General features: G+C 37.3%; 8 protein-coding genes and 2 long non-coding RNA genes across 13 annotated transcripts; 6 read left to right on the forward strand and 4 right to left on the reverse strand.

The window, feature by feature from the left end:
• The first annotated feature begins 2,893 nt into the window (after positions 1–2,893).
• LOC135076859 (uncharacterized) lies at positions 2,894–24,438 on the forward strand. The gene is made up of 23 exons (XM_063971327.1): positions 2,894–3,150; positions 3,228–3,331; positions 3,695–3,806; positions 3,881–3,940; positions 4,493–4,685; positions 15,107–15,207; positions 15,282–15,374; positions 15,492–15,527; positions 15,615–15,653; positions 15,745–15,792; positions 15,886–16,015; positions 16,659–16,797; positions 16,867–16,993; positions 17,086–17,319; positions 17,399–18,323; positions 18,612–18,767; positions 18,966–19,092; positions 19,549–19,685; positions 20,238–20,264; positions 20,746–20,910; positions 21,701–22,147; positions 22,319–22,584; positions 22,695–24,438. Exons 1-23 carry the CDS (start codon positions 3,134–3,136, stop codon positions 24,421–24,423), a joined length of 5,412 nt encoding a protein of 1,803 aa, XP_063827397.1. The 5' UTR covers positions 2,894–3,133; the 3' UTR covers positions 24,424–24,438.
• Positions 24,439–26,115: 1,677 nt separating this feature from the next.
• LOC135076506 (uncharacterized protein CG16817-like) lies at positions 26,116–26,838 on the reverse strand. Its single transcript, XM_063970960.1, has one exon. It carries the CDS (start codon positions 26,722–26,724, stop codon positions 26,212–26,214), a length of 513 nt encoding a protein of 170 aa, XP_063827030.1. The 5' UTR covers positions 26,725–26,838; the 3' UTR covers positions 26,116–26,211.
• Positions 26,839–28,013: 1,175 nt separating this feature from the next.
• LOC135076507 (uncharacterized) lies at positions 28,014–29,392 on the reverse strand. 2 transcript variants are annotated; one of them, XR_010258278.1, is made up of 5 exons: positions 29,378–29,392; positions 28,856–29,016; positions 28,476–28,768; positions 28,312–28,374; positions 28,014–28,087 (listed from the first exon to the last, which is right to left on the reverse strand). It is a non-coding gene; the product is annotated as an uncharacterized LOC135076507 (long non-coding RNA). The 2 variants fall into 2 exon arrangements; XR_010258279.1 differs by lacking the exons at positions 28,856–29,016; positions 29,378–29,392 and adding an exon at positions 29,049–29,173.
• Positions 29,393–30,259: 867 nt separating this feature from the next.
• LOC135076860 (programmed cell death protein 2-like) lies at positions 30,260–36,147 on the reverse strand. The gene is made up of 9 exons (XM_063971328.1): positions 35,949–36,147; positions 35,701–35,867; positions 35,426–35,623; positions 35,231–35,343; positions 35,024–35,148; positions 34,574–34,727; positions 33,502–33,655; positions 32,939–33,038; positions 30,260–32,300 (listed from the first exon to the last, which is right to left on the reverse strand). Exons 1-9 carry the CDS (start codon positions 36,060–36,062, stop codon positions 32,085–32,087), a joined length of 1,341 nt encoding a protein of 446 aa, XP_063827398.1. The 5' UTR covers positions 36,063–36,147; the 3' UTR covers positions 30,260–32,084.
• Positions 36,148–39,736: 3,589 nt separating this feature from the next.
• Positions 39,737–44,577, forward strand: LOC135076863 (uncharacterized). The gene is made up of 4 exons (XM_063971334.1): positions 39,737–40,010; positions 42,980–43,241; positions 43,745–43,978; positions 44,263–44,577. Exons 1-4 carry the CDS (start codon positions 39,969–39,971, stop codon positions 44,541–44,543), a joined length of 819 nt encoding a protein of 272 aa, XP_063827404.1. The 5' UTR covers positions 39,737–39,968; the 3' UTR covers positions 44,544–44,577.
• A 71-nt stretch (positions 44,578–44,648) lies between these two features.
• LOC135076862 (retinoid-inducible serine carboxypeptidase-like) lies at positions 44,649–54,524 on the forward strand. Its single transcript, XM_063971333.1, has 9 exons — positions 44,649–45,174; positions 45,380–45,627; positions 51,564–51,663; positions 52,051–52,181; positions 52,508–52,618; positions 53,213–53,540; positions 53,641–53,718; positions 53,915–54,063; positions 54,395–54,524. Exons 1-9 carry the CDS (start codon positions 45,063–45,065, stop codon positions 54,458–54,460), a joined length of 1,323 nt encoding a protein of 440 aa, XP_063827403.1. The 5' UTR covers positions 44,649–45,062; the 3' UTR covers positions 54,461–54,524.
• Positions 54,525–54,546: 22 nt separating this feature from the next.
• On the reverse strand, positions 54,547–75,734 carry LOC135076861 (RUN and FYVE domain-containing protein 2). 3 transcript variants are annotated; one of them, XM_063971331.1, is made up of 14 exons: positions 75,482–75,734; positions 71,549–71,727; positions 71,273–71,382; positions 70,302–70,509; positions 66,525–66,703; positions 65,077–65,213; positions 64,285–64,343; positions 63,874–63,999; positions 63,645–63,785; positions 61,920–62,017; positions 59,031–59,172; positions 58,024–58,098; positions 56,974–57,207; positions 54,547–56,575 (listed from the first exon to the last, which is right to left on the reverse strand). In XM_063971331.1, the coding sequence occupies exons 1-14, from the start codon at positions 75,648–75,650 to the stop codon at positions 56,450–56,452; spliced, it is 1,983 nt and encodes a 660-aa protein (XP_063827401.1). In that variant the 5' UTR covers positions 75,651–75,734; the 3' UTR covers positions 54,547–56,449. The 3 variants fall into 3 exon arrangements, with proteins under 3 accessions (XP_063827401.1, XP_063827399.1, XP_063827402.1); XM_063971329.1 differs by lacking the exon at positions 75,482–75,734 and adding an exon at positions 71,845–72,412; XM_063971332.1 differs by lacking the exons at positions 54,547–56,575; positions 56,974–57,207; positions 58,024–58,098; positions 59,031–59,172; positions 75,482–75,734 and adding an exon at positions 71,845–72,414 and having other exon boundaries at positions 61,967–62,676.
• Positions 68,004–68,611, forward strand: LOC135076508 (uncharacterized). Its single transcript, XR_010258280.1, has 3 exons — positions 68,004–68,240; positions 68,314–68,423; positions 68,507–68,611. It is a non-coding gene; the product is annotated as an uncharacterized LOC135076508 (long non-coding RNA).
• A 222-nt stretch (positions 75,735–75,956) lies between the features above and the next one.
• Positions 75,957–77,908, forward strand: LOC135076509 (uncharacterized). The gene is made up of 6 exons (XM_063970962.1): positions 75,957–76,302; positions 76,463–76,817; positions 76,922–77,134; positions 77,215–77,377; positions 77,455–77,585; positions 77,720–77,908. The coding sequence occupies exons 1-6, from the start codon at positions 76,055–76,057 to the stop codon at positions 77,849–77,851; spliced, it is 1,242 nt and encodes a 413-aa protein (XP_063827032.1). The 5' UTR covers positions 75,957–76,054; the 3' UTR covers positions 77,852–77,908.
• Positions 77,909–126,404: 48,496 nt separating this feature from the next.
• LOC135076671 (uncharacterized) lies at positions 126,405–131,246 on the forward strand. The gene has a single exon (XM_063971091.1). It carries the CDS (start codon positions 126,405–126,407, stop codon positions 131,244–131,246), a length of 4,842 nt encoding a protein of 1,613 aa, XP_063827161.1.
• The last annotated feature ends 12,933 nt before the right edge of the window (positions 131,247–144,179 follow it).

Genomic DNA, 144,179 nt, shown 5'->3' on the forward strand with positions numbered 1-144,179 from the left:
TTCTATTTACTTTTTGATGATGATGATGAACTATTAAAGTAGGCGCACACCGTTGATTTTTAGTTGGCCGATAGTTGTGCCCGATTTTAAATTGTATGAAGAATCGGCCAAATCGAATCGGCGTAGTGTGCGCACTCCCATACATGCCCATACTGATCAACTGTCCGACTAAACTATCTGACGACGAAAAATCAACGGTGTGCGCCTACTCTTAAAGGTCAGCGCATATAGAGACGGGAAGTGCGGGAAAGCGGTCGCGATCCGGGACGATATTTTTTTGTAATGTTCTAGATTGTATAAAATCAGTCACATAGAAAGCAGACGCCTAGTAGCACCTCCCGCCGCAATATGCGTCTAGCGTTTTGCGCGGGATCGCTATAGCCTTGATCACACGTATTGATGTGCCGTTCCCGAGAACGCTCTTTCAACTGAGAATATTCTCGGGAGCGTTCCCGGGAGCGTTCTCCTAAGTGAGAAAGGTTGAGAATCATGTTTATCAAATGGAAATAAACAAACTTTCTTAAGTAAAATAGTATTAAATGAAGTCAACAGATAAGTGTATATTAAACAATACACTCTATTTGCAGTGAAAGGCTATATTCTCAGTGTTCCCGAGAATATTCTCGGGAACTTTCTCGGCAATATTCTTGGCAACTGCACCTTTATTATATTTTATTTTTTTCGTCGTGAAATGTCGTTTTAATGATATGTAAGATGGCAGAAATTTCTTTTTACACGTAATTAAATAATGTAACTGTCCATTTTTCGTTTTTAACACGCTCTTATTAGGTCGTCGTGTACGTAACTATGTAATGGAATCTTAGAATCTGAATTACACGCACTTCTAAGTCTTGTATCATCATGAAACTTGGCAATTATATGTAGATTAGAAATGATAATACAATATTGTGGTACCAGCTGGTCTGATGATGGGACTGGAAGGTGGCCAAAAGAACTCCTAAACGAAACGGCGGAATCACATCGAGTTTGGGTTCATTGGATGTCTTTTCGAGATCTTTAAGTGCTAGATAATGTCCAGGGTCCTAATGATGGAGTCAGAAGGTAGCCATAAGAACTCCTAAACGAAACGCCGGAAACTCATCGAGTTTGGGTTCGTTGGATTTGTCTTTTCGAGCACTTTAATGCTAGATGATGTCCAGGGTCCTGATGATTTTTAGCTTTTTAGTGCTGTTAGTAATTAAAAGCGTGTTTTTAGTTTTTTAAGCTATTCTTATTTGACATTAAGGGCATATTTCACAATCGCTTAGTAAGGGCCTGTTTCGCCACTTCTGGATAAGTTGTGGATAGCCTGTCTGACGGATCATTTGACACATTTTTATAGAAAATACGTGCTAGCTAGATTGATCCGACACTTAAGCCCAAAACTGCGTTAAGCGGGCCCCGGCGCGGTTTCATACGAAAGTCCCCCGCGCGGGTGCCCGCGACGGAACACTTTGTATGAAACCGCGCCGGGGCCCGCTTGACGCAGTTTCTGCTCTTAGAAGAATGGTAATACTCCTCTTCAAAAAAGGTGACAAAACCTTGTTGAAGAATTATAGACCCATTTCGCTTCTGAGCCATGTCTACAAGCTGTTTTCGATTCACGTCACGCTAGCAGGCTCGACGACTTTCAGCCCCCCGAACAAGCCGGTTTCCGAAAAGGCTTTAGTACCATATACCATAATAATATACGCAACGGCAGATTATACGGAAGATCAAGGACTATAATCAGCCACTTTGCGTTTGTGAACTATGAGAAAGCCTTTAATTCGTTTGAAACATGGGCAGTGCTTCAGTCTCTTCAACTGTGCCAAATTGACTATTGATACATTAAAGTGTTGAAAGGCTTGTACAAACACGCCACAGTGACAGTCCGTTTTAAGATCAGGACCCGAAACCTATCCAGTTGCAGCGAGGGGTGAGACAGGGAGACGTCATCACCACCGCCCTGGAAGATGTTTTCAAGCTTCTGGGCTGGAGCAGATTCAGCATAAATATCAACGGCGAGTACATCACCCAGACAGCAAACGATATCGTAGTCATGGCTGAGATCGTGGAAGATCTAGGCACAATGCTCGATGGCCTCAATAGTCTCTCAACAAGTGGGTCTCAAAATGAACATGGACAAGATTTAAAAATCATGTCTAAAGACCGTGTTGCACCCACTCCTCTAAATGTTGGAGACTCTACACTCGAGGTTGTTGACAATAATGTATACCTGGGACAAACAGTCCAGTTAGGTAGGTCCAACTTCGAAAAAAAGGTCAATCATCAATTCCAGCTCGGCTGGGCAGCCTTTGGAGAGCTTTACGATATTTTCACGCGGTTTCTCCGTCGCGTCGCCACTCCGCTTTAAATCCACTTTGAATCCGTTTTGAATCCGTTTGCAATCCGCCAGGGTGGCAAGGGCCTTAAAACTCAGAGGCACACTGATGTTCAAATACCGTAGCCGAGTCCTAAAGCCGCGGTACGCGTTTGCCACGAAAAGACTGAGCAAGACAGCAATATCTCACTCACACGTTTCATGCCTTGTTTATAACGACTAGTCTTAACGCCCAGTTAATAAAACATCGAAACATTACAAATAATATCACATATAAACAACAAAATTAAAAATATAACTAAATGTGTTCTGTCGAGAACACTGAGAATATTCCCGGGAGCGTTCTCGGTTCTCGAGAATATTCTCACTGGGAATATTGCCGGGAACGAGAACTTTCTCAGCGGCACATCTCTAATCACACGTACCGAGTAAACGGGCGAGACAGTAAAATGTCTCGGTCGAGACAGTTGGGTGAGCGAGTCACATACTCGAGAGCTCGGCCGAGCACTCGGCGTAATGTTCATACACACCCAGTACTCGGCCGAGAGCATTGTCTTGCCCGTTTGCTCGGTACGTGTGATCAAGGCATATGGGATCGCTTTCCCGCCCTTCCCGCCTTGTGTGAGAAAGTCAGCGACTTTCAACACGACCTCCTCGATTTATGACAGCTCAAATTTGGAATACAACATCAAGTGCCAAAGTTGACAAAAAATGTTGCATTATTGACATTTTACGCATACTTACCGAGTAGACAAAATTGATTGTAAAAAATATAGAAACATGATAAATATTGCAAAATAATACCTAAAAATGGATAAGAAAAAAGCGTAAGTATTGCTATACTGTAGTATTTTTTTATCAGGTATTGTTATTTAGGTTGTTGTTAACACTGTAGAGTTTTTAGGCCATGCCGCTGTCCACCGCGGTTGCGGCAGATGTGTAAAGTGAAAAACACCGACTGCAAGGATGTCTCCGAAATTGTAGAAGCCCTCACTTACGAGGCCGAAAGTAAGATTTTACCTGTAACTTGCATACTACCTTATTAAGTAAGGTAAAGAGAGGTAAGCGGAAGTAACGCCCGTATTTACAAACATTACTATGCGGTCTTACAGTGCGCATGGACGCACAGAGTGACATAAGAACCAATCAGAGCTTTATTCAACGCTGTGCGTTCTATTTGCTGCTTTACTTAAGCAAGCATCGTTTGTGAATACGGGCGTATAAGTGCTAGAACTATCCGAAAAATAGTAGTTCCGTTTACCGTATACTTGGAAAAATTAGTTTAACCAAATACCTATGGCGGCTCACGACACGAGTTCTTTCACAGCCTGTAGAAAATTGCATTGTGTAAACTTAACATGCTCCATCTAGGTGGCAGAAAAGTTAAAAAGTCATCTAAACCGCCCAAGTTCAAAACTAAACCGTTCACACCGAGGCATTATAAGGATACGTGTGTGCCTATGGTTCCCTCTATGCACACGAGGTGAGTGAAGAAAAAATAGATTTTAATTTATGTTTGGACATACCTACCTCATTAATAACTGTTTGTAATTTCAGATTGCGCTACATTGGCCACTGTCCTGTTGAACCACATCGAGCATCAGGTCCTAGATCCAGGTAAGACTGTTGACATGATAAAAAATAATTCTTAAATGATTAATCACCATTAAGGTTACCCGGATACGTCGTAGAACTAAGTAGATTTCCTTAGCTTTAAATTTTTTTGCCTGGCTAAATTACATACTTACAACCCGTTCGAGTTAACTGCGCACCTGGCGGCCGTGACGTCACATCGACGCTCTGTTCGGCTAGCACGAAAAACTTTCGAGTTCGAATCGCTTGCGTATTCTAATCGCCATCAAAAGATTTAGTACGAAAACTATAACTGCGCCCTTGTGAACGTGTCGTAAAGTGAACTTAGTATGAGAAATGGTTGCACGAAACTTATTTTGAGAATAAAATTGTCGCGTTATCGTTTAATTCGAAGGTTGAGTATCGAGTTTTGTCGAATACGCAAACGTTTCGAAGACGAAAGTTGTTTATGCTAGAGGTACTGGTACAGACGGGGCCAACGCGGGGAGGTGTTCGGGAGAGATCGCATGGTACTTTACTATGAAATTAAAAAAAAATAGAAACGTATGATTTGATATCCTTTTCGTTACATTGCAGTAAAGCCTACGACAAGTATGACTTTGAAACGGCTTCAGAAGATACGACGAGCGGTATCTTGAGGACGGGGAGAGCAAAGAGGGACAAATATAAAAAGAAAGTCACGTATTTCGATCTGCTGCCTGGGGATATTATGCTGCCCACACCTGTTCCTGTTATAAAGCATTCGCCATCCGACAAGTCTATTTTAAACGTAAGTTCTTCCAAAATGTTATTCTAAAAGCTTTTTTGCGAAACAATCATTCGAATCAGTTCCCATTAAACTTGGCTCACCATGATCTAAAACTAAATAATATACAGCTAGCGCAGGGCCGCGCCGACCGCCGGCAGCGCCTGTGTGCGGAACCTATGAAGCGCCTCTTTTCTAATGAATCGTCATAAAAAAACGAATTTAAATTATTTTTAACGAATATTTTAATTGTTAATTTTGACTAAAATAAATGTTCTTCAGTTTTACAGTAGGTACTTAGATAATATTATCATAAGTGTATTAAAACTAAAAACCACTTAGGAATTAGGATTGTTAGATTCGTACACATACTCACTCACAAATTGGATATTAAATACAAATAGTCTGAAACCAACTTATTCACCAATACCATAATTTGCTAAATCAAGCCATCAATCATAGATACACAACACACTTTCGAAAGCTCTCGGCTTTACTCGCTCGCGGCCCACGTTCGAATGCCACAAGGAAATTCTTTTTGTTATCCCGTACGACTCCCCGCGTTCCTCAGGTGTAATTTGATAGCCAAATCAGCGTTAATCCTTTCGTTGCTAACAGACGGCCGTCCTGATGCCGGAATGTCCCCATTCCGCTTCGGCCATTCGAACGTTATGATGTATGTCCCCATACATGTATGCTATCTATATCGTTTAATTACTTGAGAATCAATTTATCATCTGTAACACCTTAATCAACAGTTGAATCAATCATCCAGCTGAAATTCGATTCGCATTTGACAACACCAGTGTAGTGTCAACACCTTCCTTGTGAATAGTTTCACCCGAGGACCTCAAATTAAATATTCTATTTTACATCTTCCGTCTTCGTTACATTTTCTTTTTCTCTGTTATTGCAATCATTCTGTCTGAGCGATATTCAGTACCATTTTCATAATAATAATTCTGGCGGTCTTCGAGGTCAGTGTCATAAATCAATCTTCTTTCAGTAAGTCCTGAGGTACTTTCTTCTTTAGTCTACGAACGAATACTTGAAAATATATCGTCCACTAACAAATAAACTGTTATGTAGCTCCAGTTTTCATTATGATATGTTTAGCTTTATTATTTATTTCTTCTTTCACTGTTTTGATACAGAATTTTCGGTAAAGTCTTTCGTGACGTACCACGGTGCTTCTACAATATCTCAATACTCCATCGTATACAGCTGCTTTACCACATTAGTGCATTCACATAAAGATTTACAATTCAGGTAGCATCTTCGACAGTATCCATTGAAACTTCAACAAAAACGTTTGTCTAGATTGGTTTCATTATACACTTATACTATAACAAGACCTTATTTTCCTATTATTGTTGTCCTATTGCTGGACGTTTGGTAAAAACATGCTTTTTCCACGTTACGTTTCATCCAAGTACATGCCAAGATGTAAATATCTCTTCATCGAAACTAATTTTGTCACGTTCGCTTTGACGTTCGTTATTTCATTTCATTATTTCGTTTCATTATTTCATTCCATTAATTCATTTCATTAATTAATTTCATTATTTCATTTCAATATTTCATTTCATTATTTCATTTCATTATTTCATTTCATTATTTCATTTCATTATTTCATTTCATTATTTCATTTCATTTCGTTATTTCATTTCATTATTTCATTTCATTATTTCATTTCATTATTTCATTTCATTATTTCATTTCATTATTTCATTTCATTTCACTTCACTTCACTTCACTTCACTTCACTTCACTTCACTTCACTTCACTTCACTTCACTTCACTTCACTTCACTTCATTTCACTTCACTTCATTTCATTTCATTTCATTTCATTTCATTTCATTTCATTTTATTTCATTATTTCATCTCATCTCATCTCATCTTATTTAATTTCATTACATTACATTTATTCAATTCATTACATTATTTAATTTCATTTCAATACAATTCATTTCCTTAATAACAGGTTTAGGCGGCATAGATACAGTGTAGGTTCCATGACACTACCTTGTGGAACTCCTGCTTTCACTTTACCAATTTCCTAATTATAATATGCATTTAATATTCTCATACACATCTTTACTGCTTCTATGTATAATAGTAGGTACTTTAAAATTTACATATTTTACTTTTATTTTGTTTTTAAATGAACAGTTAAACCAAACTGAATACAATCATAATTTCTCTCTAATAATGACATAATATCAAGTTCTCATGTTGTATAGTGCCTGTAACAAATCTCCATCGAACCGGCTTCTTTACCAATCCCTTTAAGATTCTACTCGTTCAAAAACTGAGTAAGCATCGCTTGTGCATCGGCATTCTTTTCACTCATAATAATATGTATATTCATAATATTTATTTATTCATTATTTGCAAGTCATATTTCATCACATACATCATACTTAATATTAACTTGGGTACTGAGTGAGCGCAGCTTGTGCTTCGACATCCCTTTCACATTTTTGAGTGAGCACCGCTTACACTTCTGCCCCCTTTTCACTCACAATATACATATTCTTAATAATTCAGGTACTGAGTGACTACCGCTTGTGCTTCGACATCCCTTTCACAATTAAAGTGAGCACCGCTTGCACTTCGGCCTCCTGTTCACTCATAATAAATAAGATTTATAAACTTTAGCGTTCCATTTCAATTCAGTAACTCGTATAAAAATGTCGCATTGAGACCAGCGTTTCTTTATTTTACTCATAATGTAGTTTTAAAATAATTCAGCTATCTACTGAGTGGGCACCGCTTAAGCTTCAGCATCCATTTCACGATTAAGTGAGCACTGCTTGCTCTTCGGCATACTTTTCACTCCTTTGGCTAATAAATAATATTAAATCATTAACCTCGATTGGTGCCAGCATTGCTACCAAAATAATATTCTTAATCACCATTTTTTTTTTTACTTGCTTTCCTTTTAAGTAGTTTGGTCCCGTTACAGTAACATAATAAACATTCTGAAGTAAGGAATTCAACCATTGCTTTAACAGTAACATTATAATTTACATTACATTTCATTCTCAATATAGTCAACCAATATGTAAATGTTCACAAATAGGACCCAGTAATCATTACTTGTAGCACACATGATTAAAATAGTTGCCTGCAAATTATGTCACGTACATATCCCAAAATGAGTAGCAATTGGATGGTCCACATGTCTAGTCTTAACTCTCAATGCATTATATCCTAAAGTAGGATCCATTGGTAACAAATATTAATTTCACATTGTCAAATCCATTGGTAACAACTATTTATTTCACATTGTCAAATCTCTAGTTAGACTCACTCTAGTCTCAACTTTCAATGTATTATAAAGTAAGTATCCATTGGTGATGTGACTATTTCACATTTCAAATCTCTAATTTTAAATTCACTTTAGTCTCAATTCTAGTATTCGCTAGATTCACAATCGGCCTTTGTCATTACTGCACTGCTGTCCAAGGTCTGTTTGTAATTATAAATGCTTGATAACTTTAGTGCTGCCCCTTTACTCAAGGCAATACTGGTGAGTCTGGATGTACTACTCACATCTCGCATACACGGTATGGTGGATTAGATCACTATCTTAAGTTCCATTAATGCTTTTCAAGTGTGACAAACTAATGAAGCAACACTTATATTCGTCAAATGTCTACCACTTCATGAAACAAGACATGTTTATTCAAATTAAAATTATTTATTTCTCATTATTGTAGATAAAGATTTTACCACGTGTTAATCGTACCTATGTTTTTACAAGTGTATTCCATTTATAAAAATTCACTGTTTTCTATAAGTTGGAACACATTATCATGTATACATACATCTTGGATTATTTCACTGAGATGGCAGTAAATATACTTTTCTTTGTTGTCACGTCCACTAAATGTACAAAAGTAAATGTATATAAGTACTTTCACCAACGTATAATATATAAAACAATGACACAATCACTTTGACTTTATCATTCATCATTATCGTTCAGTTTCATAAAGTCCAGCATTAAAACTCTTCTCATTTAAATGAATTACGACTTGTTGTATCCTTTGCAACTTAATTATTTATGTATGAATTTCATATACATAATGTTCCGATAATGTTCTATCACAATAACTACCCTCGAGCCTGGAGTCGGTCATTTGAAATGTTCGTAAACATCTGTGTCCACAGTTCCACACTTGTATCGACTTCCATGGACAAATTTTTCATATGTGGCCAATTAATTATTACATTATCAACATTATCATCTTCAACTTTTCATTATCTTATGCTATTAAATTCAGTTACGGTCTCATTACATTACATTTCCGGTATAATGTCATTATCTTCAGATTTTAAAAGAGGGAATCAAATAAGTATGCGTTATAACCCTTGTGAACTGGGTCGATCGTTGCAGAATTCAGTAAGTACTTACTAACTCTTCCACCAATGAACTTGAATCATTATAAAGAAGTTTAGTACCAAGTAAATACATGTAATGTACTAAAATAATGTCTTATTTTAACACTGGAACAGTCAGTTCGAGAATCGCCAAGATAAACGTAAACTTTTACTGTTTGCAATTATTGCTCTATTTTATTAATATTTCATTTAATCTAGTGATCGGGTTTTCTATAAAATTTTGTCCTCCGTCAAAAGCCTGCTTAAGGTATCTTTTGCTACTCGTATTATATCCATTATCAATAAGCAACTTTTTTTTTTTTTTCATTTTCTTAACTTTCCATTTATTAACCTTTTACATATCATTCTGATGTTAACTCAATCACCAAATAAGTACATTACTTATTTTAAACTTTCGTATACAATATTTTAAGCGCATCTTGAAATGTGATTAAATTTTATTTCTGTATAATAACATCTATCCATGCGAGGATTTTATATATCTACTCAATTGAGTACATTGATTTCACCGTATGACACTCGTAGAAGCTGCTCTTAGTTAACAAAATGCTCTAAGATCTGTCTGTCAGGCACATGCCTCCTCGTCATTAGACCAGGTAGTCCTGTTTTGAATTTACATAGTTGTATTCTCCAATTTACACACCTCTAGTTTTTTTCGTCTTCAGTGTTGTAGGTCTCGCATATACGTAACAACAGCTAAATTGAGTCTCATAAATCATTAGTATTGTGATATCAATTCATTATCAGGCAGGTCCACTAGTACACTGCTCGAAAATGGTAGGTAAACATTAAACTCTTCATAAATTACAGAGAATGTAATAAGCAGGTTGCTTCTTTTATTTTTTTTTTAACTCGGATAACATTTGTCACAGATATTTTGAAAGATTTTCAATAAACATACATTCTTTTCACATAGTATCACTCGTATATTAGTCTCATCTTCATGACAACTGTGATTCAGGTCTATAGCTTACTTATTTGTTAGCTCATTCATCACTATTTATTCACTTTAAAATATAGGGTATTCGACACAATTTGTGTTACTAGAATCAAATAGTTCGATTTGCATCAATTATTATGCGTAATTTGTCTATTTATAAGAATAATCTCTGGCACTCTCGTACTTGTTCTCATAGCATTTCCCTTACTAAATAATTCAGGTATCTATCTACCTACTGAGTGAGCACCGCTTAGCTTCAGCATCCATTTCACAATTATGTGAGCGCTGCTTGCTATTCGGCCTACCTTTCATACTCAGTCATCGAATAATAATAATAATTACAGCATTAACACACCATAACTTTCCCAATGGGATAGTTACACTCGAACTGATATAAAGTAATTTCAATGATTCATCTATTTTCACCGCTAGTTGGTTATACTACCAATCACAATAAACTGTCTCTTGGTAAATCATTGTAGGTATGCCTTAAAACATACTGTTACCCATATGGTACACAGTTTATCTAGCTCTAATTTTGCTACATCCGCTTCAACAAACGTAAACTTTAAACCACTCTAAATAACTGTTGTAAAAACAAGTAATTTGATTAAAATCATATTCATCGATACTACATGATATCGCTCACTACACATGGCTGTATAAGCTGCACTGGATTCACTATACGTCAGTTATGTATCAATTACCTTGTTCCGGTTAACAAAACATCATTTAATTCAAATCTTTCAATCAGTATCTGTAAACATTACCTGTAAAATCATTGTTATCATCACAACATCACCAGACTTTCGTGATCTTTACACTTAGGTATCAAACCATTATTAACTCAAGTTCAATTTTTCATAGTGATGCAATAACCAATACGTTACTCATATAATATCACAAATATTCTAGTACAACGGCTACCAAATCTGAGCTCATATCATTGGTCAAGGGCTGAAAGCCCAACTGTTAAATCCCACATTAATGGTTGAAAACAAATTACTTATCACTTCATTTACCTCAGATACGATTTTATTTCCAAATACATTGCGTGTGGTAACATAAATGTAACGCAGATACATTTAGGCAATCACGTAGGTGTCGCTTTTCAACTTGTAAACTTTGACCAATCTTTAACCACTCTGACAGTGTTAATTACTTATCTTCAAAACAACTCCGTTCACTGGAGTAATGAAATAATTACCGAATCTTATTTATTTTTCAACGTCAAAATATCATCAAAATACTTATCATTTGTGTTCACATCTCTACGACAATTAGGTAGTCTTACCTACTTATTATCGATTTGTTAATTACCAACTTTCATCGTCCATGTGTTCAGTCATCGAATGTTATGTAGGTATTTAATTCAATTCAATCCGACTCAATTCAATTCCAATTCAATTCTTTATTGCTATTCCACTCGTTAAGGATATTCTAATAAGTAATACATACATAGCTGCTGTCTAATTTCATATCGGGTTGAAACGGTCAAAGGAGATTATAATCGTTATGGTTATTTCAGTACATTTGCCATTTGTAAATATAGTAGGTACCATACCATTCCATGGGCTAAAATACACAAAATATAAATTATTATTACCAGTAACTCTTAAAATATGTGTATCTCCATAGATCATATTTGCACAATCACAACAAATTCATCATAATAGTAACAAATCACAAGTAGTTACTTACTTTGGACCTTTAGAACCACACACAATGGTGTTTATTGTTCCGAGGCCTCGCCACGAAATTTTATCTTAATGGTGTTAATATAAACACAGGTTCGCTTCGCTAGCGCAATCCGAGTCAGGATGTGTTTGTTCCAAACAGCATGTAATATTACATTAATTGAATACAAAATAATTACGAACTCTATATGGGTAATTTAAATTTACTTAATTTACATCACCATATTATTTCACAGTAATATATTCCATAATTGACACACATAACTTCTAATAATCCTTTGTCACTTTCAAATAATTCACAAAATTTATTTTGTTAAAATCTTATTAATAACCAATGATGGAGTAAGAAAATGAAATTAATGAACTGTGCCATTATGATATATATTAATCATAAACTATCTGCTGAGAACTTATCTTTTCTCATAGTAAAATGGTACTTTTACGAATTCAATATATTCACTATAAAATCACTTTTAGCCATTCCAAATTCATACTTAGTTGCTTGCGAAGATCTAAATTATAAATATCTTCAATACTTGATAAATAAAAGAAATCTTTCTTTGCAAAAATTGCATAATGACATCCTCATACCAAAAATTACTCACTTCGCGTTTTTTTTTTTTTTATTTTAATTAAATTAAAATTTTAAACCATCGAAGCAGATCTTCTCAAATAATAACGTAAGTAACAGTATCCAAAACAATATCAGTTTCCTTTTTCTCACTGTATTTTCCATTCATTTGTCGTGAACTTTATCGCGCAAAATAAAAGCGCATAAAATAAGGACTCAATGTTATTTTCTGCCAGTCAACTATTGATTGAGCGGCCACTTCCAGAAAACTCACTTGTTGTTTCATGCAACTGCATCAATAATAATAAAAATAATTTACATACCAATGGGCGTCGGACTCACTTCTGATATGTTAGATTCGTACACATACTCACTCACAAATTGGATATTAAATACAAATAGTCTGAAACCAACTTATTCACCAATACCATAATTTGCTAAATCAAGCCATCAATCATAGATACACAACACACTTTCGAAAGCTCTCGGCTTTACTCGCTCGCGGCCCACGTTCGAATGCCACAAGGAATATCTTTTTGTTATCCCGTACGACTCCCCGCGTTCCTCAGGTGTAATTTGATAGCCAAATCAGCGTTAATCCTTTCGTTGCTAACAGGATACTAAATAGGTAAATCCCGTTCGTTCTGCTTGCCAATTACTACGAAAAAGAAAACTCGAACTAAATTTTTACATGCTTAATACAAAGAATTGTATATTTAAATATTAATAACAAAGAAGCTTACTTGTTTCTATTCATAATAATACTAATTTTTTTTTTTTTATGCTAGACAAGGCAGGTATTTGACCATAGGTATTTAATATGACTATTTTACGTACCTACCTATGCTATGTAAAAACAGCAAGAGTCTAACTTTTTTTTTTATATTAGTGCTACTGAAATGCACTTGCAACTGGTGCTAACAAGAATATTTTAATCATACTTAAATTATAATACAGGATGTTTGGCGGAAGATTAGACATACTTCGTGGGTGTATAGGTAAGGTCATTTTAAGAATACAAGTTCGCCCATTTTACCCTAAGTGGGCTATTTTTTTAAATTTATATTTTTGTTTTAATTTATTTTTTTCCGAAATTTGACCTAAAAACTGCTTTTTTTTTCTCGCGTGTTTTCAATCGCTTTTATTATTTCAAATTAATATCGAATATGTCTTAAGTCAAGTAAAATAAATTTCAGATCCAGATAATGATTGGATAGCTAGTTACGAGCCGCCAAAGTTTAACAAAAGTACGAACCATGATAAAAAAAACTACTTGGAATTCTATTTAAAAAAAATTAAAGATGACAGTGAATTGCCAATGATCTTAAAAACATCTCTAGCTTCTCTTCTTCCCAATGATATTATGTCACATGTAGCCTAATTAGATGTTGAAATTCGTCAAAAATTCAAAGTTTAGGGAAGAAAATGGAACAGTAATACAAAAGTTATCCATGCAAAGTAAATTTATATTTTTTTTACTGTTTTTTCTTCATAATGTGGTTATTATTTTTAAATTGATTTTGAAATAAAACACAAAAAAAGTAATGAAAATGAGTATAGCAGAAAATATAACGATGTTGGAAGAAGCTTTGTATGGATAACTTTTGTATTATTGTTCCATAGTAACGGCAAGTTTATTTTTGTTTAAAATAAATTTGCCGTTCCAAAGTAAAGTTATGCAAATCGCTCTTTTTCGTTAATTTATTTTTGCGAACATAACTATTTACTTACTTCAGTAGTTACTTACGTACTTAGTAGCTCACTGGGTAAAATGGGCGAACTTGTATTCTTATAATGACCTTACCTATATACCCACGAAGTTTGTCTAACCTTCCGCCAAACACCCTGTATACTGTGGTTTTGGCTTGGCTATCTCGTTCGTTGAAATCCCCGTGGCGGGGAATCCCCGGGACCCCATCCCGTTTGTGTCGCAACTCGCACGCATCGCATCGGGTTGCGTTCATAAACTCACTCATAGTCATAAAAAAATTGTATTGCAAACTCGGCGCCTCTACGGTTCAAAATATGTAACTAGTACTTTATGGTTCAAAAGAACTGCCGCCGTTTTAACGTTGAGCTCGTAAGTAATCTATACTTATAATAAATCTGTAGAGAGGTCAATTCTGTACATGAAATATATTTTCAAAATAACTACCAGGGGGTGATTAGTGATCGATACTGATGCCAAAAATGCAATCAGTAAAATTTTTGTCTGTCTGTCTGTATGTTCCTTATAGAAACAAAAACTACTCGACGGATTTTAACGAACTTTGGTACAATTATTCTTCATACTCCTGGGCAGGTTATAGTATACTTAGGAATTCCCACGGAAACGGGAATTAACGGGAACATCTTTTTGTATAAAAAATCAAAACCGCGTAAGATAGATGAAGGGGGTAAAACGGGATCCACGCGTACGAAGTCGCGGGCGGCCGCTAGTGTAAACTAAACTAAAACCCTAAGCGTAAAATGAAACCATAAACGTGAATCATAATTTCATAATAAACATATAAATATTGAGAGACTTGTTTAATATAAGCGTAATATTTGTTTTGTTGCGCTTGCGCATACTGTACCTACTTACTTATCAATATGTACTCCATTTAAAAAAAAATAGGTGGCAGTAGCGGCGCGGCGCCCCTATTGTCTTGGCGCCTGTGTGCGCCGCACACATCGCACACAGGGGCGGCGCGGCCCTGAGCTAGCGCCATCTCTTGGTAGCAAATGCAACGCAACTCTTCGCAAATTTTTCATATTGCTGATAAAAGATTTTCGCATATATATAAGTAAGAGGTACATACAAGTAATAACTTACTTAAATCGTAGGTACCAAGCCCTAAGATCAGTGGTGAAGTGATTCAAGCCCGTAGGGCCAGCGTCAAACCAGCAGACATGGTTCCACCCGTCCCGCCAAAAGCTGCAGACCAGTAAGTTTCAGCTTACCTATGTTACAACATCGAAATAAATTAACAATAGAATAAAACTTACTTTTGTTTTTCAGGTTATTCAAACCGCACAGCGGTATCGTTATCAACAGGGACAAAGATTTTGTTCCTGATGTAGTTCACGTGCCTGGTCCCAACAAATTGCCAGGGTATGTATGCTTTTACTTTTATTTTAAAAATATGTTTTTCTTCGGCTCGAAGGACCAAATATTTGAGTTTTAGACGAGAAACTAAGATTTAAAAAAAAAATTGTCATAATATTTCAGAGGCAAAAAGAAAAGGAAACCATGTCATAAAGGAGGGTAAGTTAAGGACACCATTTATAAGATTTTTATTTACATAACTAATTTAATTTACATAAAAATAGAGACAACTGATTTTATTTACAGTGTGTGCCTCAGAAAAACATGCACAAGGAAGAAATGTCGGTGAGTACTTTTATAACTGCAAGTAATGTAGCATTAATTTAATAACAAAATTGCAAGGGTATCACAAAATTATTTTTTATTATTTTTACAGAAAATATGCAGCAATGAGGCAGCGACAGATGTCTCGAAGAATGAAAAGGTATACTAATACGTTTGCCTATCTTTATTCCGAAAACTAAAAAGATCAATTTATGTCAGTACGTTTTAATTTTTCTTACTTTTCTTCTAACAGCTCTAACTCAGATGTACCTTTCACTACACTCGGAGTCACAGACGGAAAACCCAGAGCCAGGGGAACCCAAAAACACCTTAAAGATGACGACTCTATTTGTGGCCTGGATGAAATACCCAGGCCTGAACATGTGAGTACCAATAACTAAAGATTCTTTACCAGTACCAGGCCTGTTCATCTCCGCGAGTTTACATCGAACACACACGATGGCCCACCTACAGGATACTATTCGACAAGGCCTCACATACGAGCGAACATTGACTCACGCACGCGTATTCTTGTGTATGATGGAAGAAAATAAAGAAAATGGTGTACTAAATACTGTGCAGTATTTAACTGCCTAAATAATAATAAAAACACAGAATGTACTTTTTTAAGTTGCCTCAAGACACTGAGTAGTAAATAAGTAGTTAATATTCATGATAATTCATGCTAAATCATGTATTTCCTCCGCCATTTTCCGCAGATTGGCACCTCACGTCACATCATTTTACCGAAGTCAGCCCTATAGCTTCGGCGCAGTGCCGATCACTGACGTTTGTCAACAAAATGGTGCTTGACTCTTGAGACAGGCTAAATTACACCATATTGTTAATGACATTGAGCATACATTTTTTTAAATTCCTTCGCGAAGTAAAACTTCTGTACGTAGTACTTATTATTATTCTGTGCCAGTACCCAGTCAGTAAAAAATCGAAGGGCAAAGATAAAATCTCCTTTTCCAAGATCTAACTATAAGTCTGTATTAAACTGGTGTTTACTTTTAATTTCAGGTGCAAATACCAGCTAATCTGAAACGTGGGACACTGCAAACGCATTCCCTCACAGTGATACCCTGCACCAAAGAGAGGAGACCAGATATCCACTATGGAATCCTCACTGGCTCTTTTAACATGTACGATGCTAAATTCGGTAAGTTTTTGTCCATATTGATGAACTTCTTTTTCTTCGCTTCTTTTCTTATTCTTGACATATTTATAGGAGGAAGATCTCGAGGCAGGCAAGCGTTAACCATGAGCGTTATGGCGTATTGCTTGGCTTTCCACTACCATCCAAAACAATGGACGATGAAGCTCGTTGATAATTTGGTTGACGCTGGTGACCAATGGTTAGCACTTACCAACTTTATTCTGTCTGTTCAAAACTTCTTTCGTTTCCACTAAGATGTTGCCTAATACTGCGGTCTATGAAAAATTCCAGGTATTTACAATGTCTAGATAAAGTTCACGATCATTCCGCTGTACAAGGGATGTGTGAAGTGTTGCCATTTGGGAAGAAGCAGACTCTAGTTTTGAACGGGAAAAAAATGCAAGTGTTATTAGGAGAACCGGATTTCGTTGGCTATACCATGTCTTTAGACCCTACCGTTTATAACTTATGTAGGGGTTTGAAGGCTTTCTTCAAGGACAATCGAGCTGGCGTCTTGTTGACCAGGTATTCTTAATCTAAACTAATTAATTCAGGTTTACAGTATTGATTTAGTTTGCCAGATTACTAATTTGATGTTACTTAGGGTACTGAAAGTTGTGATATGGAAGGACAAAGTATGCTACTACATTTTCGACCCAGCCGGAAGAGACTCGAGAGCATATTCCAATTTTACCAATGGTTGTGCTGCACTGGTTAATGTCAAAGATTTGGATTCGGTATGCGAAGTGTTATTAGCTCGCAGCTTAGTTGAAGATCAAAAATTCGTGCTAGCGACAGTAAAGGTTCTGAAAATGGTGGATGAAAAATGCGACGAAGATTTGGAATCTGATAAAGAGCTTACGCAAGCAGAAAAAGCAATGATGGGCTACAGAATTCTAAACGAAAACTGTGCGATTGTCAATGCAAATATGCATTTAGGTGATCGATGTTTCGAAGATGCGAAATACAGACAAGCTTTGACCATAGCCGTTGCTGCAATGACTTATGCCAAAATATCACCACCAAATACTTGGTTTACGAAGACACTGGACAAAATTTTACGTCTGGGCAACAAACTGTACGTCGACTGTGCACATCCCAAAGTAATGATTGATTTGACGATAGACAACATCCCCAATGAAATTTCTATCGGACCATACGCGTGTGAGATAATCATATACAGAGAGAGGGTGAAAGGTCAGTTGTTTACGACCAAAGAATGCTTGCTAAACATTAGGACAGGCTTAGAAGAATTTTTCAGCCACGAATATAACAGTGGTATACTGGATTTCAATAACTATGCTGTGGCTGTGTGGCGGCAGAAAGACATGTTTTACTTGTTCGATCCCTACCCTCGTACAAACGATGGGCTGAGATCGGTGAAGACGGGGAGAGCTTGTTGCTTGATGCTTCTAAACGCTGACACAATGGCTACCGTATTCACCAAAAACTGGGACTACTTACCAGCTACGACGCAGTTTTACATCCATGCTTTTAAAGTGTTGAAGCTAAAGAAAAAAGAGCCGAAGGTATCTATAGTCTGGTCTGCGAGCACGTAGAATTTTGTCCAATGACCCCAAGCTACCCATCCTTATCGCTCGCGCGTAATTATGTTGCTGTCGCGCTCGCACACTCACTGCGGGCGCCCGTCGCACAGTCGCGACAGCAATATAATTACGCGCGAGCGATAAGGATGGGTAGCTTGGGGTCATTGGACAAAATTCTACGTGCTCACAAACCGGGCTTTAGCGAGATATCCATTTACGATGATTTGAATTGAAGTTCTTTGTGTAACTAATGTAATAAAAATCTTACAGACGCAAATAGTGTGTACTTTGAGTGACGATAATCTACCCGGCGCAAAGGGGAAAGTGAAAAGGAAAGTGTTGCCAATAAGTCAAGCTCAAGGTGATGGTGGAGAGTTGTTCCATGATGTCTTGCCGATGGATGATTTGGACGAAAAGCCTCTTGGGGTAAGGTATTAATGAGTTGCACCACCTAACTTTGACGGTAACTTTGAACGATAACCGGTGCTTTTTGTATGAAGAATGACAGATTTTTGACGTTTGTTAAAGTAAGATGGTGCAACCCAGCCTTAAAGTTATTTAGATAAAATAACGTTACGTAAACTTATGTTTTATGCTGACGCTGCTTTTTACGTATCTGTATAGGCTCATGTGGATGAAGAGCAAATGGGTGACATCGTCTCCTTAGTAGACAGCATACAAGAAGATTATCTGCCTCCGATTCCTCTAAGATACAAGAATATGGCGCCAGAACCGTTAGAGCCGAAAGTCGGTAAGCAAATTACACGAACATAATAATACGAGAAGTACTTAAATCATTTTCTGCAAATAGACTTTTACAAAGCGCTTTTACGACAGCCAAATTAGCGGGGTTATTCCGAAAATTGTTATCCGTAGTTTTGAATGTTAATATCCCTCTCACGCAAAGAGATGCCAACATGAGTGACGCCAGCGACTGTGATAGATAGACTCGAAACTACACAAAATAAAAAGCGTTTCGGTCGGAGTAGCCTTGCAATTTTAAGGTATATAGCACACTTATCAACCCGGAAAAGGATCATCACCGTATTGCCTTTCGCCGCTCGGACGGATAAGTAAGTGTGCGTTGCAGTACGGAGTTTTATACAAAGAATACTGACCGTTTGCGACGGTTACGATCCGTTTCCGAGTAGACAAGTGTGTTCCGTCCTTAAAGTTTTTAAGCTTCTAAGCTAATACTTGTACGCAGTCAATTTGGACTCGCCGACGGTGTCGGTGACCCAAGTGGTGCCTCCTTGGCCGAAGCCGCGGGACAAGACCAACGAACCTCCTGAACCTGATCCAGACCCTGAACCCACTCCTCCGCCCACACCACCTCCACCTGTGGTATGAAAAGAACTATAATATTAGTTAGATGGCTATTGGAAACTTTAAACTAACTTAGTTATTTATTAGACTGTTTATAAAAATATGTACAATCCGATCGAGCTAACTGCGCACCTCGCTGGATTGTGACTCTCCCTTACACTTACCCGCAGGGCCTGATCTAGCATATGGCTTTTTGGGCTTTAGCCCAGGGCCCCATGGATTCAAGGGGCCCCCAGCTAAGTCAAGTAAAAAATAGACGATAATGCGAAAGATTATAGTAGAGGGGGCCCTAAGTAGGATTAGCCCTGGGCTCCTTAAACTCACGGGCCGGCCCTGCTTACCCGCACACCTCCCCGCGTTCGCCCCGTCCGTACTAGAACGTCGATGTGACGTCACGGCAGCCAGATGCGCAGTTAACTCGACCGTGTTGTAACTTAAGCTACTTACTAAACTGTTTATAAAAATATGTATGTCCCAATCTCTTACGCGATATCAATGTGCCCAGAATGCTGACTACATTACCACGCTGTGTTTTAAATTCTAACGACCTTTGTTCTATTGTTTTTGCAGATACCAGAAGGTGGGCTACCAGAAGAGGTAATTAGTGTTTTTATTTAGAAAGTTATGTATTTGATAAATTCTAACGTCATTGGATAGTGTCCAGCTGGGCTAGGAAGCGTGCCATGATATAATCTTATCGATGACCTTAAACGTCAAAATGTATGGGGTTATCGCGTAAAATCGATAAAATAGAGCGATAACCGCTTATCGCGGCGCGCACCCTAAGGTCTACAGGTAAAGTCCCATACAGCAAAACTCAAGTTGCAAGTAATTAATTTATTGCGGAGAAAATGCAACCACCTTGTTGCACAAGATGGTAAAAAAGAGCAAGCAAAAAAGTACCATAGAGCATAGGCGTCGTCTTGATGTTGTCAGTCATTGTTATTTAACCGATTGAGTCCCAGACGGCATTAATTAATGTCATAACAATTGACTATTGTGTCTAGATTCGCGGAGCTTGAAGGATTAAATATTTACCAGTCATCGATTGAAATTATAAGATTCTTTGTAAAAACAGGAAGAGGCAGCAGAAGAAGAGGAAGACGAAGAAACAATGAAGAGGAAGAAAGAAGAAGAGGCTCAAAGAAAGGCTGAGGAGGAAGAAGCTCGTAGAAAGGCAGAGGAGCTACCGCCGCCGCTGCCGCCGCCGCCGCCGTCGCCGCAGCCCGAGCCCGAAGTACCCGTGAGTTAAAAATAAACTGGATTATAGATCGTTTCATCCACGAAGATGCACCCCACCATTAGATAAGACAATGAAGAGGAAGAAAGAAGAAGATAGGCGCAAAGAAAAGCTCTTAGGAAGGTGGAGGAGCTGCTGCCGCCGCCACCCGGCCCGAAGTACCCGTGAGTTAAAAAAATGGATTGTAGATCGTTTCATCCACGAAGATGCACTCCACTATTAGATAAGACAATAGAATAGAATAGAAAGTATTTATTTGTCTCTGAAGAGGAAGAAAATCTTGAAAATTGTCAATGAAGAGGAAGAAAGAAGAAGATAGGCGCAAAGAAAAGCTGAGGAGGAAGAGGCTCGGAGGAAAGCGGAAGAGCTGCCCTCGCCGCAGACCGAAATACCCGTGAGTTAAAAAAATATAGGTGGTGGTAGGATAGTCCACTAACTAGCATTGGTCGTCCTGATCTCTCGTCTGGTCTCTGAGAGTTCACCTGTACCAGAAACACGGAAACATATCTTTCTCGTTATGGTATAGTAATCGTTTTAGCTGTATGAAAAACAAAGGTGCCGCACTGTTGTAAAAATTGGTACCTCCTGAGGCCTTGGTCACACGATCAATCGCCAAGTGTTTGATTGATAGGAGCCTTCTTAAGTTCTTATGTTCTCTTTCTCTTATCTTTTGGGATATTATATTCTTTGTGAGCCGCCATAGTGTTTTGCAAATGGGTTACCCAAGCTTTTGTAATTATGAGTTAACCATATGTTGATAAATTGTAATTTACACAACTGTTTCATTTTTCAGCTCGCTGCACCTATTCAAGTAATTGAAGATGAAGTACAAACAGTACAACCAGTGAATGTAGATCGCCGGATTCTTCTTACAGAAGACGCAAGATACAGGTTCAAATTGAGACAGTTACGGAAAAAGTCGACGCCACCTCTAACAGAGGACCAAGTCGAAATGTCTCCCTCCCAAGAACTAGCTCAGCCCAGCAATTTCAAGAACTTGCCGGACAATACGCAGATTATCAGAGGCACTTCAGGGATATCTGATCAAGGCGGGCTGGAAATTCTGCCCTTCGCTTCTATCATGGCCATCGTGACGTCATACAAATACTCCATTAACACGTGGACCCCAGGGATAGTCAATTTCGTGGTAGACACCGCTAATAAGTTGTACAATAATAAACAAGAGAAGTTCCAGCTTGCGCCTGCGCATATTATTCCTAAGATTGCTATAGGACATCAGGTAATTTCATTATTTTATATTATTCGGAGATTGTTGTAGCTTGTTAATTTTCAGTTCGATGACGTCATAAACCATAACTTGCTTCACAGCTTGAAAATAGTGATAGGACTTTATGTTATGTACGATCTCTGTATGTTATTTTTGGCTAAACGTTCTCGCTTCATTTCACAGGCCTACCATGCCAATATCGACGTGGTGGGAGAAGGAGCCACTTGGCAACTGGAAGACGTACTGACTCGCAAGTACTTTGTAAAGTACGACAGAGGCATGATAACAACGACCAACTACAGCTGCGCGTTTTTCAAGAGATCGGGATTGTACTACCTATTCGATGGCAGTAACTGCAATGCTATGGGAATAAGACTTGAGGAAAAAGCGAAGACTAAGGGAAAAGCGTGCATGCTACGATTCCATAATCTACATGACCTTGTGAGCAGGTAAATTTAGTGTCATTTTCTTTTAATTGCAATTTTCAATTTTGTAGCTTCGAAAATTCAAAAATTATACCCATGTTTGTGAATTCAATTGATTTTTTTTTACTTTACAGAGTTCTATACAACAAGGACGGAAAAACAGAAGACCAGCAATTCATATTAAGCCGAATCTTGGTTCGTCGACTCCTAACCGAAGCTCGTCAGAAGTTGCCAGAGGATTACGACTTCGCGACCGGCCGACCGAAGTCCGCTAAATCGAAACCAACCTTTGTCACTCCGCCTAAAGGAGATAAAAAGAGCTCCATAGAAGCGTCAGACCCCAAAAGCCAAACTATCGTTGGATATCAGCAGGTTGCAGGTGGATACAGGATTGAAGGAACCACTTCACTTACAGATAGAAAAGCGAGCAGTGACGTCAAATCATGCCACTTCGTCAGCCTAATGGCAATGTTAATGGCCGCGATGCATCCCATCAGAACGTGGGATCATGTCATGGTAGACACCTGCATAGAGAAAGGACTCGAAATACACGAAAAAGCAACAAACCTAAACGTATGTGAAAAGAGAGTAATCAAAAACGTTATATTGGATGGCAAGTTTATCAACATAAACATTAAAAAGATAACTGTAGTGAACGAAAACCCGGAAAAGAGACTTGAACAATATTTGAAGGCTGTATTGAGACGACTTCGGTATGTGATCATAAGATTTCCACCGTGCAGTTTGGTGATTTGTCAAACGGAGGGATATTACCATCTGTTTGATCCGTATGCATCAGCCGCGCCGGAGGAACCAAAAAAAGAAGGTGAAGCTAAAAAGAAAGACGCGGAACCGAAAAGAAAAGCGAACCCAGTCGCTTCGTGGACGTTGTATCGATCAATGGACGCTTTAATACAGCGAATAAAAAAAATCGTGCCGGGATGCCCCGGGACAACTGATAACCCAGAATTCTATACATTTGAGTTAACATCTGTCAAGACAGCTCCGAGACACTCTGCGATGAACTACCGACTGAGTCCACTATTCAGACCGGATGATAACCCTAACTTGCCTTATTTGAAACGAAGGAAAATCCGCCCGATTGTTGACGAAAAGATGTATTGGTTGAATATCGAAACTATTCCATGGTCGCGAATGAATCCATTCAATGATTTAGGGTTTGAGCGAAAGACTCCACGAACAATGTGGAAAGATTGGGATATCGAATTTCCTGGGGATCTTTACTCATTATGGGGTTCGGTGCATCCTTTGGATTCTAAGTTCGACGCGAAACACCGCGGAAAACAATACCTTGCTACCAGTGTTGTAGCGATAGTGATGACGCAAGCTTGCGACCTGAGTGCGTGGACCGGTAGTTTCTTGGATGGAATAGTGGAATCAGGTGACAAATACCACAAAAAATGTTCCGACAAAGTCGGCTCATCCCCTAACCATGAAATAGCCATAGAAGATCTGGATACTAAATTTGACGACATGTTTCCATATTCATTTTCCGTTAAATTTGAGAAAGTTATATTTGGGTTTGTGTACAATATTTTACCGGACCGTTTTAATTTGAGTAAAGCTCTAGTTTATTTCTTTGAAAAGCACAATCTGGGTATACTGACAAGTCCGACGAAGAATTTAGCGTTTGGGAAATATAAAGGGTCTTATTTCATGTTTGACTGTCAGAGTCATGGGGCTCCGGTATTTTGTCCCGGGCAAGGAGCAGCATACATGCTAAAGTGTGAGAGTTTGAACAGGCTCATCTATTGCATTACTCTAACTTTGAATATTAGGCGACACGGACAACAATTCCATTTGTTTAATGTAAATGTTACCCTAACGGAAAAAGCTAAATAAATTGTTGTTATACTATGTATGTCTTAGTTATTTTAGTTTCTATTTACTTTAGTTATTTTTAGACCCATATTGACGGTGGGCTGTCCCTCTTTCTCCTACTCTCGAAAACTTAACCTAACCTAACTCGAAAACGTAACTTTCATAAAATCAATATCGAAAATGTATCTCGAACCGATTGTGCTTTAAACTAATTCTCGAAAACTTATCTATCAATAAATATAAACTTTCAACACTTTGATGTCGTCGGTCCACCTTGTGGGTGGCCATCCCACGCTGCGTTTTCCGGTACGCGGCCTCCACTCCAGAACCTTGCTGTCCCATCCGCCGTCAGTTCTGCGTACCTACTATGTGCCCTGCCCATTGCCACTTCAGCTTGCTAATCCGTCGGGCTATGTCAGCGACTTTAATACGTTTACGGAGACGTACGGTGCGTTTACGTTATGGAGAGGGCTATGCTTGGTGTTTCTTTACGAGATCGAATTAGAAATGAGGAGATCCGAAACTGGGCATAGGTTTCGCTATTTATTATTAGTTTTTTCTGACTTTTCTACTCATAAATACTTAGGTAATGTGAATTACGGAATACTTTACGCTACCTACCTACTCTAATCTGATGATGGCTGGCGTTGATAGTGTACACGTGTTATTTGGCGGTTATGGGATAAGTAGGTGTAGGTAATTATTATAAACAAAAACTCAGTTTAACTTTAGCAAGAGTCACCTTCATTGTTAAGGGAAATTCCCCGTCTATAAACTAACGCGCGATTTTCAAAAACATTGAACTTGATACCGTAATAATCAATAATCGTTGTAGGTATTCCTAGAGCAGTGGCACTGGCAGGTCCCCTCCTAGCGTCACTCTATAGAAAGTTGGTTCGATGTGGTGCGATCGAAACAATGTCATGACACCATAATAACTCGTAAATCTAACCTAACTTAATCGATGATTCGATGGACTTTAACTGAACGCAATAAAGTCATTTTTCATAAATTGTTAACGGGTTCAAAATTACCCAATGCTATTTAAATGTCTGCAAGGGTTATCACCAGGTTTTGAGTAAGTATGGTAGGTATTTATAGTTTATAGGTAGCACAGGGTAGCACAATACTTTCGATACTACTATCGCATGCGATAGTAGAATTCCTAAATTATTATTTTTAGCGTGGCCCACTGTTGACGATGTAACTATCAAGATAATGAACTACCTAATTACCAACCAACAGTAACTCTAACTATCTACCATAATCTGTTTGTTAGTTGGTGCAGACTAATATCCATTCTTGGATTTTAGGTGATATTGATGGAAATGATATTGATGCAAAGCAAATTAATATCTCAAAAATAATGAAATCTTAAGGTAGATTTATGACATTTTAGTAAGTACTAATATTTGAAGAATTAGTACATGAATGTAAATAAAAGTTGCCACAAGAATTTCTTAATAATGATACCAAATATGGTAAAAAATACTATGCCGGCTGCTCTTTTGGATTTACAATAATAATCAATGTAGTGCATAAAGAGTATTAATATTTTTCAAGATAAATATTGATTAAAATGCAAAACTTATTTTTTACGAACTTGTTTTCGGATAACCTATTCATTCAGTACAAATTCCTAGCCTGAGGTTCTAATAATGAAAGTTATTGAGAAAATGGATTGTAATCTACTAGGGAAGTATTAAAAGACAATTAATTTTTAGGGTGATTTTATTATAACTGTAAAAACCTTAATATACAATAATGTACTGTCAGAGTTTAAATATAAGCGTTATTACTACAAGAGGCTCATTCTAGATCTGGTAGGTTTTCATCATCTGAATCACTTTCTAAGTCGTCGAAGGAGGGTTTCTCTGCCTTATCACCGGCTGCACCACCTGGGCCGCCGCCCCCCATTGAACGCAGCATTTCTTCTATGTCATAAGTATCATTACCACCACCATTTTCTTCTTCATCATCTTCGTCTCTCCACTTGTTGAAGTCGATCTTGAGATAATGCGGCTTTTTCTTATCTTTTGTTAGTGAAGGCCAGTAAGGAGCGTCTTTCTTTTCTTTACGTAGCACCATTTCTATACACCTTCCTTTATTAATGAATCCACTATTTTCAGGTATCACAGCATCGTACAATGGTATTGTCACCTCTAAAACTTTATTGTCTTGAGCGTTGATACCTTTAAAATGAACTGAATCCTTTTCTATTTTAATATTCGGCTCTTTAGATTCGACGCTAAACGTGAGGAAGACGTCCTCCTTCCGCTGGGCCCATAAAACTGGAGGTGGGATTGGAGATTCGCCCGACATGCTAATTATGTACAAAAATGACTATAGGTTAAAACTAGCACGTTAAATAATTGATCAAACGTGAACTTATCACATAAAATCGCACAAGAATCGTGACAATTGATATTCTACTCCACAGATTAGAGAGTATGTCTAAAGACAGATAGGAAACGGCCCTAGTATTGGTTAAACGATAAACAAACTGGTACCGAGCTAGATTGTCCAGTAGGTGGCGCTGAATACAATATGGCGTCTGCCGCCCACAGATTAAATATACCTGTCATACTTTTTTATGATCCGTTCCTTTTCATGTATTGCGGTTAAAAATAAAACTATTGAAGTATCAAATGAAACTTTATTGATGAAATATAACATGAAATATTTTGTTTACGAAAATCAATAAGCATTAAAACTATTGGATTTTAAAAGATTACAGTTACTGTTGTGATTACAGTAGGTACATTGTTTTAGTTTTTACATAATGTACTCACGGCTTGACATTTGTATGTAACTCATACAAAATAAGTTGCGTTATGACTTATAGTAAAATAGTTTTTAATGTTCTCCATAAATTCACACGTTCACTCCACAGATATGGATTAGAGTAGATACAGCAAGTTGATCGTCAAAGCGTGCCATTCCGATATGTCCAAATGGACATACATGGTCGAGTGATGTTCATGTAATCCGATTAAAACAATCGGGTACGATGATTTTACGGGAACAGTAGTACGAACACGGTAGAAAGAAAATAATATTATTTACGGATTGAGAACTGTAATTAACAGCACAAATAGCAAATAATTAATAAGAATAAAGTAGCAGTAGAAGAAGTATAAAGTAGCATTGTTTTTAATACATATCCTGCGATGTACTCTTAAGAGTTAAAACCATGGTCCCTATATGTGGTGCACTCATACCGATCCCAAGGAACCGTACTTACTCATAACAATAAGACACACACTGATCCATGTATTCATGCACTTGACAAATTTATGTCTTGAAACGCTGGTAGGGTAAAAAAAATAACGAGATTTGACGAATTGTAAGAATTACTTTATTTTAAAAAGGTAAATAAAGATGTTTTTGGTTTTGTATTTAACAAATTATCAGTTTTATCGGAATTAATTAATTTTCGAATCGAGTCACACGATATCTTTCGATGACTTTGCGAATGCAGTACGATGATACGATTACTTTTACGTTGCGGCAATCACTAAAATTCGCTAAAATGACACTAATGACGTTTAAAAAGTGGCACGCTCGGCTTCATACAATTTTTGACACATGCTGCATCTATCCATATCTGTGGTTCACTCTCACTTTGGTTCTGTCCAATCCAATAGCCACTGTAAGCAGGCCAGATCTACACGTTTCTCACCACCTGTAAAATATATGAAATATTTGTAAATTAAGAGCAAAAAGATGCGCATGTCACCGTAAGACTGTAATCTCCTACATCATCAGATGATGAATTATTCTACATTCTACACTAATATTATAAAGAGTACAGCAGATGAACAAGTGATCTGTCTTATCTACCATACCTATCTTACTGTCTGTTTTGTTTCTAGATTTGCACTACTTTGTTAAATAAAATTAATTTACCTTGTCAAATGTGTACTTGTCAATCAATTACATGTACATTCACAGAATCTGGATTCCACCAATCTGTAATTAAATAATTAACTTTTATTTGATCCTAGTCGAAAAGCGTCAGAGGATAGTGTTAGAATCATTTTGAGGGTGTTTTAAATTTTAAAGGTACTTACCAAATGTTCTTATCAACAGAAGTTAATATTCATCTAATACAAATCTTCCTAATTTAATGCATTTATGTCATGGCATAACTTGCAAATGAAATGAGTTCATCGTTTGTAATCAAGCATTCTTGGTCTGGTTTTATTGCTTATATAGGTTTCTTCTAAACTTATTTGAATAGGAAGTAAAGGTTGGTTCATCTGGATTTTAAGTAACAGTTGACAATAATGATCAGCACCGGTGATTCCATAGCAAGCACTTTTATTGTTATTGCAGCTTAACACCTTATAAGTTCGATATTAACCTGAAACAAATAGGTACTTAGATTCACTGTATAAAACACGTATCATCATTCACTGTGTCCTGCAATCTATGCCTGCAATGTACCTACGTGTATTGTATTTTGGGTCCAAACTCCAAAGTATGTTGTTACTCCATGAAACGATCCATATTTAGTTTCCATTGATTTAAATGGAGTTATGAATGATATTGTAATGAAGATTTAATCCTTTGTGTGGTTCAATACTTGATAAAACATGATGTTGCTGCAAGCTGCAATAAACTTTCTCGAGTGGATATCTTACTTGAGAGAAATTTCTTCTTAAAACAAACATCAATCCAACTGGCAATCCATGCACATGTAGTTCTTATTAATATTGATTGAGAAATTATTGATTTTAGATAAAATTTGTTTAAAGAAAAACACGTTTTTTCGGTGAAAATTTTTGACGTTTTTTTTTTTTAATAATTTCACAGTTGTAGACTTGAGACGGAACTAAATTGATTAAAGTGAAAATTATGACTTTGAATTAATATACTTTTAAATAAACATTTCATTTATAGAATGCAAATAGATTCAATAAAATAATTTATAAATAAAAGTTGAAGTTGTAATTCGAAAATGTTTACTAACTTGATTCCAGACACGCAAAAGACCATTGCCATTGTCGCATAAAGGACAACTATAAAAAAAGTCACTTCCTCTCGGAACTGTCAAAAAAAATCACTCTCTATGGAGCTGTCAAACTCTATGGCGTTTCCACCCCGTGTTCTACTCTTCGACTCGCCGATTCATTTATGGAAACTCAATGTTGCCATGGTTTGTTTTAAATTTATTCTAGAAAATTCTAAATTGTTCATGCGATGTCATAATAGGGTGACCAATCTTAATTTTTTTTTGCAGACGATGATTAATATCCTAATAAAAGACTGACATGATTTAAATAAATTATTTAGAAAAGACAACTAGGATAATTATTTTTATTGTAATATAAGTTAAAGTAATTTATTAAGAAAGGCTCATTTATTTCTTCCAATTTTGTGTTTCAATAAGCACATAGAGCACACTAGCGTTAAAGGTAATAAAAACATTAATGATTAATTTATTCAATTCAGTATGCCTGTATCGAGTCTATTTCAATGTATGGTGTAAAATATAATATAAATCTACTACTTTTTTTTAAATATTTTAGTAGTGGCAACACAGATTTCAAAACCGGAAACAATGCTCTCTCGTGAACGTGCGTTCCATTTATCAAATTTTTGTAAAATGTTCGCAAAATATTTTTTTTTGTTTGATTTCAGTGCAAAAAGCCAGTTGTTTCCACAGAAATACTTACATATAATATGAAGTAATAAAATTACATAATATATTCTTATTGATTTGTAGGGTTGTTACTTTAGTCTAGGGGACCATGGAGTAAAGCCGCCCGTAGGTTTACTGGCAGATAATGCCATAAAGATTAAATAAATAACTTAGTGCAGGTGACAGGCATATTTTTCAGTAAAATAACAGTTAAATTATGGATTTTATTGCTATCCAAAAATCTAATTACATGGGTTAGATCAGAAAGTCTAAAGTAGTAATGGATGGATAAGAATTTAGAAGTAATTACTACCCCATTACAATTATACACCTTAATCTAACTCTAACTAGCAGCTTATAATGGACTTGTGCTGAAATAAAAAGTTCTATACATACTCGTAAATGCTATGTAATAAATATCTCAATAAAGATGAATTGTATTCAGGAAGCCACAATAATGGAAATAACTTATTTATAATCACAAGATTACATCCTAACAAAAGTAAGATCACAGACGCACGTTTACACTTAAATGTAAATGTTTAAAATCTTAATTTTTAAAAGACTGGCTGACTGATTTTACATAATAAAAACAAAGAATATAATAAGTAGTTAAATGACTAAAGCTGTACAGTAAGTACATGGCGACAACACCAATACATCATGCATTTTGTCATTATAGGTATAATATAGGTAATTATAATGTGAATACGTCGAAGTTGATTAAAACACTGACGCTAAGTTTTACACTACAAGATTGTCAGGTTCAGTTGACGGAGAATTGACATCTAAGATACCTACTTTATTTAAAGTTATTTACTCCAAATGGAAAACTTCAGAAATTCCCAAAGGGAAATGGGCAGAGCAGACTGGAGCTCTAGGGAGCTTTAGATTCTACTTACATAATAATCGCCTACATTCTTTAAGGCCGAGTTGCACCACCTAACTTTGACGATAACCGGTGTGTTTTGTATAGAGTTTGACAGATTTTTGACGTTTGATAAAGTTAAAGTAAGATGGTGCAACCCAGCCTTACTATCGTTTAATTTTGTTTTGAACAGGAATTAGTGAAACAAATAACAATTTAATATCAGCTATTCATTTGTTTCCTTTTGATAAAATTCAAAATTCGAACCACCTTTTCTATTTAAACACGTGGCTGCCAGCCTGTGGACAAGATAGTATGAGGACTGAGAGGAAGTGTAGGTCAGTTGGCACAGAGGAGCCCAGCACCACGGTAATACTATCTATACAGTATTCCAACTCGGCCATATTTTTGAAATAAATGTCAACAGCCCCGCGGTACGTCACGGTATGACAACATGCGATAGGGCTGCTCACCTGCGGTACCCATTCTAATTACATCTGTCTACTTAGAATTTCTATCTAGTTTTGTGATTGTAATTTTTTTTTATTTAGACAAACAAAATACTTTGTGAATGGAATAGGATAAAAATGCGTGTTGTTTTGTGTTAGTAGATTTAATTTAAAAAAATATACTAAAATAATTTTGAATCTACTAATCATAATGAGTACTTAATGACCTGTTACTTTAATTTCAGGCGGATGAAGTCGTGGGCAAAAGCTGATTTAATACAATATAATTTTTATTTCAAATCAAACTGACTGAAAATGACCATTTTTGACTGTTAATAACTTGTTTTTGACAAAATTGACCGTAAATGACGGTAGTCAAATTCAATCACCTTAGTCATTTTCATAGAGTATAGTACTTGTCATTTTCAACACTAGCTAGGCCATCGACGTCCTTTCGGCACATTCGCGACACCCCTAACCCTAACTTTCGGATTTCGACCGCGTCCCGAGATTTGAAATTCGAAGGAAAGCTCGCGTTTCGTCGGTTTATATGAAGTTATAATACTGTATGATATTATTACCGTGCCAGCACTGATACCACCCGCGTACGTCACTATCGCTAGTGTTTTGTTTTCGAACAGGAATCTCTCATTCTGAAACTATTCCATCCGCTATTAATTTATTTCCTGACAAGTGGGATTCAAAATTCGAACATCTTTTAAACGACTTCCGGTTGGAACACAACGGCCTCTTGCACGAGTGTGTCTCGGGGTTGCCAGCAGCTGAGCGGGCATGTGAGTATTAAAACTGAAAGGAAGTGCAGGTGAGACGGCGCGGGGGAGGCTCCGGCCAGACGCAGCGAATGTGCCAGAGCTGGCACCAGTTGGAGCTCGCAGACGCGCGCGCGGCCGCAGCGGGGGCAGGTGCCGCCAACCTAGAATACAAAAATAATTATTTTTTTATTTATTTATTTAATGACTTTATTGCACACACAACAATGTTCAGTACAAAAAGGCGAGCTTAATGCAATAAGTCATTCTCTACCAGCTGACCTTGAGCAAAACAGAGATATTGAGTAGGCGGTGCTAAAAAGCTACAAAAATGTATTTAATACTATCATCCTTCTGGTCTGGTTTTAAAGATTAAATTAGTTTTCAATCGCCAAACAATCTATTAATAATAGTGTTTTAGTTGAAGTGAAACAGTGACGTTGACGTCATCGACTTTTGGCCCCATACAAAATGTTCACATGAAAAATATAAGAAAGATTTAACTCTTTTTTTTCTTATAAACTACTAGCTTTCCGCCCGCGGCTTCGCCCGCGTGGAATTTTGTCTGTCACAGAAAAACTTTATCGCGCGCGTCCCTGTTTCAAAAACCGGGATAAAAACTATCCTATGTTCTTTCCCGGGACTCAAACTATCTCTATGCCAAATTTCATCAAAATCGGTTGCGAGGTTTAAGCGGGAAAGCGTAACAGACAGACAGACAGACAGAGTTACTTTCGCATTTATAATATTAGTTGGGATGTCAGTATTTGACTATGATAATAATATTATAATGTAAACCAACCTGTGCAAGTCCAGTGGCCGCCGCGGCCGCACCTCCTTCAGGCGTGTTGGCGGCACTCGGCAGCGGCGCGCCAAGCAATGGTGGCACTTCGCGGGAATATCTATGGGAAATACACCATTTATCCATTTAACCAGTTAATCATTGCAGTAGTATCTAGGTGAATGTAAGAGACAGTCTGTTGAAAATATCAGCATCTTAGTTTTAGAGTATGCGCACACTGTTGATTTTTCGTCGGCCGATAGTTTAGTCGGGCAGTTGATCAGTATGGGCATGTATGGGAGTGCGCACACTACGCCGATTCGAATTGGCCGATTCTTCATACAAATTAAAATCGGGCACAACTATCGGCCAACTAAAAATCAACGGTTGTGCGGCTACTCTTAGTCATTGCAGAAAAAGAAAGTAAAAAAAAAAATTAATGAGGTATATCTTACAGTCAGGTTAAATTGGGGTTCAAGTTCACCTAACAATGATTTCAGTTTTTCTCTGGAGGTGAAAATTCCTGCTTTTATTTGAGGGACAAATGGCCAGCATGCAGTTCCCTATTCAATACTAATAATTACCTCAATATTTGTCCAGGATTATCCTGCAAGCGGGTTATAAACGCGTGGAAGAGTCTGTCACCATGGAGGGGCGTGGCCTCTTCGTACTGTTCGTCCTCCGACCCGCCCAATGCCCCTCCCACTCTATCGCCGGCGGCGGGTACTTCTATTTCTTCTAAAAAACAATAAAGGACATCATCCATTTTGGTCCAAAATCAAAAGTGCGGGCCTAAAAATAAAAGTGCTGTATTCTGATAGAATACGTCCGCCTTAGCATTTATTACTATGGCACCAAAGCTGTAGCACCACTGTGCATCGTAGTATTTGAGTTCTAAAAATATATGAAACGACTGACTTTGATCTCAAATACTACGACGCACAGTGGTGCTACAGCTTTGGTGTCATAGTAACAAATGCTAAGGCGGACGTATTCTGTCAGAATACAGCACTTTTTTTTTTATTGGCCGACATTTTTGATTTTGAACAAAAAATGTATGAATCGTCGATGAATTTTAGATCTCAAATACTCGACGTACAGTGGTGCTACAGCTTTGGTGCCATAGTAACAAATGCTAAGGCGGACGTATTCTGTCAGAATACAGCACTTTTTATTTTATTGGCCGACACTTTTGATTTTGAACAAAAAATGTATGAATAGTCGATGACTTTTAGATCTCAAATACTCGACGCACAGTGGAGCTACGGCTTTGGTGCCATAGTAACAAATGCTAAGGCAGACGTATTCTGTCAGAATACAGCACTTTTTTTTGTTGGCCGGCACTTTTGATTTTGGACCAAAAATATATGAAACGTGGATGATGTCCTTTGCTTCATAACCATAATGGCAGAACCGTTCTAGCTATGACATTGACAGGAGGGAAATTCCAATTTTTGCCACTAGATGTTTCAGAATCGTTCAGTCAAACAACTATAATTTTATAGTCATTAAACTAATACATTGCTTTTGCCAAGGAAAAGAAGTGCCCTAAATAAGGGGCCCTAATATATTACATTACTCTATGGATCATAACATACAATTTTATGGTCATACATTTTATTGCTGCTGTAGATGTTCCAAAAATGAGTTCCTTACCATTTTCTCTTTGATATTTGTTAAGAAGTTCAGTCACTTTGTCTTCATAGTTGTGTGGTTTTCTCCATTCCTCTTCAACATAAATATACTTTGGCACAAATTGTAAAGGTCCTAGCATTAGTCGACTTCGTAAGTCAGGTGGCAATTCAGCTGTCTAAAACAAAAATAATAATAAAAAAATTATTGGCAACAAAAACACTTACATGCACAAACATTGTTGCGTTAGCAACTGCATTAGTCAAGGACTGTGTCGCAGTTGCTAGCGCCCACCTCATACAGGCTGACATTGCAGACTTAAAAGTATTTTTGTTTTAATTTTATATTCTGTAATTAATATCCATATCAAAAGACAGGTTACATACAAAATTTATTTACTAATTTCAGGTAGGTTTTCACCATTTAGCTTGTATGAAGTACATAATATTATTATGATTTGTATCATACACATACTTGGTGAAGTAAGGTCTCCATATCACTAGTAGGTGCCAAAGGTGTGTCCACCGTCACCAGCCCTGGTTCATCCCCGCCTTCCAACTCTGCCGCTGCTACTGGAGCACCAATAGCCCCAATGGCTCCTAAAATAAGGTTCATAATTTACAAAAATTTAGAAGTCAATAAAAAACCTACTTTATAATAAGGGAATGAGATTTAATTTACCTTGCACTGGGGACATGTTAGCATTATGAGCATCAAATACTTGTAAGTTTCCGAGTGCTTGTTCCACAGTCTCCAATTCTATGGAATTGCTTTCTTCGTCTTCATCTGAATTTCTGTAGATCAAATAGTAAAGATTAAGCAATTTATTGTAAAATTTTATTAATGAGCCAGCTGAAGTTCATATAAACTACAGACCTTTGCATTGCATTGTTAGGACTAGGGGCGTTGTCAACATTCATTACATTTCCGTTAGCGCTATCTCCGTTATCATTTTCATCCCATTCATCAGCACCGTTGCACCAAGTAAGGTTACTCTCCGATTTTGGCATAGCAACTATAGTACTTGGCTGACTCGATGCACTATCTAGAATTTGACTTCGGAGGCATAGCCAGCTGTAAAAAGGTTTTAATTAATTTGCTGCAATGTTTTTAAAATGTGATGTTTACAAATTGGTCAAGATAATAAATACCTCTCAGATTGCGTCCAACAGTTTGGATTGATACACGCGAAAACATACAAAGTGCGATGATAGGTTGAATTTTCAAGAGGAGCATAGCATTGCACAACGAGCAGCCTATGTAGCCCGCAGAGGGGACACTTCGAAGAGAATTGCACATTTTCCAAAGGAGGCCAATCCTACAAAAGAAAGAGATGAAAAACATGCGGTCGTCTAGCATGGTCTTAGAAGAAAAACTTTGCAGTAGGTATATCACTCACAGGCAATCCCCCAATTTTATTCACTGTGTAAGATAAAAGCGTCTGAAACTTTTCTCCGATGGGTTCGTCTTCGTATCCCAAATACACTTTGCCTTGCTGTTTTGCCATTGTCATTCAAAATTAAAGTAAAATATTTATTTTTGGAAAATAATCGATGAACAAAAATTGAAAGATGTGCAGCAAACTTTGACATTCTTTTTTTTTTAGTTTTGGAACTTTGAATATTGGGCATAGTTACAAAAAAAAGTAAAAAAAAAAAAACACCAATTTGTACATTTTCTCAACGCAAAAAAAAATCTAATAAACAGGAAGGGAGTAAGTAAGTACATACTTAACTACTAAACACAAAACATCATTTTTATAAAATTAAATGCATAGAATGGAAATTTGTCACAGATCGCCATTCCGGAAACGGAATACGAAAAGTTGATTGTGGCGGTAATGGTGGCGATGGCGGCTAGTGGTAAATAAAACAAATTATCGAAAAAGGTGGTTACAAGCAATCCTATTCTTAAGGCTAACTGAATGAATGTATCTATTTATGTGCAATAAATACAATTAAACAACTTCATAACTTTTTTTAATAAACTTAATTATAAAAGTTTTGTACTTTTAAGGTAATCTAAGTAGGCGAATAATAAATGACGGCCTCTGCTGCTATAGATTGACCTTGTCTTTTTAAATTTTACTATAACCACTATAACTTGATACAACCATTGCGAAATTCTTTGTCGAATATCCAAGTTACGCGTGTCGGCTAACTACATATATGACTGATGCACTATAAAAGGATTTAGTTAACTACCTATTTAGTTTCGAAAGATGAATCTACTTGGAAGTGCTATAAACTTACTCAATTTTAACAGCGAAATCGCTGAATCATCGTAGTCTATCCTATAGTAACAAGAAATTAAAAAAATAAAAATTTTCGTTTTTTTTTTTGTGTGACTTAATACACAGACCTCGATAACTATTGATACGATGCGTCTTTCCGTTCTATACATGGCCAGAACGCACCCATAGGAAAAGGTACGGCTAGCACGAAAAACTTTCGAGTTTCTTTCGTTTGCGTACTCGAATCGCCATCAAAAGATTTAGTAAGAAAACTACAACAGCGCCCTTGTGAACGTGTCGTAAAGTGAAATTAGTATGAGATGTGGTTGCACGAAACTTATTTTGAGAATCAAAATTGTCACATTATCGTTTAATTCAAAGATTGAGTATCGAATTTTATCGAATACGCAAACGATTCGATAAGATAAGATAAGATAAGATAAGATAAGATAAGCATTTATTTAACTACCTATTTAGTTGTGTTGATACAGTGGTGTTACATAAAAGGCACATAATGCTAAAGTACACAATTTATCCATTTCGGACGTACAATATAAATTGTCAAAAACATAATTAATTATTAATTGGATTATTATTTTGCAATGTCAGTTATTATAAAATTATTCATTACATTACATTAAAATATTCATTTAAATTATAAAAAGATTTGTCAAATAACCAGTCTTTGAGCGTTCGTTTAAATTTGATTCCCTCTAATTGTTTTATATTATTTGGCAATCGATTGAATATTTTTATTCCAGTTACGTAACTATGTACTTTTTTCATAAATGTAACTAGAGGGTTTTACAACACACATATTATATTTATGTTGCGAACGTAGATTGTGCTTAGTATCACTTTTTTTACAAAACAAATATTTATGGTCTTTGACAAAAACACATATTTCTAGTATATATATATACACGTCACAGTTAAGAATTTATAGTCTTTGAATACATTTCTTAATGATACATATTTATTTATATTATACATAATACGCAGACATTTTTTTTGGAGTATAAAAGTGGACTCAACATTTACAGAGTTACCCCAAAAAATTGAAGACGAAAGTTGTTCATGCTAGAGGTAGGTACTGCTCGTGTATATTTTGGAATGTCCCTTTGTAAATCGGTCACAACAAACTATACACGAATTTTGCGTACTGATCGTGTATAGTTTGTATCGTGGATGGATTCCGTCTTCGCTCCAAACTATACTACACCACTTACAGTTGACTAGAGTGTGTTTAGTTGATTTGATTTAGTAAAATATGGAATTATTACTTTTATTAGATATTATGCTCTTGCTTTGTCCTCGAAATTAGAAATAAGAACTACCTATGTAGTATCACGTACGGTGATGCCATTTTTAAATTAATTAATTATTACATAAAATATTATTATTTTACTGAATCTACCTACATATAATAAATCTAGATTTATAACACTATTGTAAGTGGTTTCTGAAATTAAATTGATTAGGTAGATTTCAAATTAAATAACAATTATTTATTAGTGTAATCATAAATTCATTTAAAATGAGAGAGAGTGAATGAAGAAAGTTTATCGTGCATTATTAACTAAAATTGTCGACCGTTTGGTGTAGTGTTTCGAAACGGATAACTGTTCCGGAGGTAGCGGGTTCGATTCCCGCACAGTACAAACATTAATTTGTGTGCATGAACATATTTGTTTGTATTGGACTGGGTGTCTTCTATGTATAATAAGTATGTATTTACAAAAAAAAGTATTTAAGTATGTTTATATCCGTTATCTAGTACCCATAGTACAAGCTTTGCTTAGTGTAAAATGTCCAGGGATATTTATTTTTATTTATAAGCTTTTATCTCAAGAACAAAATCATTTTGACATACATAATTCTTAATTTATGAGTTATTGGAGAATTGATAAAATATCCAGCCCCAAAACAAATATATTTTCTATGGCAGAATACAAACACCAAAACAACTCAGTTATGAATTAATATGTAATAGAAAGAGAGGTAAATAAGTCAAAATGACGAGCATGCAACTACTCGCGTATACATTGTAATCGCGAACTTATTACAATACATACTTACATGATTAGTCCGTATGCGTACTGACGATGTATATTTTGGAGGAAGATAATTTATAAGTCACTACAAAGTATACGCGAGCAGTACGCAGTCATGCAGTATGCGTACTGGTCGTGTATAGTTTGGAGGAGCTTAGTAAAAAAAGTCATATCCAAACTATACTCGATTAGTTTCACACCCTTGCGTTCTGGCTATGTATATTATAATGGAAAGACGCTGATACGATTACGTAGTTCCGATTCTCACGGAATTAAAGTATTAAATCTTAAAAACCCCGACTAACTTATTTTTTTTTAAACAATCTGGAGCTAACGTTTTAGTGTTATCTCTAAGTATACGTACCTACATTTTTAATGAGGTTCATTCATTCCCACGTTTTCAGAATGTTTGGTGCAGTGTGACAGGTTTTGTAATGAATACAAGTACTTACCTAATACCTAATGTATTTTGTAGGTATTGTTAGCGTTATCAGTAGGTACATACACGGGGAGTTTTATAAATAGGTAGTCGTTTGTATGTGGTATTATGCAGCCTGCATAATGCAGGTATAAGTAGGTACTATTACAATGTGTGACTACCAGTACGAGAATTTAGTGCCTACTAGGTATTTAACTCCTGGGAAATGTTTTCAGTACTTCAGTAGACAAGGTAGGAAGTTTTATTAGCAGATAGTAAGTAGGAATCAAATGCGTTTTGTTGACCTGAATAACTTCAGATAAAAAAAAATTTTTGTTGCTGCAACAAAAGCATTAATGGGCTTAGTCATTAACCAGTAGGTGTCCTAAAAACTTAACGATAAATAAATTAATTGCGTCTGGTCTACAGCCATAAATTCATTGTCATCCATGTTGAGACACGCAGGTCGCCGGCTTATTAAGTCGACCTCTTTCAAATGCATCTTTGGTTCGATTTCGTTAGGTTTTTGACCAAAGATCAGATTATACTTATAAAGGCAGGTCGTTGCCCAAGTTATACCTCCATAATTTCACCTGTGCGTGGGAGACGCGAGTTGTGGTAACAAAAGTTTCGGGTCGCGCCATCAGACCTCGGCAGGACACCGCGTTAGTATCATCGGCATTGTGTTTAGTTTTGATTGGGATTTTTTTTACCATGGAACAGCTAAGAGCGAGTTTTCTATTCAAAATTGCATTGGTAAGTTTATACCTTATTTGCATTAACGAAAATTGTGGACTAAATAAATCAATTAAATAATATACATATAAATTAATCAGTCAATCATAAATAAACTTTTATAAGCTACTAGCTTTCCGCCCGTGGTTCGCGCGCGTGGACAACATTATCTACATATTTTACGGAACCCTATTTTTTTCCAAAATAAAATTTAGCCTATTTTAAAGTTTCGGGTCGCGCCATCAGACCTCGGCAGGACACCGCGTTAGTATCATCGGCATTGTGTTTAGTTTTGATTGGGATTTTTTTTAACATGGAACAGTTAAGAGCGAGTTTTCTACTTATTCAAAATTGCATTGGTAAATTTATACCTTATTTGCATTGACGAAAATTGTGGACTAAATAAATCAATTAAATAATATACATATAAATTAATCTGGGGCATCTCTGTCAAGATAGTCAAACACATTATTGATATAATTTCCCCACAGTTAGCGATAATATTCAATAATTGCATAGAGAAGGGCATCTTCCCCGACCTCATGAAACATAGTAGACTAATGCCATTATTTAAGTCTGGTAGCAAAACCGACCCTGGCAATTATAGACCCATTTCTATCTTGCCCGCTCTAAGCAAGATTTTTGAAAAAATCATACAGGAGCAACTTATGATTCACTTTGGCTCTAATAAACTATTTCATAGCGAACAATATGGTTTTACCAAGGGTCGTTCCACCACCGATGCCGGGGTTGCACTACTTAAACATATCTTCGAGGCTTGGGAGAATTCTCAAAATGCACTAGGGGTCTTCTGTGATCTCTCAAAAGCTTTTGACTGCGTAGAACATCAAACGCTAATTCGCAAACTGCACTATTATGGGGTGAAGGACTCTGCTTTGGATTTAATACAATCCTATTTAAACTTTAGAGTTCAAAAAGTTGACATAAATGGTGTTTTGTCTTCTGGGTCACCTGTGAAAATGGGAGTTCCGCAGGGGTCCATTCTGGGTCCATTCTTGTTTCTTATATACATTAATGATCTACCATATTTTGTTAAGGACTCTTGCGAAATCGTGTTATTTGCTGATGACACATCTTTGATTTTTAATATTGATAGAAGTAAAAATAACTTTGACGATGTAAATAATGCACTAACAAGAGTTTTAAGTTGGTTCACTACAAATAATTTACAACTCAATGCAAAGAAAACAAAATGTATAAAATTCTCTTTGCCTAACGTAAAAACAGTTAGTACCCAAATAGAACTTAATAATAATGCAATCGATCTGGTAGACTCTACTGTATTTCTGGGAATTACCCTGGATTCAAAACTCCAGTGGGGCCCCCATATAGAAACTCTGGCGGGAAAGCTCAGCTCAGCGGCTTTTGCAATAAAAAGGATACGGTCATTAACCGATGTTTCAACAGCTCGCTTAGTCTACTTTAGCTACTTTCATAGCCTAATGTCATATGGAATCATGCTATGGGGCAAAGCTGCAGATTTTGAAACAATATTTATTTTGCAAAAACGTGCGATAAGATACTTGTATAAAATGAAAGCAAGAGCGTCCCTTAGAGAATTGTTTAAAGAAATTGGCATTCTCACGGCCGCTTCACAATACATCTTAAACTGTATTCTATTTATTCAACAAAATATTAACGAATTCAAAAAGAAAAGTGATATTCACCAAATTAACACTAGAAATAAAAATAAATTGGCTATACCCGCTTTTAGACTTAATAAAGTGTTTGCCACTTTTATGGGACAAGGTATCCATTTTTATAACAAAGTCCCTGATAAATATAAAGAGCTACCGTATAATAAATTTAAAGGTATAGTTAAAGATCACATGCTTAAAAAAGCCTATTATACAACTCGAGATTTTCTTAATGATAAGTCATCCTGGGAGTAGGATTATGGTCCTCTCATGCTCGCACTAAAAAGAATTAAAATGAAAAGTAATATTGTATAAACTAATAATAATTTCTCAAATGTTATAGTGTCATGCTTCTCAATCTAGACTGTTACTTAGCTTTATTATTAGTTTTTTTTAAAGAGATAACTTGGCATTGTCATTCTCACTAAAATGTCTCTGGGGTGGTGGCGTAGTGAGGCGGGTCGTTACATTCCCTCTAATATGGTCGAGTGAAGCGATGGCTGGTTCACTCGTCATGTCTGTGAACAGGCGCTGCTTTCGGGGACTGGTCAATCCAAGTTATTCAAATTTATGTATGCGAGTCATTTCTACTAGTACCTTAATATGTAAGTCTAGATATTAGCACGTCACTACCTTGTTTAATATACCACGCAATCTTGTATACCTACCCATTCTTATGAAACACCATACAAGAATGCATGGTAAATTCAGTGAACTGCTCCTGAATCGAATGTACCTACTACTACTATTTCTATTTATTTATATTAACCGGCAGACAGTGGTGACTGAGTTTGTTGCGGCGCTTCTTCTCAGCACTTGCCAAATGTTGGTCTCGAAGCGCTGGTAGGGTAAAAAGATTATGAGACATGTAGAGGCTCCTTAAGAGCATATTTTATGACGATTTGTAAGAACTATTTATTAGTCTAAACAAATAAAAAAAAATTGACTTTGACTTTGAATCAGTCAATCATAAAATTAAATAAACTTTTATAAGCTACTAGCTTTCCGCCCGTGGTTCGCGCGCGTGGACTACATTATCTACATATTTTACGGAACCCTATTTTATTCCAAAATAAAATTTAGCCTATTTTACTCGTGGATAATGTAGCTTTCGAATGGTGAAAGAATTTTTAAAAACGGTCCAGTAGTTTTTGAGCTTATTCATTACAACCAAACAAACAAAGTTTTCTTCTTTATAATATTAGTGTAGATCAATAAAATTATTGGGTATGGTTTTGTTCTACTTATTTTTTTTTGGTATCGAATAAAGGCCCAATTATCTTTAATCACTCTGTAAGCTAAGTTATTATTTTAGTAATTTTATACTTACAGGTCTTCTTTTTAGCAGTACCACTAGACTCAGTCACAGTAAGCCCGGACCTGTGCCCCACGAACAAAATAGCTCCCCACCGGAGGATCGTAAGCTGGGGGCCACCGAGTGGACGGACTTTCGCCGCGTATTATGACCTCCTGGCGCCTCGCCCTCCAAACTCTCCTCTTCAGGATCAGGCGTCGCTGCAAGAAGACCCTCAGCCGGACCAGCCAGATGACTGCGGAGAAATCGAGGACTACGATGAAAATGATCTCAGCTCTGGTAAGTTTAACTTACAAGTTATTACTTTGTGTTGTTTACTAGTAGATAATTTTTAACCATGCTTGCATTGGGTTCGGTGGATTTTACTCGCGGGAAATTCGCGGCAGTAGGTAATTTGAATGTCACTCGACTAAAGGATTATTTATTAGGTATACACCATAAAAATAAATACTTACCTCAATTTTCCACGAAGCTATGTCAGGGAAATCACATCAATTTTTGATGCGTGTTTTCTTAGAAGATCAAGATAATGTTCAACTCCCGGTTGGCTCATACTAGTCTTCAAAAACTCTTCCTATTGATAGGCACTACATGTATTGTTATGACGTGATGCCGCAACAAATGACACACTTATATAATATCAAAGCATTTGTAAAGACTGATCGTTATTGTAAACTGTACCATGAAAATAAACTGCACGTACGACGTACGTGCCTAGGTGCGTTAAAACTTTTACAAACCATTGTTACCTTTAAGCCGCATTGTTAAAAATCTTTTTTCAGTAACACCTCGAAGGACCCGTGGCAGTCGTGAGGATAAGCGTTGGTTTTTCGGGTTGTTCGACAATCGGCCGCCTCAGCAGTTGCCAGCGTATCGGCCCCCCACGACTACGAATAGACCCCAAAATAGCCCTCAGAACGGGGGTCGACCCCCGGCTCCTCTAAGACCCCCATACGCGTCAGGAGGTCTGTTGAGCAATAATTACTACAAGCCGCCATATCATCAAGTGCCATCAGGTTTGTAAATTCACATTTAGTAATTTTAATCGCTTTATTACTTTATTAAAAGGTTTTGTTCCATGCACCTATAGTAGTAGCACAGATAACTTAAAACTAGGTACCTAGTAGTAAGTGCTGGTACTGGTAGCACTAAATGGGCCGCATCAGAAAGTTTATTAATGGCACATCTCCAATTCATAACACTTTTATTAAATGTAAACACACTCATGAAAAAGACTTAACCCACATTACAGAGAAAGTTGTAAGTCTTGATTGTGCTAACCAAAACAACTTTCTTCTAGATCATTTGAAACCTGTGCACGAGTATTCGGATAATTCGGAAGTTCAACAGACTTATCGCCCTGACGTCGTGGGAGGTCCTCTTATGCATATAGTAGGCCTGACTAGACCTACCGTCACCACACCTAATGACGCCATAAGACGGCGACAAGAATATCTTGACAGTTTGCGCCGACAATCTACGCCGCCGACTTTTCAAACAGTAACGCGACGCCCAAGGCCTAGGAAATTAACTAATGACAGCACTGTAATTGGATCCTTCATAGACTTGTTTTTCAAATGAAACATACACAATAAACCTATGTTTTATTTTTTTATATTATAGTAAGTATTACTCATGTTCTTCGTACGCAAGGACTGACCTTTTGTTTCCATAACAATCGAGTAATCCGCACGTAACCTTCGCGATGAAGAAAATACCAAGTCGTAACCTTAAGTGCAGACTGGTATTGTCATTCAGTGAAAGTCCTTTACGCGAGTAGGTGTGTGCATGCACATTTTAAGACTATACATTTTGACAGGAATTCTGTTATTCCAGTCTCTGGATTGACGTAGGTACTTTGTGGACAGATAAGTTTATCGTGTTTCCACCTACGTACGAATCTAGTACCTACTAATAGGAAGCACGTGACAGTCGTCATTTAAGTCTCTGGATTAGGCACGTTGTCGTATTTTTGTTCATTTACCTCATTAATCCATTACTGTAAGGATGATATCACCGCGAGTAATTCGTTGGCGAATTTGAAATGTCGTTAAAAGTTCTGAAGAGGCTCAAAAGCGCACATGTGAAGTTCGCGAGTGGATGTTCGCTTGGACAACGTTTTATCTCTTGTTGGTTAATTTAAAAATAATGCGCTATTATCTTGTTTTTTTGGTGGCATTGGGATACGTTAAGGCTGAAGTACTTTATGAAGGTATGTATTAATATTTCCATTTCTACCGCACAAACATGTAGACAAATACCACGATAGCATGAATCGTTATCGTAAATTAATAAAAAATAATTTGAGGAAACATCGAATTGAGTATTAATTAGGTAAGTAGCTACAACCTAATCATTTAATTAAGGTAAATTTAATAAAGTAACTAACGCAATTTGTTAAAACGTCCAATATTTAGAAATCAATCCGTATACTGAAGCACTAAGTTACACTCCCTGGAAAAGTGTACAAAAGTATGTGGAAGTGAGGCCTGGAGCGTTCATGTTCTATTGGCTGTACTATGCTGATGGCACGAGCTACGGTGCGGACAGAAAGCCGCTGGTAATATGGATCCAAGGAGGGCCAGGCTTGGCAGCCAGCGGAATAGCCAACTTTATGGAACTTGGCCCTTTTGATATGCACATGCAACCGCGAAACCATACCTGGGTAAGAAAATATGTACTCTTACAATACTGACCACATAAGCACTTCATACTTCACATAATTCATTGCAAAATAGCGTTAATTACAATTGTATAAGGCGCCATAGTGTTTAGGTTGATCTGCCCTCGTCCGTACAAACGTTAATATTGAAATTTTACCTTAAAATAAAATTTGTATTATGTTTCCTCAGACGTCCGAAGTCCATTATGTGGGAGAGAGTACATCGTATTTCCTTGCGTTGTCGCTAGATATCGCTACTTTACCGTCACGTGACCACGCCGCTAGCGCCCCCAATAGCCAAATCTGGAACTAACTCAGAAACCAGAGAGCGAGCCACCAGTTTGTGTCATTGTTCGGCTCATAAAACAATAATGAGGATATGGTCTAGCACCAGGAAGGCATTATTTGGACTTCGGACGTCTGAGGAAACATAATACAAATTTTATTTTAAGGTAAAATTTCAATATTATGTGTTCCGTTTGACGTCCGAAGTCCATTATGTGAGATCTGTTTGTTATCTTCTGGTGGCTTGCGAAATAAAAGGCAACAATGTGATATTAGTAATCGTATATGTAGGAAAATGTAATAAAAGTAAACATAACAACCAATTAGCTGGCAAAAATTAACTGACCATCATTTCAGCAACATAAAGGTAAAATAAAAGTAAAGGTAGTTAATTGCGATTGATAAATAAAAATTAATACAATTTCAATTTTCTATTATTTAGAGGGTGTAAAGAATTGAGAAAGCGACTTTTCTGAAGTCACATCATTACTCTGGCCACTTTTTTCTACATCTCTGTTATAAAACTTTCTAAAAGTGTTTTCATGCCGCCAATTAGCTTTTTCTAAAATTTTATTAATAGGATATTTTTCTAAAAAATTTAGTGATGACACCGCTGACCTACAGCTACCAGGGGAAGCCTCTATTCCTGCCTCAGAAAGAGTTCGTTTTACCCAGCCACCTATGATTACCGCGGAGGCTGGCTTAACAGGTTCTCTAGTTGTGATAAATAAATTTGTTAATGAACCCCTTCTATTTTTTGAGATATCTATCAACGACCTTATCCAAAATAAAGCATTTGTATTTCTATCTGGCGAAGCATACAAAGTCCAACTTGATTGTTGATAGGATGCCGAATCTGTCTTTGAACCAAATACGGGATGCATGGTAATGGAATCTCCATTGTCTATTAAGTGATTTGTATCACAATGTAAAAGTGTCAAATCATGTACTCTACGACCCGAAGCTAACAAAAGAATTGTGGCAGTACGTCTAGAAACATCAAAAATGCTAAGTAAATTAGGATTGTTATTTTTTAAAAACTGAATGACTAATCTTGCATCCCATATTGGCAATTTAGGAGGAATTGGTCGGGCCAAAGAAATTGCTTTAAGAATGTGTTTAACTAAGTTGTTAGAAGATATTTTAATGTCAGAGAGTGTTTCACAAATAGATGCTATTACCGATTTGTGCACAAGAATGGAACGATATGCTAAACGATCTGTTAGAAACAGTTTCGCTAAGTATCTTGCTACGTTATCGGGGGAAGGGTTTTTAAAATCTAAGCTATTTTGAAGACACCACTGCGACCATCTATTCCATATTGGGGTATATGTTTTTAGCGTCGAAGATCTCCAACACGTCGAAAGAAGCTGCTTCTCCTCCGCTGTCCAACTTCCTGTTAAGGCGTCCCAGCCGAAACGAGCCAAGCTTCCAGCTGTAGGTTGTGAACTTGAGCTGGTGGCCGTCCCGTCTGAGTGTCTATCAGTGTCGACGACAGGTTCTGAATCTTCACAGGGCGTGCTAGGGCCCGGTTTTTCAAATCTGGGCGCCAAAAGGGCTTCGTCCACTTGGGTGCAATTATGATGAACTTGCCTGTTGCCGAGTTGAGGTGATGGAGTACTCGAGGCAGCAGGGATGGTGGAGGGAACACCCACGCTAGGTGGTAATTCCAGCACCTGCTGAACGCGTCGTGAAAGCAAGCGTTCGAGTCTGACAAGTCTAGCGTAGCATAGTTCGATACGACATGAGCTTCGCTGGAAGCGAAGAGGTCTATTTCGGGGGTTCCCCAGCGGTTGAAGACCTTTACTGTCGCTTGGTGTAGTAGGTACCATTCTGAGCCGGCGCGATTGCGCGAGAGGTGATCGGCTTCTGTATTGTACCGGCCTGGCAGATGGTGAGGGACCAGTACTATGCTGAGGCTGTCCGTCAGCGCTAACAGCTGTCTGGTCATTTCGAGTAGCTTCGCTGATCTCGTCCCGCCCTCGTTCTTTATGTACGACACCACGGTGCGATTGTCGCTCTGCAAGATTACTGTAGAGTGTTGAAGAACCTCTGCCTTTGACGAGATAGCGGCTATCACTGCGTACATTTCCTTTAGATTGCAATGCCATCTTTGTTGACGACGATCCCACGTGCCTTGAAGTGTATCGTTGTTTACCGTGGCGCCCCATAGAATGTCTGATGCGTCCGTGACTAGGTAATTTGTTGGAAAAACCGGTTGGTGAATCGGGGTCTTCTGACTTATGTTGTCGAGCCACCATTCCAACTCTGACTTTACTTCGTTCGTGATGGGACTGGGTCGCCGCGGGCTTTTTCGAAGTACATGGCTGTGTCGCTGCAGCGTTCGGCAATGCAACCTTCCTCGGAGAGTGGTGAAGGTTGCGAAATTGAGGTACCCTAAAAGGCTTTGCGCCTGTTTGAGGGACCAACTGCCGGCTGCCAAGCGGGTCAATATACATTGGCGAATCTTCCTCACCTTGTCCAGGGGTAGACACTTGGTGTTGAGTTGTGTGTCCCAAAGTATCCCCAGAAACTCTAACGACTTTGTTGGCGCAAGAATCGACTTTTCCCAATTGATATTCCAACCCAGGCTGGAGAGGTATGTCAACGCTACCTGAATATGAGCTTCTAACATTTCTCTGTTCTGATGCACAATCATGAAATCGTCCAAATATATTATCAGGCGGAGACCTTGGCTGCGCAGTAGTTCGGCCACCCAATTTGTGACAGAGGCGAACATTCTTGGTGCTGCAGCTAGTCCGAAGGGAAGGCAAGTCATCTGGAGTAACCGACCCTCGTAACTGATGCGTAGGAAGCATCGATGCTGCTCCGCAATTGGCAAGTGGTAGTAAGCTTGGCTGATGTCCAGTTTTATCATCCAATCGTTGGTTTGTAAGAACTTGGGCATTAGGTAGTGATGAAATAAATGAAAAGTTTTGGGATTCATGAACTGATTCAATGCTTTTAAATTGAAAATGACCCGATTTTTGCCGTTGTTCTTTGTTATGATAAAAAGTGGGGAAATGAAAGACGGAGTTAAGGGAGCGGGCTCTAGAACCCCGTTCTGAATCAATTCTTGGATCTCTGATGACATCACCACTGATGTTGGGGTTTGATATTTTTGCATTATTTCCGGTGTTGGGAATACTAATGGTGGCGTTTGATCGAAAGGAATGCGCGCTGACGAAATCAAATTGAGAATGGTTTTTGGAGGATCTAATTTGGCCCAGGCTGCTCGATATAGCCTGAGACAACCGCCCGAAAACCGTCTCGAGTCATTTGTTTCTATACCTGCTACCTTGATCTTTGCGCCCCCCCTTTTTCTTTTTGTCTCGTTGATCATAGTTACGCTTTTCCGATTTACCCTGTTGTCTATTTTTTGACTGCTGTGTATTTCGAAAGGAGTTCTCACGAGACGTTGAGGCAACGGGGGACTTCGAGCGCAATGGAGATTTAAAACGAGAAGCTGGCTTTGCCCTAGGCATGCTTTCCTTGACCAACTTTTCAGTACCGCCTATTTTTTGTAAATAACCGGCCAAATCTAGAGGGTTAAACATGTATTCCGCAGAAGGGGGAATCTTTTCGATATCTTCACGCGTAAACTTTTCTTTCAAACACTTAAGAAGTGCCTTACGACGAAATTCTAAAACTTCTGCGCGTTTCCCGCATACCATTTGCAGAATATCATGTGAAACCGCTTTATAATCAGAATCGTTACCAAAAAGTTCTCTTAACTTATCGTGAATTGCAGATAATTTAGCACTCGGTTGCGAAGACCACTCAATAAGTTTCCGTAACGCCGTATTCAGCGATTCGTTTTGTGCCAATAGGGCATTCGATAAAGCCGCAAAACTACGTTCCATTTGAAACCATCTAATCGGAGCGAAAGGATCTTCCAAACGTCTCAACTCCTCATTTATTTTTAATTCGCAAAAACCCGGAAACGCCACGTATTTTTTCTGCACATCCGTATAACGCACCGCATTCCACTCCGTAGAATTGAATCTCTGCATACTAACAAGCTTAGAAACTCGATCGGGATCAGCTTTAGGAATCGAGGGCTCTTTAACGGAAACGTCAAGCTCCGCGATGTCGCCCACCGGAGCGGGGGTACACAAAAAGGGGGCCTCGAGCACATCGCGTGATTCCGTTCGCGGCACGGTCGACGTCACAGAGGCCGAAACACCGGGATGCATGGCAGCCTGATTCGCGTAAAATATATTGTTAACATGACTCACCAGCTGCTGGGACAGTATCTCAAACCTCCGGTCCAAGTCCCGCGTGGAGTCGCGCGAGCTGCTGCTGGCGCGGCGCCGGCGCCGCTTGGGGCGCGGCTCGTCGTCCTCGGAGCTGGAGTCGGCCGAGGAGCTGGAGCTGGGCGCGCCGGAGCGGGGCGGGCGCCGGCCCGCACTCGAGTCGCCGTCGCCGTCCGCCGACCGCAAATGTTCCCGTCCGCCGAAAGTGTCCGTCGTAGGCATGGTCGAATGATTTTCACTCATTTCACTTCACGCAACGGTATTTTGTAAAAAAAATATTAAACTTTCTACTTTTATCTCGAAAGTTAGAAAAATTATGAAAATAAAAAAAAATTTTGTAGGTAGAAATGAACGTTATGATTGAAAAATCTAACGACAACCGTTCGGTTCGAAAAACGACGCAACAATGACACAAACTGGTGGCTCGCTCTCTGGTTTCTGAGTTAGTTCCAGATTTGGCTATTGGGGGCGCTAGCGGCGTGGTCACGTGACGGTAAAGTAGCGATATCTAGCGACAACGCAAGGAAATACGATGTACTCTCTCCCACATAATGGACTTCGGACGTCAAACGGAACACATAATACGTAGTGTTTGTTTCAAATCCATATTAGGAGCATAAATTGTGAGTAACGACAAGAATACTAAGTTATCGGGAGCCTAGCCTCTGTTTGCTCAGACACCTTTTATTTATTTAAAACAAATTTTAGTTAGCAAAACCTAGGATTGTACTTAGTTTACTGCTATAGTCCTAACATAAAGATATGATGAAAATCCATTGAAAATGACTGGAAGTGATATATCCATGCTTAAAGTAACACGGTGACATTAAGTAAGTATTTTCATTTTGTAATTTTGGGATTAATTTTGTAGGGTTACAAACTTTTTTCCGATATTATTTTGTAACAATACCGCAAGCAAGCAATAATAGCTAATTGTTTTGCGGTAGACTAGGCGGGGTTTTAATTGGCAGATGTTTAAAGTCTAAAATGGGCGCTTATTTTTAATACTCTCGGGTTTGGTTATCCCTGGAGAGAGGAGTGTTCGTTCGTAACTTCGTACAGCAACAGCATAAGTAACATTTTAACAACCTACTTTTTTTTTCAAATGGCACCTATTAACTGTGCACTGCTAAGATGCCACTGAGTTTACTTTGATGTGCTTTCGTCTGCATAGGTAATCAAATTGCAAAATATGCAAAATCGAACAACAGTTATTACGTAGGTACAAGTAACTGTGGCTTACCACAACTTTAATTGTTTTAACCTTATTTTTCATGTTCATCAATGACATTTAACTCAATGAACTGTACGTCCCAATTTAAACCGTAAACTTACTCAGTTGAAAAACTGGTTTAGGATCTTGGCACATACAATATCCATTAAAGTTTTTTTTTTCAGGTGAAAGGGAGGAATGTATTGTTAATAGATCATCCTGTGGGCACAGGGTTTAGTTATGTTACTGACAAAAAATTACTTGTAAAGACTGATAGACAAATGGGTAAGACAATTTTAATTTTAGAGTCGCTTCTCAAACTAAATTATAAATAAACAACTTGAAAAAATCGAACTGCCTATAGCGGGAATCGAACCCACGACCACGACCTTTCGCTTGCTTGGAATAGCAGCCCGGCAAGCGAAAGGTCGTGGGTTCGATTCCCGCCTTAGGCAGTTCGATGTATTAATGTTGTTTATTTATAATTATTTATCTTATATCATAATTATTATCATGTTTTTGGCAGCGGAAAAACCCGTCAACGCTGGCTGGGATTCTCAAGAGATAAATTAGTCACCGTGTTTGATTGTGGCGGTTCAATAAATACAACATTTAAACAAAATAAAATACTGTATTGATGTATATTACATTATTCCCTTTTAATTATTTCAGCGACAGACCTCGCCAGAGCAATAAAGACGTTTTTCCGAACGCACAAAGAATTTCGCAAAACGCCGACTTATCTCTTCAGTCAGAGTTATGGAGGAAAACTTTGCCCGAGATTGGCGTATTATCTTCACACAGTACGTATTTGGAAATTATGTCTTTATTTAAATTAACTTAACACCGCATTATTGATAATAACTAAGCCAACAATCCGAGTTAGTCACTCAAAGTAATAGTTATTTCTGTCATGTGTTGATGTGGTACAAATATCAGGAAACTCAAATACGAAAAGTACTTTGTTTATTTTACCTTTTTCTTATCACTAGAGTAAAATATCGAAACATATTTGTGCGGTCAACAATGATTAAATAATTTGAAACTATACCCGTCACTGATGATTTATAATGACATCTTACTAATTGAAACGTACAGCCTCGTAATTAATTGTGTTGTTTGTTTTCAGGCAATTGAAAAGAAGCGTCTTAAGATGAATTTCAAAGGCATAGGAATTGGCAGCGGTTGGGTTGACCCAAAAGAGAGCACTTTGGCGCATCCAAGCTTTTTATACAATATGGTAGGTACCATTGGTTGCGTAGGAGCAATACACACTGAAGACGCAGATGTCGGCCGTTTGGTGTAGTGGTTCAGAACGGACTACTATGCCGAGAGGTCCCGGGTTCGATTCCCGGCCAGGCAGAAATTGAAATGATGAATTTTAATTTCTGTGACGGGTCTAGGTGTGACTATGTATAATATTTATGTATTTAAAAAAAAAGTATATAAGTAGTATACCCGTTAAGCTAGCACCCATAACACAAGCATTAAGTTGCTTACTTTGGGGCTAGCTGGCGCTGTGTGAAATTGTCCAAAGATTTATTTATTTATTAAAAAAAAAAAAAGATTCGCCGGCACGAATTCTTTAAAATAACGGTTCCAGTGTTGCATAGCCTCGAAAATCCTTTAAAGGTGTGCGTTATCATAGCAATGTTATATCCTTTTAAAATTTTGCCTGAAATTTTAAAGAGCCTTCAGCCATTACAGTAGATTCTATTTGAATACAAGAAAAAATAATTTTCCTAGGATAAGGTCCACCTAGTGTGATGTGCAAATTTTTGGGACACCCTGTATACCTATATGTAATCATAATATTAAAACAAGTTCTTTTTAGGGTGCCATCGATCAAAATACGTACATGAAATGCGTCGTAATATCCAAGAGGATAGCATACGCCGTAGAACAGAAGAACTACGTGGCAGCAGGTGAATACGACGCCATTTTGTATAGAACCGTTACGCAAGAGTCCGGCATGGAGATTAACTTCAACAATATTAACCAAGTGGACACAAATGGCGCACTGAATTTGCTAGAAAAGAAAATAAACAAATACGTAAAGCCAACCCTGAAAATAGTCAACCAAAGCTTGGAATGGTCGTACATTTCTGAAGATGTATTCCAAAGTTTGAATCGAAGTTTTTTTGTGCCGTCAATGAAATTTTGTAAGTAAATACGGTTATATTTAAATGCATGCATGACATTTGAGTAAATATATATTTTGTGTATTTTTATATTAATAATAATAATATTTGTGTATTTCAGTAGAAATGCTGCTAAATAACACTCAGCTGAATATTGCAGTTTACAATGGCAACTTGGATGTAGTCACGCCTTTAGCAGGTAATATTTAATGAAGGATTCGTTGTCATTGTCTCTCTGAAAGAACTTTTGGAGGAAGTATTTCAACTTCTTAATGTTACCTATATTCGTCAGCATCAAAGATACGATTTTCAAAAAGCTATCTCGAGACGTATTTTGAGGCATTGGAATTCTAATTCATTTAACAGAATATTTACAAAAGTCTAAACAATTTCAGGGGCATCAAATTGGGCACACAAGCTCAATTGGTACGGTGCCGATGAGTTTAAAAATGCAAAACGAATAAAAATCAATGGTCACCGAACTGGATTCTATAAAAAAGCGCACAGATTTAGTTTTTGGTGGGTCTTCGGCTCTGGGCATTGGGTAAGTTTTTTTTTAAATTTTAATTTGTTGATATTATAATAAGTTGCATTGCATCTCAACCACTGACAGTTCAATGTTACCGTGTTAGATTGAACTTCAAAATAAATACAGGATGTTTTAAGAGATTTGAAATATTTGTAACTCTTTCACGCAAAATCTAGGTACTGAATTAATATTTGCGAATATTGATTACTTACTTACTTCTGATATTATTTTTCTACTAAACCCAAAACCTAGGTATGGTGTTACATAAAACAAAAAAATATTGATTGCCATCTTGTCGTTTTTAAACATGCAATTATGTTTGATAATGATTTTCTTTTTCTTTTAGGTACCTGAAGATAACCCTGTCGCGATGGAACAAATCCTAGAGCACGTTATGTCGAGTGACGAATAGAAGAGTGGATTTCATATTGAAATATTTTTATATTTTATTAATTAAAAAGTGTTATTATACCATTATTTTGTATAAATCAAAAACAATTTCTCAAATAACTTTTGTATTACTTATATCTTATTTTACACCGATATATTTACAATACACGATTCAAATAACAAATTAATAATTACCTAATATACACACAATATTTCGAGCACCACCCTCAAATACAAAATACATAATTGTAAGTATTTTAACAATGAAATTCGATTAATTTTTGACTTGCTCAAAACATCGCTAAATAAAATAAATGCTAAACATGTTTTATATCATTGCATTTTGTCTCTATCAACTGTTTGAAGTTGATAGAAACAGAATTATAAAGATTTAGCTTGAATTTAATTCAACAACGTTCATGCAAGTTGCTCTAAGTATTAAAATACCATAGCATTATAAACGCTAACATTAAGTAGAATTTACTTAAAGAATTACTTCGTCTAAATACTCAATGCATTTCATGCATTTAAAAATATTCCATTGCATTTCTAAATATCAGACAGATCTTATGGCCAGCGTTTTATTAAATTGATGACTAAAAACAAAAATCTTCTGGCCCCAAGATGTCTGTCAGGCTGTGTGTGCTCTTAATATTTAAATTAAATTCATTAAACTATATTTTGGTATATTATCTACATATAAATTGTAACAATTACATGGCAACTCACCACAAATGATTATTAATTCATTTACGGTCTGGTTCTGGCTGTAGATGAACGTTATACAGCCTTTAGTCAAATCTTGAGACCAATTAATTAGTTGACTAAGCAAAATATCCAAATCCTCATAATATACATATAAAACACATTCGCTTTGTTCATAATTGATCGTTGGTCAACAGTATATTTTCTATTTCATTTAAAGTAGAGTTTACGATGCAGACTTATTTCATTTGAATAATATTTAATTATCTAAAGATTTGTGAATATAAATTTACCCAAAGAATACATACTATTGATTATTTCAGTTTTAGTAATTATAAAGTAGGTAAATGATTTTAGAAATTGTACATGGCAACATCGGCTCCGGTAATTTTTGGTTATTTTTTGTGTTAAAAAAATCATAACACAGAGTTTCTGGCCATTTTTCGTTGAAGTATTATACACTTTCTTAGTTATGTTATTAGTACGTATAACCAAAAAAATAGGTCAGCGCTTTATATCCGCTGCTGTACTGCAGTTTATCTGGTATAGCTAAAATAAGTTTTTTCACCTTTCAAACCTTAGGTACCAGTGCAAGCTGGAGCCATTCAGACTAGTGGATTAGTGACAGATATTTACTATAGTTGTATATTATACAGGGTGTAAAAATGTATCACGAAGCCTAAAACTATGGACAGCAAATCGAGTTTTATTTAGTAAAAAATTTAGTGAGTAAAGAACTTAATGGTTGTGAGTTTGAGTTATTTATACAGCAGGAAAAACAACAGCAGTGGTAAAGATCTTAAATAAATGATTTGAATTTGACCTTCAATAGGTCCCAAACCATAACATTCCCAGCTATGGTTCTCACGGAAAAAAATATCGTCAAGGTGTGGAAGAGATTACGTGATACTCAGCGCCAAATAGTTCGTGACACTCAAAGCAGCCAATAAGTCCGCGACACGTGTTTGTTCATTGAGGGCTATCGTTTTAGCGCTCACCAGTTAGCGCCACTGTAGAGTAAGGTCCTGTCACTTGCTAGTAGCGAAGACAGTGGCGCCAACTTGTGAGCGCTAAAGTGGTAGGAGGACTATCGTATTTGCACTCATCAAGATGGCGCCACTGTAGAGTAAGGTCCTGTCAATCGCCAGGGGTGCCAACTGTTAAGTATAAAAACGATAGCCCTCATTGGAATAAGGTTGTATTATCAACTTTGTGGCCACCTTGGGTGTCACGAACTATTTGATCCTGACTAGCTTCGTGATAGGTTTTTTTTACACCCATTAATATCTAAACTACGAAATTATTACTACGAGACCCTCACTTCGGCGTAGCAGGCGTCGCAAACTCGCACCGGCTTGGTGTTACCGGCCAGTGCTACGGTCTTCTCGCTGCAGGCGCGACAGAATATGTGCCCGCATCGTCTGCAATGGTGCTGAAATAAAGGTGAAAGTTAAATAACGGTAAAAAACTAAGCTAATAGATACTTGTTTACGTAGGGCATTGAACTTTATGAATGCGAGTTAATTATTATGATATTTTTTTTGAGTTAAAAATTCTGTTACATTCTCAAAAACTGCCTATTGTTTAACAATTGGATGATAAACCTTCTAATAACAACGTCGCAACCGATATAATGAATTTAATATTCACTTGACAAAACTACGCATCTAATATGATGATATCGCACGAGATTTGCCCAATCAATTAACGGTTTAATAAATTCAAACTCGAAAGGGTCAAAATGGGCGTGACCAATAACGTCATGTCAACTAAACGCTTAACTAGTTCTACTTATTGAGCTTAAAAGGTTTTGTAATATTAGTCACTTACTTTCCGCCTAGCGATGGTGAATTCTTTGGCGCAAGCTGTACAAGACACAGCGTCCTTGTCATCCGTCCAAGTGGGCGTGTCGTCAGTAGACGCCGCCTTTGCCTCTCGCTCTAACAACTCGGCCAGCTGTAGTTTGTTCTCGCTCAACGTCGCTCCCACTTCTTCTAATGTCTTCTGGGCTTCGCTGTACTGTGTTTTTAAGACGTGCTGCTCTTCTTGTAGCGCTATGTATTTCTGGAAATGATTGATTTGTTGGTCTATTGACTATGTTTTTATCTTTAGTATTGACATTATATGAATTTTTAAGCAGCTACTCCGTCAACTAAACATTTTTTGAATTTATGTACAGTCGCGGAATGAAAAGGTTCGTCACCTTAGTGTCGGTTTTCGCTTGCACTAGGTACTGTAAGAGTCGAACCTGCCAACATTACAGTGCAAGAAACAGTGCTGCTAACATTTAAATAAATACATATGACGTTTGCTAACGAATAAGGTTTTGCTTGTTTATTTTTCTATCCCATCAGTGAAATGTTACAAAATGTAGTTTTTTTTATAGAAATAATAATGGCAGGTTGAACCAAAAAGAAGGTTTTAGTTTATCAATCATAATAATCTTGACAAGATAAATCGTCAAACAACTTTGATCTGAATAATTTTGAACTTTACTGACGAACAGTTAAAGATTATTTTCTCTAACTCGAGATTATTCTGTAACATAGTTTCAAAAGGTAATATGTGCTCGCGATTCGTTGAAGGAATCAATTTGAAAACTGACGAACCTTTTCATTCCGTGACTGTACTTTATACAATCGCATAGAATGTTCGTAATAATATACATTTTTATATTTTTCCTCGTAGCGTAAATTTTGTCGGTGTCCGCACTGATAACAACTATGAAATGCTCCTTTATCTGCACGCCTACGCGTCTATTAATATAAATTTGCTCAAAAAGACAACTGTGTCTAGTTTAGTCATAACTATTTCTTCTGATTTTATGTGTGTACATTATCGTACATAGGATAAAAGATAAGATTGGATTCATTCACTCACCTGTCCAATAGATTTCAATGATTCAACCTCTTGAGTCAGCATCGATATTTTATCGCGATCCCGCATCATCGATTCCTGTCGATCGTTTTTGATTAATAATGACACTTGAAATAACACTATAATCGTCGAAATACAGCAATACTATTTATAGCCGATAAGTGATTATTTATATGTTATTTGGCAATATTCATTATCGCCTTAAGTACTGTGCAAATATAAATGGACTTAAGATTGTAAATATAGAGATAGTAATTCCTTTTTATCGGTTCCCTACTTATTTGCGAACAAATATATACTTATCGAGACGTCAATAGGTACTCAGAGCTCAATGCAATCCAAATATGTAAAGTGTGGACATGAGTTTATTACGAATACTTATCCATTTATTCCCCTTCTGTAGTGTCATCATTTCTTAAGTGTTTTATTACTCACTTGTTTCTATGAATGAAGACATTCTACTGCTCAAATACAACTGTGTGGGCTCGTGAAAACCCACAGAAAAAAACTAATCAATAGAAATGTTGTCCTAGTTAAAACTTTAATTTGAGCAGACGAATCATCCGTCACTTTCCATATAGAAGTATTTACGTGATGTGTGTTTAGTTTAGCTTCGCCTGTATCCAATAAATTTTATTTATTAGACATTGAACCATTTCTCATCGCTAAATCTTTCCCGTGACGTGAAATGTGCCACAGAAAGTGGATGTGGACCCCTCCAAGACAATAAGTTACTTCGCTCCGTGAAGCGTTTTCGATATTCAAACAGTCACGTTTTGTAACTTATTTAGGAGGTTACGGAGTTAGCACAACTTGATATACAGGGTGACTGGTAATTAGTGGCGGAGCCGTTAAGGGGAGGTAGTCTAGGGTTATTCTGACAGATATCACTATGAGACCTTCCGTCCTTATTTAACCCTTTCCAAGATATTATAACTTAAAGAGTGTTAACCGAAAATTTTCAAATAGTAATAAATCCTAAATAAGTATTAATATCTATAAAATTTTACCTGTAATGATATCCGCCACTCTCGTTCGATTCTGAGGTCTCCCTCCGCCGCTACTGCCCTAGTTTCCGCAGTGGCCGCCTTCTGGCCAAGCGAGCGGGAGCTCTCTTCTAAACTCTGCCTAGCCATTTTATCGCTCTGTAACCTAGCCAGTTACATCCTGGTTTTAGACTCTTCAGTGACAAGTATTGCACCTGTTACTATTGGGTAGTTGACACCAACCAACCAACAATCCCTTCATTTTAACAGTTACTGAGTTACAAAGTTAATTTTAATTATACAATTATAGCCTGACCAGGAACATAAAAACCCTCGCCATGTTGCGGAAAACTAATGGTACTAATTTCTTTTAATGGCAACAGTAACTGAAAACTTCATTGACATGTCACCTTGCATGTCAGTCTATTGCTGTCAAAGTGTAAACAAACTTTATTTTAAATGTGCGCAATTGATTTTGTGAATTCAATTGCTAAAATCTTTTTATAGTCGTGAAAGAAAAGTGGTTTGCATTGTGTCAAAGTATTTGTCGAAGAGAAATACTAAGGGTTCGGACAATATTTTCATTGAATAATGTTTCCGACAAAGGTTGTCAAATTGACTGACATGTTTATCGTATAGTACAGTCCACTGTGGCGACCACGGGCTGGAAGACGTAGCGTGGGCAGGCCTCCTACTAGGTGGACCGACGATCTGGTAAAGGTCGCGGGAAGAGCCTGGATGCGGGCAGCGCAGGACCGTTCATTGTGGAAAACCTTGGGGGAGGCCTTTGTCCAGCAGTGGACGTCATTTGGCTGAAACAACAGTCCACTATGAAAATTAGCTGTGGTTTGTTTCAACTACCTATTTTAAAGATTTTTTGTCACTTTCTAAGTGTTGAATTTTATGGAATTGGGAAAGAAGTACCGAGTTTGATGCGTTCATGAGCAGACATTGCAGTTGAATATTCAAGTTCTGAATTTGATTATTGATGAATAATAAAATAAATCGTACTAGCTCGATTGATGGTTTCATTTAATTTATTTAAACCAGGTTACCTATAATAATATTTTTTCGTTAATTTATGAAAATAACAAATTAGCCCGTAATTCTGAATCCTGATACATATAGTTAGTCTATTAATTTAACACAGGTACGACTGTACTCAGTGTTGCACTATCACATGCAACTGACGCGCCTCTATACCAAGGTTTTTATGTTCCTGGTCAGGCTATACATTTTATAACGTCTTGTCAAGTCAAGGGTGACCCCGATATTCAATAAAAAATAGTATTTTGACAGTTTATAAAAAGACAATTGAATGGTGGTGTCGTCAACTACCCAAATTGTATCTTCTGATGATAATGAAAATTTAGAATTTAATAATTTGTTGTTCGTTGAGAAATCTTGTGAGTCCATCTCAAGAATAAATACATAATATACTAAGCCTCGTCCACACCAACAGCCTCAACAAGGCGTATTGTATTTACAGAGACAGATTTTGCAAATAAATGGATCTGATTTTCTCCCATGACTACATCTCGGGGTAAATGAGAAGGTTATGACCGAAAAATAAGAACAATGCTTATAGAATTAAAACTATGTTGTTGTTGTTTTCTAGTGGGGATGAGGCTTTACTAATTGATTTTTTGTAAGTGGATGACATCGTAGGTGATTTACTTTAAAAAAATATCATGATAAAATAATTTAGCAGTGCGGTTTCATACAAAACAAAAGACAAAGGAATGTGTGTGGTGAATTGTAATTTTTTTCTTTGGAATGTAATAGTGAAAACGTATGTTATGAATCATAGCTAACGCACATCTGTGCAGTGATCATTAGGAATGCTATGGGAGTGATAATGAATGGGATATTAATATATGAAAATATATGAATTATATCTCAGTTAAAAAGTAACTTAACGAGTTCGATCAGATAACTATTTTAAAACATGCAAACACAATGTCAAAGATAATGGCAAACCTACACAATCAACATAAAACAAAAACAAGTGCTTGGTATCCTATTCAATGAAATACAGAATGCGACTGAATATGCTTTATTATAAATAAGGCTTTTACATTTCTACGTTCTCGAATAAATTACAAAACTATGACAAAAGGAAAGTTTCATTGTTCTCTAAACAGATGTCGCTAGATGTCAACAAGCTTATACAATACTTTTAAAATCTTGGTATATCAATAATATAAATTGCAGGTAATGCTGTATCTCTAATTACATAATGAGATCAAATTAATTTAAATGTACTTTTAATAATACTAATACAGATAGTTCACTGTCATTGTCACAGTTATTAATACTTAGAATATCACTAGAAAAGTATACAAAATAACTTCATTCTAATCTAAGCACATGAAATGTTGCCAGTTGATGCTACTTTGGATTAGAGATAATTGATAAATTACAGAATAAATATTATTAAATATAAGAACAATTGAAAACGATTTCATAATACAATCTTATCAGCTGCCAATTTAAAATATTTAAGAAAAACATAGTAAACCTAATATAAACTTAACATGAATCAACAGATCACTATTACAACCATACTGCGTTATCATTCCACAGCAACGAGAAAGCCAAAGCAACAGTAGCATACTGTCATAACAGTGTACCCCTAACGATATCTTTAAACGTTTGTCATATAAAAATAACAATATACCGATCTCAAGTTGTCTCTAGTCAATTGTGAGGGTTTGCCAATATCGAGCGAATTGAAAGAGTTATCGTTATTTTAAATATTCAACGCAAGCTGTGCATTGCACATCATCACACCTAGGTGCGAATCCGATAACTGATACGCGAGGCGTTACACTTAGCGTTAGCGTATCGAGCCACTCTTTCGATCCTTGCGCCAAATGCGGTGTCATAAAAAATAAAAAGTATAAAACCTACTTCTCATCGAGTTGATGTATCGTGCTGCCCATTGATTCAGTCTTTGCTTCCAATTTGGCTATTAGCTCAGTTTTATGTTTCAAGGAACTTTCACATTCCTAAAACAAGGCCAATAAAATTTTACTTGATATAACAATGACAACTTACGTTAGTCAACATTTTGTTAGTATAAGCGGATACATACAACCCAGTATAAAGCATTACAATGGTACAGTTCATGAGGTTAATATTGTGGCGAGCTGAGTTTCATTGAACTATAGGAAGAAAAACTCAGAACGTATACTATTGCCAGCATATTAGCCTCACTAATATTAGGATAGTCACTTTAAGAATATAGTTGTTAGTAAGATTCATAAAATTTCACTAAGAGGAAGTACCACTTTGGGAATAAACATTATTTACAACATTGACTAGAATGCGCATCGTTTTGAGTTATAATTTATTCAAGAATGGGTCCGACTGGTTTGTCTTTACTATTACATTTCCTAAACGGTGGTATTTCCTGCAAGTTCAATTTTTTGTTTGGCGGCCCCTCATCCTTTGACTTTGTACCCTTTTGCGCTTTGAGTTTTTCTAATTTCTCGCCTAAGTTATTTTCGTTAGTGGTGGGAGATCTTAGAGCTTTGACTAGATCATGGTCGGGTCCTAAGAAGTGGTTATATTTTTCGAGGTTGTGTAGTATTTTGCCAATTTGCTCGGCCTTTCCCTGGAGTCTGGAGACCATTTCACCCTTCTGTGTGAGTTCCATCTCGCATTCCTTCCGGGGTACGACAAAAGCGGCATTGGTGAATACAGCATAGCGTTAGTATACATAAATATTATAAATCATTACGATATTATGGCATGTTGTTATGGTAGCGATAAAGGTATAAGATCGTAAATAAAAGAAAGCAATAAATACTAAATACATTGGCATAGAGAAAATTGGGTAGACGTGAGGTGTGATATAAGAAATGCAAAACAATCGATGTAAGATTAACATCAACAGGCTGAGTGGTAAATGTGAGTTCATCGACTAATTAGATGTTAGACAATGAGGTAAAGAGATTGTATGGGCGGGAAGCGTCGATGGAGCACCCACGCTCGAATGGCCTTCGCGGGGCAACGGCTTGTTGGTTCACATTGACAATTGTGAGCAAAAACTTGTGTGAACTTGGCTTTATGGCTGCACAGAGGTCGAGCAGGTGAAGCGAATTTTGCCAGCTAATTTTATGTTATGAGATTTTTGCGAGTTTAATTGTAGACTCTATGCATAATGGTCTATTAAGATAAGCTGTGTGGGCGGGCTAATAGGGGTTTTATTTTCTAAAACGGTTACTGTTTTGTAAGTATATCCGATTTGAAAACTAAGCGCGCTTTTTATTGAATTTTTACAGAATCAACGCTGTGAAAAACAACGGAAATGTCTTTCAGTCTATCTTTTTTGGAAAAGTGGATGTAAGACCTTGTTGTTTACATCCCATAATCATTAAACCGAATCATCTATACACTACCAAATGAACTTGACCCACATTCATTCTTTGCGTTTATATCAATTTGCCGGTAAAAACTACTTATTATTGTTATGGTTTTTACTTGAATTATAGGTAATGAATTTGTTAGTAAGACCATGACGGAGTGAGGAAATAATTTGGCAATGATGAGGTTTAGTTAATCACTTCAAAAATGCACGGGTACAAAATCCTACAAAACCAAGCTTGAACAAATAATAGTGTGGAGACTCACCTGTAACTTTTTGTACATTTCTAGGTTGATTAGTTTTATATCGTCGAGCTGTCTTCGCAGCGATATAATTGTGTCCTGCTTATCGTGAATATCTTTTTCTAACAGTTTCATAGCTACTTCCATTTCAGCTTTCAGCGAAATCTGAAAGATGGTTGAAGCGAAAAAGAAGATAAGATTTTCTTGTAAACAAATGAGTAATCATTATCAAGATAATAAATTATTTATTCACCTGTAAGTCCAGTTCTTTTTGCAGTTCCACATTTTTCTTTCGTTCTTCTTCTAAGGCTTTAGACGGCTCTGTGTCTTTGTCATGTTTAGATTTATCAGAGGTTGTGCTTTTAACGCTGCGTTTTTCCTGGAGCGTATACAAAGAGTTTGTTATGAGCAAACAATGTATAAGTTAATGGCGCTCGCACTATAACTTCAAGGACATAATGACATCAGGGGTTTCTATTATCTTTTTATTAGTAATGCAGTGTGAAGTAATTAAGTAGATGGATTTTACTATAAACCTAACATACTTATAAAGACTTTGTATAGAATAGACAAGGAAAACAATTTTGTAACAGAAAGAAACTATCGAAAAATATTTTAAAAACTATTAAGATTTCAAAATAATACGTAACAATAATTTTCTTACCTCTTCATCCGAATGTAGCTCCGTCACTTTCATCCTAGTATCTTTGGTTATGTCCTGACCTGGAGGAGAAAAATCACACGTGTTACACGGACGTAAATAAACACAGACGAGTTATATTTGCTACGTCGAAAATAACTCACAAGATCTGACCCAAAAGGTGTGTTTTGCTTGACTTTTTGTCGTTGAGTTGCCCATGAATGAGCGATAGTGCATAACGGTGTGTAAAATATGAGCCGGCGACGAAAGCCGTGCTTCGCTCTCGGCATACTAATGCAAACTAAACCAAAGTTAACTAAACGCCGACCGACTAATGATTGTGACTCATCAAATCGCAAGGTGTCTTATCAAGTGCACTCGCTTTGTTTTCATTGAAAGCTGACACACGACTTTCTGCTTCAGCACATTTCTCTTCATTTTTGTATATTATTTAAATTAAAGATCAGTGTCTATTACATAATATGAATAATAATAAATAATTTGGAAGAGTAACGTAAAAGGAAATTCGTACTAATAATGCCTGTATTTAATTTATTCCGATAATTTACGTGTTTATCATTTTGCAGTTAAATAACTAATTAGGTCTTAATTTAATTCTTATCAAGACGTCATGTAATGCAAATTTTTGCAATTACTTTTTGCGTGTTATTAAATGTAAGTAAGTTTGAATGAATGTTGCATTTTGCATTAGCAAAGTACTCATTAAACTCAAAATGTTTCGAAATATGCAATATCCTCCTTGTGTAGCTTTCAAATGCTATTAATGTATGTGTCAGTGTATTTATGTGTACTTACCCAAAGCATGTTTCAGTTGGTTGTTTTCCTCAACTAACGTGATCATGGTGTTTTTGGCGATGGCCAGGTCCTCCTTCATGAGGGCATTGGTTGTGGTCAGGCTTTCCACTTTGGCTTGGAGATTTGCGACCGTTGCGCTGAAATTAAATGTCTTTATACAGGGTGTTAGGTAAATGGGTATATGAGCCGACACTAGCCCATGCTAACATGGTCATAAAAATGGTATGGTGAAGTCAGAAAATTGATATCTTCATTTTAATAATTTTATTTTTCATACAAATCGGATTTTATAAAATTTATTTTGTATGAAAATAAAAATAAATAAAATGATGATATCAAATTTCTGACTTCACCATACCATTTATATGCCCATGTTAACATGGGCTAGTGTCGGCTCATATACCCATTTACCTAACACCCTGTAGATCTCATTCGATAAATATTCTATGCATTTTCGAAATGCGTGGCATTTTATACTGGTATTGGATCTAATGAACTACGACTATGATAAAAAAATATGTTTAACAGATGACTGGTTCGGTAGAACGCTGTAGTTTAGGGCGACAATAGCCCAACAACGGTGTTGACATTGGACTACTTAAGGGCAATCGTGTTATCTTGGCATTGAACTGCCGATTCAAGGGTCAATAGAGTTTAAACTATTGTGGTAAACCCACTCCTAATGCAGTTTACACACCAAATCCGCCGAAATAATGTCGTCGAAATCGTCCCTTTTGAGATAAAGCCGCTGACACCAAGCCTCCAGGCTGTCGACGGGCTAAGTGTGTAGAGTTCTTAACACATATGGATGTATTTAGAGTAAATGGGAGTATTTAAGAAAATCTTTTCAATCGTTTCAATATGACTAATTGTATCTCGTTGGCATAATATCAAGCTCTGCTGATTAATTGATATGTCTTTTATGATTTGGTAGATTTGAGTCGACTGTCTCTTTGATTAAATGCAACTAGTTCTAGATCTAACGGTGTTCATGTAGTATCGTTTAGCCTTGTCGGCGTTACTGTTACTAGCCGTGTCTAGATGACCTACTAAATAATCTGAAATTGCTAAAAAACTTGCCTAACGGTTCAATGCAGTTTTTGATAAAGTTATGACGCATTGATTTTCGTTAACTAAGCAGGAGAAGACATAGGACGAGCTCAGTTTTGATGTTACGTTGCTATGGCTGGATGTTGGCGCTATTTATTCTGGCAATGTCATCAGAGCCGTAATAAGCTGGGGCAGAGTTCCCAAGTTGCGACCACGGGCCGGAAGACGTAGTGTGGGTAGGCCACCCACTAGGTGGACCGACGATCTGGTGAAGGTCGCGGGTAGTACCTGGATGCGGGCAGCGCAGGACCGGTCGTTGTGGAATTGTTTGGGGGGGCCTTTGTTCAGCAGTGGACGTCATTAATTGGCTGAAACGAACGAAAATATTACACACTTACTTGAGGTGCCTGTTCAGTTCTTCGATATAGTTCTTCTGATCAAGCATGGTGTTGATATGACGTTGTTTTGGCTCGTTATTAGAGTTGTTGCTGTTACTGGCCAGATCGTTGGAAGAGTTGCTGCCGCGTAGATAGAGGGAGAAGTCTATGACACCCTGTTGGCTGTCTAGATCCTCCTCCTATAACAATTAGTTTCAATGAAATAGTCTGGAATGTTCTTTATGTGATGGTATTTTTGGTGGAAGAATGCGTGATGCAGAATGACGTCTTTCACTCGGTCTCTACGATTAAGACTCTGACGTCATATGGATATGTGATGAGAAATTTTTATCGTGGGGACCGTGAAGAGACCCGAACATGCATTCACTCGTGTACTTATCATAAAAATATTGTTAACAATTGGATATACTCTGAGTGAAAGGCATAGGACACACTTTACAATGACATCAGGTCCGTCAGTTAGCTATCGCGAATATGTAATGTGATATTCCTTAATGAAAACAAACGATAAACACCTTTCATAACAATAGGCATAACGAATATTTTCTTTGAAATTAATTCAATACCCACGTGTAAGCTCATTTGGTTGAATGTATGGTTTGATGCTAGATATTTGTGTATTATTCCTTCATTGTGGAATTATGCCAAGAAATCGTATTTTGTGTTACGATAAAATGTTGGCAGGTTCAATAACCCGAACAGCATAATTAATTACATTTTAAAAATAACAATGTATAGAATAGAATAGAATAGAAAAGGTTTATTGACACAGTAAAAAAGACACAATACAAAAAAAAAAAAACAACAAAAACACAAAATATGTAGGCTATCAAAAAACAAGTGGTGAGAAAAAACTGTGCCAATAGGCACCCGCTCAGCATTTATCGTGACATGCTCAAAAGGGCAAGTCACGAAGCTGGTCTTCCGCGGACGCCCTTGCTTATTGCGCAACCCTTGGAGAAGACACCGTCTAAAATAATGTAACCGTAAATTATAATTAGTGAAAGTTCGATGTCTCTCCAAGGGGCACGCAACGCAGGGTTGTGTGTATAATTCGGTTACAGTACGCATCAAGAATAAAAAAAAAATACAAATAACTTATCAAAACAACACAAGAGAAGAATAAAAATAAAAAAAACATAACAAGAAACAACAACAACAAAACCTCGAAAATCGAATTATCGATTAATCGCACAGATGATATCGTAAGTATCGTAATAAATTAAAATTAATCGGCTTGACAACTCCAGTGTGTACTAATTATTTATTTAAGGTAATTGGCTGATTATTCCAAAGAAAGACATTCCAAGTAAATAATGCAAAATACTGTTCATCGATAAAGATCGCATTACAGCAACTTTTTAATGCCACGGTTAAATACACGATTAAATACACGACAGCGGTGGCAAAATGAAAGTTCCCAAAGCGGTGTAAAAAAAAAAAAAAAAAAAAAACGTTAAAATAAAGAGAAAAAAAACTGTCACGGAGAGAAAAAAGGTTACCCAGCAAATTAAATATTCAGAACAGCCATTAATTTTACAAATTTTCGCGAGAGACGCCATTTATGCCATGTGTTTGCCACGTAATAAAGCGAGAAAAGCTCTTTATTATTGAAATTGCGGCAGGCGACAGCAGGAAGAGAGAGAAAATGTCTCGCGTGGATCCACCCCGCTCGCTCGTACCTAGCCCGGCAAACACGCCGCACCGCACTTCCCGGTAAGCATTACCTATCTGATGGTTATTTGGTTCTACGTTCCATTCCAATTGCATAATGGAAGGATTGTTTTAGGGTGCGCCAAAAAGCCGGGGAAACCGCCAGTCGAAGCTCAACCGGACGCTAGAAATTATTTATGCTGGGACACGCCTGCCAACGCACGCGCACGTCGTGTACATCCCCCTGTAAGTGCATCTGCGCCACTCGTCTTTTGCAGTGAGATAAAGTGCTTCCTTACATGAGTTTTAAAGGTGTTTCTGACAAGCAGGGCACGCAATGGCGGGGGCAGGTCGTTCCAGCACCGCGACGCAGCGAATCTGAAGGAGCCTCGAAATGCCACAGTGCGATGTCTTGGAGTAGCAAAGATGTGGGTGCACTGCCTCTTTGGATATCCGCTGTGGACCCAATCCAGCTTTAGGAATAGGTATTTAGGTTTCTTTGTATTAATGACTCCAAACATCAAGGTGGCTAAATGAAGTCTTCTACGTGCCTCCATCTTCATCATATTTGCGGCGTTAAGATAAGGGGTGATATGAGAGCGAGGCGGAACCGAAAAACAGAACCGCACACATGCATTCTGTACTCTCTGGATAAGTCTGGATGTTCTTGACAGAAGGCACGGACCGTAAACAGAGTCGCAGTAATTAAATCTGCTGAGGACCAAGGACTCACAGAGTAGAATTCTGAGTTTCTCGCTCAGGTAGGGTCGCAACTTGTACAGGAGTTTGAGCCGATAGAGACTATTTCTTACACACTCCGCTACATAATTTTCAAATTTCAGATTACAATCCATAACAAGTCCCAGATTTCTGGCTGCGTCAACCCTTGCGATAGGTTCTCCGTCTATATTAATGTTTAGAGTTACATCTTTGAGTTTAGCAATGTTTTTGGGTGTCCCTATAACCAAGAACTGGGACTTTTTTGGGTTAATCTTTAAACAATTTGAGCTGCTCCAGTCAGAGATGCTGTTCAGGTCTTTGTTCACCTTAGCCACAGCAACGGCAAATTCAGCCGGTGCAAAAGAGAGGTACACCTGCAAGTCATCGGCATACAGATGGTGATGACAATTTGCGATAGTGTTAGTGATGTCGGCACTGTATAGGATGTACAGGATTGGTCCCAGAATGGACCCTTGAGGAACCCCGCGAGTAACCATTTGAGGTTGAGATCTCATCGAAGTGCCGTCCACCCTTCTCAACTCCACACACTGCAGTCGCTGGGTCAAATAACTGTGGAACCACTTAACTGAACCATTGTCGAGGCCATAATAGGTTAGTTTGGATAGCAGCAGAGAAATATTAATTGAGTCGAAAGCCCGAGAAAAGTCCAGTAGTGCGAGAATTGTTAGCATCCCCCGATCCTGAGCAACCAGCAAGTTATCGACCACATCCGCCAGTGCAGTTGTCGTGCCGTACCCTTTCCGAAAGCCAGACTGATAACGAGGGAGGATGTCATGTGCTTCAAGATAGTCAGTAAGTTGGTTACACACAACTCTTTTGGGTAAGCCAGTTGTTAGCAAAAGATGATTTGATACTATTGGTTTTACAAAGAATGTGTGACTTAGTAAATATTTTTATTATTTTACAGTCAACCGCCAGTCATTGCGCCGGGGAGCCGAACACCCTCACAACGTCCTCCATAGAGCGCAGCTGGAACACCTGCGCGCCGTCGCCTCTACGAGCGAAAACGCGGCCCCTCCTGGTCCAAGTGTACTTCCACTGGAGACGACGGCACTCCTCCCGAACCCGGTGAAAGAGCTGGCGATTCAGCCGGGTCAGGCGCTCATTGATGAAAACTCTCGCTCCACCCTCGCCGGTGACACCGCGGCGCACACGCGCGTCATAACAATGTCATAACTTATTAAGAACTACACGTTAGGTACTTGTTAATTTTTTTGTTATTAAATTTTTACTAATTTTTTATTGCAGACGAAATAATTTACAGTAAAGTCGATAAGCGACTTTTAAATGAATTAATTACTTACAGCAGCTCCCTTGGCACTTATAACTACGTTTTCGCGCTAAAAGTGTAATTTGCATCCATTAAAACAAGTGAAAGTTTACCTTGACACACAAGTTACAGTCGACGACGTTTAGGCCGACGAGTAGACCGGTGATAATGACAGCTTCTTCGTTCAGCATCAAGGCGTGTGGCTCGAAGTATTCCTCCAAAGTTTCTTCGCGGTGTTCAAGGAGAATCCTGAGGTAGTCTGCGAGCCTTTTTTGCATGAGGGCCAGTCGAAGCCACGCCCGAGCTCGACCCATGGCAGTTCTACAAATAAGGTCCTTGTTAATATGATTTGAAAGGAACAAATTCGACTGCAGTATCGCGGACAATTCAAAGTCAAGATGCCGGCATTTAAGTTAAACACTGTGTCATCTTATTTAGTTGCTATTAAGTGCTATATTCCGACAAAATGTGCGGTTTGATGTGCTGTTGACTGTATGATTTCGGCACGCAAAGTCACTATACTGTGACGATCTACACACTACGCAGTTATGACACAAGATGAAAGAAAAATAAACAGTTGAATTATTAATTTTTTTTGGTAGTATGTAAGTAGTTAAACATTTTTTGATCGTAAGTAATTATGTTTGGAAATCTTATTTGACGATCAAATTCCTGCGTTTGAATACTTAGTATGGACATTCATGCACGACGTTACATCACATAATAGTATGTAAGTATTACAAAATGGCATAAATAGCCCGAAGTTTGTTTTGTCCAAATATATCATGTAATTTAAGTCAACTATAAGTAGCGTTAAATTGGCATAAACACTATATTCAGTAATAGTATCTTTAAAGTTTCAGTTATTTTATTTGTACGCGCAGATCGCATAATAATATTTTTGTTTACAAGATAATTGCGCTTGTAAGTAATAATAATTTGCATGCCAAAAGCTGTTTTGACGTGGGCATAAGCGGCGTCGGCCGCTGAGTCACTCGTGTCATCCGAGTACAATAAGTTAATCGATATGTTTACAACGTAGGTAAATCACTAGGTACTACTAATGTAAGTCCCATGATCTTACTTGACAGTGGGCAAGTCCCTTATGCTCGCGGTGATATCGGCCGCTTCGGGTGAATATTTCTCCACCATTTGCAATATGTCCCATAATTCCTTTTTAGGTCCGAGAAGGCCCTGAAAATTCGTGTAATGTAATTAATATCGTTCAAGTCAATGAACCGTAGCAGCGGTGCATTGGGAGAGGTTGATAAAAGACAGCGGTATAAAACATGAAGCCTATTCAAACCGTTGCGCGAAAAAGTTCTCTAACAAAAGATTCGGTTCACGTCTTTAGTTTTACCTTTTTCGGCTTGAGTCCGTGACGCATAACATGCTCGAGAACAATAAAAAAGTGGTGCAGCGGTAGATGGTCGCTGTCCAACATCCGTCCATAGCGCAGCGATTGTTCAATTAGCTCTTTCACGATCAACTTGGAGATGTTCACTAGATTGCTGCGCTCAATCACCACAGGATCACGAGCTACAATGAAACAATAGTCTTAACTTTTGACCTAAATCTAAACCTTACGCAGTGGGAGGAACACACGGACTAGAATGTAGGAAGCTTCATTGTTAAATAACTAGCGAAATATATTACCCATCAAGGAATGCATAGGGTCGTCGGGCGATTGAATGGCACCGCTCTCAGATGGTCGGATATACGAGTCGGTCATCTCCATATCGTGCAGCTCTTTCAAGCACAGCCATTCCCCGTCCACGGAAACGCGGAAGTTGCAAAGGTAGATGGTATCTTGGGCCCCGGCCATGTCGGCGTCGGGGTTGCCCTCTTGTTGGATGCCCGATGGAAGGCCCAGCTCCGGCAAGGGATCTACCCCATGAATCGCGGCGAGAGAACGCATAATAAAGCGGCAAAGAAACTATCAAGCGAAAATACAGTCACAATTCTGCGAATCTTGATCACTCTCGTATATGCATTTCACTTGACACGCGAATTCAGCGAATATGTTCGCGTTTTTTCTGCTTCTCACTGACTGTGGTGTAGATTTTTTTATATCACTGGTATCACGTAAACAAATAAGTTAGAACTGTTATGACGGCAACTAGTAGTAATCTGGAAAATGGGTTTTCCAGCAAGTTCAGTACAAAATATTGATTGCGCGCTTCGCAGTGCGAGGGTGAGAAAATCAATACTCCGCGCATGTACCGCCCTCTGTCGGGAGGTTCGGCAAGCGAATGCTACGCGAAGCCTCTTTAACCAGTGTACCTTGAAAAACAAGGGGTGATATAATTCTTCTTGGAACAGAAAGATGTAGCTGATGCAAATATCTCTTGATAATTCATACAAATAATGAAAATATGACTCTCTTTCAGATTTCAATAATTTTCAGAAATATGGCAATTCATTCAGTTTTATTAGTTCACAGGGAATTTTAATTACAGGCTTTGGTCCCCTTTCTTGACCAGCTGCAGTAGCAGTGGACTGGCTTTGGCTCATATTATTATTATGCATTCCAAGTAATGTAAAATTAGACATTATGGTTTTTAGGAATACCTGAAAAAATCTATGAATACTTTGGAAATTCCAACAGTTATGGACACACACTCACTAATTGAAATTTAATATTGCATGTATACTACTTAGTAATACTTTATGTATAAAACTAATACTCATAACACTGTTAGCATTCACCTGGAAATGTTGGGATGTAGTGGGAGTTGGGATGGAAGTACATGGGAGTCATAAGTAGAATTAGGTAAAGGTAAATTAATTATAATGTTTGTAGATTATTAACTCCTTATACAATTTAGTTTTTAGCTTAATTTTGTTTAGTGTATTTTATTATGCTGTAGTTGTTGTTACAGACAAAATGGAGAGATTGTAAAAAAACCTATCAAAAACAAACATCTGTAATACAAATAACTTTGAACGCGGTTTCAGATGAGCATCAACATTATTATTAGCAACTTATAATTATTGCTTCTTTAATAAATCAGAGTAGAGAAGCTATTGTAAAAATGTTTCACCATTTATGAAATGCCAGAAATTAAGAGAGTAATAATATTTTTTATTTTGTATGCTCTCTGCCAAGACATTAACAATGGTAACAAAACAGCAACAACAACAGGTACCTAGTAAAAAAAGCTGTTAAATGTTTTTCTTATATTTATTCAAATACATTTGCCTTACATAGTGGTAGTGGTTGACTGGGAGAAGATGCAATTAGGATTTTAGTCTGCATATTAAACCTAATATTTTTTATATAAGGTGTTATTTTTTGTACTGATCATACTTTACCAACGCATCTAATAAAATCATACAAATACAACCCAAGTGTTTTTAAAAAAAAATTCAGGCTAGTTTTCGAGTAAAACGACAAAGAATGTTTCGAAAAAAATAAAAAATAAATCATCCTTTGAGCGCGGTGAGTATTCGTTTGTACGCACTATCGTAGTAGCCGGCCGAGGGCAACGACCACTGTCACGTGCCGCGCCGCGTGAGTCGGCCATATTGATATCGCTCGCTGCCAGTCGCTCCGCGCCCACAGCCCGCGCCGAGCCGCCGATCGGCATGCGGGAGCGCAACAACATAAATAATCGTCCCAGTCCGTCCAATGCGCCCAAACGTATTGCAGTGTATGTGTGATTTATTACAATGCCGCGCTTGATCAATAACAAAACGCAGGTGAAATTATGTTTCGGGCACACTAACTGGCCGACGAGAAACATTGACGAGTCGAAAACCTTCATACCTTGCTTGTTTGGAGCCGCGCAGCGCTTCAGGGAGCGCAGCCGTATCCTGACTTGACGAGATTCCGTGCGCTTCGAGGACGAAGTTCTGGATTTCAATTTCAATCACCGGCACAGTGCTGGCGGTACCCAGATGCGAGCGCCGCAGACGGCGGCTTTTGCGTAAAAAAACGGAATGCCTTATCAAGGAGTTGTTGCCAGAGGGCCACGACCGCGACCTAGTTCTATCGATGGTTATTGCGGAAGTCTACCTAGGTACATACCTACAGTGTGATTTGGACAGATGAGTGCTTGTTTACGCGAAAGGGACTTTTCCGTAAAAAAGTTAGTGCGCGAATTGTGAATACAACATCCGACGTGGTGTCTAGTGAACAGCAAGCAAGTGTGCAGCCCGAAAGCATTACCTCAATTCGATCGTGGCTAGATTAGACAGTGCAAGACAGTGTTTACGTGAACATTCAACAAAGGCTTGACGTTCAAAATGTATTGTGATTAGTTTAATAATAACCTAGGAACTTTAAATAACAACATTCAAAATAGGTAAATGTGTGAATAAGTAAAATCAATGAATCTAAAGTGTGATGGCAAATCATAATTTAGGAATTAAAACCAGGAAAATTGATCAGTGAGTTTTATTTACAACACCTATTCATATTCAATATTAGGGTGCATTTCCACTGAAGCGAAGCGAAGTAGTAATAGGTATGTACCTATCAATTTTTTATTACGTCTCTAAATAAATTGCGTAGGCATTACGAAACCGTAGATATTGAATTCCAATTTCTATCCTTTTTTAAATTTCTAGTTTAACGCGGATGATTCGCCTCGGTTCGTTGGAAAAGTCCCCCGCTATTACACTAATGAAAATACACTTATTTACCTACTTATGTAGCTAGATTTTGTTTCTCCCAGCGCGTAGTACCTATTAACATGACGTAACATCGTACATACTCACGAGTGATAATTTTTGGTAACGTAGGTTTAGTGTAATCTAACCTTTATGTGTGTGAACGTTGAATGAATGCGCGCGGCCATTGTTCGTACTCGTATGAATGAAATGAGTAAAGAAAGAGAGAGAGGCAGTGAGTGAAGACAGGATGGTTGTAAAAATAATATCTTTTTTTTGTTAGGAAAAGTAAAAACAAAAACTAGCCTGAATTTTTTTTTAAAAACACTTGGGTTGTATTTGTATGATTTTATTAGATGCGTTGGTAAAGTATGATCAGTACAAAAAATAACACCTTATATATTAAACAGGCAAATCTAAGATTTTAAGCCACTACAACAGCTCACACAAATAATAGTATCACTGCGGACCTCTTGATGGAATCAATTTACATACATCTGGCCATGAATATACTTTGTCATTAAATTAAAATTATCATAAAAATACATTATCAAATTAGGAATGATGAAAGAGTGAGTTGAGTGGGTTGATAGCATAATTGATTTTATTTGGCAATTTTGTTAAAACCGCTTTAAAGATTATACGTAATTAAAACAACTATTAAATAACAAATACTTACATTTGGAGCTGTAGAAATACGAGTTGTCTGGTCTTGAAATTAAAAGTTCCGGCCATTTGTCTTCCTTGGAGGAAGATACGGACGGAGATCTTTCGAAAAACTGAGACTTTATCGACGATGTAGACGTCGCCGGAGAGACTTGAACGTCTCTATCTTTGGAGGAAGCCATTCTTCTATAATTATTTCAATATTAAATACAACATTTTGAGCAAAATACAACACAAAACGAAAAAGTAAACGCGTCAATGTTATGTCACTTAATAATCTGTCAATGTCACCTTGACACAAAAACAAATGTCAGTAATGTCAAAAAAGCATTTACGAAGCTAGCTTTAAACGAGATACGATTGCAATGCCTTAAAAAACAAAAAGATTACAATTTGTACAAGTTTTGTAAATTATTAACTAATCAACAATTAAAAAAGAAGTTGACATAAAAATATCAGAAGAAGTCACTTTAAAAAATAACGCACATTGCAAAATATATTCTTTGTTGCAAAGCAGCACAAAAGAAGGCAAGAAATAATCTTAGCAGTCTTGAAGAAAACCGTTTCGCTAAGCTTCTTCTGTGTAATGAATTTTCAAACAAGTGTTGTGTTTCCATCTCTGAAAGTATTGGTAGTGAATCCCCTGACTCCATCGGGCCAGATGGTTACTATTAAAATACTATCAGGTTTAATATTTGGAGAAAATCAGCTAATAGATTTGATACTTTTGGTTTATTCAAACGAAAAGCCTATAGCCGAGCGAATGAAAATAGAACTTATTACGTGTGCCTATTGTTGTTACAACACTATTACAGTATCTTCAGACTTGCCCAGGTATGGTAATTAAATTATTAATCACTTTAAAGTAAAAAAGCGTGAGCTGCCTAGCGTGATTCCTGGTTGGATCAAGCCAGTTTTTGTGAGCCATTTTTTTTTCTTCTTATTAGGATTTCATTTAGGGCAAATAAAATTACTTAGTGGGTGATATTTTTAGTATTTCAGATGCTGATGTCTTCTGCTTCATGTCAAATTTTTACAATCTCAACAAGATTGAGTTGGACAAAGTAGATAATGATGATCAATTTGATGCTTTATATTTAATCATCAAAATTGCAAACAATTTTTCGCGTCCCGAGTCAATTAAGGAAGAGCCAATTGACGATGGAGTTAAATTCGTTAAGCGATCCAAAAAACCAAAACCCATACCTCGAAAGCCAATATTCATGGCGGATGGTTTAGCGGCAATGGACATATTAATGTCTCTCGCTAAAAATATGCCCCATGACATATTTTTCTGTCCTAGTCCACTACCGTATATTGCAAAGTCTGTTTTAGGAGAGTATTTGAAAGTAAGGAATGAAAAATATATTTTTGTTCATCCATACTTTTAATTTGACTATGATTTATCCATTGATCATGAATATCTTTATCATAAATCGATCTCGTAATTTAGGTTCAGTGTAACGAAATCAACGATGTCCTTGTATGGGCGGCAAATGACGAAGTGTTTCATGTTGAAGTAGAAAAACCCATGATCATTCATGATCAAATGAATGATGAATCTAAATGCGATTGGGATATGGTCGGCAAAGACTTGTTTCGGTCGTTTGACTTCGACCATACTCAATTTAGCCCGTCTTGGATGAAGAAAGAATTTATAGAGAAGGTTAGTTAGATACTTGTTAAGTACGTTACTTTTGAACATAATTAGAATTTAAGACTTAATTTATTATTGTCTTTCAAAAGGTATCAATTTCTTCATCAAAGAATCCTTATGGCTCTATCTTCAGAGCGGCTTTATTTGCCAAAGCACTGAAGTCAATTTGGCAATCTCGTACAATTGGAGCTGACAAGAAGTTTTACTGCTGTATGGGCGTCATAAGTGACGGATCCTTGGGAACTATGAAAGGTGCGTTTTGGAAATTACCTGATTTCCCTTACTTAGATATCTGTATTAAAATGCGAGTGAAAATTCTGTTTCTGCAGGCTATCCTTACGTACTCCCATTGATTTTTAACGGCGATACGTGGACCGTGAACAAGCGGTTTGAGGAGACCGCGCACTTGAGAAACGAACTGAAAAGGATCAACAGAGCAGTTAGGGAGCATCATCAAATTGTAAGTTTTTAAACGGAAGATAATTTTACTCAAAACTCCTTCGGCATAATATGTATCTAGAAACGCTGTATCTGGGATAACTTGGAAAGGCTTGAGAATTTTACTGTTTTAACTTTCCTATTTGTTCATTTCAGTTGATACCATATTGCAAGAGATTTCTGCAAGATAATGTTATCAACCAAGCGTTCATCCCTGTTCCAGTTGAGAGTAGTTCTGAATATTCTTCTGTAGCTAATAGCAGCAAAACAAGCATGGTAATGCAATGAAGTGTTCCGGTTACTACTGTTTTAATTATTTATCTAATAAATTAATATTTTTTTATTCATTTTTGTTTGACTCTACAATTTCATCATCATGGGATTACACTTTAGTAAAAGTTAATGTATCCATTGAAGTACTACTTAAGCATTCAAATTAGCCCAGCAAAAACACCATGATCTGTGTTTACACCAATTAAAGTTTAACCGAGAATCATAGCTTGAATTGGCAGAGTGTTAACTTGATCCATCGTTAGGAGTGTTCCTACCAGCTCAGGGAACGAGGGAAAGGAAAAACAAATAAAAGCGCATTTACCAAGCGATTAATATTCGACGGACTACGGTCTCGGCTGCCTGACCGCATCGTTTGTTTAACCTCTTCTGTCAATTTGATTTCCGACCTCGAGGGTATGTAATTTCCATTACGGGGGCCAAACGTTTTGTTTGTCTACGCGTATCCAAATAAACCGATGGGAATCTCTGTACCTATTAACTTGTGGAACAAAATGTCTTACAATGTTCCAGTAACGTGAAACGTGCTAGCGATCCAATCGAAGGCGTCTTTATTATACCATGTGATATTGGTTGGTCTCGTTTCAGCCAAATGATTGGTTGGTCAACCGCAATATTAACAAAGGCAAAGCCAGTTCAAAGGCAGTCCACAGCTGGACTTGAAGAGCGCTAAAGAACACAATCGCCGTGCTTGGCTATCGAGTAGGTAGAGGGGTGTCGAATATCGGGACGTAGTCATCGGATATGCATTTCTTCTGAGTCATGATATGCAGATACCTACTTATTTGCTTAAGAGTGATCCTACAGTTTGTTTACGTTAAATTACTGTAACAGAAAAGTTAATTTAAATATAATTTCCCCAACATTACTGAAACAATATTAAAACATTTCTAGGATCCGTTATCATACTCAACAACAGGAAGCACTTCCGAAACGTCTATTTATTTGCACTGAAATGGAACAATTCGAAACATCCCCACTTCTTACTGCAAATTAAATTCGCTGTAAGATCAGACTAATCAGTTTTCTTGTCCGTAATAAAACCCGTGTTTTCATTTACTCTGATAAATAGTAGTCGCACAGCTATTCAAAGCGGATAGCTGTTTCCCGGCGCGCCGGGAATTCGAATCAAACTCGTCTCATTAGCCAGTAAAGGAAAACTTGGATTAGTTGACCAACTTCTAGTGGTGGATTGCGCGGTGCGTTCGCGCTGCGGCTAGTGACGCCGTGGACAAACTGTCTGTGAGTTTTCTCGCCGCTAATGTGTAATTAAGCAGTTAAGAAATTGTGGGAAAATACGTAAGTTTAGTAAAGTTCAGAAAGTTTTCGCTTATTTGTAGCACGTGACGCCGTCGGAGTTCAATATTCAGATTCTGATGTGCGTCCTAAATGATTCGTTATTAATTCAGGGTGTAAGGGTAAAATAATTTCCTGCTTAGCGTAGTTCAGGCTCCTAAAAGAGCGATTTAAAAGTATAGGCTGTGCCTTAGGCGCTAATTAGTAGAATTTTAAAATGTATAATACATTGTTCTTATTCAAAATCAACCTAAACTTCGACAGCTACAATAGATGACACCATGCGACACTGTAGAAGGAGCACTTAAATTAGAATTCAGCCCACGGGAGGCTACGTCGTTTTATCTTTTTGAACCATTAAAGCTACTACGGTGCTGACTTTGCTCAAATTCGCATTTGTGAAACATTGTAAAATCACCCACTAAACCACGACAGCTACAATAGATGACACCATGCGACACTGTAGAAGGAGCACTTAAATTAGAATTCAGCCCACGGGAGGCTACGTCGTTTTATCTTTTTGAACCATTAAAGCTACTACGGTGCTGACTTTGCTCAAATTCGCATTTGTGAAACATTGTAAAATCACCCACTAAACCAATCTCAGGTAATATTCTTAAGAAATCAATAAAAATTTCGTTATCTTTTTCAACTTTAGTTAGTTGTTAACTTACCTATCTTTTTTAAGTCATCCTAAAAACTTTTAAGAAAATAATCTTGTTTGGCAAGCCTAGTCCAAAGTTTCCACGGCAATTTAAAAAAGCCTTCGAGCCCCAAATCCTAAATCAGACCAACCTATCTCCGAAATCAGAAGCGGAAGTTTTAAGAAAATAAATAACCTGGAGCTCCCTCGTGTTTTGTTTACCCTTCCGCGCACAGTGGGACTTAGCGTCACATTAACGGGGACCTGCGATTTTTCTGCGAGTGTCGCATCCCTCCCCGGGACATCCGTTATCTGTTACAGCTTGCTTCTTGGATTTATTGACTTTTTTTCCCTGCTTTAATTTCCAGAGATTCGGTCGAATGGCTCACGCCAGCACCGGAACATTAACGCTGCCCTAGGGAAATATCGCTTGTGTTTTGTAGCATTTTTAAATTGTCTTTAAGTTAAGCATCGTCCTTGGATCTTTATTACCCCAAATTCGTTTTAAGTACTTACCTAATCTTTATTTTTTACGGCCTTGTTTAAACTTACCTGTTGTTCTCAGGTATCTACGGGCAGGTATATGTCTTTAATTAAATTACAGCTCATTGCTTCTATTAATGATTAGGTACCATTAATAAGTGTCAAAAGCTTAGGTATCAAGAGAAAAAGTGATGCAGGTTACAATATCTTTGTCAGTACAGAATCCTAATACGAAGAATGTCATCAATCTTTAAACAGGCACAACTCATGAATCATACAATACACCCCCTAATATGGCCGGTATTGTGACACTTAGTGGACAAACAAAGGCTGCCTTCTCAATAAATAGGTATGTCTGTCGGCCCACTGTGTATTGCGTCGCTTCGGTGTTCGCTATTGTCGGTGCCCTTTGGGTTATGTCTTAGTTGTTGGTTTAGGATTCCAGCCTGAACTGTGAAGCGTATTAGCTACATACCATTTGTGGTAGCGCTTGATAGAGTTGAGGTTACGTAAGTTTAAATCTGCGGGCGGATCTCTGCCAACGCTGTAAAGTTAATAATTTAGTTAAAACAAAGAACCCTGAAGACAAAAATAATTTCAGGCTATTACTGGAAAATTATGATCTCGTAAATCTGTTTTCAGTAACTAAATTACCTTTCGTAAAAATTCAAAAACTAGATAAGTAAGAATTATTCATGGAAGCTTTAATGATGTAATAACGTTCTAATCCTATAACATAAAGTGGGTGCCCGGGACGGGCGCGGGTCGAAAAATTTGTTTAAAAATTCAATACCGTCTATAAGAAACTCGTTCTGAGAACGCAACGGCCTGCGAACACTCCCATTTACCCTTAATAACATGGGAGAAATTGCTCGATTAGTGCGAAAGAGGATACCTACCCCAGCTTTCGATTGCGATACGCAGACCGAGACGAAACTTTTTCAGATATTAATGCCTATGGAAATATAAGTGAGGTGTATCGCTCCCTTCCGAGTTAGATTCGAACGATACGGTCGAACGAGTGTGCGAAGTGTGTTTAATACGGATACCGTCATTTAGAGGCTTGTCGAATTCTTTCCTTTCATTTTGTCAATTTCGGTTCTTTTACCTACCGTAATGTCTTCGTGATAATCTTGAATAATATTTTAAATATAGTAGTTTAGATATTTAAACACGTACGAGATTCGTAACTTGTATTACGTGTAAAGTAGAGGGCGAGGGATTAGTCCAACTGAATTAACTGTGTCAAAATCTGCGGAAAAGTGTGGGCAGGTAAACGAATTATCTTTTAGGTAGTATCTAAAAGTTTGTAGCCAAAGGTTTTTTTTTTATTTATATGAAAGATTTTAACTCTTAATTATTTACAAAATTGCCTTAATAGTGCAGATAACTTTTTGGTAAGTAGAGTTATTGTTTCTTGATTTAGATTTCTTGTTACTTTCCATTCCAGTCATTTCCCATAATAATACGAATTGATTTACGACTTCTGTACAAATGTGTCGAAAGCATCGATTTAATATAAACTGGATTTACCACCCCGAGTTGATAAACAAATGAATTAAAAATCTAAAAGGCAATAAGAAAATGGCGGAGTTTGAGTGCCCTGCGAGCTTTCATGTCCTCTTTAATAATTTAAATCCATCAGTGTGACGGGGCTTTTTAATTTTTTTTATGTGGACCGAATGGATTCTATTCCTTTGCTTCGTTTCCATTTGTATTGATTGTATTTTTATTACCGTCAGTTCGAGTGAATTTTTCAAACGAAATAAATTTTTATTCTGAAAATCTTGGGTGTAATACTTATCTAGTTTCACAGAATTATATCATAGCTGAGCTAATTCAATTATTTGCAATTGTTAATACCTAAGTAGATAAACAGTTGTCAGTGCAAACCATGTTTCTGGGACTTGCTTTCGGGCGATAGTAATTGGAATTGGAATTTATTATAAAGATGAAACAGAATGGATAGATTTATGTAATTTCTCTTTAAAATATATTATTCTGACTGCGTGGCTTCACGGGAAAGTTAGGATTAACTGATCCCAAGAATCGGACCAGTTGCGATGGTTCCTCTACATTTAAAAAGATTGTTACTTCTTTGAAAATATAATAAATAAATAGGTCATATTACCCAGTTCTTCTTAGTTTTTTTTAATCCCAAGGTCAAGTTAGAATATGCAATCAAGCCCTAAACTGTTGGTCTTCAAGTCATTTGTTCTGTAACAATCGCAGCCCAAGAGAAAAAGTGAGAGGTTACTGGATTAAAAGCGTTCAATTTAAATATCCCAGACCTTTGTCCAGTCAGTTTCTGCAGGCAACCGGCCGTGAAATTTCATTTAATCGCCGGAGAAGTGCGTCTCAGCTAATGCAGATTGCGAGCTTCGCCCCCGGGGCCGGTTAATTTATAGCCCAACAAATTTTTATTCTTTCTTGAACTGCTCAATCGCCCAGTTTTTTCCAAGTTAATGAAGTGGACTTCTTGGAAATAAGCAATTCGTTTTTTTATGGTGTGCCACGAAGGTATGATAACGTAGCTCAACATAATACCCGTAAAAGGTATTTGTGGAGGTGGAAATTTAACGGTAGACGTGTATTTGAAATTTTGTAGAGTCTAAGAATAGATGACAAGATTTAATCCGACAAAGGTTTTCATGTTATCAAAGTACCTACCTATACAAAATATGAAGGCTTTAAATACAAATAGAACGGACAATTTCAGTGAATTGTTTTGTATGAGTAGATAAATATGTATGTAGTTCTAACATGTGAACAGTTAGGACGAAATCAGAATTCTGAAAAGCTTTATATAGGACCGATATTCTCGGATTCAGATTTGATGCAGCACAAGTGTTCAGGTCTAAGGTTAATGAAAATCCTTCGACCACTATTTTAAAAATCTCCAATCTTTTTTGTTTTACAAAAGACGTGAGTAAAATATCTACATTTAGGGCTAAATAAACCATCTCCCCAATTTAGACACCAAATGTATTTGATATGTTCGTATGGGACCATACAACGGAATGTACCAAAGATTGGATAACATATGTCGATGTCATTGTATAAATAAGTGCCCTACGGGATTGGCGTGACCTTCCTTGTTGACATCTTTATCGAACGATTTTCGAGATGCGAAGGCGTGGAAAAGTTAAATAAATCCAAAGAGAACATTAGATAAGGGAATGGCTTTTGTAATGTGTTCGGGACGCCGTAAATGCAACCGATGTGCCATATAAATATCTGTCCGAAGCATATGCTCGCATATAACTTTGTTTCGAATCTTTGTCTGTGGTAAATAAGAATAAAGTGTAGGTAAATTAACTTGTTTAGTGGTCAAAATGGTGATGGTGATCACATAATCCGCAATGAAACCATGTTAGACTACTCGTAATACCTGATCTTTGTGAACTCTAGGTTCACATAATATGATCGATATACCTAGGTTAAAGCAATATATTGAATGTGTTAAGAATATCGGGAGTAATTCCGAGGAGACGAGATATAGAAGCATACAATGTTTGTGTTGATCAATCGTGGCGACAATGTGTGGGGTAACATTTTGATTGTTAGTTTTCAGCCCACACCTCATTAAAATAAGTAATACACAACGGAAATATTTCTGTATTTTTCCCATATTTCATCGTTTTTCTCATTAATAGGATTATCGTGGTAAGTTTGGGAAGATCAATGGTAATCGTGGACGATTGAAGGCTTACATAGGTACCCCGCGTTTTCCCCGATTTTCCTCCAGATGAGGATCCAAACGGTATATGGAGAAAAAGGGATAAAGGGCTGATCCACAAGGCACTGGCTACCGTGCGGCCGGTGGGAATTTGTAAAGAATTTCCCAGAAATTTCCTTTTCACTTAAAAAGGGATAACCAACCGGTCTTTCGAGACGTTTTTATTTTAAGTGACAAATAAACATGACCATATGAGAAAACAATAGAATTCGAAAGCCTGAACTTTACAGTACTAATTGGGAAACGATCCGGAAAATATACGGGTCAAATTAACAAACTTGTCTTTGAAAAAAAAAAGAGATGTTGCTTATTTTGTACATTTGGAGTGGTCAGGATTGACCTTCCAAATATCATGTCATGCGTGTGGTAAACTTTAGCCCATGAAAGAATACGATATGGGTATTCTGGCATATCTTGCAAAATTGAGCTTCTTTCGTCCTGGTGTATACTCTTAATTGAGAGAGTTTTTGAGGAAATAAGGAAAGAACCAAAGATATCGGTCGAAGTGCATTACGCCCAAAAAGATAATACAAAACACGACTCTAAAACCGATTGCATTCGTCCCAAAATACGAATCGCAGCGATGGGAACGCAATCGGCGTTGCGTCTCCCTTCATGCGAACACAACGCGTCTGATTTATCAACGCCGCGTGTCCGACAATGTTGTTTTATAGCGCTATCATTGTACTCTACAGCCCATTGCAATCAATTGACAACGCCGCACTGCACTCGACAAATTAAAATACAACGCCACTGGAATTAAATAAATGTGAATAAAAACTCGCTTTGCTTTTGTTATGAATTAGAACGCGGCACACTTTCGAATTCGTGTGAACATTGTTGTCGAAGATGAACGTCAAAATGTCTAGTGATTGGAACATAAAACAATCCCAACGTGACCGATTCGATCGTAGCTCAGTGCAATAAATGTTAATAAAAGTTCAATTTTGACGTGAAAACCTACACGGGCGTTCTGAAACAAGCAGCAAGATAGGCATTCAACATTTTCTAAACATTTTTTTAAAATTCTGGTTTCTAACTTGATTGTGTAAAAATTTCGCAAGCTTGTCCGGAAAATACCTATATAAATTTTAAAATTACGAGAATTGTGAGCTGTAATAGTTAGTTATAAAAGTCAAGGAGGAATTAGAGATAAAGTAAATTATATGTACTTATGCATTTACATTTATGAAATTAATTGGCTTTATTACATTTTAAATTATTGTTCCATTTAAAAGTATCTACACATTTATACAATAAAAAGCGAAAACAAAATTGAAAATACACAAACGGGAAGACGAAGTGCGAGTAAGTTGTGGTAAAAGTTGGTGGTTTCGAACTTTCACCTTTAGCCTTAACACTATCAGGGTCCCGACACTCCCCTTGACATGACAGTGCGACCGCTCAACCGTTCACTTGAGAATATTTCGCACTAGAGATTTTAAATAAAATACAGGGCTATTATTTAAATAAGAGTACTTTATTGTTTTGTTTAAAAACTATCTTTACACGTGCGGTTAGAAGAGGCATAATGTTTTATGTAAGGACTTAAAACAGGAATGTTTAATCTGATATTGCAGATGAAATATAACATTCTACAATCTTAGGACTTCAATGTTAAAACATAAGCTGCAAAGGGTTTAGAAATGACATGCGTGTCTAAATATAATACTTATGCAATCCATATCAACCGTTAACAATTACCTATCAGTTCGGCAGACTTCATCTTGATCTTTAATTTGTAGAGCCCTAGAGGCTAGGATAATGCAGATGTTTATGCAAAAATAGAGCTCATACAAGAAAATTAACTGTTGATTTCATTGGAATGTCGCGTGATCAAATTGGTCCCTCGGAGAATGCAGTTCTGATTATGCAATAGAGCAGGCAATGCGTTAAAGATACAGCCTATGCTAATGAACTGTTGATTTGATTCGGACGCAGCAAGGCCCTGGATATTTATAGGCAGTGTTCGTCAACGTCAGACGCGCCGGGCACGCGCCGAGTTATTAGTCAGCGCGATATCATCTACACTCGGCGCTGACACATTACCAGCGTCAGTAATTCATATTTGAAACCTAACATTCTGATTCTTATGGATTTGAGCATGGAATTAAACGGGTATTAACTTGCTAATTCTTGTTAATATGAAATAACGATTTGATATTGTATGGATGGACTACAGGCAATGTTCGTCAACGTCAGACGCGCCGCCGGCACGCGCCGAGTTATTAGTCAGCGCGATATCATCTACACTCGGCGCTGACACATTACCAGCGTCAGTAATTCATATTTGAAACCTAACATTCTGATTCTTATGGATTTGAGCATGGAATTAAACGGGTATTAACTTGCTAATTCTTGTTAATATGAAATAACGATTTGATATTGTATGGATGGACTACAGGCAATGTTCGTCAACGTCAGACGCGCCGCCGGCACGCGCCGAGTTATTAGTCAGCGCGATATCATCTACACTCGGCGCTGACACATTACCAGCGTCAGTAATTCATATTTGAAACCTAACATTCTGATTCTTATGGATTTGAGCATGGAATTAAACGGGTATTAACTTGCTAATTCTTGTTAATATGAAATAACGATTTGATATTGTATGGATGGACTACAGGCAATGTTCGTCAACGTCAGACGCGCCGCCGGCACGCGCCGAGTTATTAGTCAGCGCGATATCATCTACACTCGGCGCTGACACATTACCAGCGTCAGTAATTCATATTTGAAACCTAACATTCTGATTCTTATGGATTTGAGCATGGAATTAAACGGGTATTAACTTGCTAATTCTTGTTAATATGAAATAACGATTTGATATTGTATGGATGGACTACAGGCAATGTTCGTCAACGTCAGACGCGCCGCCGGCACGCGCCGAGTTATTAGTCAGCGCGATATCATCTACACTCGGCGCTGACACATTACCAGCGTCAGTAATTCATATTTGAAACCTAACATTCTGATTCTTATGGATTGTGCTTGCATTTGAGCATGGAATTAAATGGGTATTAATTTGCTAATTAAACGATTTGATATTGTATGGATGGACTTTATAGGCAATGTTCGTCAACGTCAGACGCGCCGGCGGCACGCGCCGAGTTATTAGTCAGCGCGATATCATCTACACTCGGCGCTGACACATTACCAGCGTCAGTAATTCATATTTGAAACCTAACATTCTGATTCTTATGGATTTGAGCATGGAATTAAACGGGTATTAACTTGCTAATTCTTGTTAATATGAAATAACGATTTGATATTGTATGGATGGACTACAGGCAATGTTCGTCAACGTCAGACGCGCCGCCGGCACGCGCCGAGTTATTAGTCAGCGCGATATCATCTACACTCGGCGCTGACATATTACTAGTGTCAGTAATTCATATTTGAAACCTTCTGTTTAACCTTGTTATGAACTATAGTTACGTTGTAGAGTCAATTTTCGGCCATTTCCTGTACCTGTTACCGTTCCTATCCGCGTACAAACTATGAGTGCCCCCCCCCCCCAGAACAAATGAAACTTTTTTATTAATAAGTAATTAAGTAAGTAAGGGGGGTTCGACGTAAACACAAATGATTTAAGTAGGTATCAAGTCCTACTATGTTGGCGATAGTAAAACACATTACCTTAGTTACTCCAATTCAAGCTTAAAGCAATAACTCTGGAGTCACGCTAGTATTAGCTTGTACTTCTTTTCTTACTATGTAATACCAAAGAATAGGTACAATTACAAGCTATTTATTTATGAAAATTTGATTTGATTTGAAATGAAGTTACTGTCCACCATTTCTGTACTATGTCCTCGTGGTCACAATAGGCTATTTGCAATCATGGTTATCAATTTGAACAGCTTTCCGTGGCAGGCTCTTACGTCTGTCCCTTCCCGGGTTATAACGATTGCAGTCCAATTTCCATGGCCAAACACTTAACGCGGGACTCGATTTTTAATCGTCGAGTTTAATTGAAACTGCGCCGTTAACTTCGTTAATTATTTCAAGGACGTTTTCGTTTCAAGTTATGCTTTCACGGTGATTTATGTAGAAAGTAATTTGATTAGATTCGATTATTTTGCAACAGGTTAATACCTAAATGTGAAAGTAGTTGAACTGTTCAAAGTATAGTTCAAAGGTTGTTGCCTCTACCTATATTTACGTTACACGACAATTAGTTGAAATTGTAGGAATTAATTTCAGAGTCAATTAAAATGAGCCATTTAGCGTTGCCTATTAAAATCGGAAATGATTTAACGCAATCATGCGGCTTCATTAATGGTAAGTATTCAGAATGTATATTTGTACATATTCAAATTATATTTAGGAGTTTTCCCAATGACTGTTCTGTGACATTGTTAGATAATTATTATACTTAGGATAAATATAGTAGTTGATGCTGTTATTATTAAACAAGTTTGGTAAAATATACGAGTAGGATATACATACCCTTATTATCGTCAGCTACAGCTTTGTAGATAGGTACTAATAATAGGGCTATTTTGAAAAAAGAAATCCGTAAGTGATCTTGACTGCAATATTGCATTATTGTTCTCAAACAAACTGAGAAATCCAAAAGTTTACAGTGACATCTAAGCATAATAATCAAAAGATTACTTCTGTATTTCTAAAACAAAGTCTAAAACTAGTTGTCGAGCTGCAAATCGGCCTACTATCTACGAGATACCCATGTCTCCATGTAAACACTATAATGGGGTCCGAGCACCGTAATTGAAACTGTCGCAGCGACCATATTTGCCCGTTATGTATTGCCTTGTAGCAATTAATAAACAGTGTCCATCGCTGAATAAACTATCAGGGATCTCGTAAATCAGTTTCAGTTTCCATGTGCGGGACGGAGTGTGGACGCTCGATAAGCTGGACCTAGACTGACGAGACAGATCGCTGCCTGACTCACCAGCCAGGGTAACCTGACCCCTCAAAGTGTACCCAGTCACCCACCCAATTCAGCAAACACCAAAGCGAAAAGGAACCCCAGAGTTCTCACACCGGTGGTCAGGTCGCTTACATAAGTACAACGAGCGCACTTGTTTACACTGCTCGAGTACATTTTGACAGATCGCCACGAACGGCACAGAGAATTGAATATTGGAAAAGTTGGAATATTTTTTAAAAGCCCTTGTTTTATTTTACGGGGAAATGCAGCTCCAAGAACTGTGGTTTGCATTTCTGCGAGAGAACAAATGTGGTGCTATGTTTTATAAAATCTCACTTCAACGTAAAATTCATCCCCGTGCCTATATGCAGACACATGTATGTGTTATTTCAGAAATATCTTCAGTAATAGGAAATTGAAATTGTTGATATCACAGTAAATACGAAGTAAGACTTATTAGGTTTATTTCTTTCTCAGAATCATACATTGAACTCTTCCCACACGTGTACACGATGTGGAAAATTGATTTGGTAAATTGCGATAAGTTGAAGTGTACATGAATTCTTTATCAGACAAGTAACTGTTTACTGCACTTACGATAATTGAAGCGTGGGACGTAATAATATTTCCTTCAACTTTTACCCTAACCTATCTACTAAGTATGTGGTATTAGTAGGTATTCAAGTCGATTTTTAATTGCAATTCTTAACCATAATTATTTATAGCTATTCTTAACTATCCGTTTGAGAATTTTAAGACTAATTACTTCAACTGCATTAAAAATAGAATTATACATTTAGCCAACTTCCAGGAACATTGAGCGAAGTACCTTTGTATATTATCTGTAGTTCTGTAGTCGTGTAGATGTAGATTCTCAAATTGTTCTAGGAACGTCGGTTGTTCCTTAATTATTTCCAGGAAAGGCATTTGGCTTCTTTAACTAACTTTAATGTGACAAACAAAATGTAATCTAAATAATGCATGCAGTAGCGTCGAAATTCCTACAGTTCTAAGACGAAACCTAATATTGTACCCTTCGATAACCTTACTAAAGTGAAAACGAAGTGAGGCCGCAAGATGAGGCTGATTTGACTCCACGTCGGCGGTAGGTATTACCGTGTTCCCTCAGGAAGTTTCATTAACTGGTGATATTGCGTTACAATGTACCGCAGAAGACGGCCCGCTGTTGCAGAGCAAATATAACAGGCAGCTCATTTAAACAGAGATCGGTTATTGGACTACCAAGTTAGACGTAGCTAAGTAATTAATTGCGCTTCTTGTCTTCTTCAGTTCTAGTTAGAACCTTATTTAAAAGAGGCACATCCAAGACTAATTTAAAACTAATTTTGAGAATAAGAACGAAGAATAAGCGAGGTCTTTGGTGTCAGCAGCTATTTCCACGTCATGTATTCGGATGGCTCTGACTAGTGGTCTAGTGGTTAAATTAGGTACCTACTTAAGTCTTTGTCCCCCAAGCCAACCAAGCCTGGCATATTTTAGGAATAAATAGCAATCAGGAAGAAAATAAAATAAAATATAATATATTCCCTTGGGTTTGTTGATCCTAGGTCAAAACTCAAGGGGGTTTCTCACGAGTAGGTACTCTAAACACGAGGCCGTGGGCGAAGGTCCGCTTCTACGCCCACAGTATTACGTTTTATAAAATGAAGGATTTGTTGTAATCTCCTTAATGGAAAGCAGCATCTATTTCCAATACCGTTTCCCGAGGATCGAGTATTACTTAATTTTATGTAATCATGGTAATCGATTGGTGATTTAGTGTATTTAATTGTTGAATAAAAATAGAGTGTTGATAAAGTAATTACCTACGCTAGCTTCCGCTAGCGGTAAAAAAAAATTCAAGCGAGTAAACAACCGCCTCTATGGTCTAGTGGTAAGACCACCTGCTTCAGACGCAGAGGTCCCAGGTACGATTCCTAGTGGGTGGCAGATTTTTCTATTCGGTTTGGTTGGTGGTAGAGCTTGCTTGTTGCTTGTTGAGCTAAGTCGTAAGTCTGTCGCCATAACAACAATCTTAACAGCATTGTTGTGTTCCGGCAGTTTGAGGTAAGATAGCCAGTTCCTCCGTGGTTGAGGATTCCGGGTGAAGCTCGCTTCCACCTTCGCCTGATCATCACTTACCATCAGGTGAGATACAGGCCAAGATCTTCCTCGTTGTGGATAAAAAATACAGCAAATCACAAAAAGCAGAAGTTAGGCAGTTTATGCACTTAAGTTATGTCAGTGTTGTGGCTTTCTTATCTAAACTGTATTGCTACGGTTACGAGAGCTGTGTTTTGACCTAATTAATATATCGCCAGGGGACAATACGTGTACACGTCACTAATTTTGATGAATTGTTCGCAAACTTCGTATAGATTTTATTGAGAACATTTGGATTAAGTTCGAGAGAAGTCTTACTTGTTACTTGAAAATATTTTCGGTAGAAATTCCTTCTATATTTTAATAATCTCGATACAAGCTCGTTAACAGATAAGTGGCTTATTAATTTAGTGAACTGAAAATTGCTTTGGTCTTTGAGATTTGCCAAATTGTGTTAACATTAGAAACTCCCCCGGTTTATTAATGAAAATTAAAGATGGCGGCTCATGAAGCTAAACACTGTAGCATCTTTTGTGGTGGAAATAAGTGCAATTTTGCAACAAACTGAATAGTCTGATGTGCTGACAAAAGTATCACAACATATTCTTTACATTGAGACTGGTAGGACGATATTATGCAACAGTTTTATTTTTCCATTAATTTACAGCAATCAGCAATACTACTGTAGTATATGACAAAGTATTAGCGCCGTGCAATTTTAGCGAGCCAGCGTCACAGGACCGCCACATATAAGTAATCCTAATTACCTCAGTTGAGAGAGGCTCCCCTTTCATTGCTCGTAAAGCTGGATAGCTCTACAACGGCGGACCGTCCTATTGCACTATAAAGTGCCAGCTAATAGGGATTACTACACTTTCCCGTGCTAGATTTAACTTTGATAGGTAACTACTTTATGGAAATTTCAGCTCATATTTTATAGCACGGTTTTACGCTCTCACAGCTAGGGTATTCGGGCACGGGCAGCCAGGGTACAGTTTGAATGGGCTTGTAAATACTTTCAGTTGTAGTACTTACTAATGTTTGGAGCTATATTGCCCCCTCTTAACTGCTCAAACAAGGGATGGGTGATAATAACTTTAACAGTTCGTAAGTCTCGAAATCTGATATTATTCATGGCAGGGTAATACAGGGTGTGCCGTGAAGAACTGTGGTTATAATGTTTTCGTAAACTTAGGGTCAAATAACAGAAATGGGCGGAGTTCGAAGAAGTGGGTTAAGTGTGCTCAAATTCCAAAGGCAAGCCGAACTCTGGACTAGTTCGTTAAACAGAACTTTGTTCATCCTTTAAATGGACTGACGGATTTAAAGAATCTGTTCATAAACTTTCTATGAAATTATTACAGGCTGTTATATCAGAATTTATGCGTTTTCAATCGAATTTTGCAACACAATCCTATTTTAATTAGGCACATGTAAAGAGATTTGAATGTACCAAGCATAGAATATTAATATTTAGTTGTATAGTTAATAACTAAGCCCTTAAGTTGCCACATTCCTCGAGTGCCGATGCCGCAATTCACAGCAATACGTGATCGCACACAAGTTTGACATTAATTCGTCAGAGGACTAATGTTGATTTTGTAGGCAATTCACTAGTGCTTTAGTTTCATTTACGCATGCATTAGCAAGTTTTGATGTGCGGCGAGACGTGATTACTAAAGTTATTGTAAACGCAATCTAGTTTTGCTCATTAAATTAGTAATTAGTGCCTACACACACGATTTGGTGTTATTCCATTAATAAATAATAACAGTGCTGAGTAACTGCAACTATTGTAATATTAGTTCGGTGACATAATGTAATCCCTGACACAATAGGTACATATTAATCAACGCTACTTGAAATGATTTAAATTGTCTGACTCAGGTATGCACTAAATACTTTACAATGTTTGGTAAATATTCTTCTATAGTTTCTGGCTAGATCCGGATATCGGCCCACTAATCTATTTTCTGTTCACTTAATTACTGTTCAATGAAAGCTTCTCTGAAATCATAAAGGAAACAATGACCTACCCTATTTATGTTTCAAATCAAATCCCAAAAGGCTGCTAATCCTTAAACACAAGCTTCTACACGTCTTCAACACGTGGATAAGTATAATAAATCCGGTTTATGTCTGGTTTAGACTTATTGTTGCGATCGAAGGACGGAGGTGTGACTGGAGATAAAACTTACTTGTTAGTCCGCAAGAGTTTGCGCTCGCGACTTATCGGATCCGAAGTGGCCACTTGTGATCTTACAAGGATATCTGTGAAAGTTAACTGGTTGTTATATTTTAAGTGTAAGGTAGCTGAATAGATGGTAGGTAGGTTTATGCATGCAGCAGACTATTTTCTTCTTCATCATCATCATCATCATTTCAGCCATAGGACGTCCACTGCTGAACTTAGGCCTCCCCCAATGCTTTCCACGTTGATCGATTGGTAGTGAAATTACTGTGGTGAAGTGTACAGAATCTAAAATATTTTTATCTCTTTAGTAAGAAAATTAAGACGCTCCTTGCTGTTTTATTTGTTTGACTCAATTGCTAATAAAAAAAAAAAGGCTGAAAAAGTTAATTGTTATAAAAATACCGTAAACTTCCATCCGCGGATTCCGCAAATGAATGGTTACCATTCCGTGCATCTCTTGCATCGGATAAGCAATAACTAAGATTAATCTCACAGGTGTTTAAGCGGGCTAATTCAACGGCAATGCAGCAGATTGCCGGGATAAAAGTATGGGCCGGGTTCCCGGATAAAGGTATGGACTCCGCGGCAAGCGGGATTAAACTTGTTTTTAAGTTTATCGTGGCTTTAATATTGTTCGCGAGGACTTAAACGTCGGGGTAAGGGGCCGGGCATATCGGAGGCGTCTTGTCGGGAACGTGACAAAATACCTATAGGTATTTTTGAAGAAGTTTTTTGAGTAGGTAAGTTCGTTCGTTCATCCGCTGCGCTGCCCTTTCATTATGTATTCTGTGTTATTGAACCATATCTTATCCCACTCTCACATTATATTGAAAGCTTAGAAATAAATACCTATATGTATACGTATATGTTATGGATACCTATTTACTAAAGTAAATTAATGCCTTCTAATATAATTTCTATGGAACCTTAGATTTACGAGTGAGTAGTTAGGTAGTTTTAATAAGTTGTGTAAGCTGGATTGAAGTATGCTGCTCTGGTATAGTTAATAATGAAAGGCTATCCTGAACATGTAGAGTAGGTAAGTACATGCTCATATTTATTCGTAAGTGCCAAAAATGTAGTTTTTTTATTACATACAAAGTGCTTACAAAAAGTGCTCGCATTGACTGAAAAGCAACATGATTGTATGTATTTGTGACATCAAAATAGCCCATCAAGCTGGTGTAAACCGTCCTTAATAACCCCGGGAAGTTTCGACGCGCTACAACAATGGTTGTGTAGGCACCGCGGCTCAGCATTGTTCATGATCATGATGCACTGCAAGTTAATATTAATATCTACGCAAACACGAATATATTGCGCACCGCACTTGATCGTAGATATCGCTGTATAGTCGCTTTTGTGTGACATTACATGGCTGGTTTTTAATTGCTGCACCATGAAGCATGAAGGTAGAAGAATAAGTTAAAGACTTTTTTCGACTTAATATGGGGGCTCCTTCATTGACTGCCAGTGAGAAAACAATCGACACCTGAACTCAAAATCCTGTTAAATAAATGTATAGTTATTGTGGTAACTAAAGGGTAAATGTTACACAACTCATTTAACGATATAAAAAGAGGGGGAGAGTTTTTCCTCTAATCTCTACCATGGCTGTGTCACAAATTGTTTTTTCTAAAGGTAGCTTATATTGAAAGACGTGTTTTTTGATATGATTACGTTTGAAAAAAATGCAACGCCGCCCTTCTCGATTCCACCATCCATTTTTATCTGCACTTAACTTTTACATTGTCATCTTTTATTTATCCGCCGTTGCACGAATAGGCAGGTACGTTTCGACATTAATTTAATAATTCAGAGCGAAGTGGCTGATTTCCTTCGACGGTATTTCCCAAATTGCATTTAAATCTACTTTCCATCCGCTTACATTTCCGCGCGAGTCTGGAGAATGTACAAAAACATGAACTGTAATTTGCTAAGACAAATAACGTTTGATTTAATCCGGCACGTAGAGAGCCGGGCCGGGTCGGGTCGTCGATTTACTTTTATTGCTATTTCGTTTTATTTCTCCGGGTAGCGGCCCGGTGCTGTCTGATGTGGGCCGGTTTTCGGGATCGTTAACGGCAAATGTGCTAATCTTTTTTACAGCGGCACAACAAGCGCGTTTGATGCGCTCCCCGACGCACCTCGTTATTTTCTAACGCCACGCGATTAAACCTTAAATTCGTCTAATAGCGTGATTTGTACGCCAATTCGCGTCACTACGACGGAATATACACTGGCGGAATAAAATTCAGTGAACATATTGCAGTGATTTACCAACCCATTCATTCAGATTCAACTTTTTACAGCTGATTTTTTACCAGTGAAATATTTGCTTCCAAACGCGTCGAAGTTAGATAAGCGTGAGCGGAAAATGTGGGGAATTTAATTTCGTTTAATTCGTCATTAGGGTTTTGCTTCCGTCTTGTCTTTTTATTTCATTTTCCTTAATTTTCTACTTTGTCTAAAAATACATTTTTTTTCTTCGCTCATGAAATGAAATGAAAATTGAAATGATGAATTATTTGATTCATTCATTCGTAAGCTTTAAAAATATAAGTATTCAGAGAGTTCGAGATTTTGCGTAATGTTTTAAAAATATTTTAACTTGAAAATTCAAAGTCGAAGGGGCCTGAACCGTGACCCGAACCCATATCTTATGACAAAGTTGGCTAAACTTTCTGCTGTTTAACATCAATTAAAGAAACTTGAGAATACGACACCCTACACCGTTTCAGGAACAAAGTTGGGAAAGTCAATAAACAGTGGTATTCAACTTGCATTTTAATGTTCACCGTCGATTTACGGTCTTATTCATAATAAAATGCTAATATAGGTTTAAAACCTACATTAGCTAAAACGTTTGATAGGCTTAAAACACTCTTATAAACCTCTGATAAAAAACGTTATTCATAATCGTTTATAAACCTTTGATAGCTAAAACAGAGTTTAATATTTTCTTTCCACAGACTATACAAAAAGAATGAACGAAAACAGCTTTTTTGGTGATTTAACTTGATGGACCATGTAAAATCATAGACAAATCGCAGAAAAAAAAAACAAAAAATTGGCAGCTGTGACGTTTTACTTACTGACATTGACATTTGGCACGAAAATTTAATAAAGTTTTCGGTTTTTTCGATCAACTCCCAAGTTTTATCAAACTTTTATAAAACTTGGGATTGTATGTTCTGGATTCTGTACCTCTTACCCTGTACTCTGCAATAAGCTCTTACGACGACCCGGCTAGTTACATCGGATACTAATTATGTCCATGACGAAGGAGAACAGACCGCCTAAAAGGCAACGATCAGAAAACTGGTTGGAGGAAGATAAGGTAGTACTTATTTTTAGCCTGATAAAGTGCCTACTAATTTTTGTAGCATGGTTTTATTTATGTTTGACGCCTAGTGTTTGCTTTTCAGTATTTGCTGAAAGAGTTGGTGAAAGAAAGAGTAAATGCAATCGAAAATAAAAATACAGACACTAACACGAATAAACGGAAGGTTGCGGCTTGGGCTGATTTACAAACAACGTTGGTACATCTTTTGATTTCTGCCTTCAATATAAAATTTTGCCTTTACCTGTAATTCAAAATCCTGTCATTTCTTTTTCAGGTTTAATTCAATGTGCGCTGGTATGAACCGCTCCATTACCCAGTTAAAATCGCAATGGAGCCTCATAAAAATCAGTGCGAAGAAAGACAAGACCATTGCTAGGCAGGCTCAAATTAAAACTGGCGGTGGTCCATATATCATAGCATATCCGGCTCACTGTCGGCTGACTTAGGCCATGGAGGTCACCAGCATCATCTTGTACCTGAAAATGTATGAAAATAATTATAGCAGCCACGACAAAGGGATAAAATAAAACACTTTTTTGTGCTTACCTCACGACGTCCCCAACATCTTATGGCCACTAAAACTTGCAGTTCAGGACACGTGCCACCACCTCTAGCGCTCTGAACCAGATCATCTTCCACCAAATCTATGATGGTGCGCACTGTGTCCTTATTGAACCTATATTTTATTTTAAAATTTAGGTCCCGCAAATCGAATGGGTTGCTTCGTTGGCGGTAGAGCTTTCTACGTCGCGCTGGGTCGGCATTATTGGCTAAATGCACAATTGCATTTATAGCATTCATTTTCACAAGCAAGGATCACAGCAAGGATATTTTGAATAAATAAACCAACGAAGTGACATTCATATGAAATGACATTTATAAAAGTTAGGTTAAAATAGGTTTATTAGAGCTTTAAACAAGGCCCGAGCTCTCGATAACTTATCACACAGTTATAAGAGGATTTTAGCGCTAAATGACGATTATGAATAACAATTTTTATCAAACGTTTTATAAACCTCTAATAAGCATTTGATAAAATGTGAAAAATGATTATGAATAAGACCGTTAGTATCTATCGCTACATTGAGTTTCAATGGCGGGGTAGGTAAAGTTTAATTCTAGTCGAATCAAATTAGAACTTGGAACATCGAATTACAGCTGGAATTTGTCTCACTTATGAGATTTCTCAATTGTAGAGTCACGGAATTACTACGAAATAAATAAGACCACTTTAATGTTGGAACTATTCCAAAAAAATCTTAGAGAAAAAACGGGAAAGGTGTCGATGTTTGTATGCGAACATTCGCGAGCGAAAAAAGGTCACGAATCACACACAAAACGTTTTCAATAAAGGTATCGTTACACGGAACCCCACAAAATCGACAAAGCGACTGTTTCATTTTGAAGGTGGAAGCAATTCCGTTCTTTTGTGCGATAGTATTGCCTCTAAGTAGGCGGTATTCCGATGTAAAGCGCTCGCATGTAAGATAGGAAGTGCCTCGTTTACGGCAATACGTTCAAAATGCGAGTGACGACAAAACTCCAGCGTGTACATTTTTTCATCATTCTTATTACGATGTTATCTTTAAGTAAATTTTGTTTCAATTTTATTAGGGCGTTTATCAATTTTGGTATTCTTACACATTGGTTTTTTCATGTTTTTGAAATTATAATTCATAACAGTCTAATTGTGAAATAAAAATGTAAAGAAAACAATAGACTGAATTAAAATAAATAAATGATCCTTCGTTTACAATTGAAAAAAAAAATAACAAAAAAGCAAGCGAACCGCAAATATCCGCGCGTCATAAATCAAAATCGCTGACAACATTAGCCTTTAGGTGTTGTAATAAACACCCGAGGCCGCGGTCAAAGCGCGTTTATCCCGCAATGAAATACAACATTATGCAATCTGTTGACACCGCATTCAAATTCAAACTAACGTGAATAAAGTGGGCCGGGGTGCGATTGAATCACTTCGCACAATAGGGCTCATCACTGGCCGGGCGATGCGCGTTCCATTTTATGCGATACGAATTTATATTAATTTCCTGTGCTGGGCAACGTTGGTAACAGTCGATGCAGCACAGTGCAAACTGCGGTCGACCGCCTGTACTGAGTCCAGACAGTGCAATGGACATGCCCGTATAAACTCACGCTAATTTTACCTCAACCACGGAATTTCGCACTCGGCTCTGCCCGCAGCGAATGTCAATAACGATGCGAGGAACTTTTGACGGAGTTTATTAGTAACGGGATGAATATCAGTTTAAAGACCGCTAATAGGATTTCGATTGATTGGATTTCATTTATCCTATTGATTTTGGCCGGCATATCGGCAGTTAGGTTAGTGTAAATTGTTATCGGATATAATGCAAAACAGAACTGCTTAACATTAAATGCGAAAGTTTTGATGAATGAATGAATTTTTCAGGCATTTATTTACAGAAAAAGTATCAATTCTAATACTTTTTTATTGAATAAGTAGGACCTATACAGATGCAGTTGTTAGTATCTGTTTCTATTGGTAGAAGTTAATAAAATATTCAATTTATATCTAAGTATGTAATTCGTGTCGACGACCACTTTTCCATAAAAAGGTGTGATGTTAACTTTTAATAAAGAACTTATTACATAAACGTACTGTTAGAATTACGCTCATATCAACTTCTTGTTGATTTATACTGTTCAAGAACAAAACGGAGTTTACAATACTTCTTCACTTTATGTACCTAGATGTGCCGCGTAAGTCGTCATATAACTCATACATACCGAAGTTCGCAGGCAAGTTAGCATATCGTAGTGGCACTCTGCCTGATTCCCCTCACTAGACCGCAACTTCCCGAGTGCGACCCTCATTTACACGACGATGAGTACTGTTCCTCTGCGAGTTTCTTGGGTTTATGATGTAAATGCTCGATATATGTCTGATGTTTTTAGTTTCATGTCAGTTTTCTAATGATAATTTTATTATTTTAATCATGTGAGATAGTTTAAGTTTGGTAATTTCCATCAATAATAACACTCATGCAAATAATGAAATACATAATAATGAATGACAATAGTGTCTCGAGTGTCTTGCGCTGCTTCTTTTCAGCACCGGCCCACATTATTTTCCCGAATCAGTGGTAGGGTTAAAAAAAGTGTAAGAGAGCATTTTAAATGCCAATATAAAGAACAAAATAGAAAGACACGGGCTTTAACGCGACATTTATTAATGAGTTACATTATGTACTCACGGCTTGACGTGGTCACAAGCAGACTGGCGGCTCGCGGTCGAGACACATGTCTTTCTAATTTAGTCGAAATGGAACGAGAAAGTTTAAAATCTTATAATATTTTTTTAATATAAAGAGTTCACTAATACTCGTAGCGCGGAAACCTTACACATATAGATGACCCACGCTGAACTGTCCCACCAAACTCAATGACAGGGGGGCGCTACCATCGTTCAACTATATGGTTTCCAACATGGCAAAAATCTGAACCAGCGATCCGGTATTGACGGTGGCGCCCCACTGTCAATGTCATCGACAGGACAATCCAGTATTTTGGAACTATAAATATATACATCTGTCACGACCACCTTTTTATAAACCTTTACATACTTTTTTTGTACCATAGATTTACCTATTAAGAAAAAATAAACCAGTGTCAAACTAGCTTCTGTTTGTTTCACTCACAACATCCTTAACAAAATCTATGTCTACCAACTGGCGTTGAAGGCCTTCTGAGTTATCGTTTCTTCACCCTTTTCAAAAAGACCCAGAACAATATCGTCGAACCAGGAGACAAATTAACTTAGTTATAAACTTTGTCGTCAAACCCCATTTTACCTGTTAATAAGACGAATGGTTTCAAATGTCCTATATCTCTCGTTTAGTGTTTTTGATTGGTTGGTGGTCGCTTTGTTTCACTTTCGGTTTCGTTGAACTGCGGAATAGGGTTTTTGCCACAACCAGTCAATTGACTTCCTCTTTAAAAAATGTGCAAACGAGACTCTCCCATAGATTTTGTAGGTATGGCAATACTAGCCAGTGACGTCACTCTTTTGTCAGACCAGGATGAAGTGCCTTTTTTTTAAGTTGGGCTTTAGAATTATTGAAGAGTGGTGGCAAATACCCATTGCCTTCGTTACTCAATCTCATTTTGTCTCAGTTACATGCTTCAGGACGTTTTCATTTTCGTATTTGAATAACAACGAAAACTTGAAAGATTCAATTCCTTTAAGTAGACACAAGCATTCTCTAAGCTCTCATGTCAAACTTATAACATAATCAACACATAATAATCCCTATTAACGTATAATTGTATGCAATCACGCCACAAACTGTGTTGGTGTGTTTTTATATCAAGCAAGCGGCGCAAAGTTCTCCCTTGTAAATGAGACTTTAGGATCGCGAAGTTTATCTTTGTCGAGCTCCATTGAGAAGTTGCATCAGCGTTGTTGGGAGACAATGAGTTTGTCTTTTGACTTCAATATGCGTTTCAAACGCCGCTTAAACTATTTAAACTTGCACTCGTTTGTTTAGGATTCATTAAACTTTAAGACTAAAAATGCATTGTCGTAGTAATTAATTAGCTTGCAACGTAATTAGAATGCCTGGAAGATACCAACGGTCGGTACAATTCTCAGATGGGAGATATAAATTGAAATAACGTAAGTGCTGAAAATGTTCCAAGTTTCATTAAATTCCCTAAGAATTTCAGGTTTTCAAACAAACGGCCTGAAAAAACGAGAATATTTTTAGATAAAGCATCTGACTTTTACTTAGGACAGCATTTTAAAAAAGCAGGAAAAAACACATGTTTAGCCAATATTGTGTTAATTTAACCGACATAAAAATGTCAAGGTGTCTACCTAGTTACCTCTACTAAACTGCGACGAGAACGTTAATGAAAAAAGTTCTACATGCACATTTTAAATGCAAAGCGTTCACGTGAGTTATCCTTGCACTTTGATATTGGGGACAAATTAATTGTGAATGCAAAATAGTGCTTATAAAACCTACTACCTACTTACGGAATTCATATTTTTTAATGTAAGATGTTATCAGAATGTTTTAATGGATTATTTTGATTTTTTAAGACTCGTTGCGTATAGTCTACTTAGTTGACTGATTTAAAGAGTTCTAAATTTTATTTAATAGTTTCCTAAAGTCGGATGTAGTAATTTATTTATGTAGATTTTTGTGGATTTAGTAGGGAATTGTAGGTGTTACGTATACGAAATTTTGAATAGGTACCTACGATGAGTCCGTGTTAATTCACTTACTCGTAGCTGTATGACTTACCCATACAATAATTAGAACATTGAGAAGATAATTATCAACTCAAAGCTCAAATAGGGAACAAGGCTGCCCACGCCTGTTCCTGTTATAAATCTAAATATAACTCATTCATAAACCTTGCACCACAATTACTTGAATGAAGGACAGCTACAACTAAACTCGCTCACGTGTAACACACAACTATACTTAATTTTGTGTAAATCAACTTAAAAAAGTAGATCAAGACACGTTTTTGTCTTAAAGTTCACATGTAGTGGTTTAGAACGGACTACTATGCCGATAGGTCCCGGGTTCGATTCCCGGCCGGGCAGAAATTGAAATGTTGAATTTTAATTTCTGTGACGGGTCTAGCTAAGTGTTTCTATGAAGGTATGATATGTATGTGTTTAAAAAAAAAGTATTTAAGTATGTTTGTTTATATCCGTTGTCTAGTACCCATAGTACAAGCTTGGCTTAGTTTTCGCAGTGTAAAATGTCTAAGGATATTTTATTTTATTTTTTTTTTAATTCAGAGAGCCGAGCTCGCATTACCGCCATTCGCCACATGCATAATTAGTTAATTTCCTCAACTTTTTGGACAGATTTTTGTGTAACGTTTGCATTATAAACCATTATTTTTGAGTTTATTCTCCATCAGAGCGCTCCGCATTACCGCCATTCGCCACAAACATGGTTAGCGCGATCCGTCTTGTCCCGCGTTATAAAACGGGACTGAGGACACTCGAGCTCGCGCTGAAATACGAGATGTCTCCTTAACTAATTAATTAGTTAATTACCTCAACTTAATTTAGCGATATTCAGGACAGATTTATGTGTCACATTGTAAAACATTATTGTTGAGTTCATTCTCCATCAAAGCCGAGCTGAGCATTACCGCCATTCACCACATTATAATTATGTATTTTATATTCTTGTATTTGAGTTGGTATTCTTGTATTTAAATTCGATAATCAAATAAAGTTATATTTTCAAAATGTTAGAGGATTACGTACCAAAACTAATGATTTTTATTTTAATATGTTAACGTGCGAATATGACATAATTGTACTTTGTGAGACTTGGCTGGCCGGTGACATACTGGATTCTGAATTGTTTTGTGACAGGTACCGGGTTTATAGGCGCGATCGCGAATCTAGTGGATTTCACTGCAACAAATCGGGTGGAGGAGTTTTGATAGCAGTGTCAAAGTGGTTAACATCAAGTCGACAACCGCAATTCGAGAGCAATTGTGAGGATTTGTGGGTTAGTGTGGATATTTGTGTAGACAATCAGATAGAAAAGCTAATGATATGCAGCGTATATTTACCACCACCTATTCAAAAACACATAATTGAACACTTTTTCGACAACGTGAATAGAATATCTGTAAACTTTAAAAAAACGTTAATATTAGGCGATTTTAACTTGGGTGGTATACACTGGCATGGTCAGCCTGGGTCTCCTCTTACCGCATCAATTAGCCATAAAAGTGTGTATGAAAATATGCTATCTGACTTTATTGCTTATCACGATTTAAATCAATATAACTGGATCAAGAACAGTAAGGATAGGATATTGGATTTAATTTTGTCTAATATGTCGGTGTCCGGTATGCGCGTTAGTGAAACCCCTCTAACTAACATCGATACGTATCACCCACCATTGGAATGCGAGTTACAATGTAGCATTTCACTCTGTGTTCTCACTAAACAAGAACCTAGGTTTAAATTTTATAAAGCAGACTACTCTAAAATAATTGCCGCATTAATGGAAATACAGTGGCATGATTTGTTCTCGCAGTATTCTAGTATTGACACAATGGTATCTGCATTTTATAATATTATCAATGACATTATTAGGAAACATGTTCCATTGTCTAAGTCTAACTCAGATAAATACCCAAGGTGGTACAGTAAGTGTTTAATTAATGCTCTCCGTGAAAAGAATAAATATCGTAAGCTTTTTTCCAAATATTTGAATCCGCTAGATGACTTAACATATCGTTTACTTAAGAAGAGATGTACACAACTCACACGTATGAATTATAAAAAATACATTGCATCGATCGAGTCCTCTTTAACTGCAAACCCTAAACTGTTTTGGTCTTTTTTAAAACAAAAACGTAATGGCCTCAGTTCGTATCCCTCGAGCATGCACTATGGTAACCAAATTGCAACTCAAAGATCTGATATATGTGAATTTTTCGCTTCGTGTTTTTCCGATGTATATGAAAATAGCGATATGCTCGATACTTTGCGACCAACTATCCCTGACAATCCTGATTCACATTGCTTAAATAGCATATCTTTTTCGAAAGATGCCGTTGAAAGGGTTTTAAAAAGACTTGACCCACATAAGGGAGCAGGGTCAGATGGTATACCCCCTATATTTGTTACTCATTGTAGTGAATACTTAGCTGAACCTCTAAGCATAATTTTTAACTTTTCTGTTTCTACAGGCCAGTTCCCATCTGCATGGAAGGAGGCGCTAGTTATTCCTATACACAAATCGGGTGACAAGTCAGCAGTAAAAAACTATCGTCCTGTTTCTATCTTGCCTGTATTTGGAAAGGTTTTTGAGGTTTTGATTCATCCCATTTTATATTGGCACGTAAAAAACACTCTCATACCTGAGCAACATGGCTTCATGAAAGCCAGATCAACCTCAACAAATTTAGTCTGTTTCATGTCTGACTTGGTTGAATCGGTGGATCGTGGCACTCCTGTTGACGTTATATACACGGACTTCAGCAAGGCGTTTGACAAGGTGGACCATCAAATCCTTGTTAACAAGCTTTATCACTTTGGTATCACAGGAAACTTGCTGAACTGGTGTGCATCTTACCTCGTCGGCAGGTTGTCGAGAGTTGTGATCGACGGATTCGCATCTGATAGGTTTTTGGCATCATCAGGAGTGCCCCAGGGTTCCCACTTAGGTCCCTTATTTTTTAACATTTTCATCAATGACGTTCACTCATGCTTTCATAACTCACAAATACATTTATATGCTGATGATCTCAAAATTACAGTTCGCTTGGAGAACGTTAATGACTGGCGCCTCCTCCAGGATGACCTGAATCGCTTTGCGCGGTGGTGTAATATAAATAAAATAAAATTAAATGCTGATAAATGCAACTTTGTACATTTTTCGCGTAATAAGAATCAATATTTTAATTCATATAATATAGACAACCAAGTGATACGAGAAGTTGATGTCATTCGAGACCTTGGAGTCTACATTGATAATAAACTGCGTTTTCACGTGCATATCGATAAAATAGTCACAAGAGGCTTTAGGTTGCTTGGTTTCATACTTAGAAATTGTCGGGATTTCAGAAAGGCATCGAGCAAAATTGCTGTTTTCAACTCACTGGTTCGGTCGGGATTAGAGTATGGTAGTGTCGTTTGGACTCCTTTTTATGAAATACATAAACGCAGAGTTGAATCAATACAAAAGAGATTTCTTTGGCATTTGTCATATCAACATAAATTAGCTAAACAGCTCCCAAGCTACAATACACGCCTAAATTATTTTAAACTGTATAGCTTGGAAGACCGCAGGAAAATATTGGATAGTCTATTCCTATACAAAATAATAAATGGTTACATAGATTGTCCTGATCTCATTAGACAGATTAAATTCAATGTTCCCTTCAAACTAGCTCGGTTGTCCAGGTATCTGCCGTTTAAAGCAAATGGTTTTAGGACAAATCTGGGTCATTTCTCCTCTATCAACAGGATTCAGTCACAATTTAGCAACCTGTCACGTTCGTCCGGGGCCAGCGTTGATATGTCATCTTCGCTACGTAAGTTCAAAAAACAAATTTCTGAATTGTATACTCCGACGGTTAGTAAATAATTTATTGTTTTGCATTCTGTCACTTTGGCAACGTAACTGTTTTCCAACATTCTGTGCATGTCGTGGCAACCTTTAATTAAGGCAACACCTTAGCTTAATTTATTTATAAGGATACTGTGAATGTATGGTGTATGTTTTGTTGGTTGTCCTTAAATAAATAAATAAATAAATAAATATTATTATAATTTTCCTCAACTTAATTTAGCGACATTCAGGACAGATTTTTGTGTAAAGTTCACAAAATAAACCATTATTTTTGAGTTCGTTCTCCATCAGAGCGCTTCGCATTACCGCCGTTCGCCACATGGTTAGCGCGATCCGTCTTGTCCCGCGTTATAAAACAGGACTGAGGACACTCGAGCTCGCGCTGAAATACGAGATGTCTCCTTAACTAATTAATTAGTTAATTACCTCAACTTAATTTAGCGATATTCAGGACAGATTTATGTGGCACATTGTAAAACATTATTGTTGAGTTCATTCTCCATCAAAGCCGAGCTGAGCATTACCGCCATTCACCACCATATAATTATGTATTTTATATTATTATAATTTTCCTCAAACTAATTTAGCGACATTCAGGACAGATTTTAGTGTAACGTTCATATTGTAAACCATTATTTTTGAGTTCGTTCTCCATCAGAGCGCCTCGCATTACCGCCGTTCGCCACATGGTTAGCGCGATCCGTCTTGTCCCGCGTTATAAAATGGGACTGAGGACACTCGAGTTCCCGCTGAAATACGAGATGTCTCCTTAACTAATTAATTAGTTAATTACCTCAACTTACTCGTAATTTAGCGATATTCAAGACAGATTTATGTGTCACATTATAAAACATTATTTTTGAGTTCATTCTCCATCAAAGCCGAGCTGAGCATTACCGCCATTCACTACATTATAATTATGTTTTTTTTATAATTTAGCGATATTCAGGAAAGATTTTTGTGTAAAGTTCACATAATAAACCATTATTTTTGAGTTCCTTCTCCATCAGAGCGCCTCGCATTACCGCCGTTCGCCACATGGTTAGCGCGATCCGTCTTGTGCCGCGTTATAAAACGGGACTGAGGACACTCGAGCTCCCGCTGAAATACGAGATGTCTCCTTAAAAAGGGAAATGTCTCCAAATTATACCTTTTCGGTATCTTATTGTTTGTGAGTTTAACCATACTTGAAGTAAGAATACGTGGAAAAGGTCACCATTATTTCTGTATAGCTATAATAAAATATACATATTATGGTTAATTCCAAGAAAAGTTCTACTAATATCCTACTAATATTATAAATGCGAAAGTTTAGATGTCTGGATGTTTGTTACTCTTTCAAGCAAAAACTACTGAACGGATTTTGTTGAAATTTACAGTATTATTGTTTGTAATCCAGATTAACATATAGACTACAATTTATGTCGATCTGTGACACTAAATTTCACGCGGGTGAAGCCGCGGGCAAAAGCTATTTATAATAATTTAATAACCATTGCATATTTTTAGAATACGAGAATCATTATAATAGAATCAGGAATAATATTCCAATGTGTTGTCCCAGATCTCTGAAAACCAGTGTAGGACCCAAACACCTAGTAACCCAGCTCAATAGACCAACGATTTGAAGAAGATGAACAGTGGTTGCATGTAACTGTACCTACTCCTCCTTACGTCCAGCAGTTGACTGTCATAGCCTGAAATTATGATAATGATGATTAGTTATTATAACTTAGGCTTTATTCGTTTTCCTAAATCGTAGCCCATGTGTCTAATTGCTCAATGCTTTGCGAATAAAAACCGCTAAGCCAAAAGAAGACCCTCAATTATCTCGTCAGCCTCACGAGGGTCAAAAAACACAAAGCCACGTTTTAGCGTGTGTTGTGGCTCTCCGATTGCATTATGGCGGCCGCAGTCGGCAGACATTACTGGTGCCATTACCTTATCTAAAGTCCCTCTCGGATTTATTTAGTTTTCCCTCGCCGCAATTTATCGAAAACCGCTCGATAAAGTTGTCAACAGGAATGGATCTGGAGCCAATTTGAGAGGAGCATTCGGTTAAAAGAAAACGATCTTTTTTAGTTTCGCTCTCACACTGATTTGCGGATCAGGCTCGTTCAGCGTCTGTTCATTAACGCGTGCGTTTACTTATAAGTTTATTTAACGTGTTTTTTGCTCTTTTTCACATTTTTACTGGCATTTTACAAGCTTTTCTTTCAAAGCAATGAAAATGATAGAGTCATATTATTATATGCGTCTTAGTTTATTCTGATGCCTTTTATTTATAGGTATTTAATACTTATTAGCACACAAAGTAAATACAAAACAACAAACTTAATTAATAAATAAATAAATAATAATAATTTATTATTTATTTATTTTATCTAGCATAGCCGTAATAATAGTAACAAAGTAGGACAACACAATGGAGATAAAATTAATGTCACAATTTGTTAACGAGATGAAAAATGAGTGGCTATTCCGAAAAAGTTCGTAGGTTGTACTGATGTCATTATACCTAGTGTGTTCTAAACTACTGTAATCCTCTTATGAACTTTGTTTCTCGTTTTATTATGCTGTAACCTCTTACCACTTTGTCGTGGATCGTTACTGAAATGGGATTGCTTTCCTGAGAGTGAGGCCAATAATCCACCCTTAATGCCACTAACATGGATTATTGATCCTACATTTCAGAGAATGTGTTTTATTCATTTGGGAATTTTATTTCTGATGTAATTAAGATACTTTTTGCTGTGCAGTCTTCTTTGTGAATGGTTGAAAACAGGAGTTGCTATATTTAAATAAAAGTTCTTGTGAACAGACAACATAATGCTATGTACCTTTTTGAAACGTAAAGAAATATTGAAGCGATTTGATACAGGATTAAAATAATTACATATAATTTAGTCCGCCACTGATTAATATTGTGTTTAAACGAATAAATCATTAAAATACACATATGTATTTGCCTTTATGCTATACGTGACGATGAGCGTTTTTGTAATAAATAAATAAAGATAGACTCGCTCACTGAGTGTTTTGTATATTTTAAGAAAAACATCAGAAAGTAACTAAAGCAAAAAAAGTTGAAAACATGTTTTGTAATCATACTCGAACAGTACATACCATCATTTATGGAACTGAGATGGAGACGTTTTTAAATTAATACCATTATGCGTTTCTGAGAAAAAAAGTCATGACATAATATAATATGTACAGATAGATACGAGTACACAACGGATATAAACATACTTATAATACCTAAATGGATACAAGTCATAGAAAAAAGGGAAAAGACTCTCCTTACAAGGATCGGGACCCTAAAAATACTTATTTTCCAATTTCCGCGGCGATTATTCCAAAGAATTGCCGTACGCAAATCCTTCGGGCTTAAAAAACGAAGGTCCGACGCCAAAGTTACCTAGCAGAGATATAGGCGGTCGACGAGTGGTGTCCGACCGATTAATCGACTTTGGCTTACGCTAAACTCGTTTACGTTGGAAAGGTTTTGCTCTAGATAAATGTTTACAAAGTAAAAATTGTTGGAAACATTTTAATTCCAAGGATGGACTAGTTTTAGTTTTGAAAATTTCCATCTGTTTCTTAAAATTAAATACACACCTTATATTGGGATTCTAGGAGGATTCGTTCGTTCGTTTCAGGCAAATGACGTCCACTGTTGGGACAAAAGCCTCCTCCAAAGTCTTACCTACCTCAACATCATCATACTTTCAGCTACAGGACGTCCACTGCTGAACATCAATGATTTCTACAATGGCTGTTTGGTAGCGGCCTGCATCCAGCGCCTTCCTGCTACCTATATGAGGTCGTCGGTCCACCTTGTAGGTGGACGTCCTAGGCTGCGCTTTCCGGTACGTGACCTCCACTCCAAAACCTTGCTGCCCTTCCGTCAGTTCTACCTCATATTCCAAGTTTATACGATGTTGTTTAATTAAATTTCCTTTTCATTACTGGTCTCTATACAAACGGCCAAACTCTTTGCTGATGAATGTAGGTGCATTTTTCTGCGCACACACGATATAAGCTCGCCTAATAAATGCGACCAAATGGGACTCCAAAGAGAATTTCGCCCGAAAGCCTTTGATTACTTATTCGTACCGATTTGTGAATTAACAAATATGTGGGTATCGATGGGAACGCCTTTGTGTTGTTCGAACCAAATACATTTTTGCGATTGTTCTAATTTCAAAGAGTTAATTGAAATTATGGCTATTTGTCATTTTGTTTTATACACAGAAATTCGCTTGCGTATGTACTCAAGTTATAAAGTCATTGATAGGACTTCAAAAATAATGTATGTTGCAATAATGCAATAGCACTTATCTAAGATGTCACTGCGTTTGCTTTCGTGCTTTTAATGTACCGAAGATTATTGAAATAGAAATATAAGTGTTTTTACACATTAAAATTCAAACGTGGTAAGTGCAGAGTTTACTCTAAACGATATCGCAACTTTCCTTTCTATCTGCAGATGTCGCTAAAAGAAGGAAGTGGTTTTACATCAATAACCCAAAAGAATTCATAAATATAAGATAAGCGCGGACGAATCCAAGGAGAAACGTTTCAAAGGAGAAAATGAATAAATAAAGAAATCGACACGTTTTCGCGAACTCTCAATTTATCTAAGAAAATTTTATTCATATCCGGCATGAGGGGACGGCTTCAGAAGGATATCGACATATGGACACATGTTGAGACGAATAAGCAGTACTTATTATATTCTTTTCTTTTTACGTTCTTTCTCAAAGTATCTGGGTTAATAAACGCGATACGGCAACGTAATTCTACAAGCGATTGCTCTTATATGTATGTGGGAAGATTAAAAACTTTCTCCACAACGTCTTTCGAAGGTTTTAGCTCGCTGTCATAAGGCAAGCGAAAGCTCGAGTTGAAAAGAGGATTAGGCCCGTAAGTTTGTTGCGAGGTAAAGTAATATTCTCGAAGACAACAAAAAAGAAAATTTTTAACCGAGAACCCACTTGAATATTGAACTAAGCTCACGGTGGCTATAGGTAACTTGTATTGGTGTTTACGCGAGCTGACGCCATAATATTAATACAGAGCTGAATATTGAAACGGTCCTTCATCTGCATTGCGATGACCTGCATATGGAAGTGATTAATGAAATGGTGATCTGCAAATACCACAAATATTGATACAAAGATAAAAATAGTTTTATCATATAGCAAATAGTTGCTGGCGTAGTTTTAACGTAAGCCTTTTTATCCAGAGGGATTCGCAGGAGGGTTGGGCGAATCCGTGTTCTATTCTTATAATTTCCTTGAATGGTGAACATTTGATTTAAGTACCGTCCCAGGGCTAGCAACGACTCCCTGGGGCCCGCCCCGACTATTTCCCTTTGTTTTTGTCCCGTTTTTTTAACAACTTCTTTCTGAAAAGGATTCACTAAGCTGTACCTACGAGGGGCGTTTAAAGCGAATTCCGTGATTAGAGTCAAACGATTGACGTTCCCGTGGGTTCCGTAGATTAATGGTAATGATCGAATCGGTAATTACTGAAATGAAACGTGTAACTTATGCAAATGGAAACGAACTCCTTTCAAACTAATAGTTCTGAACATCAATTTAGTTATAGATGCAGAAACTTTGGGAAATAATGGTTATCTTAATCTGAATCACAAAGAAGGGGTTATTTTATTATTAATTGATTCAACGTTTCCTTTCCTGGCGAATTAAGATTTGTATTATGTAACACTTAATAATAAAAGTCGTCTCCTTCAATTAGAATAGAAAACATTTATACAACTTCACGGACATACTGAATTTATTCCGCAGAGTACTGAAACTACAATCTGATTTGAACAAATACAAGGAGACTACAAACTAGTGTTATGTTAATATAGCTCAAGACGTGGCGAGGCTAATGTAAAGACAACTAGAACGTACCAAGGCATTATGATCAAGTGGATGAGCGCAGTGCTGAGCTCAAAGGCTTTTAACAAGGCAACTTGCACAGTCTCACGATACACAAGTCGGCTGTTATTAATCGTGCGTCAGCAAGTTTGCGCTCTCTTATTGCGAATCCAAATGCGCTGTTGGGCGAAGCAGACGGCACAACTTTTACGGCACATAAACAAACGTAATGAGATAAGGTCTCTCAGTGTGAGCCTCATAAGAAAACTCTCTGAGTTGCTACCGTGCTGTGGACCGTCATGGTTCGTGGTTCTATAAGATCTTTTAAATATGGAAGCACAAAAACCATGATCAGATTGTAAGCTGAAGTGGAAATAGGTATCGCATGCCAACAGAAACGGAGCTATTGACCTAGTTTTGAAAAGAGAAAAATCAGATTTGATTTAAAATACAAAATTATTGTAGTGATCTCAAGACTTGTTAAGTTAATTTTCTGCTGTTGGCAGTTTGTTGAAACTTAGTTCGTAAAAATAGAAGTAAGAAATAAATCTTAGAATAAGCCAAACGAGTTTCAAAAAATACGAATACCATTCACAATGCAACAAGACAACTCTATCATTTTTTGAATGAGCCTAACTGGCACAGCACCTATTTCCAACTTATCATAGCGCATTTTTGTGCTGTCGTATTTGATTTTAATAGTAGGTACGTCTGAACCGAACTTTATTTCGAATCCTCTTTGTTAAAACAACGAGAATCGTGCGATACAACTTTTTGGTACCTGTTCGCGAACTAATGCGACATTTTTTGTCGTTAAGTTGTTCATAAACTTTATCGCGGAGCTGACATGTGTTTTAATTTATAGCTCTTGTTTTGGAGGCGGGGATTTTCGTATCTCTTCAGAATAAATTCGATGTTAAACAGATGTTCTGAAGAATAATGTGTTTCGGTGCATGACGTATTGATAAATAATAACTTAACACATAGGTACGTAGTTTCATTTCCAATCGAACTTAAAATGTAAGTTGGAAGTAAAAAGAACTCAACGTTCGTTCACAGTAAATTAGATGAAACTATATTTAGGTATTTTCCGCGAAGTTCCTTTTAAGTAATAAGCCTGGGAAAGGTTTCTGTCCTTTGGCAGTGATTTATTGCTGTTTTCTAGCGCATTTAGTTCTTCCTAACTTGGTAGATAGGTACCTGAACTAGGTTTGAAATGAACGAAGAGTTTTTACCCGACTGCGCCAGAAGGACATAATTCATGTTTTTCTGTTTATATTCTTTAAGTTCTTTCCTCCTGCCAATATGTAAACTAAAGTCTATTCTACTAACATTAATTACAACGCTGAATAAATAATCCTTCTTCTTTAGTAAGCTGTTCCTGTACCGAGTCTTTAATAGTTCTATTTATAATGTTCAACGTTCAAGGAGAGTTAAGCTATCAGTAAACTTGATGCTAACATTAATAATAATTTGTACAGTATCCGGAATACGAGTGTTCCTTAACCTTAAAAGATAAAAAAGCTCGAAAAGATAAATTATGGTCAAATACTGATAATATTTTTAACGCTGAATCTTTTATTACTTCCAATATTAATTTAAAGACTAGAGCATTATGGGTCCTGTACGGTTAGACAATTAAAGGAGAGGAGGTTTCTTAAGGTTCAACCAAACCAACGCGATCACCCGGCGTGCAGCGATGGCGATCAATGCTTTTAGGTCTGATCGCGATCGCTTCACGCCGGCTGATCGCGTTGGTTTGGCTGAACCTTTAATAAGTCTACGAAATTACAATGTGTAGTTAACAATAAAGACAGAAATTGGCAGCACTTTCGCGTAGCTAATCGCTTTAAATCTTCACGAAGTGGCTAATGCGTTTAATAGGTGTGCTGTGTACCAAATCGGAACTTCCGATAGTCTCCCAGCATGCAAATGTATTGTTATGGCTGGGAAGCGCACATTAATAATAATTACCAGTTCTGGGCTACTGTGCCGGCAAAGCATTAATTTTGCAAATCGTTATACTACTATAAAGCGGCCATCTTCGCATAAAGGCTTGTAATACCGCGGTAACATCGTGACAAAGATGCGAGAGGAATTACGTTTCTATTGTAGGTGACGGTTATGTGCAAGAATTTTACTGTTTTTGCAACGGTTTTATTTAGCTACTTGTATGTGGTTCGTTTAATAAACACTAGGTTGTTAAAAAGTCTCACATTGTACGAGTAAAACTTAATTTTACAACTGTAAAATTTATTAAATTATATTGATGCGATTATTATTATTAGCAATCGAATCTATTTTTCGACATTTGTTTTTTCAGCTAAGCTTAATTTTGAATAAGTCTTATTAAACAATTCATCATTGTTTTCTAAAATGACGCAATTCTTATATTGTAAGATAACTGACGGTATTATTAATAACGTAAGATGTTCGATGTATACGAATAAAATAACTATCCACGTCAAGATTAAAAGCAAAAATTTTAAAGTAGGAAGCAGTTATTTAATAATCCTTTTCAGTTCTGGCTTTAATTTCCAACTAGCATTCGCTCTCAGCAATAAAAGGCGTTTTACGTCAGAATGCACTTTATTTCTGCAGGTAAGTCCGTCAAAGTAGCGCTCCGCTCCGAAACAAACGCGGGAACAGGCGGTCTGTCTTGTTCAGAGCTGCCCATAGAAACCGCGATGTGCTTTTTCTAAAAAAAAACACGCTCACTTCGCGTTCGCTACGTACGAGATAGCGAACGCCACTGGTCGAATTTACGCTGCACATGTAAGCTGCAGGCTACGTGCGGCTTACTTGAACGAGGGTGCGGGCACTAAAATTAAAGAAATCTAACTGGCTGGCACAATTTAAAAAACAAAACGCTAAACTCGTTTAAGAGAAATAGAGCTTATTTTAAGAAACGTTTTGGGTTGCGCTGATATATGCCACTGCACTGTTCTGAAAATTTTCACTCGGTGCGTAATTGAAACGTCATACATACGTCACGGCATCACATTTCCACTGAATTTAGACGAAGAGCGTCATCGTAGTGTGGTTTGTAATGCGACGATAATACGGGTATAAGCAAGTTGGATTGCGATGCGATGCGATGCACATCATGTGGTACAGTGTCAATCTGAAGTAATCTGAAAACATTTATCTATAAATTTTTAATGTAAGTGCTAGAATCATGGAGTATGAAATGCTATGTAGGTTAATTTAATTGGCCGTATTCATCACTTTTTGAGCTTCATTACTCCTACAATTATATGAATTCCCATTTATTTAACGGACTTTATCGTTTGTCGATATGAGCGAGCACACGAGAGCATGTCAAAGTTAATTATCATTATACGAAATGACGTGACGTGGTCGCTTACTATGGGCCTCATAAGAAGGCTCAAGGTCACCCAAAGGGCGATGGAGCGGGCTATGCTCGGAGTTTCCCTGCGTGATCGAATCAGAAATGAGGAGATCCGCAGGAGAACCAAAGTAACCGACATAGCTCGCAGAATTGCTAAAATCAAGTGGCAGTGGGCGGGGCACATAGCTCGTAGAGACGATGGCCGTTGGGGCAGGAAAGTTCTCGAGTGGCGACCACGGGCTGGAAGACGTAGCGTGGGCAGGCCTCCTACTAGGTGGACCGACGATCTGGTGAAGGTCGCGGGAAGAGCCTGGATGCGGGCAGCGCAGGACCGTTCATTGTGGAAAACCTTGGGGGAGGCCTTTGTCCAGCAGTGGACGTCATTTGGCTGAAAACGAACGATACGAAATGAAAGGGGCAATTGTTAATTAAACAGGCCAATTAAATTATTTAAAAGGTATCTCGATTCCCGACTAATGGAGTCCGGTGAAAACAGGGTTCGATCCTTTGTTCGAAAGACTTGTAATAGCAACACATTATCAGCATTAGTCGAAAAGAAAATCAAAGCAAGTGGGACTCAAAGCGTCCCAGTCGTGTAGTTTTATTGTCTCCAACGTAAAACAGAGCTTAGCCAGCAAACAGCGTATTCCAGTCTGAAAAGAACATCTAAACAATTGCACAGTGTAAAACATTTCATTATATGTATACTTAAGCTGTAATGAGATAACAAGCGAAGTTCTACACGTTCGTTTGCTTTGTTAAACGCTACTTATTGCTGTGATTGTACGTTAAAGTTAAAAATGACATGATTTAAAAATATATCTTGCGGCCGCATGATCTTATGAGATGTTTCCTTTTATAGTACAATAAATATCACGAGGTACGAGCTATAATTTATTAATTTTCAAATTAAGTTGTAGAATACCACTCAATACAATAGTGGTAGAATACAATCAGAATGATTGCTATAGCTGGCGCTTAATTATTGACGATTATGGATATTACGGGATATTATTTCCAACCTTTGTCGCTGCAATTCCATGATAATAAAATTAAACAAATAAAAATATCGAACCTATTATTTTTACTTCCGTTTGTTTATAGGACTAGTTTATCTAGACAGTCTTCGTAGCACAAGACAACGATTGAGCTTCCTTCCAGCTCTTCAAAACTTCTTCGTATAAAGCACTTGTTTACCCAGCGAGTGAACTAATTTTATCTGTTAACTTGGTCTGAATACGGTGCATCACTGACGCGAACTAAGACGACCACACTCGGGGCATCCACGTGGTTATCAGCTAGTTAGGGCCGGTCCAGTCGGCACAGATAATGCTCGGCATTCACGTTCATAGTCGAGCGGGTGCTCGCTTCGACGATATGGGCTCCTGTTGAAGCCAGCTGTATACTGTAACATATTGGGTGAGCATGCTACGTGCGAACATGGGATTCGGAGTGTCGTAGTCTCGTAGCTCGTAGCACTCAGCTACGACATTAGTCCGGTGTATTATTTTCGTCATGTGCTAGGGCTTTCATGGGATCAAAATGCATATTGTTTTGAAAACCATTACTTAGTTACACTAGTATATGCGTATTCAAATGGTAAACTAATATTTACTGCCTATTATGAAAAATTCTTCAAAATGTAAACATGCCGTACTGTGCCGGCCTATGAGTATTTTATTTGAATATATTTAATAATACCTACATATTATGTAGCTAAAAGTACCTATTGCAACGAAGACCTTCGAGTACATTAGTTATACATGACTCTTGGTTCGTTTGTAAGAGATTTTAAAGACCACTTTACTCGATAAATAATTTTTAAGATAATAATCTAAAAATCTTGACCTAAATTATTCCTCCTAAATGTTTATAGATTTTTCCGCTTTTAGACAAATTGAAATTGAAAGCAAAATAGTACCTTATCATTATTATACAATTTATATGATTATTAATATACCACAGTGTATGTGATCATCAAGCATGCTAAACATTGTTTTTAATTAATAGCATATTTAATATTTGTATAGAAGACGTAAAAGGTTATGAATTTTTCATTGTCAGGGAACCATTTATCAATCCTTTGATATTAAAGTACGCGGAATGAAATTACGAATAAATGAAAACGAGACCAAAACTCCGTGTCCCTGGTTTCATTGTGTTTTTATCCGAATCATACATACAAGATTAAGAGTCATGTATGACGAAATATGTGATGAAAAATATTTTATGAAGGATACCTTATCTTCTATACTTATAATAAATCTGTAGAGGTCAATTCTGTACATGAAATATATTTTCAAAATAACTACCAGGGGGTGATTAGTGATCGATACTGATGCCAAAAATGCAATCAGTAAAATTTTTGTCTGTCTGTCTGTCTGTATGTTCCTTATAGAAACAAAAACTACTCGACAGATTTTAACGAAACTTGGTACAATTATTCTTCATACTCCTGGGCAGGTTATAGTATACTTAGGAATTCCCACGAGAACAGGAATTAGCGGGAAAATCCTTTTGTATGAAAAATCTAAACCGCTTCAGTTAGACGCTTGAAAGGCATACAGGTACCTTAGTAAACTTAAAGCTTAGTTACAACAGGATATTGCAAAATTCCCACTGGAACGGGAGTTAGCGGGAAAAAACATTTGTATGAAAAAATCTAAACCGCGTAAGATAGATAAAGGGGGTAAAACGGGAGCCACGCGTACGAAGTCGCGGGCGGCCGCTAGTAAATTAAATAAGTTCAAGAAACCAGTCTGCACTTAAGCCGCTTTTATTTATTGTTATTCAATATTTCTTCAAATTATGGTATTATAAGTTGTCGAAATCTAGGATCTTTAAATTTTGATTATTCATGGAAAATATAAATCGCATTTTTACAATCGAAGTGACCTGAATCTTTAATTTTGGTATTGATTTTCTAAGCTGTGACTAAAGAATTTAATGTTTGATGTATCAACGCTACCCTGAGTAGTATAAAATATAAATATAAAATAAAATATAAACAAATAGTACTTACATGATTCTATGATAAATTGTCTTTACAATACGTTTCACATAGTAATTTCATAAAAAGCGAGTCTTTAATATCCATTCATGTACTTTTTTAGTACAGTGACACAGAAAACAGACGATAATACTTAATTTAGTTAATCTCCACCTCCTTGGCCACTCGGCACGTCTCCACCCGTTACAGTCTTCGCGTCTGTAGTAAATCTTTGCATTTTCTCTTTGTCTGCCGAACAAACGGTCTTTAAATCTCTAAAGCCTCCAACCATTTGGCCAGACGCAAAAGCACTTGCTAACGTATATTCTACGAGCATTCGTCGCGTTTAGTGCAATTCAGATTTTAATTTGAAGGAATTTCAGCTTGAATTGCGTATGAAATATCCGAACAATATACGATATTGGGAGAATAAAATCCAACCGAATATAAGTGAAATAAACTGGAATTTTCATAACTTCAGACGCTTCAATTCAAATTCATTTTCATTCATAGATATTATTTTTATTATTTGTTAGGTAGAGTTTTGTGAAATTGAAAATTAGGCACGACTAAGAACCAATTACGAAAATGGTAGTCCCAGTGGGTCCAGAACATGTCTTCCTGGCATCATGCCTAAGTTCGGACTACCGGAACAATTCCCATAAACATTCTTGTGCCACCATGCAGTTTCAAACTGGCTTCATGGCTTAACAATTTGACATTTAATTGAGCGTCGAAAATAAAAAGTTGTTATCGATACAAGTATTAATTACTTATCTCTATAGATATTTCTCAAAACGTTTGATTTATTTATCATTTTAGCTCACATTATAAACTCTGATCAGTTATTAAAAGAACATAGGTAGAATCAAAACAATTAAAATGTAAACAATAATTTTTCAGCACAAAGCTTTGCATGACCGACGAGGGTTAACTCAAGAATTAACTACTTAACTAAGTAGTGCAAGTTTTACACACTAACCTATTCGTTAGAAGTTTAAAAATAAACCGTTCTTGTACTTTTAAATTACGACATCGTTACAGTATACAACATAACGGTGAATTTAATAACACACTCGATAAACAAGAGCTGTTATAAATTACTCTTTTAAATTCTTTCCAAGCGATACCAGAGAATATTCGTAATTTATAAATGATATGGTTTCTTCGCGCACTTTTATTCAGGTGCCCTCCACATCGTGAAGTGTTATGGCTGTTACTAAGCCTACAAAAGAACGAAGTATAAATTGCTGAGAAGAGAATGGGCAATAAATACGCATCGCCCCCTTGTTTATAAAGATATCTACGTATCATATTCTGTCGCGTTATGTTATGTTATGTTATGTTATGTTATATGCCGGGCGAACCGGTGCGCTCTCAATTTACACTGTATTCTTCAAGTGTCCCGGAGTGTTAAGCTTTATTTAAGTATCTCCATAAATACGTGCTCTTGGTCCCTTCAAAATACAGCGGGAGATACGGTACCAATACTCGACAAAGTATACTTACTCACATAATATAACATAGGTACGTATTTAAGGTTTTACCACAGTTTTACTGAGAGATTTATTATCTACTAGCTTTCCGCCCGCGGCTTCGCCCGCTTGGAATTTTGTCTGCCACAGAAAAACATTATCGCGCGCGTCCTTGTTTCAAAAACCGGGATAAAAACTATCCTATGTCCTTTCCTGGGACTCAAACTATCTCTATGCCAAATTTCATCAAATTGGTTCAGTGGTTTAGGCGTGAAAGCGAGACAGACAGACAGAGTTACTTTCGCATTTATAATATTATAAGTAATAAGTATATAAGTATAGATTTCTACAAGTTACTAAAACAACAAGTTAAATAATAATGACGTTGTCTTTAACATGGCTGCATAATCTAACTTCCCATAAAATGCAATGACATAGTGATTGAATATTAAAGCGCTAGACTGGCTGGCACCATAGGTAGTCGAGCAGAAATAACACAAGACGTGTCGGTCGAACAAAGTGTTGAATAATTTCAATCCTTAACACGTTTACTCCTAGCAATAATTTCACTTTCCTTACTTTATCGATATGAGCGTAAGAACGCACGGAATGATGAATTTTAGTAAAGGAAGTACATGCATGTTACTGTTACAAGTTGATAGTTGACTGTGTAACATTACCATTTTACATTTACTTAAAAGTTATGGTATGCACGGATTATGCGTACAAATCATCCAATTTCTTTAAATAAAAAAAGCAACAAGTAAAAGTTGTTAATAAATTAAAGTTTTCATATAATAATTGTACGTATAGTCGATTTCAATAGTCTATTCTGCAGAAAAAGTAAATAATTAAACTCGTATCAAGTGCCAATATAAGGATTTAATTGCGTAAGGCAGTGAACGTGTTAACCTGCCTAGTTAGCCGTGCCTTGTATCAGACTAGCATTAAAATATACTTAGCTTAGAATGGGGTCAGAGCCGCAGGCGAGCGATGTAGATAACTTTAATTCTAGCATAATTTTATGACACTGCATTCCACTACGGAAAAAATCATTAACAGAAATCTATAAAAGTGTATGCATGTATACCAAAAGACTTCAAATATTTGCCTATTATTATGCTCGAAATATTATGCGTGTGTTTAATTAATGTTTTTTTGCAAAATATTTACGTGAGTAAATAAAATATTTATTATAGCCTGACCAGGAACATAAAAACCCTCGCCATGTTGCGGAAAACTAATGGTACTAATTTCTTTTAATGGCAACAATTACTGAAAACTTCATTAACATGTCACCTTGCATGTCAGTCTATTGCTGTCAAAGTGTAAACAAACTTTATTTTAAATGTGTGCAATTGATTTTGTGAATTAAATTGCTAAAATATTTTTATAGTCGTGAAAGAAAAGTGGTTCACAATGTGTTAATGTATTTGTCGAAGAGAAATACCAAGGGTTCGGACAATATTTTCATTGAATAATGTTTCCGACAAAGGTTGTCAAATTGACTGACATGTTTATCGTATAGTACAGTCCACTATGAAAATTAGCTGTAGTTTGTTTCAACTACCTATTTTAAAGTTTTTTGTCACTTTCTCAGTTTTGAATTTTATGGAATTGGGAAAGAAGTACCGAGTTTGAAGCGTTCATGAGCAGACATTGCAGTTGAATATTCAAGTTCTGAATTTGATTATTGATGAATAATAAAATAAATCCTACTAGCTCGATTGATGATTTCATTTAATTTATTTAAACCAGGTTACCTTTAATAATATTTTTTCGTTAATTTATGAAAATATCAAATTAGCCCGTAATCCTGAATCCTGATACATAAATTTAGCCTATTAATTTAACACAGGTACGACTGTACTCAGTGTTGCACTATCAAATGCAATTGACGCGCCTCTATGCCAGGGTTTTTATGTTCCTGGTCAGGCTATACATCGTTATTCAAATGTATCGGGAAAGCAAATACGTACCTAATCAAGAACGCTTTCCAACAACTTCTTACATAAAATATTCTCATTTGCTCAACTTTTATGAAGATATGATTTGAAAAGGAAGCAAGGCTGCGTTGCGGTGAACCGTTAAGTTTCTCGGAAAATGCGTAATTAAAAAGATCAGTAGCGTTAAAATGTCGCGGCTAAGCCTGTCATAAATAATGCTTTAATGGTTATTCATTCGGTGTAAGCATACCGATGGCAATCAATTGGAAATCTATTTTATGACTTGTGCCCGATGCGCCATAAAGTGGAACATAAAATCAGAGCTTCAGAGAAATATAAAAGTAAAATTAAATATTGCTTAGATTGGTACCCATGTGGGAGCTAGACGAATTTCTGGGAATAATCACCAGGTGAAAAAAACTTACTGGCTATTTGTATGAAAATGGGGACAGTCCAGTCTGAGTGTAGGCAATTAAGGATAAGAATTGGTTGGGAATATTAGAGGAATCTCGCGAAAATAGAATTGTAAATGTATTCGTATTGTTATTAAGTCTCGGTAATTTTACTATTTTTTAACAACAAATGTTAGAGCAGTGATAGGTACTCAATCTTTTTCTGGGAGCTGAAAAGACGTTTCATTACATTACTCGGTCAACATACATTTTATTTGCTGAGGTGTAAATGCACAATTTATTAACTACGTGACTATGCCGGGAAGTATGACTGACTGGAAAAATCCCAAGCTGTAACATAATGTTCATGGCCCAACGCTTGTGTTGATATTAATCATTTCATGTTCATATTAATCTTGGTTATTATAGTGTGGCAGATTAATATAGGAAGAAATATAAACATTAATGCACGTGATAATTTACAGGTGTGTTTTGCTTTAACTGCTCTTATTTTTTGCAAAGTCTGGTGCGTAAGAGTCTGATAAAGTGGAATAGGTATTTTTGTTTCATAGCGATAAAGAACCTACACTATTTAACATTCAGTTATTCATCAAATACCATTCTGCCTAATTAAACTCAAAAATTAATCACACAGTGTACCGTAATTGGAAAATGTGTGATCAAACAAGTCTCACAAGTAATTTGATACAGACAGCCGAGGTTTCGGGTTGAAAATTCCGAGGGTAATAAACCTGAAATTATCTATTTGCCTTGTGGTTCCCGACTGTAAATATCTCTACCCTGTCATTGACATTCACGACTCAGTTAATGGTTCGTAAATAGTAGGTAATCGACACAGCGTTACAATTGCTCGATGTTATTTAGATGGGTTCGTATTGACGCAAAACAACCAATGCCCGTAGGATTTGTTACCCTCCTAAAAGATGTATTTTCATCAACGGTAACTCAATTTCAGTGGTTTTATTATTTTCAAATTTTCACAAAATATGGAATTAAATAAATTTGAAATTCAATTTACCTACAAAGGGTCTAAAAAATCATTCCATCTCATTAAAAAATAGTTCTTTATTGTGACTGATAGGCTCCGAAATGTGAGACATTACCTATCTCCTAATATAACGCAACAAATGTCAATATCTGAAAAAACGCTATCGTAATCACCGCTTTCGCCCAAAAAACCCGACAATACAGGGCAAGTATTGTGTACATTACCAGCTCAAGTTTTCTGGAACGCGTCAAAGGCGTAGATAAAGTCGCGGATCACGTTAGACGCACCTACATCAATCACCCTGACATGACTCCAGTTGTTCGCCCAAATGGATTATAAGAAGCCCCGCCCGCCAAGGTGAGTCTCAGATTTAGCCTCGCGTCACCTACGTGCAAACATTATTAGCCGGTTACTGACTGGGAGCTTTCCTGCCGCGCGAGGCAAGCGCGTTTTTCCAACGCAACAGTTTCTGTTTTGTGTGTCGTATTTTTTGGGAAAAATCGTGCCTGCTCGAAAACTATCGCAACGGTTTCTGATTTGTGTGTACGCAACTGTTTCTGTTATGCCAGGAAGTTCTAGCAAGGTATAGGTACTTACTCCTAAAACGATTTCGATTTCGACGTAAAAAAAAAAGAATATTCGGGTAACATTCAAAAAAACAAAGTAAAATTCATTCTCTGCCTCGGATAACATTATAAATCTTATTGTGGATATTTTACTATTGTATGTATATTTTCTAACAATTTTAATAAATTGGTAGCTATGTGTGTTTATTTCAATCCGCGGCATTGTCAGCTGCCTCGCGGGTGCGTCTCGCTCAGTCAGTACCCATGTATTTGCGAAAGTGAGCCGATGACACGAACAACTTTTGAGAAACAGGTGTTCCTTCTCGACCCCCAGGGCGCAAGATAAGTATAAAGACATATGTAAAAGAAACTTTCTGAGACAGTTTAAGCGGATCCCGAAACAAAGACAGATTTATTGAATACTTCTTGTCGTTATTCAATCTTTACTTGGTAACGGTAAATATCATATAGGTACGTTTGTGTGTTAATTAAGAGCACGAGTAATCAGACTTCAAAGATGTTCTATTTGTAGGCTATTAACCTATATTTTGCGGTTTGTTAATTAAAATGTATTAAGTTATTAATCTTGCCGTGCATATGAATAAATAAAATACGAGTAAATGAGCCTACTACTGTAGGCGTATCTACCAAAGCGTTTTTTCCATAGTGGAAATGCTATATTACACTTTGAGACACTCATTTATCAAACATGAGTAAATAAGAACGAATAAATTGTCCATAAAATCACAATAATGGTTTTTGTGGTGTTAATTCAAAGCTTAAATGAAAACAACAAACTTCCCATCATTGTTTAATATCCTCAACCTGGAGATTGAAACAAGGATGTTACAGCTTTTAAATTCTTAACACTTTGTCGCATTATAATATCCCTATTGTATTTGACGCTCATTTTCGCATAATAACTATTAATTAATTAGTGCCACCTACTTCACAAACTAACGTGACACTGATGCACCGTTATTATACACGCCTTAACCAAACAGGCGTGGTCGTGCGATGTATAATCCATATTTGATTTACAGTAAGCATTAATGGGCGATGTAGTAAAGCGCAGTGCATCGGCAATTATTTATGCAGTTTGTCCACATTAATCGCGGGAACATTACCTGTCCGTACTTATGCAATCAGACATTAGTCAAACCAGCTGTTAAATGTAACTGCGTGTACACATCTGAACAATGATATCTGTGATTGTAGAGATGGGAAGAGAGGAATGTTGATTTATGAAACTTTTAACGACGTTCAATAATGCTATCAGTCAGACTAATCTAAATTAAGATATTATATTTTTGTGCAGTTGCTTTATTATTTTCTGTTAAGCTTTTCTGGTTAACAGTAAAGGTTATTCTTTCTTTAACATAGCATTTCTTCAGCATTCTTTCTTTCACATGGTAAAAAGCCCTGAGCTTTGATGATGTTACCAATATGATAAGAGAGATCCTTTGTCATCTCGTATATTTGGCAATTGGCTGGAATTTCTAGGAGTTCAACATAACCAACTGCAGTCCCCACTGCAGTAGACGCGTTACCGCATTTCTCTATAATTATAATCGCATATTTCGGAAAAAGCCTCAGTATTGTTTAATCGCTAATTTATAATAAGCCATAAACGATTTACAAAATATAATTTCGCAAACATGCCCAAACGAGTGAAGTCGTACAACTTGAAGAATTCTTTTTTGCTCACTCAATATTGGTCCGCATTAACTTCGCTCTTTCATTAAAACTTGACCAAGTCTGTACTAAGTTCGCTCGCGACGAACATGGTCCAGACAAGAGTTTCCATGCCATTTTATGCCATGCAAATGTTTTTCAGTTTCGCTCGGGGGTCGATTTTTTCAGTTTTTCTGAAAAGCATTTACGTATTTAGACTCGCTCAATTTTCATTATATTGCAAGGCTTATTTGAATACGATCTAGACGAAATTGAATTCTAGTCATGTAGTAATATTAAATTAAACGTTCAGAGAAAAATACTTATGAGAAAATGTGATCATTCTGTGAATTTGACAGTCATTGGCAAAATTGTAAAATGGCTGACGATAAAATGAAATAATATGTGTTGATGACGGTTTATGGTTTTAATTTTTATTTTGTTTTTGAGGGTGTGTTTAAAATGTACTAGTATGCATACTACCTACATTGTGCAAAATGTCAAAGAGCGCGACGCGTCGCGAGCCCGCTACCAGTCTGTGAGCATCACCGGGCGCGAGCGCATGTCGCTTTGTATTTCACTCTAAAGGCGTGGTTTCCGAAATAAAGACTTTAGAGCGTGTGAACGTGTTTAAATCAGTATCCCGTAGTCTTCAGCTGGTCTTCGAGCACGGATCTTCATGTTTCACTCGCCACAGCAGTTGTTAAAAATGGTTAACACGCGGAGCACCACCCGACGCGAAAAAGAAACCGCCACGGAAGTCGCAAGTGAAATGGCGGCAGGCCCATCCAGCAGCATCAAGGCGGAATCACGTCCGCCACCTAAAGCTCCGTCGATCGCACCGTCATCCTGTTCCAGAAGGTCGAGTGCCTCTTTCGAAGCACGGCGGAAGAGTTTGTTGCTGGAAGCTGAAAAAAGAAAAGCTGAAATCAGGATGCAACTTATAGATAAGCAGCTAGATGCAGACCTAGCCAACTTAGAAGAAGAAATGTACAGTCCACACGATGGTAGTGAAGGCAATGCACACCGTGAAGTCGAAAACTGGATGGAAAAAAGTCAGCTGGAATTGAACAAGCAGGAAGCCCCCAATGTTGGCCCTGAAACGGGCTTTCTGCACCCGCCGGTGAACGCTGCTGGCACTTCAGAGGGTACAATTCAGATGCTGGCTGCTGCAGTGAAAAATTTGAGTGCTGTTCCTACCCACAATACTTCGGAATCGAAATTGCTAAGCCGTATTTGTACGCCTAAAGAGTTACCAGACTTTTCAGGCGACCCGTTTAGACTGGCTTCATTTTAAGCAAGCATTCGAAGAATCTACAGCGGTGTGTAACTTCAGTGCGAAGGAAAACTTATGGAGATTAAGAAAATGTTTACGTGGGCAAGCTAAAGAAACCGTTTCAGCCCTGCTAATCAGTGCTACTTCACCTGACCGTATAATGGCGACATTGGAGCTACGTTTTGGCGATCCCGATCACATCCTGACCCGTTTGATACAAGACCTCAAGAAACTTCAATCTGTGTCAAATGATTACCCGAAGGATATAGTGATATTTTCTATCAAAGTACAGAATTTTGTGGAAGCTGTACGTGCAGTCGGCAGAGAGGAGTACATTCAAGGTATGAGTACAGTGTCTATCATACTATCTAAGTTGCCGACGGTACTCCTTTCAAAGTGGTCAGATTACAGCTTCCCACTAATACAAGCCAAAACTAATAAGTCACGATTAGAAATGTTGTCTGAATTTTTGAACGCAGAGGCAATAAAAGTATCTGCGACTGCAAATATTTACGCTCTGAATGCACGCACAGAAAGCTTTAAATATAAGCAAAACGACAACAGTAACACTAGATCACATACTGTTTTATTACAAACTGACAAGCAAAGCGATGATACGCAGTGTCAGTTTTGTCGTGCATCGAAACACAAACTCACTGATTGCAAAAAGTTCAAGAAGTCGTTATGCAAAGTGAGATGGCAACATGTTAAACGCTACGGTATTTGTTTCAAATGTTTGGAGGCGAAACACCTGCGAGACACCTGCCCCGCGCCGGCCTGCGATAAGGACGACTGTGGCCGCGCGCATCACAACTTGCTTCATTACTCGAACAATAAACATAACGGCGAAAGCGCAACACAAGAACACGAAGAATCGCAAGACACGGCCGAGACAGTGACGCATGTTAACGCGAGTGTACGTAAAGTGCTATTAAAAGTGTTACCGGTACGTGTGCATACGAATAACGGTGATTACATCGACACTAGTGCGTTACTCGACGACGGTTCGACTGTGACTATGATAAGCGCCAGGCTCGCCGATCGGGCCGGGCTGCGCGGGCGCCGCGAATCTATGCGTGTGTGCGGGCCGTGGAGCGATAACGAACTGGTTTACGATACGACCGTATTGAACTTGCAACTTTCTGGTATGGACAATAAGATACATAGTATTAAAGCACGCAGTGTTAATGAATTAAACTTGCCTATACAAATGTGTTCTATTGTAGATTGTGATAGGTTTGGTCATTTAAGAAATATTAAAGATAAATTGTGTAATATTGATAGTAAGCCCGAGATTTTAATAGGGCAAGATAATTATGATCTATTGTTACCTTTAAAAGTGATGTCAGGTAAATCACATGAGCCGTCAGCAACACTCACACCTTTGGGCTGGAGCATTCATGGTTGTGTAAACATACCGAGGGGGGCGCGCCGCACGGCCTGCGCTGGCGCGCCGTCCGACGTCGGCGCTGTCCTGCACGTCGCCGAGCCCGAGCTGCTCTCTGAGGAGCGGGAGCTGCAAGCCCTGCATGAGGAGGTACGTCGAGCTTTTACTTTGGAGGCGATGGGAGTGGCAGGTAAGCCTAGAGTAAATGCAGATGACGCTCGCGCCGTCGAGCAGCTGGAGCGGACCGCTCAGCTGATTGACGGGAGGTGGCACGTGGGCCTGCCCTGGAACGATCCCAATTGTACCATGCCGGATACATACCATAGTGCACTTAAGAGGTTGGAAGGAGTGGAACGTAAAATGAAAAAGGACACAGGATACGCTCAAAGGTATACCGAAAGGATAGATCATTTATTAGATAATGATTTTGCCAGGGAACTAGAGGACAGTCAACGCACACAAAGGACGTGGCACCTGCCACATTTCGGGGTTGACAACCCTAACAAAAGGAAAATGCGTTTGGTGTTCGATGCCGCCAACGTTGTTGACGGTTTGTGTTTAAATGACTATTTATTAAAGGGACCGGACCTACTCACCTCACTTTTCGGTATAATGCTCAGATTTAGAGAGAACCAAGTGGCAGTCACAGGTGATATTCAGGATATGTTCCTTAGAATCAAGATTTTATCACGTGACCAGAACGCCTTTAGGTTTCTATGGAGAGACAACCCCACGGATAACGTACGTACCTACGCGATGACGTCACTTTTGTTTGGTGCGAAGTGTTCGCCCTTCATTGCTCAATTCGTTAAAAATAAAAACGCGCAACGATTTGAGTCCTCGATGCCGGCAGCCGTCGATGCTATTATTGGTTCTCATTATATGGATGATTATATACAAAGTTTGCCGGACGAGGAAACGGCGATCGAGATGGTAAGAAACATTTCAAACATTCACAAACAAGGTGGTTTTGTCATGCGAAATTGGACCAGTAACAGCGTGGCAGTACTAAACTCCGTACCAAAAGAAACTTTAGGAACCGAGGCCGTAAAGTTTAAAGTTGATCAGCAATGTGACGGCGAACGCACACTTGGACTTTTATGGTATCCAAGTACGGACGAATTAGCGTTTGACGTTTCATTTAAACGTATTCCTGATAGTATCGTGCAAGGTAAAGAAAGGCCGACCAAAAGGATTATGCTTCGTGTTGTTATGTCAATTTTTGACGTATATGGATTCCTTTCTCCTTTTACTATTCAAGGTAAGATAATGCTGCAGGATACTTGGCGTTTAAGGGTTGGCTGGGATGACTCCATTCCATCCGATTTATTTAATAGATGGCTTAAATGGATTAAACTGCTACAGTTAATTGATAAGATTCGTGTACCGAGATGTTATCACCGCGCCGCCGTAAGTGCGAGCGAGACAACAAACGAACCTTTCACAGCTGGCTCCGTAGCATTCTCCTCTAGCGCTACGAATGTGACTACGGATGCGCTTACGCAAGCGGCTGACTACGGCGAAATGTGCTACGATACGCGAGCCTGTGCTACGAAAGACTTAGTATCAATGCAATGTTATAGAAACCTACAGTTGCATTTATTTAGTGACGCCGGGCAAAAGGCGCTGTCCGCTGTCGCATACTGGCGTTGGATTTCTGCGGATAATAAGATATGCGTTTGTTTAATCGCTAGCAAATCCAGGGTTGCGCCCGTTAAACCAGTAACTATGCCGCGTCTTGAGCTGCAGGCGGCGTTGTTGGCAGCGAGACTCGCTCACACTATTATTACAGAGCATCAGTTATCGCCCGAGCGACGCTTCTTTTGGTGCGATTCTACTACCGTATTGCACTGGCTACGTAACAACACGCGCACGTATAAAACGTTTGAAGCAAACCGACTCGGAGAGATTGATGATCTCACAAGTGTGTCAGAATGGAGGTACGTACCTACGAAACTAAACATAGCGGATATAGCAACACGAGATGATTTCAATTATGATTTGTTTATAAATCAATGGTTCCGCGGACCTCAGTTCTTGTACGAGGATATGGAAAACTGGCCGCGCGATGTTGTAGAACCTGAAAATGAAAATTTTAGTAAGCCTACTACAGATTATATAGGAATTGTACATAATGAATTTGACTTACCCGTTCCGGACTCCAGGCTATTCTCTTCTTGGCTCCGGCTGGTGAGGTCTGCTGCTGCTGTCCTGAAATTCATTAGTAGATGTAGAAAACTTACCAATGTCGATGACAGCGCTTTGATGAAACGAGCGGAGTGCCTGTTACTACGAAAGGCTCAAGTGGATTCATTTGGCACTGAAATAAATCATCTTAAAAATGGTAAGTGCATACCGCGCGATAGTAGACTTCGCAATTTGTCGCCATATTTAGATGAGCAAGGGCTTCTTCGTGTAGGCGGCCGCATCGATGCTGTTTCCGATGTTGCCTTGGAAACCAAAAGGCCTTACATCCTCGATGGACGGCACCCGACTGCTAAACTCATAGTCCGGCACTACCACGTGAAAGCGGCACATGGAAACCAAGAGGCGGTTGTCAACCACTTGAAACAGGTGTACTGGATAATTAGAATACGCCCAACGGTAAAGGACGTCGCGTCAAAGTGTTTCTTCTGCCGACTGAGAAAGGCCAAACCTTGCGTACCTAGGATGGGAGATTTACCTGAAGCGCGGATGGCTCATCATCAGCGACCATTTACCTTCTGCGGTATAGATCTCTTCGGTCCTATGGAGGTCGTAGTAGGCAGGCGACGCGAGAAGAGATACGGCGTTTTATTTACTTGCCTTACAGTTCGCGCTATTCACATTGAGATCGTGCATTTCCTCACAACTGACTCCCTGATAATGGCCCTTCGCCGTATGGCATGTCGAAGAGGTTGGCCACGACACATATACTCAGATAACGGGACCAACTTGCGAGGTGCGGACGTTGAGCTCCGCAAGGCTATGCAGGAACTTGATGAAGAGGCATTAGGTGCGGAAGCATTGAACAGCGGCGCTCAGTGGACCTTTATACCCCCGGGCAGTCCCCATTGGGGTGGGGCATGGGAACGCTTGATACGTAGTGTTAAGTCGTCTCTTCGAGTAATTCTAAAGGAACGAGCCCCTAAAGACGAGGTGCTGAGAACGCTCTTGATAGAAGTGGAAAATATAGTCAATGGGCGACCGTTAACCCATGTCTCAGTAGAACCGGGTGCTCCTGAGTCTTTAACTCCCAACCATTTCCTCATTGGTTCGTCCACCAACCTACCGATCGCAGGAGCCTTTGACGACTCGGACTTGTTTCTCAGAAAGCAGTGGCGGCAGGCGCAAAAGTTAGCCGACATGTACTGGCAGCGATGGGTTAAGGAATACTTACCAACTTTAATCCCCAGGTCTAAGTGGCATCAGGAACGAAAGCCCTTGAAAGAAGGTGATTTGGTATTTATTGCAGACTCTGATTCTCCTAGGAACGTGTGGCCTCGAGGTATTATAGCAAAGGTATTTCCAGGAAAGGACGGCCGAGTTCGTGTCGTGGAGGTGCGGACGTCGGGCGGTGTGCTGCGCAGGTCCGCGGCGCGAGTCGCTCCGGTGCCCTTAGGTATGGAGTGCTGACTCAGCACTGGGGTGGGGAGTGTTGATGACGGTTTATGGTTTTAATTTTTATTTTGTTTTTGAGGGTGTGTTTAAAATGTACTAGTATGCATACTACCTACATTGTGCAAAATGTCAAAGAGCGCGACGCGTCGCGAGCCCGCTACCAGTCTGTGAGCATCACCGGGCGCGAGCGCATGTCGCTTTGTATTTCACTCTAAAGGCGTGGTTTCCGAAATAAAGACTTTAGAGCGTGTGAACGTGTTTAAATCAGTATCCCGTAGTCTTCAATATGTTTTTCAACACATTTTCTTGTAAACTGACGCGGTTTTGATGTTCGTTAACATAAAATTACCATTGTATTACTTACCGACGGATTGACCTTCTTAAGGTAGGTAGTACGGTATTATTTTTGCAATGTAACTAGTTTCTATTTCAAAGATCTATTAAATAACCATTAGGGAAGTAAATCTTTGGTTTTTGACGCCTACATTTAAGTTATGAGAATTTGTATATTTAAGTAACTTGTTATATTTAGCTAGTTTTCATATGAAATTACAAAATACTAGTTAATTATTACTGCGTGTTAATTTAATTTCTTAATAAGCACATTCCTTGAAACTCATTAACTATTTTATTTCATCATTTTATGATTACCGTGAAACGTAGCTCGTTACAATTTGCACTCAATTATACGAAAACGAACGGTGTATATTAAACTTCGGAACGATACTAAACAAATACTAATTTCGACTTTCTAGAAAAGTTCAAAGGCCTTAGGCTTGTTTGTGGTGCAAACAGGCGTAAATCACGCGGCAAAGTGATAGATGAAAAATTATTTTTGGGGGAATTTTTCAAAAGATCCAATTAACCCAGGCCCTCGAAAGGGTTTGCGGGGTAGAAGGAGCGGTGACTGGCGAGTTTAGTTGACGTTAAAAACCAGGACCAATTTACAGCCCAAGCAAAAGCAATAGCCAACGAATAAATTACGAAAACACGGGCTATTGGATGCTCTATCTAGGAGATCTTTAAGGCGAAGTAGGCCGAGTGGAACTTTTTGTTTTACCATTAAATTGTAGATAAAAATCTAGATTTACGCTAATGGAACGCGGATTCTCTACTAATGGAGACGTTTTTGTCCACCTATACTTTTAACGTGGGGCGTTCTATCTCTGTCTGAATATCCCCTGCTTCCAGCGTGTTCCTTGAGAGCAGAAAGAGTTTTTGCATGCATTTTTCTGTTGCTTTTTACGGATGTTATCTTACATATTTTTTACAAAAAGCTTTCTTGTTTATAGAGATTATGTATGTGTTTTTATATTATAATAATTAAAGCCTTGCTTTTTTCCTATTTCATGTAATGCGCTTCATGGAAAGAGATATTCCTACTATACTAACACAGGCGTAAAACACAACTTTCTTTGTTTTTCAAGTTGGATATAATTTAAGGCTGGGTTGCACCATCTTACTTTAACCTTTAACTCTGACAAACGTCAAAAATCTGCCATACAAAAAACACCGCTTATCGTTATAGTTACAGTCAAAGTTAGGTCGTGCAACTCAGCCTAAGTACTGATTAAATTAAAGTAATTTTACCAACTTTCACTGTGTTTTCCGATCACGGAAATGGCTATAACAGGAGTAAAGTAGGTGATTTCCTTTATACGTCAAAAACAAAAGCTGCAGAATAAACCGGGCAGCTAATAATCTGTATAGAACCTAGCTCAAACAACTATGCAATGATTTAACGAATTTAAGACGTTCAAACATATCGTTGAGCTAATGAAAAATCTTTGCATAATTAACGTGGGCTTCCAACGTGTTTAAACGAGTTTTCCCGTGGGTGATATTTTATGCAATGCATCAATAATAACCCGCGACTGCTCAATGGTTATACGACGAGGGTCAAGTGGTCGCGCGGGGCAAATTTAATTTACTGTAGGGATCCCCTCACTTCGCGCCTTATTCGACTTAATTATTTCCGCGGGTATGACTCACAATAAACCGTTATTGTTACGTCCGAAACACATTTTGTGCGGCTCTAATGTATTTTATTTGCGGCCGGTTATTAAAAATTAAACGGTGGAATGTAATTGAAATCTGTGCACGTAAAGGAGCATTTGATTTGATTTTTCGGATGAAATATTAGGAGGTTGAAATTATTTTTGTGAAATTAAATTTAGGAGACATTTGTAATTGTGTAAATGATTGTAAAAAAAATGATTGTGAACATAAAAGTGTAAAAATATACAATACAATCTTTTTTATTGCATAAGGCAATAAACGTTCTCATTCAAATTAATTGAACCAAGAGTCAAACTCGAAACTTTTTGCGCTAAAGCTCTTAAACGTGTTACGTTTTACAGCTTCTTTCATACAAGAAATAACAGGTAAATCCGGTGTTTACTACAATTAATTAAGAAAACCTGTTTCTGGAGAGTGCTGTGTTTTTCTTGAACGCTGTTTGTGTTACTAACACGTTAATTGGACGTCTGCTAATTAGAGAAGCGACGTTGGGACATGGATTCTGCGAAGGGGACTCGTTATAGAAATATGCCGAGATCTCTAGGCTCGCCTGGTATATTATGTAGGTGTTGGTAGCATAAGATTAATAAGCGTATTCGTATTTTGCGTAATGTGTTTCGTTTGTATCTACCTACCCACATGTTTCTGAGAGAACAGATGTTTATTATAATAATACGAGTTGATTTAGGCAAATGTCTATATTGTTATTACTCATATCAGTAGAGTTTAATATAAAAAATATTAGTTGATAGATAAGTGAGCTCTTATACTACGTTATTTGTATACGTTACGTTGTATAAATCAGAAAAAATATCGATGTTTGTAAGAGCCGTAAAGCCTCGTTGAGTATGAATTGCGACAGGCTTCGAAAAATTGCCTTTTATGATTGTTATCGTCAAAACTGATACACGGACATTTTAATAATCGTTTTCTCTTTTTTGGGGCTGTTACTGCAATCTAAATTTAATGGCATATGTAATAAGGTATAAGGAATGTATAATCAATTTTGATTAGATTCAATCAAGAAAAGGTGTTCTATGAAATATTTCTATTGAAGTTTCATACACCATTTGACTTTATAAGCGATCGTAAAATTGGATCATTCTTCATTTCCTAAGAGACTAAAACGCTTAAAGGAAAATACGAACTCTACTTGACTAACCTTGGTGGTTCGATTGAATAAACACAATGGAAGTTCTGAAGAACTTATTGTGTCGTATTGAAGGGTTATTTTACCTACGTGTTTTAGGAAGATAAATGATCTATACTTATTGGAAAAAAGACGATAAGATTTTATATAAAAACTGATAGTAGGACTTTGAAAAGGTTTACATGAATTTTTGTCTATACAGGGTGGAAACTATAAGTGATCTCACTCGATTATTTCTAAACTATACAAGATATCCACAAACTGATTACTGATCCTGAAAGTGCTTCACGAGCTCTATCGAACGGTACGGTCATAGGTTACAAAATAAATTGGATGTATCCGAAAATTCAATGTTTCCAGTTTTCATACATTTAGTACAGCCACAGTCATGTCACTCATCTCTTGGTAATATAGGTGTTTGTTTGATGTTTTAAATATTCCATCCATCGTAATTAAAAAGCCGAGCAACGAAAACAAATGTATCCTAGTTCAATACTCTCAAATCTTCTTTTATAAATTACAGTCATATTATATTCGAATCAGGTTGTTTCGTGTTTTAAAAGCATTTCATTGTTCGAAGCGTGCAACGTAGTTACGCTGAGAAAATGGAATGGTGCATTCGCTTCCTGTGCCTTGGGCTGCAAATGAAATGGTTACGGGGGATTTTTGCGCCGACATTGTTTTGGCGTGGGTGTACTTTTAATTTTATAACATTGTTTTTAGTCATGACTGCTCTTGCAGTTATTACGAGTAGGTACTGTGGAGGATTGAGGCCATTTGTAATGCATGCTGATTTGTTCAGCTGTGTTTTAGTATAAAGGGAACAATAAGAAGTTTTTGACAGTTCAAAATCATCACAACATGAACTTTACTAAGAATTTTCATACACGTTTGCACGCACACAAATATTTGGTTTACTTAAAAGTATAGTGTACGAATTGGAACAAGAATATTGTCCAAAATACGTCTCCCGGGACGATTTTGTATGACACTTAATCTAATACTAATAAGTAACTATTGCTTCAACATTAATGTCTGTGTCAGAAGTTGCGTTGCGTTGCAGAACGCGTTAGAAGTTGAAGCAGAAACATCAGCTTTTGCTACAGTTGGCTACGAGATTTGATAAATTTTTTTGGCAACACAAAAACAATACTCCAGTCGCGTACACAAAAAGATTTGATACACTTGTTCCGTGATAACATCAATCATGTAACATTCTGGTCCTCGTCACTTGCGACGCATAAATAAAGCATCGAACGCTTCCGACATCGGCCTTATTGATGTATTCACGACGCAAACCGCTCCTACTTATTGTCGAACCGTTCAAAGCACTGAAAAGAAACATTGTATAGTCATCACTTTGCCGTATCCTCAAAAAGAAAATGATTTTTAACAATACCAGTCTTCCATTGATCGTTTCAAAACTTATTGTACTCAATTTCACGATTAGAAATTTACCCGTTAAACTTTCAAAGGAATAACTTTAGCGTCCAAATGAAGGAAATAACTGTCGGAAATCTATAGAATGTCTTTGCGAGGTAAAACATCAAACGTTAACTAGCTACTGACTGGACTGGCGCTGGCTCGAGAATTTACTCCAATAATTCCTTAGTCCAGTTACTCATTCAGTTGCACTATTTCTGTATTGACCCTCTATCGGTTGCCTAACTCGGACTATTCAAGCTACCCGGTGTCTGCAACTATTCATTTTGCGCTACCATGGATACTAGATTATAAATTAAATTTTAACCGAAATGTATCGGGAATATTCTGCGTTTACGTCAGCTTTTCGGACAACGGAAAAGGTGGTGATTTTAGTGTTTAATTCGAGCCTGGACATAAAATGAGTAAATAGCAACTTTGGGGCTGCGCAACAATGAAAATGTCACTTTATGAAATGGGCCCCGCGTTGATTAATGGATTTAGAGCAGGACGCTGTGTGGCCCTTCTTGTTTGTATATTCATTCCAGCACAGTGATGGGGGTAGAAATATTGTAAACATTATTACTGTTTTGGCAGTTGCCTTCCATGCAACTTTATACAATGCGAATTCATTGTTCGCGGTCCGGGTCATTTTTTGTTCTACTTCAAAGGATTTAGAAAATTGAGGAAACAAAGTCAGTGTTGTTCTTTACGCACAATCACGGTGGGTATAAAAGATTCATTGTTGTATTAGGATTGGAGAATAATCCAAAACGTTAACCTCTTGGTTTCTCAGTTGCTTAGTCGCTTGACTTCGGGAACAAGGGTCCCACTTGTATTATGGATCGGGACTCCTTGTTGGGTCCTCATTGATAATTTAATCAGTTTGGAGACAGAACAGTACAATAAATGTCGGGCGACATGATAACAATGCTATAGCCCGGTTTATGAAGCGCTGCCGTGATGAATGGCCGACTCTGCCCTGCGAAAAGCGGACACTATAGTGTTGGAAGCGAATATTTTTGGAATAGAATGAAAATTCGTGTTTTTAAAAAGTGAAAAATAACTAGATTTTTTTTAATACATAAAATAAAAAAATATCGTGATAAGGTATTAAGCTCGTGAAATAAATAGGCGACTAATAAGTTGGAGTGGTGTAGTTTCAAACATATTCTAAAACGTTTTCATTTCTAAAACACGATTTTTTGACTAGTCAGTGTACTTACTCGTACATATTGCTATACCTATACTGAATTACTTACACGTAAATGGAGTTTTTATTTTGATAAGAGTAAAATAGTTTCAAAATAATAATCTAAATGAGTAGCGACATCACAGAAAACCTTTCAATGAAACTATTTAACTAAATATCAGAGAGCGCTCTAGGTAATAATTTATCAGAGCAAAATAATTAGTTACGTTGTTGAAATACCTTTTGTGACAAATAGAAATACCTAATAGTCTCAAGGTTGATCCTTGTTAAATTAAACTTAATCTATATTCTTTTTAGTTAAAAAGTAACAAAAAGCCTTTGAGATCATTAATTAATGTAGTAGCAGGTATTTTTTGTTATGTAAAATAGAATAGTGTGATTTTCAATCGCAATTTAAATTTCTTAGCGCTTCTCAAACTAAATTTTAAATAAACAACTTGAAAAAATCGAACTGCCTAAGACAAGTGCCTAAGTAGCTCAGTTGGAAGAGCAATCACCCGACAAGCAAAAGGTCGTGGCTTCGATTCCCGCCTTGGGCAGTTCCATTTTTTCAAGTTGTTTATTTAAAATTTAGTGTGATTTTGTAGGGTTTATCCAAAAATAAAGTTGTGTTGGGAACCCAACAACGCGCGGGAGGAGACGTGCGGGCGGCGTACGATGACTAACGTCACCTCAGGCCGACAGCGTCATCATCGGCTGCGCTCGGGTCATCACACACTCGCCTTTTGGACACCACCGTCGTCGCACGATTACCGCGTATCCTAGATAATTAATTGTAAATTAGGCTGGCGAGAATACAGCACCTTTTTTATACAGTCCGCTATTTCATTTCTACTAATATTCGTTAGGACCCTAACAGTTGGTTAAAAATTCCTGAAGCCTCAGTGACATTTTGGATTGCTATCCAAACAAACGTATTCCATTACAGTGCTCTATTCAAATTTAATTGAATCTGAATTAGTTTGTCACAAATGAATGATCACAAATGCCGCGATGCGATCTGTGAACCTATATCGGATAGTTTTAAAAGTGGGTATTTTTTTATAGTTAGGCGCTCTAATTCTCACCCAGAATGATCCTATTTAATTTAATCGTAAGATGGCCTATTCAATCGTACATTTTGAATTGAAAAATGAAGGTACTGAAAACATCCGCTTAAACTATTACATATAACATACGAAAATACCTATAAGCGAATTTTTCATCATTATCATTATGATGAACATGTTATTATGTTAATTTATTCACTTTCTGTTAAATTTATTATTTTAAAATTAAATTTACAGTAAAATCGGCTAGTAAATATATACAAACATGCACATAAGCTGGGAAATAAATCCTGTCGGTATCAAAACGGATGCAATATTGCCGGCACTTGCCAGTTTACACAAAAATATTTACGGAGGATTATAAAAAACTGTTGTTGATAGAGGGTACATGTACCTAGCGCGAAATTAAAAACGTTCAGTCAATATTTTCTGGGGTTGCCTTGAATGAAATTGTATTCCAATATGACACAGTCCAGGCATTGAGGGCGATGTTTAAATAGGCTGCTAATCCTACCAATATTGAAATATCTGCGACAATATTCAGACGGGAACCCGTGATCCGGTTTTATTAAAAACACCGTTTTATGCGAGCTGCGACTGAAAAAATATTGTCTGGAGAAATTTATGGCACCGTTAACAGCAATATTTCGACGCATCAAACGCTTAGCGTACCGAAAAATTATACTTTGACGTTTTATTACATTTAAATTGCAAGGACAATATATTAAAAACGAGTGGCTGAGTGATGCCCATATTGAAATGAATGCAACATATTAATATTTGATATTAAATTAGTCGTTTTATCTTAACATAAGTTTTGATGTGTCCATTTAGACTAAACCTTATCATAAAAGTAACTAAAGTCATTTAAAAGGACCAAATCTTTTCTCTTTTCTTAATAAGATTAGTCGTTGATAATTCTAATAGCAATAAATAATCTAAAGTCATAAAGGTCACAAAAATTAAGATTAATATCTCTGCTGCTTTCAATAGAATGAAATATAAAAAGAACAAAGTTTTTCGATTTCTCTTCTCTAGTCGAAATAGTCTTCAGAAAACTAATTCTGAGCACAACTTGTATCAAAGACATTTAGATTATTATCATCGATTCTATTAACCCCGTCCAGGGCACTACTAATAAATCTTGTTTACAGATAACCAAGCCATTATCTATCTAAGCCAATTTACGGATAAATTGTCTCTGGGAATACATAATGTAGACGGTCATACAGGCCACGATATTGCTCACTATTTGTTTAGTTATTTGTAAGCCTCAACGTTGACAATATTGTTTGTTTAAAACTAGAAGCGATATTCAACTCTGTAATATTGTTTTGCATGACGCTAAAAATCTAAATCGCATTTTCGAATAACAAATGACTAAACAAATGCAGTCGTAGCCGTGTTGCTGTTCAATTTATTTCCAACGCAATATCCATTTCAGTGCGAGCGACGCCAGAGATTGCACCTTGCACATTCGCCGTGAGACTAAGTATGAGTTAGTGCGAATGCATAATTTTTCCTAAAGACTGGCGCGATTCCCTTTATGTTCGCACCTAACAAGTATTAATGGGTAGAACGGAGCACCTTCCCGGGATTCTGTCATTTGCGAGCAATTAGGACACCCTCGTTTAGTAAATTGTTCGGGATATGATTAATACCTTTTTCATTATGTACCAACTTTATTTCATTGCTGTTATTTCTACTTGCGAAAGCTTTTAGGAATTTGGGGCAGGTTGAAATGATTTTTCGGTTCATTCTCGTAGATTTTATGGCTCTTCAGTGTAATTGAGATGGTTTAAAATGTTTGATGACGAATTGAGAGTTTAGCACTGATTTATAATTTCTGCACATGAATAAAATTAGAGCAGTGAGAGTTTGTCAGTAAAATACAACATTAACTTTTTTCAATTCCAAATCAATACAGTTACTCGTAAGTTTCCACAATCTTCAAAAATAGAGATTTAGAGAGTTGACAACTAATGCTCTGAGTTTGAAACTCAGTGTCGCATTAGAAATTCACACACAAAGAAATCAAAATAATTATGTGCTCATTATCCATTGCGGTATTAGTTACTCAACGTTCCAATAATCTTTAGTACTACGCAAGCAATGTAAACGGTTTACATTATGACGTCGCTGCTGTCATCATTGCTGTCACAAGCAATGTGTTCTGTTTTTGGGCATATTGCTACGACACCGGCCCCCTTGTCACATCTCCCTTTAGTTTCTATGATCTCTGGTTGGTTACAACTCACACTTATCTTGCTGTGACCCACACCTTTACTTTGCAAAGTAACGACTCCATTATGTATGTTATACAACTGTTACCACAAGCTAAACCTCATACCTAGTAGCAAACTCATCAGGTATTAATATAATTCATAGTTCAAAAACAGCAGTTGCCTCAAAATTACATAAACTGAAATGTTAGACGACTTTTCTGGGAAAACCTATGAGAATTTTAGTTCATACTTGCCTTTGCTTTGTTTTAGAGTCAAGTGGCATATTGTTTTATTCCTGTAGCTGTTAAGAAGGGTGAATTGGAAGAGAAAACGCCGGAGCAGGTAAGCCGACCACTCGCCGACTCGTTCGAGGCTGGCTTTAGGGCATGACCTCCGACTTCAGCTGGCTTTTTGAAGCCTGCACTAAAAATAACAGATAGCTTGACGGTGCATAAAAATAAAACTACGGAATATTATTCCAGGAAAGTCCTTGCAGCGACTGTAAAGTCAGGATTCGTTTTCTGAAGCTTCGCTACGACATTACGAGTACTATATTTTCTTAAGTTGTATTTTATTTGAACTTAATTCTAGTTGAAATGTAAGTTTCAGTTCCATGAAATGTTTTATCTTTAGGTACTGAAGGTTTCTATGAAAATTGTTATTTTACAGAACAGCTTATCAGATTTAATAATAACGATAGCACATTACTATTTTTATAGAGATAGACTTTTACTATTTGTTTGTAAGCGTCGTCTAATTTAGTGTAAATCGGTATACGAACTATAAAAATAAATTCGTCGTACAAATAGATAACATTTTCAAAGTATGCAATAAACTACACGAATTTCATATTTTATAGGTGTTAAATGTGAATTCACGAATGATAGCGCAGCCGCGTTAAACAGATGCAATTTATGTTGCAGCCATTCTAAAAAGTACAACACGAAGGAAGTGATTATTTTAATGGTGGACCGGGATGTTTTAAAAACGTTGCTCTATTTTTTGTCATTATTGTGATGGGAACGAAATCATAACTGATAACAATAGTGCTGAAAACAACAAGCTCTGGTTGAATCTATTATAATATATCATACTATTCATAAGAACAGCCGTGTCCGATCAAAAATAACGAAATTAATAGGAAAACAATTAAGTTTTTTAATGTGTTTTAAGAATCTTTTGGTAGTACACGTTTCAGGACATCCATCAATTAAATGAAAAAATATTCTGACTAAAATATGTTAGACATACGAGCACTTGATTATCTGGTATTCGATGCTGATAGACAGTTCAATGAAAATAAATTCAGTCTACGATATGTAGGTAGGTAGATACCTACCTACATAGGGGGTAGGGGTAGGAGGGGTTTGAATGTAAAAAAAAAACGATTCTTTTAAATTTCAAAGCTAAGGATTTAAAATTATTTCAGAATTGAACAAAAACAAACACCTACCTACACGTGCCTGATTTTGTGAAATTTCGTTACAATCTCAAAATATTCGACTAAATTGTATCCTGTAATGTGTATTATACAATGTTGATAATGTCGAATGCATGTATGTGTTCGATGTTTTATAAAATCAGCAGAAAACAGAAATTGTATCGTTCAATCATCGTTTGTGTTTTGAAATAAGCGTTATTGAATTTAGATTTCGTGCATAGAAACAAATCACGTGTAATCTTTTAAAGGCTTTATTACAAAAAGTTTAATACTGGTTTAAAATGTCAATTCCACACTATGTCAATTTTAACCAGTGTTTAACCTTGCGTTTTAACATTTTGTAATAAGGCCATGAAGATTTTTGCTATTCAAATCTAAACTTTACAAATCTTTTCGTTTCACACAGAATAAAAATGGATAAAACATCTCTACTGATAATTACCAAATACAATGATGTTAATAATAGGTATTATTTAATTTTATGATTACCTGTTGATGACAGTAGAGATGATGCCCTACTTTGTTTATTGTTCGTGACAAATTGCGTATATTGTTTGACTTTATGTGACTTGGAATTCGAATGTTCGAGAACGTGTAAGCGTATGAGAGCTTAATTAATAACTCCATCGGAATAAAATGTGTCAACATCCCATTATAGCGGTTGTATCAAAGCTTGTTCATATTTGTGTAGAATATGTCTACCTATATGTGTAAGCGACACGGCTGTGCGATTCTATTTCATGTTCCGTGTTTGTTTTGTTGGTTGGCCAAATAAATAAAATAAAAATGAAATACATATTCGTTTAACTTTTTTTTAGTTAACCTCAATACATACATAGTAATATAATCATAGTTAGTTATTATTTCAAATACTGTATTTTTGCAACAGATAGGTACTTCTATGCTGGGCTGTTTCACCTATGAATTTGGCTGCTTTGCCAAATTGAACGTCCAAGATACAACGTAACCTACGAAGCTGAGTTATAAAAATTTCTCCATGATATCTCCAAACGGGTAACCTGTTTACATTTTAAGTAAGTATAGAGCTTCAACTTGCAACTTACTAACTCTGTTACACTTCCGTCGACGTCATTGTTATGATGTAAGTCCGAATATGTACAACGCTCGGCTCACCCACGCGGGAATAAGCCGGAATGGAACCAATATTGGTACGACGACGTACCGTAGATAAATCCTTGTAAACAAAATTGTCGCTGTCGTCGATATCGTATTTTATGATTCGAAGGCAACACCAAATTCAAATCGTACGATTGACCACAGACCCTTCTCAGAGCACACAAACTCGGTAAAACACCCGAAATCCTCTCAAGCCGTTGGACAATGACTTTGACGGGGTGCTATTATTATATTTTATTTTCCCTCACGACTCCTTATTATTTTTATACGTTTCTTTATAGGAGGATATCGGCCATAAAAAGCGAAATATCTCTTGCCTGATTGAACTTTCGCACGCCGAGTTTTTTATTTCGAAAATCCGTGTTTTTGTACTCGAGTATGTGGAGTGTAAGACGTTAGAGAAATTACGCTCTATTAATCAGGTGAAATGAGCGTTTTATTTATAGACGTTGAAGGTTCAGCGGCGTGATAAGTAATCGATATAAAGATTATGATGGAGCGGTCGAGGAAAATAAGCGCGCTTTATGGCTAATACAACCCTATAGCGTAGACTGCAGCGGGGAAGTTGGTTGCATTTTGCATAAAATCGATATAGTCTCATAGTAGGGCGCTCGTAACAATATGCCCTCAATGAAACGTCCGCATCACTGAAGTTCACGTAAAAGTTTCATTTTGCAAACTAAGCATTTATATGCAGTGTTGTGCACGCGGTTGATGCTTGCAGCAAAAGTGAGTTTTTTTAGGGTTCCTTGTTTATAAGAATGAAACATCGCTTTTGTTTTTTTCTTGCCAAGACCAACGGACGGTTTTTTATAGCAAAAAAGCAACTGCTACAACATAGAAAACGTGGGCTTAGGTTTAATGAATTGATTTTCTTTATTTGCTCACAGGTTTTCTAAACTTAAAAGGAGACTCCCAACCTCTGTAAATGAGTCTTATAAAGAAATTTTGAAAAAAAAAAAAAAAAATGGATTTTGAACTAGATTATTATATCTGACTCCAATATTTTATTCACGAAGTAGGTCATGAAGTGGAACATCTTGTACGATATGAGTTATTAAACTATTTTTATTATTTTAGTATAACGCAACTGGCAATGTACTCGTAGAGTAAGATAACTAAGACAGTTTATTAGTTTTCCCAAAGTATTCCAACATCAATAGTTCCATAATTACACATATTATATTGTGGTGAAGATTTGAAAGGATTTGTTTCTTGCTATTTCGCTACAGCGTTTTGTAAGGGAACAAGAAGTTGCTTGAAGTATGCATGCATCTTTCAGTGTTTTTTTA

This window comes from Ostrinia nubilalis, chromosome 12 (assembly GCF_963855985.1).
Source record: "Ostrinia nubilalis chromosome 12, ilOstNubi1.1, whole genome shotgun sequence".
In the NCBI taxonomy this organism is placed as follows: Eukaryota; Metazoa; Arthropoda; class Insecta; order Lepidoptera; family Crambidae; genus Ostrinia; species Ostrinia nubilalis.

Coding starts and splice junctions, on each gene's coding strand:
- LOC135076671 (XM_063971091.1), top strand. CDS start 126,405: ATGGCGACATTGGAGCTACGTTTTGGCGATCCCGATCACATCCTGACC.
- LOC135076862 (XM_063971333.1), top strand. CDS start 45,063: ATGTTCGCTTGGACAACGTTTTATCTCTTGTTGGTTAATTTAAAAATA. Junction 51,664..52,050: donor AAAGACTGATAGACAAATGG/GTAAGACAATTT, acceptor TAATTATTTCAG/CGACAGACCTCGCCAGAGCA. Junction 52,182..52,507: donor TGGCGTATTATCTTCACACA/GTACGTATTTGG, acceptor GTTTGTTTTCAG/GCAATTGAAAAGAAGCGTCT.
- LOC135076863 (XM_063971334.1), top strand. CDS start 39,969: ATGGAACAGCTAAGAGCGAGTTTTCTATTCAAAATTGCATTG. Junction 43,242..43,744: donor TGAAAATGATCTCAGCTCTG/GTAAGTTTAACT, acceptor ATCTTTTTTCAG/TAACACCTCGAAGGACCCGT. Junction 43,979..44,262: donor ATATCATCAAGTGCCATCAG/GTTTGTAAATTC, acceptor ACTTTCTTCTAG/ATCATTTGAAACCTGTGCAC.
- LOC135076861 (XM_063971329.1), bottom strand. CDS start 72,106: ATGCGTTCTCTCGCCGCGATTCATGGGGTAGATCCCTTGCCGGAGCTG. Junction 70,510..71,272: donor AGGGACTTGCCCACTGTCAA/GTAAGATCATGG, acceptor CCTTATTTGTAG/AACTGCCATGGGTCGAGCTC. Junction 57,208..58,023: donor CATTGAAATCTATTGGACAG/GTGAGTGAATGA, acceptor AATCATTTCCAG/AAATACATAGCGCTACAAGA.
- LOC135076506 (XM_063970960.1), bottom strand. CDS start 26,724: ATGTCGGGCGAATCTCCAATCCCACCTCCAGTTTTATGGGCCCAGCGG.
- LOC135076860 (XM_063971328.1), bottom strand. CDS start 36,062: ATGACAATGGCAAAACAGCAAGGCAAAGTGTATTTGGGATACGAAGAC. Junction 35,624..35,700: donor TGTTGGACGCAATCTGAGAG/GTATTTATTATC, acceptor ACCTTTTTACAG/CTGGCTATGCCTCCGAAGTC. Junction 32,301..32,938: donor CGGCCACTGGACTTGCACAG/GTTGGTTTACAT, acceptor TTTGTATTCTAG/GTTGGCGGCACCTGCCCCCG.
- LOC135076859 (XM_063971327.1), top strand. Junction 17,320..17,398: donor GCTGGCGTCTTGTTGACCAG/GTATTCTTAATC, acceptor GATGTTACTTAG/GGTACTGAAAGTTGTGATAT. Junction 22,585..22,694: donor CTACATGACCTTGTGAGCAG/GTAAATTTAGTG, acceptor TTTACTTTACAG/AGTTCTATACAACAAGGACG.
- LOC135076509 (XM_063970962.1), top strand. CDS start 76,055: ATGAATTTTCAAACAAGTGTTGTGTTTCCATCTCTGAAAGTATTGGTA. Junction 76,818..76,921: donor TTTTAGGAGAGTATTTGAAA/GTAAGGAATGAA, acceptor CTCGTAATTTAG/GTTCAGTGTAACGAAATCAA. Junction 77,586..77,719: donor TTAGGGAGCATCATCAAATT/GTAAGTTTTTAA, acceptor TGTTCATTTCAG/TTGATACCATATTGCAAGAG.